We start from the raw sequence: 143,583 nt of genomic DNA, 5'->3' as shown, positions 1-143,583 counted from the left end.
AAGAGGGGAGGAGATACTCAGGAAAAACAGACATGGGGGCAAGTCATATGGACACAGGAGCCCACCTGAAGGAGTGCCCAAATGCCAAAGCTGGAACAATTTGAGCAGCAAATAAATAACGTAGTATTGAATTAAAATAAATGCCTGAGATTCCATATTGCATACAAATGATGAATCAATCAGCAAATGAATGAATAATTGAGGAAGAAGAGACAAATCTCCCATACAGCACTCCCAGTAATGTATGTTGATGCTCTCCCCTCCAGCAAACAGGTTCAATGCCCTCCTGCCCCCTGCCTGCCCACTGCTCTCAGTGACTCGCTTCCAAAGAGAGGGGAGAGGGAAGGAGCCCACGTGGATAAAGCGCTGCCCCAGCAGGTGACAGAATTCCATGTCACCCGTGAGCAGTCACACTGATAGCATGCACCCCGGGTGCCATGTGCTGAGATGGGCCCTTCACCCCTGTGGTCATGCTCCCCAAACCCTAACTCCCACCTCAGCATGAGAGAAACATCAGATAAACCTAAATTGAGGGGCCTTCGACAAAATACCCAACCAGTACTCCTCAAACTGTCAAGGTCATCATGAACAAACAAAGTCCAAGGAACTGTCCCAGCTCAGAGGAGCAGAGGAGACATGATAACTACGTGTCCTGTGGGACCCTGGATGGGACCCTGACACAGACAAAGAACACCAGGAAAAAACTAGTGAAGTCTGAGTGGAGGATGCAGTTCAGTTAATAGCAAGGTGCCCAAGTGGGTTACTTAGTTGTGACAAACAAGCCACAGTAATGGAAGATGGTGACAGTAGGGGAAACTGGGTGGGGGTCATGGGAACTCTGTGCTATCTTTGCAACTTCTCCATAAAACAATTGTATATTTTTAATTTTTTTAAAGATTTTATTTATTTATTTGAGAGACAGAGCATGAGCAAGGGGAGAGGCAGAGGGAGAAGGAGAAGCAGACTCCCCGCTGAGCCCGACTGGGGGCTTGATCCCAGGACTCTGGGATCATGACCTGAGCCGAAGGCAGACACTTAACCAACTGAGCCACCCAGGTGCCCCTTTTTGTTGATTTTTAAAAGCTCTTTGTATATTATGGCTATGAATCCTTTATCAGTGTAAATATTTTTCTAGACCTATCATTTGATTCCATTCTCTTTTTTTAAAGCATGCATTTATTTATTTATTTATTTGACAGAGAGAGAGAGAGCACAAGCACGTGGAGCAGCAGAGGGAGAGGGAGAAGCAGGCTCCCCGCTGAGTAGAGAGCTTGACATGGGGCTGGATCCCAGGACCCCAGGATCATGACCTGAGCCGAAGGCAGACGACCAACTGACTGAGCCACCCAGGCGCCCCCAACTGTACATGTTTAAAAAATGTAAATACCCTTGTGCTGCTGTGGGCTGACAAAGCTGGGGGGAGCAGGACAACAGCTCCGCAGGCTGGGGGGGACAGTGAGGATGGGGCCGGGGGCCGGGTGTGTGTTCGGGTGTGTTCTGGAGGCAGCGGTGGCAGGACTGGCTGACAGACTGGGTGTGCAGAGTGGGGGAAAGCAGGATCACTTCTCATGGGAGAACTACCCAGGAGTGGCTTAACTGGCTGGGAGGAACTGGTCGGAGGGTATAGACGGGAGACAGGAATGCAATGTTGGAGATGCTTGTGGAATAGCTAAATCGAGGTGTCAAATAAGCGTTTGAATGTAGAGACCTGGGGTCGGGGAGAGAGTGGTGCTGAAGACACAATGATCTACCGGCATCTGTTTTGTATTTAAAGTGATAAAAGATGACATGTTCCTCCAGCAAATATTCTCTGAGCGCCTACTGTTCACCAGGTCCTGTTCCAGGCACTGGAGTTCTAGCAATGAGCAGAGCAAGCTAAAAGGAGGCCACAGTGTCAGGCTGCAGAGTCATGAAGAGAACAGAGTAGGAGAAAAAGGGGAGCTGCGATGATTGGGGGGGACAGAGGCGTGAACAATATGTGGGGACGAACCACGCGGAGCCACCTGGGGGAAGAACATTTTGGGCAGAGGCAACCGCAGACACAAAGGCCCCGACACGAAGAAAGTGATTAAACCCGGCGCTGGGGGCCTGGAGAGAGAGAGACTGAGCATCGGGGAGAAGCCACCTGGAGCCGCCGGCGCGGTGCCGGCCTTCGTGGGGGGCAAGGACCTCCCCACACTAGAGAGCAGGAAGGCAGAGTGTACGGCGCAGAGGCTGCAGGGGCTGGGAGCCTCGCAGGTTTGGTGGTGGGAGGCAGCGACCGTTTCTGGGCCAAGAGGGGATCATCTTTGCTTTATAAAGATGAAGTGCGGACCCTTTAGAACAAAGATTGGAGGTCAGGTGGAGGCCACAGTTGAAGAGAGAGGTAATGAGGTCCTGAGCTGGGGGCTGGAGGTGGCGAATTCCCATGGCTGCTGTGACAAACTACCAAACTTAGTGCCTAAAACAACGCACATTTATTATCTTACGGTTCTGGAGGGCAGAGGTCCGGAACCGTCTCCCTAGGCTGAAAGCAGGTTGCTGCAGGTCGGTGCTCCCTCTGGAGGCTCCAGGGGAGAGTCCGTTTCCTTGCCTTTTCCAGTTTCCAGAAGCCACCTGTGTTCCTGGCTCCTGACTCCTGGCCCCTTCCGTCTTGAGAGCCAGAAGAAAGCATCTTTCGATCTCTCTCTGGCTCTGCTTCTTCTGCCTGCGTCTTCCACAGTTCAAGAGATCTCGTGATGACATTAGGCCCCGCGGATAATCCAGGCCCATCTCAGCTGATTAGCAACCTTAACTCCATCTGCAACCTTCATCCCCGTTTGCCGTGCGATCACCATATTCACAGGTCCTGGGAATTAGGACACAGACTTCACGGAAGCCTGCATGGGAAGTACAATGAACCGGCTTTAGCAAGGTTCAACGAGGGTGGGCGTGCCAGCAGGGTGGTGAGGGGCGGGCCTTTGGGAGTCAAACAGATGAGGTGCAGACCCCACCCCCACCGCCCAGGATCAAGAAGGCTATGGGCACGCCCCTGGCCCACCCCAGGGCTCAGGTCTGGCAGAGCTGTTTCCAGGATGACAAAGCACATAGGTAGTGTCCTAACACCACATCCGCTACCCGGAGGAGACCAAGAAGTAGTAACTATTGTTTTTGGCAACTGACCCGGTGGAGACGAGGGGAAAGGAAACCAAACACAAATTGGGCTCCTCAACCAGGGACTGGCTGGATGGGAAAAGGATGGAAGGCACTTGAGGAGAAGCCAGTAGGGACAGAAAATAGGGGTAACTCCCCAGATGTTGGCTCTGGGGGACGGGGGCCCCCAGGGAGGGGACTGCATGCTGCGGGGCCACGCTGGGCCAGTTACTCGGCCCACTGCTCACTCACCCTGGGGGTCCGGCCTCCTAGGAGGATGAAGGTTAAATGCAACAACGCCTGTCAGGGCCTGGCGTGCAGTGCCTGGTACGTGGGCAAACACCAATCACAGGCGGTATCACCCTCCTGAAGGACAGGCAAGTGTGTGAACTAGAGACGAGGAGCTCGCAGAAGCACAAGGATGCAGCCCGCGTGCGGTCATCCAGTACAGCCGAAATGGACGCTGCAGCATGGGCTGCAGGAGGGCCTCGCTCACCTTCTGTTCCCACTCCCAGGCTATTCTCCACAGCACAGATGCTGTGCCCGCAGACACATCACAGTGGGCGGGGACAGGGCCATCGGGAACCTTCCAGGAGATTCGGCTAAGGGGCCACCTCCTCCAGGAAGCCAGCTGGGTTAAGTGCCCTTTCTCTGTCCTCACAGGGCAAGCAGGCATAAGCCCTCTCTGGACATTTCCAGGGTGCTGTCACTGTCTGTGGATCTGTCTGCCACAGACCCTCTGGGAGGGGCAGGAAATCATGAGCAGCCTTGGGGTTCTATCCAATAGCGAGATGCTTCCAATCAGATAGAGGGAAGCTCCATTTTTTTCTGCAGGTCAGTGGTTTTTAAGAATTCTCTACAGACTTAGACACCCACGAAAACTCCTCAAGGGAGAACACGGGGCCTCCTTCAAGTCTGTGTACTGAGAACCAAGTACTGGGCTGCTTCACTAGGAGTTCAAAGGAGGGGAGGGAGGGAGGAAGGGACATGGGAAGGGAAAGAATGGATAAGGAAAAAAAAAAATGGTGTGGGTTTTTCTGAACCTAAAAGAAACATTTCAAGTTTCCCCAACTGTTATAAATACACTGCTAAGCACCTGTTCCCACTTCTGGTTACAGATGAGTAGGCATCTTAGCTCCACAGTGGCCAGCCCAGGACCACACTGGGCATTTTCACCAAACAGGGCCCAAGACTCACAGCCCGCACCCACACAACCAGTCCCCGCTCCCACCATGCTCCACCCTGAGAGACCTCCAGATTCCTCAGGCAAGGCCATATACTCAGGGAGAGGAGAGCAGAGACCAGGCCCCCACAGAAGCCCAAGAATCCCCCCGCCACCTCCCCACCTGCAATAGCACCAGCCCCAAGGTCAGCCAGCAGCCATGGCCCAGCTGGGCCTGGGAAGGAGCCTGGAGCTCCCACAAACCACCATGGTTTATTCTCCTGTTTATTTATATTGGGTTTATCATTGTTATCATTACTGCAATTTTTAATTTTCTTTATCCTCTCCTTGGAAATGATGCCACAGGGAAATAGTTTTACTTTAATCAGATGGCCAGGTCTATGGAAAACCTGAACAAGACACTGAACCACTGCAAAAATGGATCATCCGTCAACCCAACCAGAAGATTCCCGCCACCTCCCAAATCTTGGAGGCCGCCGCTGACCCTCCCCAAATGTTCCTGTCACTAGATTATCCATCATGATCAGGACCATAGTCCATGCCTTTCTAAAGGGCCTCCACATCAAGGGGCACCTGGGTGGCTCAGTCAGTTACGTGTCTGCCTTTGGCTCAGGTCATGATCCCTTTGGTCCTGGGATCGAGCCCCGCGTTGGGCTCCTTGCTCAGCAGGGAGTCTGCTTCTCCTTCTTCCTCTGACCCTCCCCCTTGCTCATGCTCTCTCTCAGTCTCTCTCTCTCTCAAATAAATAAATAAAATCTTTTAAAAAGGGGGGCCTCCACATCGATTCTCAAAGTCACCCTTGCTCAATTCCTGTGACACAGAGAAAGCAAATGCTCTGAGCCCCATTTCACAGATGAGGACACGGAGGCCTCCTCTTCCCAGGGTAGTGACTGGGAAATGCTCTGTGTCTCCTCCCGCACCCCCACACACTCCTCCTCCCTTTTCTCCCCACCCAAAGAGGCTCCCAGGTACCCCCCATTCCTACTCTGAGAGGTCCCAACCTCGTGACCCAAACCTCAAAAAATACACGCAGAGCTGAGTGTGCAAATGTGGCTTTCCAAGTGAACTAAAAAGGGTTAAAGATCATAGTCCCATCCCCTGCTCAGACGTTGTGCCATCAGCCCATCGTGACCATCCCAGTCAGCCACCCCCCAGGTCCCCAGGCAGGACTCCTTTGGGGATCATGAAGCAGGACCTGCCCTGGTGGCAGTTGTATGAAAATGTCCCTGTGGGCTTAAATGTATGGAGGTGACTGAGCGATGACACGGAGGGGCGAATGCCATTGGCAGATTTCGTTGTTACTCCCCGTTCCCCTGGAAATGAGAGGCACGGTGCGGCACACATGGCCACATGGGAAACCGCGGGGTGGGTCAGGAGACAGAAGGCAGAGCACGGGGACCTCACAGCCACGGCCTTCACGGTGTATCCCGTGCGCACGGCAGGCCAGGCCAGGGGCAACTGCCGGGGCCTGGCTAGCTTGCATGTGTCACTGGCGGACTGTGGGCCCGGGGGGTGGTGTCCGCTTGCCCGGTGCCTGGCCCGGGGTGCTGTAGAGCAGGGGATATGGGCTGGACCAAGGACGTGGGGCGGTGTGGACGCCGGATGGTCGGTTTGCATACACAAGGTGTGTTCACAGGCACATTGTTTATTATGTGCAGGAATCAGCTAGCCCTGCCAGTAAGACCCTTCAAGATGTGGAACCATCCTAAAACACAGGAAACATAAACCAGGATTGATACAGCAGTGAGGGGGAGGGGTGGGGTACAGGAAGGTCCCGATGCTCGCATACACTCGGCCTCCACAAACAAGACATCGACCTCCACACCAGGGTCCGGCTGCCAGACCCGGAGAGCCCCATCCTCCACCCTCTGCCCCCACACAGAAAGCCACACTTTTTATGCCACCGGGATTAGGCTGGAGGGGCATGCAGAACAGGAGATAGAGAGACAGCGGGTCGTACACTGCCCATGGGCCTTCCAAAAGCCAGAAGTCGCCATCTCTCCCCAGGAGGGCACACAGCCAGGCAGTGGGGCCTGTCTCTGCCCCCGTGTGCCGCCGCCGCCCTTAGGGAAGGCCCACAACTTGCAGGGGGCACCGTTGCGGAAAGCTCCCAGGCCTGGCTCACTGAGCCTGGTGCCTCCCGCTCAGCCGCCGGGGTGGGAGGGCAGAGCAGCGACACGCCCGGGAGGAGACTGTCCACCTGGCTTCCACGAAAGCTGCAGACCCCTATACACACTCTGTGGCTTTGGGGGTCCCGGAGGCCCTGCTGCTGCCTGGATGTCTTGCCTCCCCCACTCCCTGGCAGCTAACATGTGAGACCTTTCCTTAAGTCTTTCCTTTACCATCAAGCTCTGTCCACCGTCCATTTCTCTGTATTCTTGGTAAAATGAGGTTCATTTCTTCACGCTGAGAAGGAATTGGCTTTGAAGTAGAGCAAACTGGGGTTCAAATCTCATCTCCATAATTCCTCAGCAAGTTCCTAGGTCTATGGAGCCTCGACTTCCTCATCTGTAACATGGGAATCATATCCACCTCGTGGCATTGTTGCTGATCAAATGTGACGGCATGTAGCAGGTACCTCGAAGGAAAGTAACGGCCGCCTTTATATTCCTAAGCCCATTGGAGCACAGGAATTGAAAGCCTTTGGGGTTAGGGAACGGCACGGCCACATCCCTGGGGGCAGCACTGGGCCTGCCCATGGAGAAAAGGCTTGGAGGGGAAGGCCCGGGGCCATGTGCCTCTTTCTAGTTTGGCTGAAGATGCTCCTACTGCCACCAGCGGCTTGGCCCCCTCATGCCCACCGGATGGCCCTGTGATGCTGTAGCTAGCCCAGACCCAAGCAGGGAGCCCCAAATGCCAGCCAGGCACCCCGGCCTCAGGATCGAGGGTGCATCGTGCTTGTGTACAAAACAATCCATAGGGTAATAATTAATAATCATCTTTGGCTGGTGAGTCGCACATCAATAATGATCTAATTGCGTCGTGTGCCTAATTATAGACTCCAGTGACAATAAAAATAGGATTAATTAACCTGGAGAACACTGAACACAAAGGGATCTGTGGCAACGAAACAACCATCCAGGGAAACTAAAGCCCAGAGCAGAGGAGAGAGAGGCTGCTGGCCTGTGTCACCAACGAGAAGCCTCTTCACAGCGAACTCCAACTGTCCCCAAACAGGGATGCCATGATGCTCGCCAGCAGCTGCTGGAAGAGCTGTTCTGGCCTCCTGGCTGAAAACGCCAGGTGTTCGGGGTCCCTGCGGTGGAGACTGTCTCATAAAGGATCCGGTGGAAGTGGTAGCAGAACTGGAAATTTGCCCAGAAATGAGCATCCCTATATGTCACCAGCCTTGTTCCTGGGCCTCCACAAAGGCCCAGACATGGGGCCGTGCTCCCCGTTCTGGCGAGGGGATCCCTGCTCGAGCGCCATCCTGAAGCTGTTCTCCGGCCGGCCCAGCTGGCTGATCCGGGCGCCAGGACGTCCTCTCCCTGGGCCCCGCTGGGAGGCGGGCCCCGCCACAGCACTGTGACCTCCGCAGGATGCAGTCAAGTGCATGGCTTTCCGGAGGCCATCCAACCTCCTCCAAATCTCTTCAACACTCTGGTCTCGCCGACAACAGCAGCAAAGGGGACCAGAAGTCCAGGGGGCCCTGTCCTGAGCAGTCACTGTGGCTTGCCTTCACCTCCAGGGCCCACCTCTGCAGGGAAGGGTCTGTGGGCCTCAGGCCAGCTTCCTCAGAACTGCTCTGGGGACGTCCCGCGCTCCAGCACATGGCCCATGCCTCCTGAAAATAGCACTCAGCCCCTTCAGTGTGTCAAGTGCATTTCCCGGTCACAGGGCCACCGCCTACGGGTCGGCCCTGTGTCCTCGGCATTCTGATAGCTTGGAGTACATCATAGGCTTCCATTCAGCCCTTCTCAGTGAGTGAATCATAAGCAAGATGCCCTTCGTGGATGGCCCACTGCGCGCCGTGCACCGTCGCTTTCTCTGAGTCCCGCAACAAGCCTCCCAGAGAGACATTATTCTGCCTCTTTCGAAATGTGTGATTTGCCTTATCCAAGGAACCCAGAGCGGAGGAATCACTCTGTTTAAGGTGCTGTAGCTGGAAAGGGCAGGGCTGGGCTTTGAGCTGAGCTCTTCCTGATCACGCGGTTCCTTTTCTCACTATATCCTGTTGTGGCAAATAGAGTTGTACTTGCAGTTTAGGCTTCTATAAATTAGGGATGTGGTGTCTAACAACATCCACACTAGAACACACTCTCCTACACCCAAAATGTGCTGAGCCGTGCAGGTCATTTGAAGGGGGTTCGCCGGTGGTCTCTTTCCAACAAGTTCAAAGAGGCCCCCAGCGTGTGCTTGAGTCGAGAGAGCACCAGCGGCTGTAAAAGACAAACCCCACCATCTCAGGGGCTTTGTTCTTTTTTTCTCAAAGTCCAGTTGGCAGGTGGGATGGGGGACTCGGCCCTGCCCATTTAGGGACACAGGTCAACAGAAGGGCCTTCCTCTTCAGTGTGTGGCCCTGATCATTGACATCCAGCCAGAGAGAGAAAGGGAGAGAGTGGGGAGGTCACAGGGGAGGCTCTGGGGAGCCGGGCGTGGGGGTGACGGAAGATCTGGCAAACGTGGCTCCCGGCTGGGCAGTTGGCACACTGCAGTGGTGCTGAACTATGGAAGGGCAGGATGAATCTTTGGTAGATCCAACCATCTCTGCCATGCTGAACTTGGTATTGTCTTGTATAAACAAGCAGGAGACTTGGCCCTGCCCTACTGGGATTGGGGGTGGGGGGGGTAGCCTGGGTTGAGGGTAGAAGTATGTATCCACCATGCATTTATTATTACTGTCGTGCATTTATGGTGCATCTACCATGTGATAGGATGTCAGCACAGATGGTAGCATTTCCTGAAGACTAAGCGTGGGTGCCGGAGCTGGGCTGCCTGCTTGCTAACTGAGGCATGAGCTCCCCGAATCTCAGTTTCCCCTGCTGTGACTTGGGATCAGTGAGCTGGGTTTTGCCAAAATGAAATGAAGTAATCCACCTAAAGTTCTGCCTGGTTCACAGTATGTGTTCTGTAACATTAGGTATTGTTACAACACATTTACCTGATTGAATTTAATCCCACAACAACCCACTCTGATAAGCTGAAAGAAGCTAACTATGTTAGTCAAGTTTAAAACCCATTAAGCAGGGGCACCTAGGTGGCTCAGTCGTTAAGCGTCTGCCTTCGGCTCAGGTCATGATCCCAGGGTCCTGGGATCAAGCCCCGCATCGGGCTCCCTGCTTGGCGGGAAGCCTGCTTCTCCCTCTGCCACTCCCCCTGCTTGTGTTCCCTGTCTCACTGTATCTCTATCTTCAAATAAATAAATAAAATCTTTAAAAAAAACAAAAACCCATTAAGCAATAGAGCTGGGAAACCATTCCATATCTATCTGACTAATAAGAAACGAATGGAGCTCTGGGGGTATAGGGAGAGAGGTGTATGGGGGCCCCCAGGAGGAGTCTGGGTGATTGGAAAAAGCCTGTGCTAGAACACAGGGAGATTAGAAAGCACTGGACCCAAGCCCCCACCTGTGACAGGCTCTCAGACTAGAGAAGAGGACAGCAAAGAGAGCTGGTCCTGAAGCCCCCAGGACATGAAGACATGGGGTAAGTGCTCTCTTAACTCCACTGATGGGGGCCCACAGCCCACTGAGTACCAGTAATCCCTGGGGCCCCTCTCCCAACAGTGATTATCTCTTTACCAGGTGTCTGTTGCCAGTTGTACTTATTACTATTGATTATGCAGCTAGATTAAAGATTATGCAAAGTAATAAACTAGAAATGTGAAAAGGAAGTCAGTGATTCCAAGTGCAGCATATTGAATGCTCCTTGATAAGGAGTGGCATTCAAAATGTTGTTAAATAAGGTGGGGCTGAGCCCACTATGAAGAGTGGGGTCTGGGGAGCAGGGCAGGGAGGTGGTGAGAGTAGTCCTAAAAATCTAGAAATCTGCATTTATATTGTTTTGCATGGGTCGTGAAGTTTGTGCTCTACTTTCATGAAACCCAAACTAGACTTGGCTGGTGCATCACAGGTGTGGTTGATGCCCGTAAGGTGAGGGGACTCTAATTACCAGACCCTCATTCAGAGACTAGGCTTTGACCCTTCATGGAAGGATTGGCAAGTATGTGCACATTTAGGGGCGCCTGGGTGGCTCAGTCTTTAAGCATCTGCCTTCAGCTCAGGTCATGATCCCGGGGTCCTGGGATCAAGCCCCGCATCGGGCTCCCTGCTCCACGGGAAGCCTGCTTCCCCCTCTCCCACTTCCTCTGCTTGTGTTCCCTCTCTCGTTCTGTCAAATAAATAAAGAAAATCTTTTAAAAAATATATGTGCACATTTAGATGTTTCAAATTAAAACAAAATGCTTCTGAGGCATACGTATCTCTTTTGCCACAATACCCTGCTTCTGTAGTCTTTCTAGATTCACCATCTACCAGTGCCTGTTAAGTCAGATAGAGCATGCTCTGGTCTTGGAAGGCTAGGCTCCAGGGGAAAATATGGGCCCAGAGAAGTCTGTCTCACCCTTCCATCTGGGATTTTTCTGAAATGTCCAGCAATCAGAGAGCCTGGTGACCTTGCTTGGGGATGTACCTTGGGGCCCTCTTGACATGTGACCTTCCTTTAGGTGCCACAAGTTTTCAAAGCATAGTCTCCCCCTCAGTTACTATGCTAATCAAAGACCTTACCCTCTACTTAGGACCACATAGTGCCCTTGGTACCCTGCCTGGCCCAGCCCCGGGGCAGGCCGTGCTGCCTTCCTCAGCATCTTCTGCCAACCCCAGGGGAGAGCCTGAGCACAGAGCACACAAACCCTCATCCTTCCACCTGTTCACTTGACGAACATTCATTGAACAGCTATTACATTCAGGGATGACTTCTGATATGATGAAGACAGTTTCTGTCCACTGCCCAGTAGAGGAGACAGTAAACGATGATAAAGTCAGTGAGATCAGTGCTGGAGTAGATGCTAAGTGAATAGAGAGGAGAGAATAACTCGGGCACTGGTTGGTTAATGCCAAGCTCACAGTTATGGACCATCACGTGTGTGCACGACACACACACATGCGCATGCGCGTGCGCGCACGCACACACACACACACACACCCCATTCCTCCAACCCTGTAGCAGCTCCCAGCTGTCCCCAAGGTGCTCAGGAGTAGCAAACTCTAAACCTCCAGAAAAAAATGAACCTGGAGTCGGCTGCTGGGTTGGGAATGCCTCCCTCCGGCACTGCAGTTCCTGGGATGCAAGTACAGTTGCATCCTGCAGACCCAGAAGCAGCCCCTCTAAGAATGATTCCTCTGACATTGTGTATGGAGATCAGAGAGTTCCCAGGAATTTCATCAGGACCCCCTCCGCACAGCCGGCTCCCCAGAGAACACTGATCTGACCGTGTCACTCCTCGGCTTGAAACATTTCAGTGGTTCTGCCACTACAGAGCTAATTAAGTCCTCGCCCCTCAACCTATTGTGGACGGCTCTCCAGGATTTGTTGACCACTTCACCTCATCCGCCAGCATTTTGACCTCTAATTCCAAGCCACTGTTAGACACACACTCACACACACATACACACTCACTCACACACACACATACACACACACACGCACACGTTTTACGCATCCGTGATTCCATGTATACTTTTCCCCCTGCCAGGACTTGTTGGCAGTGTTTTGTCTGGTTGGTTGGTTGGATGGTTTTCTTGGTTTGGTCCTGACTACTCTTGTCCACTCTTCACAAGCCAACTCCAGCGCCATCTTTTCTTGGAGGCCTTCCCGACGCTCCAGGCCCTCCAGGTGCTACCATAAAATCCAGCGTCTACCCCACTTATTCCTCACCATAATATATTAACATCTCTTTGCACACTCCTTGAGGACATGAGTCTCTCTGGCCCCCGCCCACGGAGAGCCCAGCACCCACTGGTCAGTTAATGTCGGTCAATTGAGGCAGACAACCCAAGGTGAAACGCATGTCCTCCATGTAATGAAATCTGCTACATAAGGAAGGGCAGGTTGCAATGAATTCCGTCGGGTAGTGTCTCCACTGGGCTGGAGAGTGAAAGCATGAGGAGGAGCATCCCCCGGGAAGGTGTCCTGACCTACTGACCTAAATACACTGACTGCTTGGTAGGCAGAACTCAGAGGAAAGGATTGGGTCGGGTTACCGCAGCTCGGTAATAAACCCTCACACCCAGCCTGATCCCATCGGTCTCTTTCCACGTTTGCTAACTTTCAGTTAGTAAATTGCTTCTCAAAGACTGAGATGAGCATGTGCTGTCCAGGAGCCACAGCTATTCAGTCTTCTTGGCAACCGTATCTCATTGTGTATTAATAAATCAGCGTTCTGGCTTATCAAGAATTTTGTGAGTTGAGCAGTATAAATCAATTTGCCAAGGCCTGATGCCCCCCTGGAGAAAGGAAAATGCAGAGCTCCTGACCTCAAAACAGAGGCCCCGGGCTGCCTGTTTTCCCCAGGAGGCAAGCTGCTCAGCACTGACCCATTCCTGCGTACCACGGACCAACTCTGTGAATAATCACACAACTCCTGATGGAAAGTAAACCCAAGCAGCAGTCAAAAGGGAGTGTAGAAACTACAGCAGCTTAGAGATTGTCTAGGAAAGCCTGGGCATTTCATCACAAAGAACTGGAAGGGATGTCTACAATGAATTGTAATCGATCTGCGTAGTGAGAAGAATGTACAAGAATTCTGCTCACCTGAGCTTACAAACAAGTTTCTCTCTGTTTGGTAAAACAGAGAGAAACTGAACTTTAGACTCAAATAGGCAGGGTCTCAGATCCCAGTTCTGCCACCTACTAGCTATATGGTCTTGAGCAAGTTTCAGAACACCTCTAAGCATCTATTTCTTCACTTAATCTCACTAAAATGAGATTAATAATACCTATTTCACAGAGTCATGATTGAGATATTATGTATATCACATGCCTCATATATATAGTAGGTACTCAATCATTGTTTCCTTACGTGAACCAAAAAATAGGATAAGGACATAATTAAGGGCTAAACTGTGATGCCCACTCTATATACTGTCAGAGTTCAAAGAAGAGGAAACACCCACTGGGGGCTTTGTGTGAAACAGATGGATGGGTTTAAGGAGTGTTCAGCCTGGAACTCTCTAGAGCTATTTCACACCCATCAAAAAACCATCCCAAGCCCCCACTGAGTCCTGCGATCAAACCAACTATCTTATAGCCCAGCCCCCTCACCCCATTATGGGTTTAATGGTGTCCCTCCAAAATTCGTGTGTCAAAGCTCTAACTGCCATAATGTGAACTTATTTGAAAATAAAGTCTTTCCAGATATAAATTAGTTCAGGTGAGGTCATACTTGAGGAGGGGGGACCCCATTCCAGTGTGACTGGTGTCCTTTAAAAGGCGGAAATTTGGACACATTCCCACAGGGAGGGCACCATGTGAAGCTTGGAGTTCGGCTGCCACAAGCCTAGAAGCCACCTGAAGCCAGGATGGTGGCCTGAAATACATCCCTCCTAGCGCCTGCAGAGGGAGCGCGGCGCTACTGACTTGACCTCAGACTTGCAGCCTCCATAAGTGTGAGACCATAAATTCCTGTGGGTGAAGCCGCTCGGTTTGTGGTACTTTGTCATGGCAGCCCTAGGAAACTGTTACACACCCATGCCCACTGCCTCCATTGCTGTCCTGCCCTGAGGGGACACGAAGCCCAAGCCAAGGCGGGGAGGGCGGCAACAGACCCTACACGTACTCTCTCGGCTCAGGGACTGCGAGCTAAGACCTGTGGTCTTTGTCTCCCATTGGCAAGAAAGAGTGGAGAAAGTCCACACTTCAGGTCCACAGTTCCTGAAGACAGAGGCAGGGTGGCCAGGGATAAAAGCTCGGGTAGGCAGCATTTTCAAAGTCTCTGGTCCTGTCTGGTTCTAAAGTCCACTTCGGCCTCCTTGTCCGTGGCTGTCCAGGCTTTGTTTGCTTAAGCACAGATGGTTGAGCAAAATTTATTATCTCTTTAAGTTGAAGATTTCATTAAAGGGGTGCCTGGGTGGCTCAGTCAGTTAGGCGTCTGCCTTCAGCTCAGGTCATGATCCAGGAGTCCTGCTCAGCGGGGAGCCTGCTTCTCCCTCTGCCCCTCCCCACTGCTTGTGCCCATGCACGCACACGCACTCTCTCTCAAATAAATAAATAAATAAAATCTTTTTTTAATTTAAAAAAAAGATTTCATTAGAAAAAACAAATTTTAGGGGCACCTGGGTGACTCAGTCGGTTAAGCGTCTGCCTTTGGCTCAGGTCATGATCCCAGGGTCCTGGGATCGAGCCCCACATCGGGCTCCCTGCTCAGCAGGAAGCCTGCTTCTCCCTCTCCCACTCCCCCTGCTTGTGTTCCCTCTCTCGCTGTCTCTCTCTCTGTCAAATAAATAAATAAAGTCTTTAAAAAAAAAAAAAGAAACAACAAACTTTGATCAATGCCAAGTTCTTCCTGTACAGAAATCCAGTTCTTTCTTCCCATAACTTCATCCCTTAGCCTAATATTTCTACACTCAAGGGTCATGTGGAAAAGAAAAGGAAAAATCCAATCCCACAACTTCTTGGCAGCTCTTGCAGTTCTTGAAGACTGAGTATGTCCCCCTTAGTCTTCTCTTTTCTCAGCAAAACATCTCTTCGTCCTCACCTCCTCCCTGAAAGGGAGGTGGCCATGTGTTCACACATAATGGAAGAATTTTACTTAGCCCATGTGTCTCAGTCACTATTTCTCCTGCCTTGGGGCTCAGAGTTGAGTTCGTCGGGTCACACGGCTACAGCCCCACCTCGTTTCCCAGCCCGGCTCACACTTGGCGAGAGTCTACTACCAGGTAGGCACTGGCAGGGGTTTGGGAGTAGCAAGGGGTTAGGACATAATACGTAATATCATTCAGACTACCAGCTCTTAGCAGGCAGGGGGACCTGGACTGTCGGGACAATGTAGGAGGAATAAACCTATTTACCCAAACAGGCAGTAAATGAAAGTTACAGATAGAAAAAAATCAGATACCCTCCAATTGACGTCACACTCCCCAAAAGCTCAGTTAAGCAGAAGATTATTGTTCCCAAAGAGGAAGAAGAGGGAAAACTGAATTGACCTGAAAACCACCCTTGACCTCATTTAAAAACTCCTTTTTCTTTTCAGTCCAATACCCAGGATCCCTTCTTGGGGTGTAAATTCCCTGAAAAGCCAGATCTTTTCAGGACATGAAACTGTTGGCTGCCCTTTTGAGGGCTGAGAGCAAAGAGCTCCAAAATTTATGCACTACATTAAGCAAGATGCCTTGGTATCCAACTAGGTTAAATTGCTTTCTATATTTAAATTGCCTGCTAGCTGGTTAGATGTGGGAGCCACAGCTGTGAAATGGATAGTTCCAGCCAGTAAATAGAAAAGCATAAATCCTAATGGATTAATCTGTTATAATTAGACAATTCTGGATGACTCTGAAACAGAGCCAACTCTTGAAAGAACTGGGAGAGAGGTGGGGGTGCCCCGCAGGTGTGGGGGGGGACGTGGCAAGAGAAGAGCAGGAAGATGAAAGGCAAGGTCTGAGGATCAGAGAAAGGTTGACAAGCCACATCCAGGAATGCCTGAGAAGAGTCTGAGATGGGGGGACAGAGGGTTTAAAGAAATATTCCTCTCCACAAAAGAAATTCACACCAAAACCAGAAATTTAAATTATAGATAAGAAAGGAAATACAGAGCATTGGACTCCTCCTCCCTTTCTCATCCCTCTCGTTTTACCTATAGAAGTTCTTTCCTTCTACTTCTCAAAGGGACAAACCCTTTTGACAAGTCTTCTTTGGAGCGATTAGAACTCTCGAGCAGCTAGCCTAAAGCACTTCACTCTGCTCTTGCCTTCCTCCTGCAACAGTTCCCTCTGGCCAAGACCAGGAAACCCAGAGGAGAGGAGACACCCAGCAGTGACAGCCATTCCAGCCACCATCCCAAAGTGAGCAGGGGTGAAGCTAAGCAGTTGAGGTCCGGTTACGGTGGACTGGAGGATGGAGCTGGCCGTGGAATGAGGGCACATCTCTCTGCCGTGAGCAATCCGGGCAAATCCCTCCTCACCCTAGATCAGGAGAGTGAGGATGCCTCGAGAATAAGGGTTGGTTATCTGGATTTAATCTAACTTGTGGTCTTTTCAATTTGGAGTTCCAGGACAGTCTGAATGCCTGGGTGCTCCCTGGGACCATCTTCTGTCTCAAGACAACCTCCAGGACCAGAATGATCTCCTCACCCAACTTGTCCACCCTATTGCTCCTGTTTCCAATACAAGCCCTTGGCCCCAGGGAGACTGGCCTCTCTATTCAAAGAGACCTCAAAGAGAGAGGAGGTAGGGAGCTGAGGGTGCTCCTGATAAAGAATAGGGACCAGAGGCTATGCAGGCTCAGAGTTTCCGAAGTAACTCTCACACACACACACACACACACACACACACGCTAAGAGGTACAACTTTGGCTTTATCTGGAGATGAAAGAGAGAGACTGACAAGATAGACTGACAAGACTAACAAGTTAGACAGCAGGCAATGGTCAAGGAATAAGCTGGATTCTTAATTTAGTGACTTACTAGGGACACTGAGAGCCAGGAAATCACAGCTGGGCATCATTTTGAGCAATCAGAGCCTGTATTTTGCCAGCCCTATATAGAATGTGTACCAAATCAAGACTCATACCTACAGTGATGCTCTTCTATAATAAAACAGATAAAGTACCAGCTAACCACCCATCTGCCCAGAGCTATGCAAAACTATAAATCCAGAGCCAGATAAATAATCAGAAATGAAGAAAGTGGAATTAAGACATGAGCAGCAGCAAAAAAAAAAAAAAAAAAAGATCTAGAAATAGAGGCCATGCCTGCTCTAGGTTCCCAGATCAGGTGTGAGCAGCCCTGGGCCTCCAGGCAGATGCAGGTGCCCCCCACCATGAAAGACAGCCCATGTGGGGCTTTGGGGAGAGGCCACGGGTCAAAGTGAGGATAGATGGTAACAAGCTGCAACCAGCCTCTCTCTGTCTCTAACACCTCCGTCTCCTGCTCCCATCCTCCTGGTGAGCCAGGAAGGTCACCCTATCCTGTATAAATGAAACAATATCCTATGGAAAGAACACTTGAGTAAGTATGGTATATCCATGGCTGGGATAGCTGACTGTTGTAAAGAATATTTAGTTCTTCACATATTAATTTGTAAACTTAGTGCAACTCCAACCAAAATCCCAAGGGAATTTTTTTCTTTAAACCTTAACTAAGTGATTCAATGGTCATCTATAAAAATAAACATGCATTGATTCCCAAAAAACATTACAAAAAATAGGAATGATAATCAGAGGAATTTGCTGTGGCAAGTATTAAAAACTGGCCATAACAACAGAGATCAAATGGCATGGAACTTATGGAAGGATCCACAAACAGTTCACAGAAAACCCAAGTGTGTAATGAAGCACATGATTCACACACATATATGAATGTATTTTACAAGTAGATGCCATCTTCTATCTGTCAGAAAAGGGTTATTTGGGACATTTGGTTAATTATTTGGTTAATAATTGAAATTTTTTTCATCAAAATTAATGGATAGATGAATTTTATAACCTAAAAATCATAATAAAATCATAAAATAAGTAGAAAAATATAGGTGAAAATTTAATTCCTCTTGGGGAGGAGAAGACTATTTAAGCATAAAGAGAATGACTGAGAAAATGTTCCACATGCAAAATTAAAGTTTGTGCATGTTAAAATCCCTGTTATAAACAAACAGGCAAATGACACATTAGAATAAAATAAGGATATAATTAAACAATCCTTTTTACATTATTTATAGAACTTGTATTTAAAAAGAAAAAGAAAAACAACCAATTAAAAATAGGCGAAGGATAGAGATCACTATGTAAAAATAAAAATGGCCATTAAACATTTTTAATAATAATATTTAATGCCATAAAATGATCATTCTCAATCACTGCTGATAGGAGTATAAACTGATTAAAGCAAAACAAAAAAGAGCACACACACACACACACACACACACATAAATGTTCTGGAAAGTGAGTTGGCAGTAAATAACAAGAACCCTACTTCTAAGACTGTCTCCTAAATAATCAGAGATACAGGCAAAGACTTAGGAGCAATGTCTTTTATTGAAGTATTATTTACAAGAACAAAAAATTGGAAATATTCTTAAAGTTCACTAATTGGGGACTGGTTTAAAAACACATCGTGCACCTACAAGGTGGATGATTTAAGATCAATGGCATAGGAAAAGGCTCAAAATATAATCTTAAATTTTTAAAAATCAGAGCAGACTGGAAAAGTAGTAAGTAAGGAATTCTGTGAATTTTTTTTATTTTTATTTTTATTTTATTTTTAATTTTTTTAATTATGTTATGTTAATCACCATACATTCATCATTAGTTTTTGATGTAGTGTTCCATGATTCATTGTTTACGTATAACACCCAGTGCTCCATGCAGAATGTGCCCTCTTTAATACCCATCAAAATGCAATATATACATAGAAAAAAAGACCGGAAGGAATTCTTTCAAATGTTAACAGTGGTTATCTCTGGCTGGTAGAATTGTAGTAATTTCACTTTTTGTCTTTAAATTGTTCCACATTTCTCAAATGTAATACATTGACCACGTTCCACATTGGTAATTAGAAATTTAAAGCAATCAAGCTTATTTATGAAAGAGTAGTCCTCCAGTGTTCCAGGAAGAGAAAAAGGGAAAAGGGCCCTCCGTCTAAAAGCACTCTGAAATGGCCCAGATGCTTCCTCCTTGGGCACGGAACAGCGCAACCGAGGCTTTAACTCGGGCTGACAGCAGGATTATTTGTACCCGTGGCCACGCTGCTGCTCACTCACCTGAAGGGAGCTCCCTGCCGGATCCCCTCCTGCCCTAAATAAATCAGACCCCACAAGCCAAGCCTCACTGGCTGCACTTACCCATGTAAATTAGCTTGATTTGATGTTCATAATTGCTCTCCTCAGCTGCCGCACGCACACACGCACACACACCTGCTGTCTCCTCACATGTGGTCGGCACCCACTGAGCTGTCACCATCCCGGGCTTTCATAACTCAAACCCTCAGCCGGGTCCACTCTCAGGCTCACACACACCAGGCTCCCTGCTCTGCGGTGTTCGCTCACACTGCGCTGCCTGGAGTGCCATGCCCCCTCCCATCTGCCAGTGCACACCCTACCCCCGGTGTAAGTGGCTCTGTAGCTCCCAACCTAAACCATGTGAGCGCCTGCTCTGGGCCAGCACCGTGCAGCAGGGACAGAAATGGGCAAGGCCCACACTCACTGCCCGCAAGGAGCTCCGCATCTAGTGCAGCAGACACACAGATGAAGAAATCGTTTTGAACCCAATGAGGAGGGAGCTGTGAAGGAGATAGATGCTGGATGCTAAATGATCGTGGAGGACTTCCTGGAAGAGGTTGTGCCTGAGCTGAGTCTAGAAGGCCATGTAGGAATCAGTCGGGCAGAGGGAGTGGGAGAGAATCTCAGAGAGGAAACAGACTCAATGAAAGCTGGAGTATGGGCAGTGGAAGCTACAGGACACCCCAAACTGAAAGTTGGCATTCAGGGAACAAGAAGCAGGAGGAAAGGATCAAAGGAAGGAACGAGATTGGAGAATCAAACAAAGACCAAGTAGTAAAGAACATGGTATGGTGAGCTGTGCTAAAGAGCTGGGTATGGCCCAGGACTTCCACCAAGCTGTCTCTCCCTCCCCAGCCCCCACTGGTCTGCCCAAGAGCACAGTCTTGGACCTGGCTCAAGAAAAACAGCTCTGTGTCTGGCAGGATTAACTGGTCACACTGAGTCAGCTGCCCTGACTGCGACTTCCCTGTACCTCCCGTGTTTCCAGATTACTGATGCCTGGCCTGGGTTCTTGTGCATCTGGGCCACATGTGGGGGGCTGCCAGCGGTGGTCCTCTATTTGATCCAGGTCATCCTCATCTGAACCCTCTCCAATCAAGCTTTCATCCTCATCGTCCTCCAAAACGGTGCTCATAGATGTCACCAATGACCTCCACATTGCTAAATCCAAGGTTCACTTTCCAGCACTCATCAGCAGCATCCAACACAACGCTGACCACACCCTTGTCCCTGATCCACATCTTCACCAGCCCTCCAGGACACCCCCTCCTCGGTAGTCCTCCCATTCTGCTGGGTCCTCGCTCAACCTCCTTTTCTGGTTCCTCCTCATCCAGGACTCTCAACGTGGTTGTGCCTTAGGGCTCAGTACTTGGTCTCTTTTCTAAGGTTTTCATACTGTCTTTCTGATGACCTAACTCCTGAGCTCTTACTCATATATCCAAATACATGAGGGCCTATGTGAAATTCCACTTGGACATCTAATACTCATCTCAAATTTCACATACCCAAAACTGTACTCTCCACCTTCCCCCCACGCCTCAGGAGCCCAGTACCCGTGGTCTTCCCCATCTTAATTGCTAGCAACTCCATCCTTCCCATTGCTTGGGTCAAAACCTTCTAGAAGGAAATACAGTACAGAAGTTTCAGGATTCTGGCTTAGGCAAAGATTTCCTAAACAGGGTACAGAAGTACTAACCATAAAGGAAATACCAGTAACATTACAAATAAGAACTTCTGTTCTTAAAAAAATATATCCTTAAGAAAGTGAAAGGCAATCTAGAGTGGGAAGTGGTATTTACATTGTATATAACAACAAAGGACTGGGGCGCCTGGATGGCTTAGTCAGTTAGACAGCTGCCTTCGGCTCAGGTCATGATCTCGGGGTCCTGGACTGAGCACCACATCGGGCTCCCTGCTCAGCGGGAAACATGCTTCTCCCTCTCCCTCTGCCCCTCCCCACCACTTATGCTCTCTCTCTCTCTCTCAAATAAATAAATAAAATCTTTAAAAAAAAAAAAAAAAAAAAGGACTTGTGCCCAGAATACATTTAAAAAAAAAAAAGTCCTCCCCAATGTCAAGAAAAGAAAGACAGGCCACCCATTTTTTAAATGGGCAAAAGACATGAACAAGCATTTTACAAAAATAAACATATCCAAATGGCCAATAAATATGTAAAGACCTGTTCAATTTTATCAGTCATCAGGGAAATGCAAATTAAAACCACAATGAAACATTGCTGTACACACAGCAGAATTGTTAAAATGGAAAAACACAGACAATACCAAACGTGAATAATGGTGTGGAACAACTGGAACACTCAGACATTGTTGGTAGGGGAGTAAGTTGGTACAAACACCGTAAAACTGCTTAGCAATATCTATTAAAACTAAATGTATTTGTATATCCTATGACCTAGAAATTCCATGCTTTAATATACACTCAGCAAAAATGCCTACATATGCAGCAAAAGTCATGTACAAGAATATTCACAGCATCATTATTTGTCATAGCAAAAACCTGGAAACAGTCCAAAATGTCCATCGAGATTAGATAGGATAAGAAATTGTGGTACAGACACACAGCGCAATACAGCAATGAGGGAGAGTGAATTAGCACTACCGCAACATGATGAGAAATGCCATAATTTCAAGGGTGGACATCAGACAAAAAGAGTGCATTCCATGTAATTGCATTTATATAGAGTTTTAAAGCAGACAAAATTAATTTATGGTGTTGTAATTCAGATTTATGGCAACCTTTGGGAAGGGGCATGAGATCCCTTCAAAGGAGTGCTGACAGTGGTCAAGTTTGGGATGCAGATGGTGGTTACGTGGATGTGTTCACTTGGCCAGAGTTTATCAGCTTCATTCAGGGTCCTTAGAAGTAAAGCCTGAGGGGGGGCTCCTGTGTAACCGGTTTACAGAGGGGCGCTCTCAGGAGGAGCTTGAGGAAAGTAGGAAGAGCAGGGAAGGAGCTAAGCAAGGATGTGCTCTCAGTGGATCACTGGCTTCAGCACGGTCCACAGGGAATGCTGGGGCAGGAATTGCACCATGGATTTGGTCTCACTGTGAGGCAAGGGGGCTGGCCTTTTGTCCCCAGCACCAGTCAGTCATCAGCTGGGAGAGGACAGGGTGTAACTTCCCAGGTGCAGGGCCTCTCACTAGCTGAGGGCAATGCTTTATTGATTACTGTTATTTTCTCTGGCCCCACTACACACACACACACACACACACTCACACACACACACACACACACGAATTGCACAAGACATTGGTCTGCTTTGTATCCCTAGCACCCAGATCCATATGGAGTTCTTCAGGCACATGGTGGACCTAATACAGTACTTGTGGAATGCATGAGCCTCCCCCTCACATTGCTCTTGGGATGCTGCACAGAATCTGGCCCTCCCACGCTGCTCCTCTGGCAAGGACCCTCCCTGTCTCTGGATTCCCACCCTGGAGGCCACATGCTGCATCAGGGATCAGTATTAGTATCAGGCATGAGTATCAGCCATTCAGTTAGACAGTTTTCCTGTCCTGAAAAGTGCCCTCTCATGGGTCACCCCTTTCTTAGATCCCAGGCTCTAGGAGAGTGTGGAGCACATTTTAGACATCTCTTTTACTCCCCACAGTGCTGGGCACGGAGTAGGAGCCCTATAAGGACTAGTGGGAAGGATGAACAAATGTCATTTAAAATTTAATTTAGAAGGTAGCTTCTGCACTAACTTTAAAAGAGCTAATGAAGGTATATCATCTTCACCCCCAAAGAGAACACAGGAGACTTCAACAAAATTTCCCCTTTGACTAGCAAGCAAGTTATAGGTGGAAAGTAATGGTAATAAACTGCCTGCAGTTCATTCTGGTTTTAAAAAGTCCACCCAGTGCTCACACACCATTGGCCGGAGATAATCAGTGGTGTGGAGCCGAGGTGAGAGGTCGCCCCCAACTCGCAGGGCAGGTGGAGACAGCGTCCCCCTCACTGTGATGGATGGCAGCAACCTTCAGCTTTTAATTGCTCCCAAAGAATTCATGTATGATTCAAGCTCCAAATCACACACATGGGGAGAGGAAGGACAGAAGCCAAGGCAAGAGGTTCCGTCAGCAAAATTGGAATCACTTGAGAAATGGAGGAGGAAGAATCCCCCATCTTTGCTGCTCTATAAAAGCCTAAGTGATGTATTTTCTTCCCTGGTTGACTTTTTTTAAGTGTCTCTCTCATAAGCTATTAATAACTAATTTCACAATCACTGCATCATGTGATAGTCATAAAATATTGCCTGCACTTTTTCCCAGCAAATTTTAGTATTGAGCCAATAATTGAATCCAAATTATCTATGAAGTTAATTCTTTAGTAGACAATATTTTACACTTGAAGTCATTTTTCACAAGTATTCCGGGATGAAGTAATTGTGGAATTAGCAATGACTTCTTCCCCCTCCTGAGCAAGTAAAAATAAAATGGCTGGGTTCAGTCTGGAGGGTGTCAAGCTGTTATGAATTTTGTTTCTATGCTTCCTCTTCCTAGTTAGAGCCAGCCCTGCGTCCTCAGAAACCACCAGACAACTGGCCATTGCTACTATATAGTCTGCCTCTCAGCCAGAGCAGTCCGGGGACCACCTCACAGGTACGGTCACCTGTCGCCCTCCTCAGCCACACTCTGGCTTGTAGTATTCGTCCCTTTCATCTTTTAAGATTGGTGCAGAGTGAACTTGGGGAGTCCAGCCAAGCCACACCTCCCTTGTCTGAGATCCAGCCTCCCTTCCACAGAGATAGACCCCTCTAGCCATGCTTGTGTCAATGACCCTGGTCCGTCCACCCCTTCACACTCTCCCACCTCTGGCCACACAGGTTGGAACAGGGTGGAAAGTGACCCCGCTGGGGCAATCCGATTTCCTTCCTCTAAGAAATTGAACTTAGGTCAAAGAAGCACCAGCCGGTCTCTGTTGGTCCTTTGAAATAAGGAAGCGAAATTTCCACGCACTTTGCACAGGGTCTTTGCTTCACAATCCCCAAATCTTCGTGGATCTGGGGGAAGAAAAGAACAAGAGCAAGAGGGAGAAGAAGACTGGAGAGGCAGAGCGTGAAGGGAGCACACACATGAGAGGATGTGAGGTCCCAGAGGGGCAGGGTCAGCCACAGAGAGCGGACCCCGTTCCAGGAGCCAGGGTGCCGTGAGATCCTCCATCCTCATGCGGCTCAAATAAAATTTGGGGTTGTTTGGCTCCTGTTTTATTATGAGGACACATTGGGGAAAAAAAAAAAACTCACATATCTAAACACCAAAAGGCCCAAAGATGAACCATAGCTCCTGACTAAAGGTCTTGAGGATGAAGGGAAAAGGAGGCTCTGCCTAGCAGTACCAGCAAAATTTCTAAAAGTGCCTTTAACAATCTCCCTTCTGAGTCCGGCACTTCAGGGTTGCTGCTCAGACCTCTCCACCCCTTCCTCCTTCGCCCTCTACCAAATGCTTCCAGAAGGCATCTGTGGAGCAATACACCCTCTCTCTTGTGGAAGCCACCACCCTCTCTCCCCTCACTGCCAAACGCTCATGACTCATCCGTGGACCCACGCACTGTGAGTGGGTGTCGCTTACAGGACCTGCTCACGGGCAAGGCTCAGGCAAGGTACAGGACCATCCAGGAAGACTTGTAACTTAACACTTGTGTCCCTGTCACAGCTATGATCAAGTCCCCGCTTTTTACAGAACTGAGTTAAGTGATTTTCTGTTACAACAACCGAAAGGGCCCTGCTCCAAAAATCCCTGAAAGTTGGCCACACCTCAGCCTTTGCCCCACCCACCTGGGAAACAGCATGAGATTTGGGGCCAAACAGACATGGGTGCAACACGTCAGCTTAAAAAATAAAACAACGAAGCTCATGTTTCTCCATAGGTTTGGGGTAAGCCGCTTTTCCAGAGTCAGGGAAGTTCCCTTCCATTCCTGGTTTCCTGAGAAATTTGTCATGTCAGATGGTTATTGTTCTAAATGCGTATTGAACTTCATCAAATGCTTTTTTGCAAATCTTGAGCTAATCATATGATTTTTTTTCTCCTTTGGCCTAATGTGGTGAATTGCTAGACTTTCTGCTGTTAAACCACCCCTCTGTTTTTCACATAAAGCCAGCATAATTGCAGCAATTGTTTTTAATACGTACATTACCGGCTTCCGTTAGCTAATGTTTTATTTACTATTGTTTTCATCTATTTTTGCAAGTGAAATGTGCCTACAGTTTTTTCCTCCTGTCCTTGTCTGGTTTAAGAGGAACAATTAAACAATTCCATTCAATGAATCAGACAGCTTTTGTTTATCTTTTTCTATTTTCTAGGACAGCTTCTACAAGATGGGGACTATTTCTCCATGAATTCTCTGTAGAACTCCACTGGAACGTGGTCTGGGCTCCCAGCTTTAAAGGGAGGGGTTAGTCATGATTTTAATTTCTTTACTCATTACTGGTCTGTTTGAGGTTTCTTTTTGTTCTTTGACAATTTTGGCATTTCTCATTTTCCTGGAGAGCTATCCAATTCATTTAATTTTTCACATTTATTGGTGCTTCATAATATTTGTTTGTAATATGATTTCTTATTTAAAAAATCTTTTATGTCTGTCATTTTCCGTTTTCATTCAGTTTTATTTGATTATGTCCTTTTTTTTTCTCAGTCTTGTCAGGGGTTTGTGTAATCTTATGAATCTTTTCAAAAGACCTACATTCAGCTTTGCTAAGCTTCTGTGATTTTTAATTGTAATTTGCTCTTTGTGTGTTCCTGTCTTTACATCCAGCATTCCCTTTTTTTCTGGAGGCTCATTCTGCCACTACCTTCTCAGCCCCCATAGATGTGTGCTTAGCTCGTATGTTTTCAGCCTTCTAATAAGTGGATGTAAGGCTACACATTTTCCCCTACATGCTGCTTTATCTTTGCCCCACAAATTTTTCCATATGGCTTATTCATTTAGTTCTAAATATTTTGCAGCTGTCTTTACTATTTCTTCTTTAGTCCATAGACTTCTTAATATTAAGTGCTATTTTTTAGTTTCCATACATACATGTTTTTGGGTTTTTTACTGATTTCAAATCAGAAAACATCATCTGTGTGATGTCAGTCCTTTGGAATTTACTGAGGTTGCCTTTGCACCCTGATTTATGGTGAATGAGAATGTTCTGCCTATAATCAAAATAATGTGCATTTTCTGTTTGTTAAGTACAGTTATATATGTGTGTGACTAGACACACATATTTAAGCATAAGCTTAATAATAAACAAGTTGTTCCATGCTTCTATATATTTAACAAATTTTGTCTGCCTGCTCTATCAACTTTTGGAGAAACATGTTAAAATATTCAACTAAAATATTGATTTATCTCTTTTTCCCTGTGTTACTGCAGCTATTTTTATATGTGTGTGCATGTGTATAAGTACACACATACATTTGAGGGTGTATTGTAGATGGGGGTAGGTATACTTTTCATGATTGTTATAGTTTTATGATCTTTCATTCCTTACTGAATATTCCTCTTTTTATTTTCTCATAAATTTTCTTTTGCTCCTATTTGCTCACTGTATTTTCTTCTACACCTTTATTTCCAACTTCTTGTTGCGTCTCCTATAAAAAATATATTCCTAAATCCTGTGTTTTTCAATCCCATTTAAGAGTCTCTGTCTTTTAGATTGAGTTGAATCCATCTATACCATTGTAAATGGATGTTATGTTAAGAATTGGGTTTGCCATTTTATTTCACCTTTTCTATTTTCCTTACTCTTTCCTCCCTCCTTCTTTCCCACCGGATAGATAAAATTTTCCTCGGCTAGTTTGAAAGTTCTACATTATATTTTTATGGTTCTGACACCAAGTTCCTCTAGTTGTTCATGCCAAAAATGGCATCATCCTTGAGTCCTCTCTTTCTCTCACCAATTCATCAGGCTATCCCATTGGTTCTTCCTTCAAAATATGTCCAGAACCTGACCCCTTACTTCTCACTGACTCTGCTGACACCACCCTGCTCCAAGTCACCACTGTCTCTCATCTGAATTAATGTCATCACTTCCTAACTGGTCTCCAGTCCTCTATCTTGGCTGCCTAGAGCCTACTCTTCAACCTCAACACAGGGACGCACTGATCCTTTTAAGACATAAGAGCATGTCACTCCCCTCCTCAAACCCTCCAAAGTCTCTTCACGTCACTCAGAGTAAAAGCCACATCCTTACAGTGGTTACAGGCTTCCCCATCTCAGATGCCCTCTTCTATCAATCTCTTGGCTCACTCCACTCCACATATGTCTGCTTCCTTGCTGTTCTTCATACATGCCAAGTGTGATCCTACCTCAGGGTCTTTGCACTGGCTCTTCCCTCTTCAGAGAACACTCTTCCCCACATATCCACCTAACTACTTCCTCATTTCCTTCAGGGCTTGGCTTCAGGACATGAGAAGGAGACCTGCTCTGCCCATCCTAGTTAAGGTGTAAGAGTGCCCACCCTGGTACTTCCAATCTCCTTCATATCACTCCATTTTTGCATAGTACTCACGGACTTGTATTGTTAGTTCATTTATTACATCTACGGAGTACTGTCTGTCTTCCCTCACCCTGTGAGAATAAGAACTTTTGTCTGTTGTGGCCATGGAAATGTGTTGTTCAGATCTCTGCCGTGAGAAGTGTAATTGACCAATAGTCTGACCCCTTTGGGATCCACCACCACGCTCATGTGGAGGCCACACTCCTTAGGGGCTGCTCCTAGCCAGCAGCTGAGCACAGCAAAATGCAAGACTCCTCCGATGGCCAAATTTGGTTCGAGGACTCCCCACCAGCCAGGCCAAACCAGTCCTGGAACTGTGCTTTGGTCGGAAACTCTTTCCACCCCAAGCCTCCTTCCTTCCCTATCTCCTTCTGCAGGTTATCTGGCCTGCATCACAGTAAGAAGGCTCTCCCTGTCTTTCCTCATTCCTTCCCCAGGAAATCTGATCCCACTGCGGCATTTCCTTGCTGGACCTGGACTGTGTCTGTTTTGTCCACTGCTGTACCCAAGTGCCACTTGTAACAGGTGTTCAGTAAGCATCTGTGAAGTGCATGTCTAATGAAGGCCAAGTGCAAGTCAGTAGCGTTCATCTTAGAGCCCGCCCCCAGCCCCACCTCAACACTCCCTCAACTGGGGTTTGTAATAGGGAAGGTGAAAGTCTGTCCTTTACAGCCTGGTTCTTCTGACAAGTTGGCTAGCTACATGCTCAGCTAGGATGATCCCAGGGTCCAACTAAATAATCATAACCATTACTTGCCTAGTGGTTTAGAATGTGCAAAGTACCTTTACAGATTATCATATAATCCTCACCCCATTATCTATTTTAAATTTGGTAAAAATAAACACAGAGAGGTTGAGCTGTCCAAGATCATACCACAGAGCCAGGCTTCAAATGAGGTGTTTGTGTCCTGGGCCCTTGATCTTCCCACCATATCCTATGGGCCACACCGAATGAGCCCCAGAGTGGGAGAAGAGTAAAAGTTAGTGACTTCTGGAGAAGTCTTGTTACAGACTATATAGGCTTGCTGATAAGGGACAGAGCAGGCCTGGAGAACCATCTTGGGGACAGGCCCCGTGCTCACAGCTCTACGATGGGGTGCTATTGGTTCTCCCTGGAGTTGAGTAACATTGAGGTCCTATACAAGCAGCCATTTCCTTGGGCTCAAGGAGTGTAGTGAAGACTTAGCTAAATAAGAAGGTAAGTAGAAAAGAGACACAGAGGGAATGCAGGCTTCTAATCAAGCCTGGGAAAGTAAGACTGGACGTTGGACAGAGAAGACTCTAGAATAGACTTCAAAAAAGCCCTCCCATCACCCTCAATTGAACTGAGGTGAGCTCTCTTCCAACCCCATAAACCTAGGAGTACCTTTCACCCCTGCCATCTTGAGGACACTCTTGTACTCAGAACAGTGGAACAGAACCTGTTCAGCGAACTATGGGTACTTTAGAGCAGGGGAGGGGGCAGGGGACCTAGGAGGGAGGGACAACGTTGATAAGCCCCCACCCCACCCCAAGCATGCAGTGTCAGTGCTCCAATAAGGGCCCAGCCTGGCCTTCAATCTCTGAAGTGCGGAGCTGCACCCATGATCAGTGGTGGGACAAACATCTATGCTGCCAGCCAAATGAGCCCTTCTCTCCTTTGAAGCCTGGAATAGAAATTACCAGTCTCTCTTCTACTCCGGCCATATCCCCAACCCCTGAGGCCTGCGTGCACTTCCAGCCAGCTCCATAGCCCTGGTGTGCGAGGCGGCATCCAGAGCTTCCCAACCCACCTGCAGCAGCACACCGGTGGGGCAAGGGTGGGTTACAGCGTATGACATGGAGCCCTGAAGCCCTAGTGGCACCTGGGCAGGGGCTGCTCTCTGGTTGCAAATAGCCTCCAGCATTTATTCTAGAATGCCCTACTGCTGTTATCATTGTCCCTGCAGGCCATGAGGCTGCAAGGGGGGAGGGAGGACAAGAAAAAGGGCCAGAGCTGTAGACCTCTAGTTGAATCTCCTCCACCCTCACCCACGCACCCACCACTCATTCATTCATTCATTCATTCACTCAATTAAAATGTATTAGTCACCTACCACATGCCAGGCACATTCTGGTATTCTGCAAACTCTTCTTCCAGAGGAAGGCACCCTCTGCCACTAAGAAACTATTGACCTATGGGCTTCGAACTTCCATCTATAAACTAGGGGACTGAATAGAAGCTGGCCAAGGTCCCTGTTAATTCTGACATTCTCAATGATGGTGGGGAAAATTTGTGGGATATCAACACACTTTTCCATTTACTCTTTGTTCTCCTCCCCACCCCCGCTTTCCTTGACCATTGTCTCAGGAAGAGGACAAACACATCTCCCTGCAGCCTCCTCCTGCCTCTAGAGTGTCAAAATCTTGTGTCCCTAAGTCACTGAGAGTACTCCAGGGTCTGCCTAAATGACTGAGGGGTCGAGGATGCCCTCCCTTCTTTCTAAATAACTTTCCCCCAGTACTGACAGGGAAGAGGAGGTCGACATCTGAAAGGGAGCAGGGATGACCTGGCAGCAACCTCACGGGGGGCTGCCTAGGGACAGCTGGGATGGTGACATCTCAGTGTACGCCTGCATGGGAGGTTACGTCAAGGACCAGAGGGGCCACCCACGCCCCACAGTTTGACATACATTTCAGGAGCCCGGGATGCCTAACTTGAGGCATCCCACGTGGCTGGGGGGCGGGGAGCGAGAGGATGGCTGGAACACCTAAGTCCTTCCGGCCTCAGGCGGGATTGGCTCAGAATCTGGGGCTGTGGGTGGGATGAGGCCCTATAGGACCTGCCCAGAAAGAGCTGGGGAGTGGAACATGCCAGAAAATGCCTCCCAGGGACAAGACTCACCAGCCAGCCAGCTCCCTGGAGAGCTCCCTCTGAGGCAACCACAGCCCAGTTGGATTTTCGCCCAGGTCCCCCTCACCCCACAGCATTCCTTTCCTTAGACCCCTCCATACTCCCAGCAGGCCTCATTCATCCAGGCTGAACCCCGTGTCTGGGCAGCCTTGGTGCCAACCCGCTGTCTCTGCCAGCAACAGCTGCACCTTGCCAGCAGCCTGCCGATCAACCGGCACAGGGTCCCCCCGGGTGCCATGAGCCTAGCAACCCCACCTGGTCCCAGTGATGAGAGTTAGAGCCTTGTCTCCCAGGCTGCCGCTGCCCTCGCAGGCCTGTACTGCCCCTCACCACCCCAGCCCCAATTTTGCTCAGAGGACATCAGGCAACTCATGTTCCCGTCTGCGGAGCCCAGCCAAGCCCCCCGGGGCTGCCCCTGTTCCTCTCGTGACCTTATTGTGTAGGTCTAACTACCTAACAACTGCAATGTAATTGCATCCCCCCTTCGAAGCTGCCTGCCCAGCAGCTCCCAGGGAATTATGCACTACTTAAGGGGAAAGTGTTGCTAATAGAAAGCAGTAGATGAGCAAGGGCTGTCGCAGGCACCTCGCTTCCTTTCCTTAATTTACAACAAACCTCTGTTTATTGAGCCGGTAACATATTTGAACACTGACTCATAAGAGGCCCTTCTTGCAGACGCTGTATATCTGGCAAATAAATCCCCCTCCACTGAGGTGTGTGCAGAATTCAGCCCAGGCAATTTACGGGGCTCTTCGGGGAGGGGCGTGCAGGGGACACTTAAGTTGCGGACCAGACTGCATAGCAGCTGGGGGGTGCCCTGCCCTGTGGAGGATCCACCCCTGCAGCGTGGAGCCTAATCCCCACCCCATGGGCAACTCTCACATTGGAAGGCAGAGGTGCAGAGACAGCACCCGACTCTCTGTGGGCGGTCTCCCTGCTAGCACTTCTCCGCCTGCTCCCTCACTCTTTCTTCGACCGACTCCATGAAGAAGGCCAGGCAGGTGTGACCACGTCCATTTTACAGGTGAATAAACAGAGGCCCAAAAAGCAGACGGGCTCAAGGTCACGAAGCTTTTTGTTCATCATTTGTTCTGCACCCTGGGAGGACATCCACATCTTCTTTCTTGAGAAAGGGCAAGGAGAACAGGTAACACCTGCCCCCAACTCCCTCCCACCGGCAGGAGAAGGAGCAGTGTGCCAGCGCCTGGTTGAGAGAATCACCATCAACAGTGAGGCTGGGGGACAAAAGGCATCTGGTCGGTGCTAGAGCAGGTTATGACAGGAGATTAGAAACCAGCTCGTCTCCCCGCTTGTCACCCTCAAAGCCCTTGAAAGGCAGTTGATGATTAAACCTCATTACCACAGTAAAAGGATGCCTTCCGCCCCAGCCCCACCCTCTGTACACACGCAACATGAGCACGGGCACACACACGCCCACACACGCACACGTGCGCACGCGCACACACATGCCCACACACGCACACGTGCGCACACACATACACACACGCCCACATACGCACACGTGCGCACGCGCACACACAGGCCCACACACGCACACGTGCGCACGCGCACACGCAGGCCCACACACGCACACGTGCGCACACGCACACACGCCCACACATGCACACGTGCGCACACGCATACACACCCACACGCGTGCACACAGCACACGCACATGTGCGCACGCGCATACACACATGCCCGCACACGTGCGCACGCGCATACACACATGCCCGCACACGCACACGTGCGCACACGCATACACACCCACACGCGCGCGCACCCGCACACGCACATGTGCGCACGCGCATACACACATGCCCGCACACGCACACGTGCGCATGCGCACACACCCCCACACACATTGCTCTCTAGAAGAGAAACAAAAGGCTCCCAAGGTTGTCCCACATTCAAGGATATGACTATAGGGGGGCTATACTCAGGCCCAGTCCAGCCCAAGGAGATGCCTTGCACACAGGTGCCCCCCAAAGCCAGCCCAGGCACCCCAAAATCACGGCAGACCAGGGAGGCAACAGAATGCAGCAGAGAGTGTGGAACCCGAGTTCCAAGTATCACTTGCTAACTTAGTTACCTGGCTATTCAACTCTCTGAGCTTCGGTTTCTTCAACTATAAAATGGAAAGTATAGCAATCATACAGATTTTTTTTTTTTTTTTGAGGATCAGGTGACATATTAGACATTTAACACAGTGCCTGGCATAGAGTTGGTGCTTAGTAACTATTCAACAACTTTCCCTTCCTCTTCACTCTTCCTTCCCTGCTAAAATATAACAGCTCATTATCTCCAGAAAGCTTTCCCCCAGGTCAAGCTCCCTAGAAACAGATCCCAGCATTCGGAGCTGGGATTCATGTGGGAGTGACTTCCCAAGGGTGTGCTCCCTGGAGAAATCTGTAAGGAAGAAGGAGCCAGGGTGAGTGCAGCTTCGGCCAGGCCCAGGAAGGTAACCTCAGCAGGGCCCTCCGGGGTCCATTACACATCCGAGATGTCCTGATGCTGAGGCCGGGCGTGAGCCTTATACTCTTGTACTCCCCAGTCATTGACAAAGAGCCCAGAGCAAGGGTGCGAGGAGGTGTGGTTCCTGGCACTTTGGGAAGCAGCTCCCAAACCCCCAGGGCTACCCTCGTCAGGGCCGGTGTTGGAAGCTCACTGGAGCCAGGAAGGGACTCACAGAAACATTCACAGAGTGAGTGTCTGCGGGATCGTGGGCCGGGGGAACCCCAGCTGCTCATCAGTTCCAGGCTGCCAAATGGCGCGAGACCAGTACTACTGAGCACGCCAGGATAAGCAAGGGAGAGCTCTAGTATTCAGAAGACACCTTGTCGAGCACTGGTAACATCGACAGACACTCTCTGATCGTCTCCCAGGATTACTTTTCATGAAGTGAACAGGGCAGATCACATTACCTTCTCTTATAAAGAAAGTGAGGTCCAGAGAGGTGTGATGAATCACCCCAGGTCACAAAGCTAATTAACAGCAATCTTAATCCAGGTTTCTGGACTCCCAGCGCCGGCCTCTTTCCAAAAATAGTGCTCAAACACACCCACACGCGTGCACACCATATGTTGACCATCTACATGAGATTCTGGCCACTTTGCAGCAGGAAGGTGCAGGTTGATGATATGGAGAGGAGAGGGGCCAAAACCAGAGGGGCCAGAGCCACAAGGAACGGTCCTTCCCTCCAGGACGTGCAATTCTCGGCTCCCTTGTGGGAGGTGGAAGGAATCCCAGGGAGAATAATGGGGACTTCACATCTCAGCGTGCATTTTTTCCATTTAGTTGCTCTCCTGGAAACATCAGGATGCTGCGGGCACATGAACTCAGGGGAAGGAAAGGAATGGGTAGCCTCTGCTGAACACTGTGGACTGGGAGCAGGCCAGGCAGCACTCGTGGCCCCACCTGACCATCGGTCCCTCAGAGGCAGGGTTGCCATGCCCCCCGCGTGCCCGGCACTTATGCACAGGCGCCCACCTCTGCGTGTCGACAGAGTAAATGAGTACAGGACACAGGGAGCAGAGCTCTGCGGTGGGGCCCATGTCAGCCCAAGTGAGCGGTAAAGACAGGGTCAACGAGAGAGGGGACACTGAAGAGGTTGGGAGGGGGCACAAAGGAAAATAGGAATTTTCCAAAGATATCCTTGGCTGCTACAAAATCATCTCCATGGGCAGCAGTTCCTGCCAAATACCTTGCACACATGCCAGTCCATTTGTTTATGTCAGAGCCCTCTGGGCCCCTAACTATGAGAATGTTCCTAAGAGCTCCAGTCCCTGGAGCTTCTCCAGACTGCCCGCCCTGGCCCCCGGAGGACCAAGCTGGGCTCATCTGCCTGGATGCCCCCCTAATGCTTTGGCTCCAGAACCTGGGAGAATGGGCTGCTCTCCATCCAGCCGAGGTGTGGGGGGAGGGGGGGTGTGGCAGGAAATGGAGCCTGAACTCCTGCAAAATGTGAAGAGACTAGTGGAACAAAATGTCTGTGTCCAAACAGGGTTGAAGTTTGACACATTGTTGATCCTCCCTCAGTGCTGAAGGTTCAAAGCCACACTGAGAACAGACCAGTGAGAGGTGGGTGGGCAGCCAGGCCACACCCCGCCCCCGCATGCATGTGCTGTCGGCCTGGGGACAGCTGGCCCATCGTCCCCAGGAGCCCCCTCTTTGAGCCTGCCTGTCCGTGCTTTGCTCTGGCCATGGTAGGAAGTCCAGCAAAAGCTGCTCTGTCCTCTAGGGCAAGGGGCTGAGAGATGCTGCCTCTCGAAGGGCCTTCCCTTTACCCCCAAATGCTTGCTGCAGAGAGGTGCCGGTGGAGGGCAGGTGCCAGGCAGGAATGCCAGCTGGCAGGGGCTCTGCAGAAGGACCTGGAGCAGCCCCCCATTTCACAGGGGAGGAAAGGGCAGAGGAGAAGGGCACGCCCCCAGTCTCACAGCTACTCCTTCTCCCTACTCCGAGATGTTCTGCCAACGGGGTGCCAGGATCACAGGTGGAATCCAGGCAGGGTAGGGTGCTTGCGAGGGGGCTGCTCTTGCCAGCATCACACACCCAACGCCTACTACAGGCCGGGCTTGGCAAAAGTAATCTCTGGCTCATGATTCCTTGTTGTTCGCACATTTTGTTGGAAAACCCAAGTTTTCCCAGGACACGTTCTCATTAGTCCTCGGGGACTTCAGAGAGAAAGAGGAAGGAAATAGACTTTTTCCTCCTGACACCAAAAAACAAAAACAAAAAACCCACACACAAAAACTCAAAAACAACCAAGCTGCAAGAGCAGCCAAGAGAGGGTGGGGCAAAGGGCCAGGCTGTGGAGAACCACCACTGTCCTTGGGGACGGCTGGCCTCCACAGCTCGAAGCCCACTTTCCTTCCGTGTCTTGCCCCTCTGGCTGTGGTCCCACAGCGAGCCCTCGCTGGACGCCGCTCAGCCAGAGCCCCTCTGGGTCCCCCTGGCACATTCTCGGCACCTGAGGGGCTTACAGGGCCAACACTTAGCACAGGGTCTCCAGGAACATCTCCCTAACTTCCAGAGCACATCCCAGAGAGGGCCTCAAAACTGACGCCTGAGGACCAAGACCATGGTCTTGTTTCCTCACCTCTGTACCTCCTACGTGGTCATTACTTGGGTTACTCCTTACTACTCCCCCATGGGGACTACCAATAAAACCCTCACAAAGGGGGGAGCATGGGTGGCTCAGTTAAGCATCTGACTCTTGATTTCAGCTCAGATCATGATCTCAGGGTCATGAGATCAAGCCCCACAGCAGGCTTCACGCTGGGCATGGAGCCTGCTTAAGGATTCTCTCTCTCCCTCTCCCTCTGCCCCCCACCTCCCGCTTGCACTCTCTCTCTCTCTCTAAAAAAATAGTTAATTAATTAATTATAAAAACCCTTTAAAAAAAAAGTGGGGGGAGGCTTATGTGCCTAGTCAGCAAGGAGGTGAGGCCGCACAGGTGACCTGCCCGTGGGACACACGGCCCTGGGGACACACAGCCTGTGGGCAGGGAGGACACCTCCAGGAGGAGAGAAAGGGGAGACAGCCCGGTGCCAGGAGATCCCCCCAGGGCCACGGAGCTGCCACAGTGACCCAAAGCCCGCCTCTCAGGACTAGGGGCTCCCTCTGCATTATCCCCTCCGTAGACATGAAGGCAGTGCTTCCTGGAAGGAGAGGAAAGACCAGAGGGATCACTTGAAGCATCTTCCATCAGTTTCCTTGAGCGAGGTTTGGGGGTAGGAGAGGGACATTGCTGGGTGGGTGAATAGAGATATTCATCGGAGCTTTCAGAATGCCCTGGGGAACGGGCCAGGGTAGGGGTAGTTTGAAAAAGTATCTTCAAGAGTATAATATTTCATATTTAAAAACAAAAATAAATGTATGTCATTTTCATAATGCAAAACTGTGGAAAATGAAATCCAACATGCTTTTGATTGCTGGAGAAAGGCACATAACGGCCGTGCTTCTCCGTGGGATGGGAGGACCAGCCTCATGGGGGAGCAGAGCAGGATCCCCAGGGGAAGGAGCAAGATATCCATGCCCATCCCATTGGAACCCAGGTTTTCGGGACCCGGGTCATGACACAGGGTTGGTCTTGTCCACCTGGCTCCTGTGGCCACAGATGGGCTTCAGCACTCCCCTAGCTTCCCCCCTCGCAGGGAAACCTGGTGCCTGCGGGAAAACGCACATTCCCAGGGCCCATTGCAAACAGAGGCCTGGGATCTGGATTAATTTTAACAAGTAACCCAAGTGATTCTTAAGACCAAGCTAGGTTAGAACATACGGACTTCCAGGACAAGTCAGATAAAAAATGTATTCATCAAAAGCCCCAACTAACTAAAGAAACCCAGAGAAGACTTGTTCCGTACCTCCCCTGTTCCCCACCACAGAGAACCCTTTGATCCAATCCCTGTTACCCCCCCAATGTTTCTTCATGCAAATACAAGCACGAATGAATATATATATATTCGTATTTCTTCCCATTTTTCCACAAAAGATATGCTACTGTTTACATATTCTCTACCTAGCTTTCTTCACTTAACAAAAATAACCTGGAGATCTCCACACATCCCTGCATGGAGATTTCCCTCTTTCTCCCCGCTGCAGTTTTCCACCGGGTAGAGGTACCATAGCGTAGTCATCCCCTCCGCTGTTGCCAGACGTGGGGGTGTTCCCAGCGCTCGGTCCGCAGCAACACCGTCATGAATGGCTTTGTACCTACGTGACGTCACACCTGCGCAGCTGTGTCTGTAGGACAGACCCCCACAGGGGGAGGGCAGAAGCATTTGTGATGGGGGAAGACATTACCAGGGTCTCAGCCAGGGAAGCACTTCGCTTTACACCCCACCAGCCATGGCGGAGGCCACGTGCTTCCCCACAATTTAGCCAGCACTGTGTATCGTCAAGATCTGGGAATTTGCCGGAGCTTAGAGGTGAAAACTGGTATCTCCTGGTGTCGTTTTCATTTGCACCCCTCCCACTATGAACAGGGTGTGCATCTGTTGGAAGAGGAAAAGACCATTTGCATTTCTGTTTTGTGAACTCGGTGTTCATATCCCCTGTCCATTTTCCTACTGGGTATGGATCTTTCTGAATTCTAATTCTTTTCAGGTTAGAAGGATTAGCTTTGTGATATGCATTGCAAGTACCTTTTCTCAGTTTGTCATTTGCCTTTTGACTCTACTTACAGTGTTTCAGACATGCATAAACTTTATTTTCACATAATCAAATTTACCCATCTTTTCCTTAGCTTCTAGATTTTGAATCATAGTTAGAAAGGCTGTCCTCATCCAAGGTGATCTCCATGTTTCCTCATAGCATATGTGTGTGTGTTTAACATTTAAATCTTTGTTCCACCTGGAGAATTTCCCAATGCATGGTATGAAGCACAGAACCAAATTTATCTTTTTCCAAAAATGGCTATTTTGTGGTCCCCATAGCCTTTATTTAAAATTGATCTTTACCATATTGATTTGGGAGGCCACCTGTATCATTTACTAATTTCTTATATATGTGCTGGGCCTATCTCAGGAGCGTTCTGTCCCTTTGGTCTATCTGTCCATGCCACCGCCACACCATTCCAATTACTGAGGCTGTATAGTGTTTGCAAGTTGTCTGGTAGGGCTAGTCTCCACTCCCTGCTCTTTCTTTCTATTTTTTTTTAGTTATTTCTCAGGGTGTTTGGCTTGTTTAAATTTTCGTATAAACTTTAAGATGCTTTGCCTAGTTCCAGGGGGAAAATAAGACCCATTGGTATGTTATTGGAATTATATTAAATGTATACATTAACCCAGGGAGTACTGGCCTTTTCATGATATGGAATCTTCCCATCCAAGAACACAGGTGGAGCTGGGGGCAGGGGAGAATGAGATTCAGCTTCAGGGTCTGGAGGCCGGTGTGGAATGGGGTGATAATCATGGTGAGTGTGAAGCCTGAATTGACCGTGTCCTTCACCGCCCCCCTCCAACTAATCCTGCTATGATAATATTTGGGGCCAACATTCATCCCAACTGTTCCTAGTTCACTCCTATTACTTGAGATTTTCCAAGAGGACATAAGAGACACTGAAGAAGTTCAGCAGGACACACTAATTTCATCATCTCCTGAACATCCAATTTAGGATTGAGACTGCTCAGTGTCGCTGTAGTGGTTGGTGGGCAGTGGGGAGGACCGAGAAAGACAAGTGACGAGTATAGTAGGTACTTCCCATGTGTTAAGACTGTGGGGTGAGGGCGGGGGGAGGTTTTACAAGGAGAGAGAGATTCCCAGATCCCAGATGCCCCAGAGCAAGTAGCTGGGTTCAGCAGCTTGCAACTGCTTAATGCATGTCTGAGAGCCTGTAACACTGACACCAAAGGGGACCATATGCAAAATGGGTTTTAAGTTGAAGAGAAAGGCATTGATGGATAGCAGAGATGGGCCGTGGCACGACGTTGAGATCCATGGACTTAACTTTCCCCTTGTCTTTCCATGTAGGCCTTTCCCTCCATCAATATGAGACTTCCTCCAGACATATGAGCCTGCCATTGGTCCTGGGCCTGTCATAGTCCAGCCACACCAAACAACTCAAGGTGCTCAGCGGCAGCGCTAGCTTCATCCCTCTGTGCGTCCACAGAGGCTGTTCCCTCTGCCGGGTGCCCTTTTCCCCGGGGCTGCCTGGCATCTCTTGCCCACTCTTCCAGACTCAGCTCAAGCACCCTCTGCTTCCATGAAGCCTGAGCCTTTCCTGTATGCCAACAGTCGCTGATGCTTAGCCTACCCTTGTGGGGCCCTCCAGGGCTGTGTGCTCTGCACACCCTCTCCGAGCACTTTCCCCTCGGCTGTGCCCACACGGTGCGCTTCGAGGACAGTCTCCCCCCTTAGACTCTGAGCTTCTCCAGGGCAAGGACTTCAGAGCTGGACTTAGAGAAAATATCCAGTCTGTGCGTGTACCAATGGACAAGCTAACAAAGCATTACATAGGAGGCCCCAGCTTCAAATCCCAGCCATCCGCCACCACCACTTACCACAACTAAGTGACCTTGGACAAGGTATTAAACCTGTTAGCCTCAGTTTCCATGCTCGTAAGATGGAGAGAATGATACCAGCTCCTCATAGGAACATGAATAGGATTAAATAAGATAACACATGTAAAATGCCTAAAAGGCACTCAATTAATGTTAGTTACTATTGTTGCCATTAATGAGATCTTAGGTAATAAGGTCTGAAGTGGGAGCATCACATTGAACAAGAGGGCGCGGGGCGGGCTTGGGCTCACATTTCCTGTGGGAGAGCTCTTTCTACCACACTCTGCCCCTTGCCATAAATGTCCCTGCTCCCACCGAGGCCAGAGCTAGGTGTGCTGGGCCCAGCCAGTGCAGATGCACTCAGGGGGGCTCGGGGACTCAGGGGCTTTCGGGGATTGAGCATGCTCAGGAGCAGCTGCCTCAGGGACAGAGAGCACCACAAAGGTTTGGAAGCCTGAGTTAGAGCCCCAGTGGCACGCGGAGCCCAGCAGGACAGAAGCACAATTACAGCACCATGGGCTTTCTGGAGCTTTCCTCAGAAATGCTTACTGAACAGCCAACCCCAACGTCACATAAGGTCCCATTGGAAAACCACTGACAAAGGCCCGGTTATGTAACTGAGACTGCAAATTATTAGCACAAATGCTCCCCAACAGAAGTGGAAGAAACACCCCCTAAGGCCCGAGTCGTTCTCCAGAAGGACACCGCAGAGAAAGTCGCTTGCATTAGCCCAAGTGTCAGGAAAGGATTTTCCTCCCTAGGACAGACTTAATTGAAAACCGTCAGAGAAGAGCCTGCCCACCCGAAGGAGCTAAGCCAAGGCCTGGGGGTCTTCCTGGGGGGCTGCCACGTCTTTCTTCACTCCCCAGGAAGGTGCGGGGAGGAGGCTGGGGGGAAGAGTTCATGGCACCAGTCACCCATGCATGTGAAGGGGAAGCCCACCCTGCCGACTGGCCCATGTCCTCCTTGGGCTCCCCCCTGGTCAGCACACAGTGGGCTCTAGATAAATGGTGTTGAATGAATCAATTTTTCTGCATCTCAGGCTCCAGGCCCACAGGGATCTCCAGAGGACCAGGAGAAGTAGGTCATCAGGGCAAGGGGCAGGGTACACACAGATCACCTCCCCCTACCAGGTGCCTATCGACCTCCTTGAGGGAGCAGCAACCCCTGGGCCTCCATCGTCTTGCAGGCCCAGGTTACTGAGACTGGCTCCGTCTGGGGAGAGATGATACTACCAGGTAAGGGTTAACACCCAGCTCTCAGCAGTGTGGAGTGAGTTACCGCATAGATTATAAATTGGTGAGGGCTTCATAAAGAGCCACTGAATAAATAGGCTATGCTTTAAAAGCCCTTAAATGTGGATTTAATTTTATACTGCAATTCGAATTTGGAAAGTTGCTAAATGCCAATCCGTGCGTGTGTCTGGGTGGCCACTCCGAATGGAGGCCTGTGTGTATACATGATAGAGCTTCACAGGCAAACTTCAGAGCCTTTACTCCCCACGCTGCACTCCCTCCACCCAGCCCCGGCCACATTAATACTGTCTTCGGCAACACTGCCTGTCAGAGCTTTTGCCTTTGAACCCAGCCCCAGAGACAAATCAAGTCCTTCAAAGCTAAGCCCCCTGTCTTCCCCTGACGCCAGCATCCCGTGTAAGCCGTGGGCAGAGGTGGCCTTACCAGAAGGCCAGGCCCTCTCGGCTTCTGCAGGCTGGACTGGTTGGTGTTCAGGCTCTGACCTCCTTCCGAGCAAACTTCAGAGACTGTACCAGCTGCCAGACACAGCCCCTGGAGGCGCTCCCACCAGGCACAGGGCAGAGAGCCCGGAACCAAGGGCCCCGCGGCACTTTCTACTCCAGCCAGGCCGTGAGCTGGCTGGGGGATCTCCACCGCAGCACTTGACCTCTCTGGGCCTTGAGCTGCTCGCAGAGAATCCAGATGAAAACGCCCGCCGGCCTGCTTCACACAGTCCCTGCGAGGATGAAATGAGATCACGGCTGTGAAACAGCACTTTGGAAACATAAAGCTCCAAGCCTACGCCACGGGTAGTTATTGTGGCTTCAGGACAGAGCCCAGAAGCCATGAACTGGGAGGGCCAATATCCTGGGCCAGGTTCAGTCCGTCCGGGCCAGGGGCCCAACAGAGGAGGGGAAGGTGTTCTCACCTGATGTCAGGAGCCCAGGGTCTGGGTCAGGCCGTCCGCCCAGCAGTGTGGCCTGGGGTACCTGCCTAGACCCCAATTTCTCCCACATAAAATGAGAAGCTGACCCCTGACCTCAAGGGCCCCTCCCAGGTCCATGTGCTGCAAATTCATGAACCAGACCGGTATTTGTCTGGACAGTGTCTCCAGTGGTGTTCAGAAGTTTATTCAGGGGTTTGCAGAGCCAGTGTGTCCAGCCAGGCAGTCAAGCTTATACAAAAGGAGTGTCAGACAGAGTACTGGCCTCGAGGAGCTTCCAGGGAAGTAAGAATGACAGGACACATACGGTGCATCACATCACCACGCTGGACTCCTTCATCAGAAACGTTTGCTGAGCACTCGCTATACGCCAAATGGACACACTTCACCATTGTGGTCTGTTTAGTCTCCCACTGCCCTTTGAAGGAAATTTCTTTACCTCCGTTTTTATAAATAAGACAACAAGAGGTCAGAGAGGCAGAACAGCTTGCCCAAGTGCACACAGCGGCTAAGTGACAGAGCCAAGAAAATGCGAGTCCTGCGCTACTCCAAAGACTATGGTCCGGAACACAAGGCGCTCTCGGGCTGGAGCTGGTGCAGGAGGCGTTGTGGCCGAGAAAGTTGGGTTATTCATTTGTTCATTTATTTACATCCCTAACCCCACATAATTCCAAAAGCTTTAGAGTTATATTTACAATGAAAGGTGCACACTAATTGTAAAAGATCGAAATGTGAAAGATCAAGCCCCATTGAATAGAAAAGATGATTACATCTGATGCCTGAACTGAAATGTCTTATATAACCACTTGTTCATTCATTCACCTCTGGTCGATGAGCATTTATTGAGTATCTGATAGATTTCAGATGCCAGGTGTTCTGTGCTGAGGTACTGAGCTGAAAGACATTCTCTGGCCTCAAGGAACTTAGAGCTGGGGGTGGGGGTGAGCACATGTGTGTGCACGCACGCCTACATGTGTGTGTGTGTGCATGCACACATGTGTGTACATGTATGTGTTGACTGCATTGTGCTTGTGTGTGTGTGTGTTGAGAGAAAGGGAGGGACATCAGCCTGACAGTGTTCTGTCTGAGGAAAGCATGAATACCACAAGCGCTAAAGTGGGCCTCTGTCCCAGGCTCAGGGAGTCCGAGGTTTCCCTGAAGGATGTGTGAGAGAGGTTAGGTAGTATGAGTACTTCAAGTGTTATAGCTCCTAAGCACAAAATTTAATTGAGTTTTCTGGCAACCAAGGCCAAAAGGGGAAATATGATCTGCTCTATAGTAGTCTAACATCAAGGAGGACTTCATTTTTCCTGTACTAAAATCTAAGATCGTGTATTTCAGGGACATTGCCTATAATGGGCAGTGTCTTCCAGAATGGGCTTACAGACAAAGCAAACCTTCATCAAGCCGCTGTGACTTACAGCAATCCCCCAAGAGAGCCAAGAGTAGAATGTTAGCATGTCCCCCAATGCACCTATTTATACAGGGAATCAAACTCATACAGTCGCCGTATCTGGCTTTCCAATTCTCAAACCTGGTGCAGCAAGTAAGTGAGAAAGACTTGGGTGCAGGCAATGAGGAAATAAGGACACGAGAAGGCAACCTATTCTGTTAAGAGCCTACTATGTGCCAGGCCCCGCACTACATTCACATTAGCTCATTCAATACTCCCAACTCTTCAAAAGAAGGGTCACTTATCCCCCTTTACGGGTGACAAATTGAGACTTACAGAGGTTTGGTGGCTTCCCAAGGTCACTTCGCGGGAGTTTGTCTTTGAAGGAGCTGGATCCGGAACTGGCCCACACTGAGACAGCCCATCTGCTCCAGTGGGCCACCCACAGCTCTCACCCATTCCACTCATTCTAGATTGCCTGAGCACATGCTCCAAACCACTCATTGGCAGAAGAGGAAATTGAGGCAGACCTACAAGGCAGTCCCCTGGACCAGCACAGGGACCACAGCCTTGCTTTCCTGACTCTCAGTCAGATACCGCCTCCCTCACACCTTTTCCTCCAGGCCCAGCAAAAGGCCTTGCCCATCCTAGTGGAGCAGTCAGTCAAAAGCCCCCATCCGGGGCGCCTGGGTGGTGCAGTCGGTTGAGAATCAGATTTTTGGTTTCGGCTCAGGTTGTGATCTCGGGGTCATGAGATCGAGCCCAGCGTCAGACTCCATGCTCAGCGCAGAGTCTACTTGGGATTCTCTCTCCCTCTCCCTCTGCTCCTCCCCTTCTCTCTCTCTCTCTCTCTCTCAAATGAATAAATAAATCTTAAAAAAAAAAAAAAGCCCCCACCAATGACTACCCTCAGTGATGAGGAACTCGTTAGAACCCCTCTGCCCTTTGCCTGTTTCCCATCTGAGGGACACTGCCACTTCAATACAGCCCTGAGGGCCATGCACAGAATTCCCCAAAGGGCAAATACTTCCTAGACCCCATCCAAAGGGATGCAGTCTCAAAATCTTATGCATCTTTTATTGTGAGGCAATCTCCCCCATGCACAGGGAAGCCAATTAAAGTGAAAGGGGAAATTCCTCTACAGCCTTCCCTGGGAATGCTTTTCTCCCCATCCACTCTTCTTTTGATTTCTCCCTGAGTTCATGTGCAAATAGGTAATGACATTTTTAAAAGCCAAATGAAGGGGTTAGCAAAATTCTTCACTAGCTGCAAATTATCACAGGAAGAGTGCCATCCCGGGGGCCATTGAAGGAAACGCCCTGGACTGACAGGCTCTCAGTCGGATTTGGGACAGGAAGGCAGGTGGACAGGCAGCAGGACCCCCCGTCCCTGCAGCGTGGGCTCCCCCCCCAGCCTGCTGCCAGGCCCAACCGCGGTCCCCCTAGTCACCTGAGACCACAAGCAGCTGGGTGGCTGCAGGGCTGGGCCGAAGAGCCGGGTCTCCAGGGCCGTGCCCTGTCTCAGCCCACTGCCCTTCGACTTGTCAGTCAGTCAGCTTCCCCCAAAGGAACTTGGGTTTGGTTCAGAGAATTGTCAGAGTGAACAAGTCCACCCACCCTCATTGTTCTGCCAAGAAGAAATGTGAGCGTGTGTGCCTGTATATATATATACCCACTGGCACGCACACCCCCACCCCCCGCTCACAGCAGAGCAGGGGCACAGGGAAGAGAGAACGGAGAGGAGGGCCCCGCGTCGTGCACACGAAGTAGTTTCTTAAGTAGAAGACTGCCAGTAAATTTCAAAACCTTAAGACCCACGGTTTGCCGTTCCTGGTCCAGGACTTCTCCTTTGTCTTGAAAAGTCAGCAGCTTTGTGCCCCTGACAGGAGGCCAGGAAACTTTGCCTCTGACCCCTGACTCCGGCCCCCTGACCAGTGCCCCTCACGCCCTATCACCGGTGGCTGGGGGGATAATTATGATAAGGAGGCTGCTCACCCAAATAGACTTTGTATGAGGTTCTGTTTGTTCGCCAGGCCACACTGGAACCTTCCCATTTTATCGCCTTCCTGAGATTCCATCTATGTCCTCCCCATTTCAAGAGGCAGCTGTTGATCTCGGCTGTAATGGCCTGGTGATTTCTAACAAGCTCCTCGTCCCTCTGCTGACGGCCTTTCTCAATCACATACCTGAACAAGCAAGACTTAATTTTCCCCTTTTATTATCAGTAGCTCCACAGAGTGAATAAGCCCCCTGCCCCCTTCTTCTGCCTCTCCATTCAGGGCCCCTCTTTAACCCTTCCCAGCTCAGGCTCCTACCCCGGGTAGGTTTTTCCTTACTAACTTCCCAATTTTTTAACTAGGAGGGTGAGCCTGGGTAAACCAGGACACAGAGTGATTTGGAGGGACGGGATGGAGAAATCCAGATGCATGCCAGCTTGATTATAAAATAAGCTTCCTGCAGAGGAACTCCGCTGAATTTGTTTAAAACAGATGTTCGAGTCTCCATCCTCGGCCAAGGATTTTCTTTAGACCCCCTCACCAAATCTGACCAGGCGTAAATCCGTGGTGCTTCACTGGCTCCATGGAAATTTCCCTTTGTTCTACCCACCGGAAGAGTTTGCTAAGCAAATTAATTCCTTTAAATGAGATCACAGGGTATGTAGGCAACCACCTGAGAGAAGAAACCATTGTTCAGGGTGGAAGGAGGAAGATCAGACTAAGAGAGTCCTGAGTTCTAGGCTCGGCCCTGCTGTTAAGGACGCACTGTGTGGCCCTGGGAGAGAATACAGGTTTTGGACTTGTTTCTTTTCTTTTCTTTTTTTTTTAAGATTTTAGTTATTTTTTTTCAGAGAGAGGGAAAGAGCACAAGCACGGGGAGTGGCAGGCAGAGGGAGAAGCAGGCTCCCTGCTGAGCAAGGAGCCCGATGTGGGACTCGATCCCAGGACCCTGGGACCATGACCTGAGCCGAAGGTAGACGCTTAACCAACTGAGCCACCCAGGCGTCCCAGTTTCAACAATAAGGAAAAGCTGTCCCAGGGCAGCACTCTCTGGGCTTCTGCTTTGATATGCTAATTCAAGATTCTCTTTGTTCCTCCCACACCCTGTCTTCTCTCAATGTGCCCCCTGCACATTCTCCTAGGACCCACTGAAACTCCTTATCTACTTTCTTTCAGTCAACAGACCTTTGCTGAGGTTCCCTCTCTGCCAGGCACTGTTCCGGGTGCCTGGAGATGGCAATGAAAAAACAGATGGAGATCCAGCCCTCTTGGAGTTTACACTGTGGTGGAAGGAGACAGGTCACAAATACCGGATATACATACATACACGCACACCCCAAACACACATGAACATACATGTGTATGTATAGTCTGTCAGAAGGGGACACATGCTTTGGAGAAGTGGAGGGTTAAGAAATGGGAAGTCCTGAAGGAGGGGGCTGAGAGAGGTGTCCTGGACAAGAAGGGACTCATTAACTGGATGACATGTGAGCAGGGACTTGAAGTAGGGAGCAGGGAAGGTAGCTATCATGATTAGGAGAAGAACACTCTAGACAAGGGGAAGAGCCACTGCACAGACCCTGAGGTGGGAGCCAACCGGGCATGTTCAAAGAAGAGCAAGGAGGCAGCGTGGCTGGGGCGAGTGAGCAGGGGAGCGCAACTGGGAAGGAGGTGGGAAGGCGGCCAGCCAGATCCCATGGGTCTCACAGGCCGTTACAAGGGCTTTGGCCTACTACAAAGAGATCATATTACTTGTTAAGCAAGATTCTAAAGTTCAATTTTTTTTTATTCATTCAGATGAGTCTCCCTTGACCTCCCATTTCATTCAAATGAGAAGAGTTTGGCCCCAGCTGATGGAAGAAAATGCACAGGAAAAGTTGAAGAGGCTACTAGTGGGGGAGATGGCGCTCCTAGGGTGAACCCCGTGGGTGGAGGGAGGCTGCCTACCATGCTGACAGGAACCCCATAGTTCCTGCTCTCAACTCCACAGCCCACGGAGAGGACGCTGCCAACGGGCGGGACCGGATGGTGGGGGCAGCGCAGATGGCATAATTGAGATGGAAGCAGACAGCAGCTAGTTCAAGGATCTTGCGGGGACACATCCCCCAAGATGCCGCTCAGGTGGGCCCAGCCGCTAAGAGGAAGAGCAACCTGACATGAAGGAGAGGGCTCGGAGGAGGAAAGCCCTTACTTCTCCCATTTCTTTACTGAACAAACTCTCCCACGTGAGGAGGTGACACCAGAGAAATGCAGCCCAGCAGAAGACGATGGAAAGGAGGAGGAGGAAAGACAGAATTGCGGGAAGAGAATGTCCGTGACAGTAAGCCTGAGTTCCTGGTGCCGCACAGCACCTCGGAATCAGCTAACCCGCTGAGCCCCACCCAGAGTCAAACCCCGCATTTGCCTACCCGAGGTACAGGCTCTGGAGTGGCTTCAACAAAAGGAAGTGTCCGAGGCCACAGCCCTTGCCCAACCGCAGAGGGTGAAGTAAGGAGAAAAGGGGACGGTCTCTGGGCCAGCAGCCCCCAGGGTGGAAGTTGGAGGGATCCCAGGGAGCCCCCATCTTCTGCTCTCAACGCCACAGCCCAGTTCAGAAGGAGGTAGTACCCGTCCCCAGCCCTCCCACTGTCCTGACGCCATCGGACGTCATGCCGGAGCCATGAATCCCCAAGTCCACATGGAGATGCCCAGGACCAGGCTGAATTGTCCCCCAGATGTATGTGGTCTTTGCCCAGCGGACTCGGGGGCAGGTGCCAGGGTGCCAGCTAACTCCCAGAGGACTGAGGGCCACTGCCTGGGCTCAGCCCCATCCCACCCATGACAGGGACCCAGCAGTTGTGGCTGCCCCCACAAGCACTCCTCCCACCACCCGGCAGTCTTTCTAGACTTGTCCTCTCCACGGCTGCCCAGGCCCCAGACATTGAGATGCGCGGGCCTGGACAGGTTTGAGGGGCTGCCGAGGGGTCACCCCATCACCGGGACAACAGCCCCTCTGGACCATTTCCAGGAACCAATAAAGTTGCCTCCTCATTTGTTAGAGAAGTTTATTTCAGCAGCGCCCAGGTTGAAATGCTATAAACAAACTTCCGGGACACGGGCATTTTAGAGTCCTTCATGTCCTGTGGCCTCACACTTACCCAGCTTTCTAACACAATGAGAATTAAGAGTGATTTCGGGTTGTGGAGGCCCCTGAAAAAAAGGCCTTTCATCTTCCACAGAGGATAAAAGTGAAGGATGGACCGGGCCAGAAGTGTCATCCCACAAGGATTTGTTCGGCCCGCCAGGCCAGACTCTGGTTTTTAAATGAAGGACAGTGAGAGTTGCAGCCTTTATTTTAAGTTGTCAACCTCCTGCATGAGGCTGGGCAGGGAGGGGAGGAGGCGAGTCCATGGTGCTCCCAGGGAAAATCACGGGGGAGGGTTCCCCGGACCCTCTCTTCTGGCTGCAAGAGCTTCCGCACCCCAAATTGTGCTGGCCATGGGGGCTGGGCAAACTCCTCCTGCAGAGATACCTGATGAGGATTAGTCACTTCAGGCCTGGGTGATCCAAGCGGAAACAGCTCCAGACCCCTGACTGCAAGGCAGCATCCAGGTTAGATGGGGATGCAAGCGCGGCCTCCCCGGGGAGGCCAGGACATGGTAGGCACAGCTCCATGTGGCCCCAGCAGGTGTCGACTTTCTGGGAAACGCTGCCTTCAAAGGGGAAGAAATGGAGCCGAGCATGAGGCGCACCACCATAGCCATACCCAGAACGAGCCCCACGGCAGCTGTCCGAAGCTCTGCACAAGACACTTGGTGAAAAATCGGAGCAACCAAGCGGGTGGCAGTGTTTATTGAAAGAGAGATGAATTCCGTCTCCTTCCAAGTCATCCTGTGCCGGGCTGGTGAGTTCAGAAATAGCCGGCAGTCATAAAATCACAGAAGCCCATTTGTGGAAAGGAACCTTGGGGAGCAGTGTCTCTGACCCTTCCCTTTGTAGATGAGGAAAGGGAGGCCCGGCCAGGTTAAGTGACTTGCTGACAGCCAGACGGGGGCTCTCGGGGGCCCCACTGCCACACCCCGCCGTCTCTGTGTGCGCCTGTGACCCTTCTTCCCTCCCAGCCCTGGAACGGCAGCTTCCCTTGCTCTTGGCCACAGGTCCTGCTGCAGCACTTTCAGGAGCCCTTGTGCAAACCAGCAAGCGGTGCCCCCTCCTCAAGCGGGCCCAGGGTGGGCCTACGGATGGGTGAGTTGAGTGCAGCTGAATGTCAGCCCCATCTGCCACCTGGCCCAAAGCCCCTGCACAGAGCACGACCACAGCCCCCACGCTCTGGACCACACTGCTGTGAGCACAGCCCACAGGGTACCTGGTTTCTCTCCTCTTTCCCGCCCTACGCAGGGCCCTTCCTTCTGGTGCCTTCTCCCAACAATTTCACCTCCCTTGTCACAGCAGCAGACTGCCCTCTCTCTTCCTCCAACCCCAGGATGATTCCAGCCCTGCCACCCATCAGCACTCCCGCCACCAAAGCTCAGTGGTCAGGCTGCTGGGGATCGAGAGCTTGGCTTCAGAGACTAATTAGAGCAAGGAGTGGTAGACGACGACCCCTAGGCCAAGTCTACCTTTGTAAATACAGTTTTATTGGAACACAGGCCCCATGATTTACACATTGCCTATGAAAGGCCGAGCTGGTAGTTGGCAGCCAAGACGGCATGACACACAAAGCTTAAGATACTTATTATGGGGCCCTTTACAGAAAAAAATTTGCTGATCTCTGATCTAGAGCAACCTTCCTGTGGCTCAGAGAAGTTCAGTGACTTAGCTGATGGATGGCCAGGCAGACTTTGCATGCAGGTCCTCTGACACCCTTCCAGGTGTACCTATACTTCTTGAGGAGAGCCTATGAGCTTGAACATGGCCAGACTCACACCTCATTGCCAGCCTTGTTTCTATAGGGAAATCGCAGAGGAGAGCCAGTTCTGCTCAGAAAGCATGGAGGTAACTCAGAATTCATCTCAAAAGAGGAGCGTGGGTCTCCCTCCCCACAGGTTGTTCCCAAGAGCCCATGGTAGCTAAGTCGCTCTGCTCTTGCCTTGGGCCCACCAGGACCCCACACCAGCCTGTCGCCCGTGGGTGCTGACATTGCCCTCAGGCCCCACGGCCAATCAACGCTTCCGGTCTCCATTTGGAGCTGGTGACCTGAGATGCATTTGCCCTGGTGTCCTTGAGCTGTCACTGCAGTGGCACGTCCTCTGCCTTCATGCATGGAGAGCGGGTGGCCAAGCAAAAGGACTCCAGAGAGCATGATATTTGGCTGTTCTGTAGCCACTGTCCCCAGTGACCCGTAGATCAAGTCAACTCTGCTTTACAAACAACAAAGAAGTTTCCCTTTTTTCTCTCCCCACCCTTCCTGCCCTCTCAACCCCACTCTGCAATGGTTCAAAGAGTGCAGCCCAGGGGCCTAATGACCACCATGTTCTTGTGTTTGCCACAAGGAACCTGGCTGCTAAGAGGAGCCCTGGCGGGCCGGGCAGGTGCCGAGAATCTGTGGAGGTCCAGGGTAGCATGCCCACTGGTGAAGGGAGAGGCCTGGCTGAGTGCCTGCCCACCGTGTGCCAGGCCCTTGGCCATTTAATCCCAACAAGTGTTGCTATGAGGCAGGGACGGCCATCCCCATTTTCCCGACGAGAAGCCTGAAGCTCATGCTGGACGTGATCAGCCAGCTGGTCGGCGGCATGTACCCTCTTTCCTCTACACCATGGTGTCCCCGAGGCAAGAGCAGTTCAGCGTCAAATGAGCAGGTTCCTAGATGGTGCGGCTCCTTCCTCAAGGGGCCCTCTTGCGGCCAAAGCTGTTTCCCCACAAGGTCCACACCCATCCCAGCGCACACGGAGGGGGACCTGGGGTCAGCCACGTCCGCGGCAGCCATGTCTGGTGAGCATGTTCCTTGCGTTTCTCTCCCTTCTTGAGTCCACACTGTCCTGGACTTAATGAGCTTCACTTACAAAACTCCCTCACCATGTGCCCTGGAGGCTGTATAGAGAAGGGCAAGCACAGCGATGGGGCCCAGATTACCTGGAGCCCCCCAGGGAAGGGACTGCCTCGGTCAGGCCGGCTGCGGGCCAGCACAGAGCAGGGCGCAAATGTGTGGGCTCCGCTCCGCAGCAGCCTGGCCCGGCGGCTCGCACCCCAACCCACAAGGCAGCCCATCCACACTCGCCGCCGCCAGCCCTCCGTACAATCTTGGGCAGGCTCGCCCCTTGTCTGTGCTTCAGTCTGCTCGTCTGCAGAATGGGGAGACAGAGCCAGCCCCGCTGCGTCCCCGTGGGAAGGAAATGAGTGGATGTTCATGCAATTTTGGAACCGTGTCTGGCACATGGTGGGGGCTATGGAAGCATTAGTTAAATCTCACATATACGTGTTTTTAAAGATTTTGTTTGTTTTATTTATTCATTTGAGACACAGAGATATAGAGAGAGAGCATGAGCAGTGGGAGAAGGAGAAGCGGACTCCCCGCTGAGCCAGGAGCCCAATGTGGGGCTCGATCCCAGGACCCTGGGATCATGGCCTAAGCCGAAGGCAGACGCCCAACCATCTGAGCCACCCAGGCGCCCCCACATACGTGTTTTTAAATAGCCACATTTCGTTTCAGTTTTGAGTAATGCTATTAAAATCCTCCTAAAATGTTCAACCGCCCTTTCTCTGCTCTGGAAGGTACAGCACAAGAAGGCACTTCACTCCAGAAGTGGAATGTGGCAAATCATGTTCTGATTAACTGATGCTTCCCTGCACAGCCTTGATTCTATAAACCACATCTTTGCAAAGATTTCAAAGCCCTTTCCACTCACGCACTTGTTTTAAGATAGAAGTGGAACAATGAAATAGTATGGCTGGGCTTTTAGAAAACACAACTGAGGGCGCCTGGTGGCTCAGTTGGTTAAGCGACTGCCTTCGGCTCAGGTCATGATCCTGGAGTCCCGGGATCGAGTCCCACATTGGGCTCCCTGCTCAGCGGGGAGTCTGCTTCTCCCTCTCCCTCTCCCCCCTCTTGTGCTCTCTCTCTCTCTCACTCTCTCAAATAAATAAATAAAATCTTTTAAAAAAATAAATAAAAATAAAAAAGAAAACACAACTGAACTTAGAAGTTCCAAATGGCTACGTGGGCAGATGGGGCTGCTCCGCCTTGCTCAGAACGAGGGTGGCTCCCCAGGCAGGAAAAGCCCCGGGTGTGGGCCTCTGTCTGTCGGTGTGTCTCTCCCCCCCTCCAGAGCTGATGCTGAGTTGAGAAGGGCCTTCATTATCACCTAACAGAACTTTGTAGATGAGGTAACCAAGGTTGAACAAGAGGACAGTAACCAGCCTTTTTAAACCCACCACTTTGATAGCAACTTTTTACCAGTTTGGGCTCCAAATGACTTGGTTTTTCCTTAAAAAATTAAATCTATTTCTAAAAAATATCTACTCCTCATCGAGACTTTAAAAGAATGGGCAACAGGCTATGAATACATTTACTTGTACTAACACGGAGCGTGTGGCCAGTTTTATCCCCTGGTATCCTAGCCTACAAGAGAGGGAAGACCCAGCTTGAACTCACTTCACAAGTTAGAAAAGGCTGACAAAGCATTTCCCCCGCACCAGGCAACACTGGGGCTTTGCGCTTATGTGAGGAAAAGCAAGTCTTTGTCTTATACAGGCATTTGGCAGTCCCTGGGACAGGGCTAGGAAATAGGGACAGGCACACGCACGCTTGTGTGCATGCACACCACCCCCCATGAGGCCCTTGGGCATGAAGTTAAGCCATTACAGGTGGACCGTCGGACCCTGGGAGCCCAGTGACCAGCAGTTAACTAGCATAGGGGGTGGGCAAGAGCCAGGACACAGGTGACAGTTGGCCACCCTGGCAGCCCTGGAGAAGCTTGGCATCAAGAAAGTCTGGTGGAGACAGCAGGACCCAGCTAGGGCCTGAGGATGGAGTCAGGGCTTGTGTCTTAAAAGGACTCAAGAGAGCAGGGTTGGGCTCAGTCCTGCGAAACCCATGTTGGCAAGCAGGTTATGAAGGTAGGTGTGGGATGCAGGGACCTGATAATGACCCTGCGTCTGGTCTCAGAACAAGGCAGAGGTCCAGCTATGCAGCCTGCCACTGAGGTCAGCTCAGGACCCAGGTGCAGCTCACTTGATGGAGTCCTCTGTGATCCTGAACTGGCCTTCTTGGATCCACCGCCATCATAGGTCTCCACTGGGCCTTCAGCCCAGTCCCAGTGATCCCAGCTACGTTAGTGAGAGGATGGCAGCAGGGCATGAGCCAGGCAGAAAGCGGATGTCTGGGTTCTTGACTGAGCAAAACTGTCCCAGGCTGGAAGCTTCCCCAGGGAGGGGAAAAGCATTCCTATGTGGTCTCAGTCTCGACAAGGTATGGGGCCTAGCTGCAGATAGATGCACGCCCCACATCAGGAATCCCCAAGGGGCTAGTGGCAAAGACAGACTACGCTGACTGGGTAAAGGCACAGTGAGCCTATACTTCATGCAGCTGACTCTCCCCGGAAGAACCCTAAAATAATTTCAGCTCTATCTCCGGAGCCCCTACCAATCTTCTCCTGATTCCGTTCCTGCTCCTCTTCACTTAACTGTCCCCCAAGCCCAATCTCAATGTCTAGGCCCAAATGTCTTAATGTTAACTAAGATTCATTCAAACCATTAACCTAATTAGTATTAAGGGAGTAGCATTTTATTCTTCCCAGTGTTATTTACGTATTTTGAGAGGATCACAGAGAACAGGAATCATCTCAACCAAAGGAATCAATATTTAATAGTAAAATTTCAGCTATGTGATACCTGGATAGGGAGAGGTTTTAAGGCACAGTAAAGCTGCTCCGCATCCATCCCTCCTTCCTAATGGCACCTCCATTTCCTTTTGGGAAATTTTCTCTCCTTCATTATGCAAGCCAAGGGCTTAAACCACATTAGGAATGTCAGACAGGACACATTCTCCTGTCCCACCAAAGTATGGCAGGAGGTAGGCACAAGGCCCCAGTGCAGCCAGTTGGACAACAGTTGCTGGTCGTTCATCCCAGAGGCAGCAGCATGCTGACCCTGTAGATCATGCCTTCTGTCCCTTCAGATGTCCTTTGGTTCCTGCCCCAGCCTCCCCTGGTCCCCCCACCTTCCACTGATTATGTGAGCCTTTTCCCCCCAAAGCCTTTTAAGTTAACCAGTCTTCGCTGTTCACAAAGAACATGGATTCCCAAGCAAACTCCATAGCCACCGCTACCCGGAGTAAGGCCAGTGGTGGCTGGGGAAGAGAGCTGGCTGGTGCACTGTCCCTCCAGGCACAGGCTGGAACACATACATCACACTTATAACCACCATAAGCCAATGGTGGCCAGTGTCTCTGCAACTGGAACCAAGAGCCTTTTGGGGGAACCCAGAATCGGGAGACGGAAAAACAGCACCTCATCTCCCGGTGGTGACAGGATGGGATCACATGCAGCCCTGACAGTGGGAACACCCCCCACGTGGCAGTCTTCCTCCTCCCTCCCCACCCTGTGCACACACTCATATGTGCATGCAAACACTCACAAGCCTGCATGTGGGGGTGTGCGCACACACTCAGCCAGCAGGCATCCTCCCAGTCTTCTCCAGGGAGAATCTCTCCAGGAGAATATGGCAGGCCCAGGGTCCAGGTGGAGCCTGGGCAGTAAACGGAGAAAAAGAGAAGAGATGGACCACAGTCATCTTCCTTCTCTGATGGGATCCAGAAGGCCAGGTCCCTGCCTTCGCAATCACATACCTTACATAAACCAAGAGTCCCAGTGGGAATATACCACCTCACTCTACGTAACACCAACAGGACCACTTAATAGGACCACCCAGGCAGCCTTAAAACCCAAACAGACCCGAGGTGTCAAGATCAAGTTGTCTCCTGGTCCAACCCCATGGCTGCTTTCTTTCTCGTCAAGGCTGGGGCCAAGGGACATTGGCACTGATTGGTAATGGGGGGCGGGAGAGGATGGGTGAAGAAGGGCCCAGCAGGCTCAGCAGAGCCGGGATGCAGAGATCCACCACGTGGAAAATCATCTCCTAAAAGAGCTCCCTCACCCACACCGAAGACACATGACGGATGGAGACACATGTGCACGCACACATACACACACACTCTCCCCAAGGCCCGTCAAGAGCCCAGGTAAGCAGCCAAGAGGTGGCACTGGGCCAAGAACAAAACAGGGGGAGAAAGCACGCCCGGAGTGAGGCAGAAGGCAAACTGCTTCCTAGTATGTTTATTGGAGCCTTGGCTAAGTATGAATACGGATCAGGAACCCCCCTCCACAGCCCAGTCAGCCTGATGGGGGCAGAGACACAGGGAGGCAATCTCCGTTTTTTTCCCATTATAGACAACATTATTAAAAAAAATAAACTTTACAATAATACATTTTCGCTCATCTGTGGGGGTATTATTTCCATAGTTTTGCTTCTTAAAAAAAGGAAAAAAGGGGAAACCACACGATATATGTATACGGATGTGTATATACATATATGTTGAGAAAAGAGTCGCGTTACGTACATACGGTTGGCGTTCGTCTGGGAAATGAGGAGAGAATGTGGAAAAGAGGAAAAGGGAGCCATGGCCCCCAGAGCACGGCGCCGGCAGGAGTCCCACCAGGCTCTTCTCTGCCCCCTCAGGGACCCCTTTCCCTGGGGCGGGGGAGGGGGAAGACCCACCAAATGGACCCACAAGAAACCAAAAGAGCCAACAAAGGATCATTTCTCTTTGATTTCAAAATTCCTGCCGCGGAGGAGGAAGCATCAGCCTTGAGCTGGTGCCCAAGGTTTGCTCCCTCAGCCCAAGGGGATGTCCCAGGAGGGCTGAGCCCCCAAGCCCCCTGGAGCTGGCCCCAGCCCCGCCTCCAGCCACAGTCGGGGAGCCTGGTGCCACACCCTCCACAGGCATCGCTGGGGGTTCCCAGGTCAGACGCAGACCCACTCAACCCAGAGACGGTGAAATAAACTCCATCCTCAAAGCCAAGTGGGGGTGCCGAGGTACCCGGCTGGACCCCCAGCAGCCAGCCTCACCGCCCCGCTGCCCGACGCCCTCTGCCAGGCCCCCCGCAGGTCCCCGGAGTGGGTGGCTGGGAAGGAGCCGCCACCCTGCCCCCAGTTCACATCAGCACAGCCTCAAGTCCCTTGGGCCGCAGGAGTGTCATCTTGGTCTCTTACGTCAGCAGGATGCAGAGAGGAAAACACCAGCAGAAAATGAAGGGCATTTCTAGACCCTCGCACCCTTCCTCAGCACTGGGTTTCCCTTGCCGAGGGACCTCTGGGCCAGCTCTCTGGCTGCCCGCCTGCTTGTCTGTTTGGTTTAGAAAAACTTCTCCAGAGAAGAAACCTGGGAGGAGACAGGTTCAGAGACAAGGTGGGGGACAAAAATTTTTTTGCAAGGTGTGTGTGTGTGTCTGTGTGTGTTTCCATTTTGCCAGGCGGGTGTTCTCATCTGTGTAGTTTCCAGAAATCTCCCGACATGGTTCCCAGAGCCTACAAGGCCAGCTTCAGCATCAGGAAGGAGACAGCGGTCAAGGCAGCCGACGGTGTGGCTCTGCGGGGGCCTGAGTTAGGTTTGATCACCTTGTTACTCCCTGGGATGATATTGGTCGTGAGCTGCGGCCATGGCACAAGGGGGGACAGAAGCAAAGACACAACAAGAGACAGAAAACCAAATGAGTCGGCAGGCCCGGGGTCAGGCAAAGAAAAGGACTCAAGAAGGAGAGTCCTCGAGCCCCTGCCCTCCTGGTCCACCCAGGGCGCCCTGCTTTCTGCTCGCCTGGAGACGAAGCTGGGCTTCCATGGGGCTGAGCCGAGCCCTGGGCTCCAGGAGCCAGGGCAGCAGTCCCCAGGAAAAGGGGCTGATGCTGCCAAGTGAGGAAGGGGGTCTATGGACACAGACCAGAGAAGAGGGCCATGGTACTAAGATCTCAAGGAGAAGTTCCCAGGGTCCACCAAGCACCTGCTTCTTGAGAGGAGAGGAGGAAGAAGCTCTGTTCTTCCTGTTCCTAAATTACTTTGAATCCCTCTGCTCCATGAAGCTTCCTTGCCCATCTCTGTCTGAACTCTCTCCTCCTCTAGAAGCTTATGCTTTCTTTCCTTTTTATACATATATAAATACCTACACACATGCTATAGATGTAGTCAAAGATACACTCCTGTGTTGGGCCTCCTTCAAGGAAGGGACTGTGTCTTTTTCCATCTCTCTCTCTCTTCAATATCACAAAACCAGCATAGAGCAGGTGCTCAGGACAGATGTCATGAAGAGTCAGGAAGGCTTGAGAGGGCCTCTGCTCAAGCAGCTGCTTGTGTCTCACCCAAGGAGACGGCCGAGGGCCCCGGGTACAGCCCTGCCTGCACCCCCAGCAGTGAGTGCCCACCCCAATCTAGGCGGGCCAGAAGCTCAACTAGCCCAGTCCATGCAATGGGATCTGGGGGCTCCAAGTCCGAGACTCACCCGAGAAACACCCCCTTCTGGACCCTGCACCCACCCCCCCACTCTGCCCCTCACTCACCTCTGTGAAGCACATGCTTAACTCTTTGGAGTTATTGGCCTTCAGCCCCTGTTCCTGTGGAAGAAAAGGTGCTAGTAAGGACGGGCCACCAGAGCCGGCTCTCTGGCCGACTTTGTCCATGACTCGAATGAGACCAAATATTCCATGGCCCTGCCACCCACCACTGACGTCATTAAGCACAGGGTGCATGAGAAGATGCTGGCTGAATCCCAGGCAGCTTCTCACACCATCAGCACTTAGGTCCTGTCTCCCCTGGGCTCCTGGAGAAGAGACTGCTAACTCTGCTCCCCAACTTAAGGCATTATATAATAATAAGCCATTTGCATGTCTGTCGACTATGCTCAGAGCTCCTCTTGACGAGGCAGGGACCATGGCTTCTTTTCCTTGCATTGGACAGTGTCTGGCCTGTAACATCAGCTCAGTAAATGCTTTCCTAGATGCATAAAAGGATGAATCAATGAACGAATGTCATAGATCAGAATGGGGATCCAAGTGCCAGCTCCAAAAAGCTCCTAAGCCCTTATCTGGGCTTGTGGGGAAGAGAACTAGAATTGATTAGTGATGTCTGCCACTGGTGCATGTTAGGAAGACATCGGGCAACAGGGCCAGGTGCTGGCCAGTCTACCCTGAACAGATGTGTGGCACCTGGGAGCTCGGGGGCCAAGGCGAGGAATGAAAAAGGAACGCTGGCTTACTGATGATTCCAGGGTTCTCTATTCCTGGCATAACCACTTGGATGTGGGACCAGAGGGTGTGCATGAGGAACCGTCCTTTGTTAGTGTCATAAAAATGATCCATGGGAACCAGCTGGGGGACATGGTGTTTCTACCCTGGCTTCGAACGGCTTGGTTCCCAAGGCACTTGCGGGGAATCTCTGGCCACCAAAAGCACCGGGAAGCCCAAGAAATTATTCCTAAATCACTGCTCTTGGCCAGAAGTATCAATAATCCCTTAAACATCATAGGCAATCTACCACCCAGGGCATCTGGTCAGCCAAACAAGGCCCCAGCTGTCACACAGAGGCCAGCCAAAATCAAAGTCTCTACCAATGGTGGAGACGTGAGCACGGTGATGATGAGCACAACAGGAATAGAACCGGGGACCTGACCCAGGAAGATCTCGTTCAAGACTACGGTGCCAGTGACTTCAGGTGCCAAGATCCAGCCCGGTCAAGCCACCCACCTTTGTCCCCGCCGAAGGGCCCTCTGGAACCCAAGGACTGGATTCTAGCACCCCCACCAAGCGCAGCTCCAGCCAGGGCGGTGGGAGGCCACTGCGGGACAGAGCCTGCCCACTCCGCCTAGGGGCTGTGCTGTCATCACGGTCTTCCATCCAACTGCCCTCCTCTTCAGCAATCCACCCTCGGGCACCCCTCTGAGCAATTCGCAGCATCTGTGCCATCCTGTGCCATCCTGCGCCATGTGGCCCAGCCCCCGCTTCTCCTGGCATTGTCTCCGCACTGTCTCTGCTTCCAGGTCTGGCAGGCCTCTGTCCCCTCCACACAGGTCCTCTTCCAGTGCGCCCCCTCCCCCCAGTGTCACTAAGCAGCCTGCGTGGAAGCAGAGTCAGGATCAACGTCTTCACCCCCACTCCAACCAAAGCGAGTCTGTTTTGGTTTTGTATGTTGGACTTATACACAAAAATGATTTTTAAAAATAGTCTACTGCTTCCAAAAAAAAAAAAAATAAGGTTGGAGAAGACAACTAAACTAAGTGACCTCTGAGGCCTGGCAAACTGCTGTGCTGGGACGCCAGTTGTCACGGTCCTCGGCACAGGCATGGCCACTGCTGGCTCTGGAAGGTCATGCCCCAGGTCACCCCACGTGGGGGAAGCCCGGGGAGCACAGGAGCACCGGGACCAGGGGCTCAGCCAGCAGGGAGGAGGTGAGATCTGAATGCGGACACCCGGCAGCCACAGGCCTGGGGCTGGATTTGCCCCTCAGAGCGAGTGGACTTGACAGGCTCCTCTTAAAAGCAGAGAGGAGAGGGGGTTGGTGGCAAATATTTGAGGAAAAAGGAGGGGCGGGTAGGAGCAGGAGGAAAGAAGTCAGTGAGAGAGAAGAGAGTAGAGAGAAAAAGGAGAGGCATACCCTAGGAGCCAAGGAGCACACAGCGGGGGGGGGGGGTGATAGGGAGGAGCAGGTGGGAGCCTAGGGGGCAAGAGGGAGAAGGGGGCAAGGAATGGAGAGGAAGGGAGGGCGCAGAGGAGGAGGAGGGTAACAGAGAAGGAGAAGGAGCTGCAGAGGAGGCGTCTCCATCCTCTCATCAGACCCACGTTAACATGAGAAAGTGACACGGCTCCCTGGGCCAGCCCCAAGGCAATCCAACCCCAGGGTGGTCTCTGATAGCTGCCTCAGGGATTTCGGTGGGAGAGAAGGACTGGCCTCCACAAAGATCAGGGCTAGGACCCGTGCCCCTGCCCCATGTCACCCACTGTGCATCCATCATCCACAGCATTGACCTGAGTCCTTCTGAACCAGTGACAAGTCAGTCCAGCAGGCTCCGGGCCGCCGGCCATACGCTGAACGTGTGCTGAACGCCCAGGTGACATCCGGGGCTTCCTCTTGCTGTCCTGAAGTACTTCCTTCGGGTGCTCGGAGATCTAGCTCACAGACTTTTATCCTCACAGACCCGTCCAGCCTGTCGCTTTTAAGCCAAAGGGTCCATGGGGCGCCTGGGTGGCTCAGTCAGTTAAGCGTCTGCCTTCGGCTCAGGTCATGATCCCAGGGTCCTGGGATCGAGTCCCACATCAGGCTCCCTGCTCAGCGGGAAGTCTGCTTCTCCCTCTCCCTCTGCCTGCTCCCCCTTCTTGTGCGCTCTCTCTCTGTGTCAAATAAATAAATAAATAAAATATTAAGCCAAAGGGTCCTAATCCTTGGTGTCCATCCCCACAGGACCCCTCCTGGATCTGAGGAAGGAAGAGCCTGAGAGGCCAGAGCCCTGGGCTCGAGTCTTGTTCATCCAGTGACCCAGGCAAGTCACTTCATCTCCTGTAACCTCAGTTTTGTCATCTATAAAATAGGGACAGACCAACGTACCTCACTGGCCCACTGTGACAACTGCACGAGACAGGGCACACGGCACAGCAAGGCTCCGCACACCCGTAAGGGCTCCTTAATGCCACGAGGCGTGAGGCTGAGCCAAGCTTAGGTTTACATCCTAACACAGGGCCTATGAGAAATGCAGGCAGGGCCCAGGAAGGGGCTGGGAGGTGCAACCCAGGGCCGGCTGGAGCCTGGGGCTTCCCCCGCCCCTACCCCCAGAGGAGCAGCCTCTGCCCCAGCCAGACAGGAGCACCTGACTTCCAGCAGACACAGAGCAGACAGCGAAGGCTGCAGTAATCTCCCCAGGGGCCACCCTGAGGCCCTCACCCAGCCCTGGCCACACAGAGCAGGGCAGGGGTTTGCCCACCAGCTGACCTTCTCTGAAAGCGGCCTACGGGCAAGGTACAGAGAGAAGGTTCCACTACCTAATGGCAAAACCACCAGTGGCTCAAATCCACTGCCTCTCTCGCCCACCATTAACTTTCCCCCACGGCTCCCGCAAGGGGTTCCAAAGATGAATGAGTCACAGCCCTGCTGGCGCCCTAGTGAGAGAAATAAACATCCACACAGTCACCTCAGTGCCAGTCAAGAATATGGGAGCAAGAGAGGCTGCCTCCCTCCCCAAATCCGCCAGGCTGCAGGCTGCCCTCTGAGGCCATGCCCCCCTAAGGCTGCCTGTGATGCCCATCCCACCCAGTTTTCTTGGACTCCTATGCAACAAGTTTAGGGGAACAGAGGTGAGTTGCTTCAATCCCTGCCCCACCCCCACCCCAACTCTGAGCCTCTGCTCTCCTCAAGGCCAGCTCGGGGACTGTGGGGCTACGGTGTCCCAAAGGCACAGGTTTGGGCTGCAAGGACAGCAGGGGGCAGACCCTTGAATAGTAAATCCCTCCGACGTGGAGGCGGGCACAGGGACTTTGTGCCCTTGGCTGTATTGCACGTTGCTTCCAGAAGGATGCAGTAGCAGGTGGCACTAGGAGACCTGACTGGGGAAGGGGCACAGACAGAGGGAGAATGGCAGCAAAGGCAAAGTTCATCCTTCTAGAAATTTCTCCCAGAGGGGTTTTTGCCCAGGCAGTTGAAAGGAATTATTATCTTCCTCCTCTTCCTTGCCCACCTCTGTCCCCACTCCCAAAGCTGGGTCTGGCAGTCCCAGGGCCCTACCAGTCTGGCCTAGGTGCCGGGGACCAAGCCCAGGATTGCATCCATGGCAACACTGTGTCCTCTGCTTCTGTTCCTGGCCCCAGCCCCAGATCTCAGTGTCCTTGGCCACCTCCCTCCTGGCTGGCCCACCTAGTAACTCACTCCTCTTCCCCTCCACTCCTTGCCGCCCCCTCATCCAGCCCTCCTATCTTGCCTACCTATGACTGTCAACAGTGACAAAGATCAAACAGGTCTGCAGGTATGTCTCCCTTGCCAACCAATGTCTACCTGCGGTCCCAGGTAGAGGCCTTCCCAGATCACAGGGCTCATCTTCCCACCACCACAGTCCCCAGTTAAAGGCCCTCAGTGGCCCCTCCACACTCCCCATCTCAGCCTGCTCATCAGATTGCATTCCCATCCGTCCTTCCCATGTAAGCACCCGGTGTTCTCACCCAACCCAGGGCCCGAGGCTCCTCTAGACCAGGGAGCAGGCAAACATTTTCTGCAAGGGCCTGGTTAGTATTTTAGGCAACTCTGCCTGTGTAGCACATGGATTATATGTAAACAATGGGGTGTGACTGTGTTCCAATAAAACTTGATTTATCCAAACAGGTAGCAGGCCAGACTCCCTAGTGGACCTGTTCTGTGCTATGCTGACTGCAAGCCCTTGCTGCCACGTGCCCCTCTGCCTGGACACCCCCACCCACTCTGCTCCAATTCCACGGCGCCACATACTCAGCCCTCCCTGTTCTCCCAGGCCTAGCAGTGGGGTTAACTCGGCCCTGGGTCCTCTGCTTCCACTCCCAGTCCAAAGCAGCCCTCCCTCCTCTGGATCCCATGTCACTTTCTCAGTCTTCCTGGCGTGCTGACAGCTTCCTCCCCCAGCTATCTGAGCATGCATCGTGCCCATCCTACCACTGTGGGGCCAAGGTACTGGCCAAGTGAGCTGGTCTGCCTCGGAGCCTGGAACAGAGTCACACGCAGTAAGAATCTATGTTGAATAAATGAATGAAGGTCCTGATGGACAAATAAATAAACGACTACAAGGGGAACTAGAGCGAGGGAAGAAAATAAGGACTGCATTCAAGTCTTTCAAAGCTTGGAAAGGAGCCATATTAGTGTATCAGAACTGTTGGACACACTGCCAGGCCTCTCTGATGCCCACGGGCCTGGGCAGAGAGATCCATCCCGACAGCAGGCAGCATGAGGAGGGGACAAAAGCGTCTGAGGGCTGCTGAGCCTCTTGTAGGTGCGTGATGAGTGGGGCTTGCGTCAACCCCTCCAAATGCATTTCTAATGCCCCCACATGTGATGGGAAGTATCAACGGTAAGAGCCAAAACTGGCTGGCAGAGACAAAAACAGCAAAGGAGACTGTGTGGCCAGGGCCCTGCGGCCCCAGGAAAGGTAAGACTTGGGTCCCAGCAAACTGGCCCAGAGAAAACCACAGGGAATGCCAAGGACACTGGAAACAAACCATGAGCAGAGAAAGCAAGAGCCCGCTGCCAATCTCGCTGCCTCCCCATCCACACGGCACCGCCCTGGTCCAGGACCCATCATGTGTCAGAAGAGCCTTCTAAACAATCTTCATGGATCCTCCATAGAAAGACTTCTTCACCTCCCTACCCTCGTGGCAGGCACGCAGACAGCAGCTATGAGAAGGAGGGAAGCTGAACAGAGTTGCCTGCAAGCAAGAACGCACACAGAGCCTGTTCTAGAATGGGGAGCAGGAAGTTCCAATGAACCCCATGAACTGGGGGCTCTGGGTTCTCTCCCTCAGCCTCTCTGGAGCACCCACTCAGTGCCACGCACTGAGCACCGGGGTACACAGGGCAACAAAGAGGGTGAGAGGCAGCCCCTGTCCCTCAGGGACGCACACCTGCGAGAGAGAGCCAAACACATCATGATGGGGGCTCAAGTGAGGCGAGGCAGGAGCAGAGTCAGGGGAAACACCCCGAAAGGTGAATCCAAGCCAGGAAATCACCAGGCAGAGAGAGGAAGGACAGGCACTTGGCTCCAAGGGACTGACAAGTACACGGGCCAGCATCTTGCTCACCGCAGCCCTCAGGCCTACCCCAGGGGACAGGATGGCTGGGCTTTAGATCAGGGAGGGGACTCACACAGGGGTGTGTGTATGCACACACATACAGGCAAGGCCAGAAGGGAGGGGGAGAGACCATTTTGCACGCATTTCCTGCCATGCTTTCTCCAAGTTCTAGAGAGTTCCAGGCAGGCAGGGCTGCCTGGAGCAGGGGCTACAGTCAGGAGTGGAAGCATAGGAGAACAGGACTCAAAACAGCATCCAGGATGCCCAGACACAGGGCCAAGTCGGGGGCCTCCTAGCCCCTGGCTCCTCTGTGGACACCCATGTTTTTGCTCGGCAGCCCCACGATGTGGACAAGAGTTCTTCCAGCTGCAGACCCCGCCCCCCACCATGGGAAAGCCCTCTAGGGTAGCAGATCTGGAGGAGGATCCAAGGCAGTGCAGCCAGAGGAAACTGTTCAGGAGCTGCAGGCTGGGGGCTCTGGACAAGTTACTGTCCTCACCGAGCTTCCATCCTTTGGAGTTTCAGGAGGAGATCTCAGAAGGCCCTCTGGTCCTAACGTCCAATCACTTATGTGGGGTCCCCAACTGGCTGCCATCTCTGGGTCAGTGAAGGGGGTCCCAAAGGCTTCCCCAAGGGCCTGGGCCTATTGATGGGGAGGAGGACAGAAATACGTAAAGTGACCTTGCCTCTCCCTCTCCAGGGGGTGTGTGGGGTACACAGTCCCCCCACCCTCTCTCCCACCCTGGCCTCAGCCTCCTGTCTCTGCCCTCACTCAGGGACCCCCTTCTGTAGCCGTGGGTGACTGTCCCAAAGCCCCCACAAAGGCCACCACAGAGCCCTTCCAAACCAGCAGAGCTGAGGGAGAGGGTACGAGCTGGGGAGGGGACAAACCACCCACACGAGCCTCCAGCAGGAAGGAGGGCAGGGAGGAGGGTTTATTCACTGTGCACTCCCAACATCTGGCACAAAGTAGTAGGTGCTCACTGAAGATCGTGATGAAAACAGAAGCAGGGGCCCTTCCCCTTCAGGTTCAGTAAGAAAGAACCAGGTATGATGGTTGCCCCACCCCACCCCCGGGTCTGCATCTCTTTTCTCCTGGAATGGCCATTCTCAGCTGTCCTGCCCACAGTGACTTAGTCACTAGACTGTGAGTGGGCGGTCACGGGGGCCAGGCCGGGGGAGCCCCCTGCAGTCAGCCTCCCCAGTCCAGCCACCCCCCTCCACGTCCGTAACACCCAGCACGCAGGGAGCACTGCTCTGTGCGCAAGCATTTCCCCGTATATTAGCTGACTTGCAGATCATGTATTAACTCCACTGGAATCAAACCAAGCGTAAGACCAGCCCCCAGATGGTGAGTCTGCAGAAAACCAGGCTGAGGCTAAAAGAAACAGTTTAGCAAACTGCAGAGGGAAAAGGGGGGGGGGGGGGGAGTCAGCCATCAGGTCCTGAGCAGGCTGCAGTGGGGGCAGGAGGCCACGGCCTTGAACTCTTCCGCACCCACAGTGAGTCACAGGCAAGCGTCCTGGAAAAGGTCAGCAGCCACCTGCTGAGTCACATCTCCCCGTGTAAGCCGGCCCCGAGGGACTCAGGGACATGGGGGCCATGGCGGCGCCTGGTCACCTGACAGGGAGCCCAGCCCTGAACAACAAGCTGCCCAGCACTCTAGCATGAAATTGAGGTGTACTTGTGCAGCAGGCCCCGAGCCCCCGCCAGCAGCCACTCATGCATGGCTAGTGTAATTAGGAGCTGCCCAAGGGTGACAGAAACACCTCAGCGCAGATCCGGAGGGGTGACCTCATGGAGGGGTGCAGGGCACGGGAGGGCCCACCCTGAGTCCGACACGAGGGTACTTGGAGGTCAGCTGTTACAGCACAGAGGGGCCCACCAGGAGGGAAGGCGGGGTGGGCTTCGCAACCAGGACGGGCACCCGCACCTGCTCCCACGGTACAATGGGTCTCGGGGCACCGGAACGCCTCCCCCAGGCCCTGTCCCTGATCAAGTCCTCATCCTAGCACTGGGGGGTTTTTCCAGCTTTACTGAGGTTATAACTGACCATCAAAAATTGTATATATTTAAAGGGTACAACCTGATGACCCAAGATACGTATACGTATACTGTGAAATATTCACAGCCAATCAACATATCCATCTCTCCATTTGCCTTCTCTTTCCCTTTTTGTGGTGAGCACACCTAAGGTTTACTCGCTTAGCATATTTCAAGTACACGGCAGGACACCGTCAGCTAGTCTCACGGCTGTACACCCTCCGTGGATGCCGTGAGCCGGCCACCCCTCAGACCGTGTCCTCACTGCCTCACAGCCAGGCCCTGCTCTCCCCGCCCCCGACTGTACTTCAGAGCCCCCCAGCCTTCTTGGCAACTCTGGGCCCGACTCCCCCACTGTACCCCACCACCCTCAATCTCACTGATGTCCTTCCTCCGCGCTGACATTCTGCATGAGGACCTCTTCTACACTCTGTTCTAGGGATGTGTGTGTGAAAGAAAGTGTATGTCTGTGCGTGTATGTGTATGCGGGTGAGAACGTGTATACGTGAGTTGAGTGAGAAGTGAGTTGAGTGTGTGTGTGACAGTGTGTGGGTGTGTTGTGTGAGTGTCCATGAGTACGTATGCGTGTGTTATGTGAGTGCACGTGGTAGATGTGTGAGTGTGTGTGTGTGTGTTCTGACTAGAACGAACCTCCTAAGCAAAGCATCTACGTAGCCACTGGCAGGAAGGCCTGAGGGCAGTCAGCAGCAGGGAGAAAGGCTGAGTGGGGAGCCCTATGACGTGCCCCCCCACGGTGCCACACGTGTCCCTGTTGTGGTACTGACCACAGCCCATGCCTGATGCTCGTTGATTTGTTTGGCCCCAGACAAGACCACAAGGGCCACAAAACCCAGGACTGTGTCCGTTTCATTCACCAGTGTCTCCCTTGCACCTCACATTCATCCTGGCACACGACGCACACATAACACACGCTAGGTGGATGGATGGATGGATGGACAGAGGGACAAACCAGTGAGCATCATGGGTTCCGGAGTCTGACGTAGGTTTGAAATCTCATTCCACCACTAACCAGCTGTGTGACCTTGGGTATGCTGCCCAACCCTCCTGGGCCAGTTTCCCGTGAGTAAAACAAGAAGACCAACACCTCACTGTGTGAAAATGCAATGAAATAGGTAGAGAATCTGCTAGCACAATACCTGGTAATTAGCAGATGGTTCGTAATGGTAACCCTTACATTTCTCTGGAGCCCCATGGCATCTAGCACAATCCTCCGATAGGACAGGTTCTTCACGCTTGTAAGGTGAATGCCTAGGGAACGTCTACACAGAAAACTAGCCCCCAACAGCTCCTCCCTGCCTTGGGGTCCCGATCCAAAGGAAGGAACTCTCGCACCCGGTCCCTGGCCCCCAGTTTGCTAATGTCCCACCCCCACCTCTGGTGTCATGGTGCTTCTCTAGGCCCTCAGCCTGCCCCTGGCTCCTTTTCCCCAGCTGCAGAGCCACGTCCCCTCACCTGGACAGATGTGCAGGTGGTGATGACGCTGGTCCCCAGGCTGGTGCTATCGCTGAGGTCATCTGGCAAAGAAGGTGTTTTCTCCACCCGAGGGGCCTGCGTGGCCTGGAATGAGGGGCTCTTAGGGGACAGGTTCACATCTGTGCCGTTGCCAAAGGCCTGGATGGCATTCCCTGTGGGGGGAGAGAGCAGGTAGGCGCAGAGAACTCGGGGGCTGCCCCTCACATCCCAAGGCCGCCTTCTCTGGAACAACCCAGAGCTGAGGACAGGCTGTGGCTTGTCCTAACTTCTCCAGAGCTCCTTTTCAGACACTACTGACATCTCACATGTAGAAAATAAAACAGCAAAAGGGAGGTTGGAGAAGACAAAGAAACCACAGGAGAAAGAAATGTGGAAAAGGAAGGGAACAGGGGCAGTGGATATGGGGAGCCTGGAAGGAGGCAGCAGGCTGGGCCCGGGGCACCAGGTGCTGCGGACCACTCCCCCATACCAATCCCCCACCCCCCAAACCCCCCTTGGCTCCAGCACAGGTTCTCCTGGCTCCAGGTTCCACTGCCGGCGTTCCAGGAGCCCCCGACTCAGCCCTCCTCCCAGGGTGGCCTCACCCACTCCCACACCATTAGCACCAATGCACTGAGGACTATATAATGGGACCTTTCGGACAAAACTGTCCCTAAGACTTGACCCTGGAACAAAGTGCCTACAGACATCTCCACCTCCAAGTCTGAGACGCACCTCAAGGTCATCACGTCTATGCCCCAACTAGGCATCGCTCCTTCCCGTAGCATCACCGCTTTCTGGCCATGTGAACAGTCTTGGAGGGGCCAACTCTCCCACCCAGGTCCCACACTGTGCCTCCCTAACCGCCCACTTGCCACTGGTGAAACCCACCTCCTAAAGATCTGTCCACTCCATCTCCCCTCGCCCCTCCCCGCCACTGCTCTGCTTCAATCACACTGTCCTCTCCGTGAGCAGGCCTCTGCCCTCTGAGCAGACTTGTATTGGGTCACCTGTCAGAACCACATCCCCACCCCTCCACACCAGAACCAGAGAGTGGGCCTTCTGCAATGCGGGTCTGGCACGGTGCCACCTGCTGACGCCCCTTCAGTGGCCTGCACACCATCTCCACCACATGCAGGACCACAAGATCCTAACATCTTTAGGACTGCAAGGCCCTTCGTGAGGAGGACTCTCCCTCCCTGTCCAGGTAACTCCGGGCATCCTCACACTCTCTAGCAAGCCTCAGTGGTCTGCAGTTCCTATAAACCACCTCTGCCCAAGGTGGACTGGCATGCCCTCCCTGCCTCGTCAGCTGACAGATGCCCACTGTCCCTCAATGCACCAGCCTCTGAGAAGCTTCCAGGGCCTTCTTCTCTGGGCTGACTGGTGTCACCGGTCTGGGCTCCTGAAGAGCCCAGTGCAGACCTCCACCCTAGCATCATTCACCCCATCCTGTGATCGTAGTGACCCCCTGATGGTGTACCTCCATGAGACTGTGAGCTTCTCAATGACAGGCACTGTGACTCATCTCTCTGAATCCCCAGTGCTATAAAGAAAGGGAGCATGGACTGATGGAGTGAAGGAAGAAAGGACAGAGGGAGGGAGGAAGGAGATTTTCAAGTGGGTGGGAGATTGAGCAGATCAAGGCAGGCGGAACTTGTAGCCCACCTCTCTAGCCTTTTGAATAGCAGTCCAAAGACTTGAAAAGAAACTCACCAATTCTAAGGGGGAATGGATCCTTAAAGGGACAAGTGACAAATGTCGAGAAGGAACCTGGCTGAAGCTGTCAGGATAACAGACCAGAAACTTTTGACCCTGACTTGACATAGGTTCAAGACCCCCAGTGGTAAACTGAGGCTGGCCTACTGACCATTCAGGAGGATAGAGTCTCCAAGAGCACAAAACCCAAGGTCTCTGTAGGTTGCTGGGGAAGCCCCATATATCCCACTGAGCATCCCAGCGGAGAAAGAAGGGGATGGCTAAGGCAGCTGTGAAGGGCCCCTCTGAGCCTCAAGGGGCACAGGGAGGAGCTGGTAGGACTTACGGAGGCACGGGTTCTCAGTGAAGTCCCTGAGGAACTTCTCACACTCCTCCTCCATGTTCCCACTCCCACGACAACTGCACCAGGGGGACACCACGATGCCAGTGGGGCTGGAGTCCACGTAGTTGGGTGTCATATCAAACCCTGGGCAGGGAGAAAGGGAAGGCAAAGGAGAGAGGAACAGTGAGGCCTTCTCTTTGGGCCCTGGGCCTCAGACACAACAGAGAAGCAGCTTGGGAACACCCCCTCCCTCCGGCCTGCCCCCACAAACACACACACCCCAACTCAAAAACACACTCTGAGCATGACTAGCCCTGTGACCAGGGGACCATGGCCACAGGGGGCAGAGGGGTGCGGACACTGAGGACAGAGCAAGACAGCAGAGGAGGTATCCAGGAGCTGCCCCCCCCCTGCTTCCTGGAGCGTGGGCCTTTGCATTCTTCACCAGCAGAGCGTGTGGTCTAGAGCCAGGGAGACGAAGGTCCGCATCCTGGGTGTAGATCCCAGGGCCAACATTTACTAGCTAGGTGAACCTACACAAGTTACTCAACCTCTCTAAGCCTCAGTTTCCCCATCTATAGGATGGAGATACCAACCCCTCCCTAGCAAGCACTGCTGTGAGAATTAAAATAAGACAGTCGGTATATACCGCTCAGTGCAGTACCTGGAATGCCTGAACCATGCAATAAACGTTACTTTCTCATTTCAAAAGCCATATAAGACCTCAAGGCACCCCTCCACCCATGATCAAGGGCTGACCTCTCTTCTGCTTTCCCACTGCAGAGAAGACCGAGCTCAGGCCGCCCACCCTCTGGCCCTGAGCCGGGTGCCCTGCCCACGGGGAGCAGGGAGCAGGGAGCAGGCAGCCAGGAGGCCCCCCGAGCCCAGGTGCACGGGGGCGGCTTACCAATCATGCCAGCGTACGAGCCCAGACACGCCTGGTAATTGTCGGCAGGGCAGCTGGTGAGCGTCTGGTAGGAGGCACGACAATTGGCGTGGAAGTCAGCCAGCCGGGACCTGGTGTCAGGAGAAGACCCAACGGAGAGAACAGGTTAGTCTGGCTGTCTTCCCACCCTGTCTGCGACAGGGCGGCTCCTCCCCGCGGGTCCCCAGGGCGGGAAGAAGCTAGGAAGATGGAGAGGACAAATACAGGGGGACCCAAGGCTTTGGGGGGCTTCGGGCTAGGAGCTCCTTGAGGGCAGGACTTCCTGGAGAGCCAGGGACACAGCTGAGGCATGGCAGGCTCAGGCTGGACCTTTCAGTCAGAGGAACACAGAGAGAACCTGGGGTGGGTTTGCCAGGAATGCCCGGGACCGAGGCAGGAAAGTGGGCTCTGCTCTCTGCTTGGCCACACTCCTGCCCAAGGCCTTCAACACATCACTCTTCCTCCCTGCAAAATGTGCCACCTCACAGGATCTATCTGAGGGTAACGGGAGCCAGCCCCCAGGCAGGTTAAAAAAAAAGAACCCCCCTAAGGTGAGACACCCATGGGCTTTCTTGACTGGCCTCTTCTGAATCGGGTCAGAGCAAAGCCTCCCCTGCTGGCCCTCCCCCGGCTTCCCTGTCCCACGAGGGCAGAATCAGCCCTTTCTTCCCCTGGTGACATCACCTGCCATCACCCCTTCCCCTCTGTTGGCACCCATGATACTGCTTCATAACCACCTGGGCACCTCCCTCCTTGACCATGAGCCACCTGAAGGCAGACGCTCTCTGACCCGGGTCTGTCTCCAGCACCTGATGTGGAAGGTCCCACGGAGCCCAGGGCACCCAAGTCTAAACTTCCCCAGCACCCGGCTCCCATCAGGGTGGGGACGGCCATCTCACCTCCCCCCACGCCCTGTCATCACTTCCTATAGGTGAGTGCCCTTTGCCATGGGGTCCTCGTGTATCATACCATTTGTGTCTCATAGCAGCTCCAAGCAGGGAGGAATAAGGTCTTGCTCACTGATATTTTCCCAATGATGGGCACACAGTAGGACCTCAACAAGCAGGGAAGTGGGAAAGACTCCGTTGGGTCTTCTCCTGACACCAGGTCCTGGCTTCTCATTGAGAAGGCTGTGGTAGCTACAGGAAGGGCCAGAACCCAGCCCTTGACTCCCTGCCCCCACTCTCTCCACACCATAAGGTACCTCACGAAGCCATCCCAAAGGGTGCCCCAAATTCAGCGTCCCTGGTCCTCCACTGGAGCTCTGTCCCATCTGAGAAAGGAGTGGGTAGAGACAAGAGGTTGAGAGGAACACCCTCAGAGCAGACAGCTGTGTGTGTCCCACCACGGGACACATTCTGGTTTGTCCTCGGGGGTGCGGTTTGGGGGAGAGGAAGCTCTCCAGAGGAATTCAACCCAAGGATGCCTCACACAGAGGTGTGGGAGACAGAAGATGAGCACCAAACTAACTGGCCGGGGACCAGGGTTCTCACTTCAGCTGTACCCCTAATTCACGGGGTGACTCAGGCAAGCCCTTACATCTCTGGGACTCAGTTTCCTTATTTATCAAGTGAATAGAAAGTGCTCTTCGTAAAAGACCTTTTCACAGTCTGGGCAGATGAACAAGTTCTGGAGAGGGATGGTGGTGTTGGTTGCACAACAACGTGAATATACTTAATGCCACTGAGCTGCACGCTCAAAAATAGTTAAAGTGGGAAGCTTTATGTAATGTATAATTTACCACCATAAAAAAATGATTTAAGAAAAGACACTTCCTCATTCATCCATTTATCATTCAATCCTCACAAACACTGAGATCCGAACTCTTTGAGATAGGACAAGCAATTGTTGTTACTATCCCACATTACAGAGGAGGAAGCTGAGACTCAGAGAAGCTACTTGCCCAAGATCACAGAGCTCCTGAGCAGGGGGGCCAGGCTCCGCCCCAGAACTAAGGACAGGGTGGGGGCCCTTTCCGGCAGGTCTCACTGCTCCCGTGCAGAAGCCCTTGAAGGGTCCTTCCACAGCCAACATCCTGCATCCCTGAGAAAAGGAAATCTGCAGTTGTCTTCCCTCTCACTCCTGCCCAGAAAGACACCCTCTACTCCTCACCACCCAGCCCCGAAACAGGGAGAAGCAGCATTTCTATCCAAGGCTTCAGCCCCTGCAGAGTAAGACCTGGTCTTGAACGGCAAGAGTGTCTGTCCTACCGTGTGCCCTGCACGTGCACAAAGGCGCTCTGACAGTGTGAGTGGGGTGGCCTCTGCCCACACCCCAGTCCCCCAGAGACTTGAGGGGGGTGGCAGGGACTTTACGAGGTAGAGGGGATTTGGAAGCAAGTGAAACAACAGCTCTAGGCACATGCTGTGGGCTGAAGTGCGTCCTGACTCCCAGTACCAGTGATGGGACCTTACTTCGGAATAAGCTCCTTGCAGGTGCAACTGAGGTGAGGGCAGAGTGGATGAGGGTGGGCCCTCAAGCCAATGACGGCTGTCCTTATAAGAAGGGGGAAAGGGACACAGACATAGTGAGAACACATGTGAAGACGGAGGCAGAGACTGGAGGGACACACCTGCAAGCCCAGAAGGCCAAGGATTGCAGGCAACACAAGCAGCTAAGAGAGAGGCGTGGAACACATTCTTCCTTCGAGCCTTTCGAGGGCAGGGTGTCCTGCCGACACCTTGATTTAGGCTACTGGCCTCCAGAACTGTGAGAGATTAAATTTCTCTTTTAAACCTCCCAGCTTGTGGGACTTTGTGACAGCGGCCACAGGAAACTCTTACAGCCCCTTCAGGGACTTCACTGGTCGCTTTGGCCAAGTGCCTCCCTCCAGAAGGAGCCCAGGGCACATGGTCAGGCCCAACGCTAAGGAGCGCTGCCGGTGGGCAGCATAAAGCCAGAACGGAGCTCCTGCGGGGTGTGAACAAGGAAGCTACTGGATAACAAGCCAAGCCCCTAGTTTCCATCTCCTCCCCACCAAAGGCGTTCAAGTCATCTCTTAGCCCAAATACAGGAGTGCATTCCTATGCCACTTGATCACACTAAGGCCTGACTCCCTCTCAGCGCCTCCCCAAGGCCCACCTGCAGCCCTTCCCCCTAAAGCCCTTTCTGAGCACCCTGCTGTGTGGATTTCTCCCATCTCCACAGTCCAGCTACACAGAGAGTCTGGACCATGCAATTCATACTGAACTATAGAGAGATTCACTGATACCGCCCTATTTGGTCTCTCCAACTGGAACGTATGTTCCCAGAGTGGCAGACTTTACTGATTTCCTCATCCTTCCTCTAAACACGTATTGAGCTCCTGCCACGTGACTGACAAAGGATGGGAAGGGTCTGCGTGTCAGTGCAACGTCAGAAGGGAAATCCCAACTCAGGGGGTCAGGGCAGAATGGCCACCAGGCCAGGACCCAGGGCTCGATGAGAAGCACAATGCCCACTGCAGCAGACCTGAGGGGAGCCTCCCAGGCAGTTCCACTCCCTGTGGGCACACGGGGCCTCCTTCCCTTCTGCGAGGTGAGTTCTCCACTCACTGACACCGGGAACCTTGAGGATCTTGCCTGGCCCCACCATCCACGAGGCCTCTCAAAATGTCACTGGGCCCCACAGGCTGGAGGAGGCACAAAGCATGAGCAAGGAGAATGTGACTGTCCACGAAGAGAGACAAGGCCACTGGACAAGAGATGAGAGAAAAGGAAGCCGGAAACTAGAAGGTGAAGGAGCCCCAAGTGAGGGTGGGGGGAAGGGCACATCCAGCTGCTGGGAGAAGAGAGAGTATCTGTCCCGTGGCCATTCTCTATCGCTCACTGCTGAGTGACCTTGGGCAGGCCTGTCATGGCTCTGAGCTGTGTCCCCAGTTATCAAATTGGGTGAGCCATGCCTGCCCATCTCCCTCACGGGGCTACGTTAGATAGCTGGGCACTTAGAGGAGGAGTCACCTCATCTTCCTTCTCTATCCAGACATCTTGTCCCCAGCACTGTGCCTGCAAAGCACCGGCAAGTGCAAACAGGGAACAGTGTTTCTTGTGTCCAGTAGAGAAGAAGAAATACCTGTTCCACCTGGTTAGGTGGGTCTGCGTCCCATTCAAGGCAACCCGGAGAGACGGCCCCCTCACCCTGTCCCTCACCACGAGGCTCCAGAGTCACCCTGCTGGCCCCAGGTGCACGATGGCCTCCCTACCCCACTGTTACTCTTCATGTCACTCTGAGGACATAGGAAGAGGAATACAGGCCCCCGAAGCCAGGCAACATGCACAAGGCTCCTTTGCCAGACCCCTCGAAACCATGGCCTACTTCCTGTAAGCCGGCCCGCCGGCTCCGTTCAGAGCACAGGGAAGAGAGAAGGTAGGCCCGGGCCCAGCAGCCAGCAGAGGGGCAGGGAAAGGGAAGGGCCGTGGTAGGCCTTCTGTTCCTGCATTTCTCTGTTCTCGGCGTCAAAGCGGCCTTGGCAAGAGAGAGGGCCAAACGGGGCCAGTTAGGAGGATGCCACGTCCAAGTCTCCAGAAGGTCTTTGATTGCTCCGACTGTCTACCCCTCAAGACAGGCTGAAGTCCATGGCGGCGGCCCCCTCTGTCAGCATCAGAGACCAAGTGGTGTCAGTTTCCTTCAAGCCAGCAACACGCTGGACTCCAACCCCCAAGCAAACCAGGCCCATGAACGCTCCCGGCCCAGCCCTGGGAGGTGCATTCTCCAAGGCAAATGTTATCCTTTTCATGATGCACGGCCAGCCGCCGGGGCCCCCTGTGCCATCCTCGGCCCCTACTGCAGCTCTTCCCTGCAGACACTGTAAGGCCAGCCCTCTGGACTGCTAGGAACATGCTTTTTCCTTGGCCCACCCCCATCACACTGCCAGTTTCTACCTTTAAGAATCCCCACAAGAACAACGGCATAAAAGCACGAGAGAAAGAGAGACAGACAGACGGACAAAGAAAAGCACAGAGAGCCAGCAAGAGAACCAATATGAACACAAGCCAAGTCCATCCCAGTGAAGTGAAAGCTGCCAAACGAGCTCAGGGGCAGCAGGTGGCTCTGTCCGAAAAACACAAACTCTCTTTGGGCTGGTTTCACCAGCAGCTGTAGCCTATTCCATCACAGGGAAGCGACAGGAGAGGCACGGAGAGACACCTGACCCCCAATCTGATGAAACAGTTGCCAGATTAAATACAGGATGTCCATTTAATTTGAATTTCAGGTAGACAATGAATTTTTTAGTGTAAATATATCCCATGAACTATCTGGGACATACTAACGTTAAGCCAAACATAACTAATACTAATACTAAGAACTTTTTTATTGTTCACCTGGAATTCAAATCCTGAATTTTTATTTGTTAGATCTGGCAACCCTATTTGATAGGAAGATGTGCTCTCATAGAGGGAAGAGGCAAGGCTGGATGTGCAAAGATCAACCCACACGAGCGGAAATCACCCAGACAGGAGAGGTGGGGTAGCCTTCCTATAGGTTAGCAGTTCTCAAAGTGTGGTCTACAGAACAACAGCATCAGCATCAACTGGGCACCTGGGAGAAATGCAAATTCTCCAGGCCCACCCCAAACATACAAGATCTGAAGTTCTAGGGGCAGGGTCCAGCCATCTGTGCTTTCACAAGCCCTCCAGGTGATCCTGAGGCACACTGAAGTTTGGGGATGTGCCAAGCTGCACAGGCTGCAGAGCAGGGCTTCTGGGGACCCTTCAGACCCCACTCCCTGGTCTCAGCTTTAATTATCCCCACTTTAGAGGCGCCTGCGTGGCTCAGTCAGTTAAGCGTCTGCCTTCGGCTCAGGTCACGATCCCAGGGTCCTGGGATTGAGTCCCACATCGGGCTCCCTGCTCAGTGGGGAGCCTGCTTCTCCCTCTGCCCCTCCCCCACTCTCCTACTCTCTCTCGCTCTCAAATAAATATCCCCACTTCATGACCTAGTCAGGGAAGAAAGTAATGCTTCAGGCCACGACCTGAGAAGGCTCTTGGTCACGAGGCAAAGAGTGCTTGTGTTTATACAAACACACACACACACACACACACACACACACACCAATCCCCACACAGACATACACTTACACTCGGATATATTCTTCTCGGTTCTATGCTTTGGTCTTAGCCAAGAAAAATTACAGGCACCTGTACTTGCCCTTGATCCAAATTATAAATACTTTCCCAAACACATATAGTTTCTCAAATCTGTCTACCCTAAAATAATAAAAGGTGAATCGCTGCACAGAATCCCAAAGCATTCCAATGCCAGCCAGTATGTGGCTTTTTGGTTTGAAGTTCTTGTCAGCTTCCCAAAGTTCCCATTTATCAGATTATACCTGTTACGCTACTGCTGTGGAAACCAATGGGATTCTATCGGTCTATTCGATCTATTCTATCTTCTTCTATAGAAGTGAAGAAGGAGAAAAGGAAGCTAATATTTATTGAGAACCTGTGATGTGGTAGACACTGTTACCTCACTTAATTTTCTGAGCCATCCCACAAAGTAGACGTATTCCCCAGCAAGGCCACAGCAGCTCTGAGAGGCAGGCCACACAGCTTATATGCCCGACAGCCAGCACACGCTAACGAGGACACGGTCTTTCTCCGGCTCTGCTGACGATGATTCCAGAGGCAGCCACCAGCACTGCCTCATGCAAACAAACAGGGCACTTGAATATTTCATGGAGGGGAAAAGGGGCTCCCAAGAAGTGCAAATTACTCATGATAGGCCTCATAGACAATTTATGGGAATGCAGAGAAAACGACTTTAATAGACCCAAGTGCCTCTGGAATGGCTTTCTGAGGCCCCCTCCAGCAGTGCAGGGCTTGGTTAAGTGGGTTCAATGTTATGTGACACTGAGAAAGGGGAAAATGGATTTCACCCACATGGCTGCTTTCTGACACCTCCAGGGCTCACCGTGGACAGCCTGATCTTCCGTCCTTCCCAGGACACTGCCACTACTGATTTCATGAACTCAAGTCCCAACCTGGCTTCCTTCCCTTCTGTTTATTCTTCAAGTGTGCAGTGAATATTTATTCTATCTGCCCAGAATAGCAGCTCCCCTGGGGGCGGACTGAGGGAAGGGATTTCCTCCTCCAGCCAGGTAGTTCTAGTAAAGGCTGTCAACCATGGCACTGTACCGTCCTGGGCCAAAGGTGGCCACGTGACCCAGGCTGGGCCAACCCTACAACTCTGTCCCTGGCCACCCTGACTAGTGCTTTAGGGATAAGGAAGTAACACAAGCGAGGCTAAACAGCGTCCCTCCCTGAGGTTTTCCTGATGGAGCTGGCAAGGAAGAACATTCTTTTCTCTCTGGTTATGAGACACCATAGATGTGAGCCCAGATAAATCAGGACCATAGTTCTAGCCTCATGGTCACAATAAGAATAAACATGCAGCTAACCTGCAGAGAGAAGCAGAAACGAGACAAGGAGAGACAGAGACAGGCCTATTTGTATCTGAGTCCTGGAATACACTCCTACCCTTTCTATATTTTATTGGAAGCCAATAAATTCCTTTTTAATTTTCTTAAGGTAGTGGGGCTCTGTCCCTTAAAACAGAAAAAGCCTTGACTAATGTGTAGCTTTACTCTCTGATTTTATATGATCTTCTCTGTCCAAGTTCAAAGCAACCAAAAAAGGCATACACTGAAAAGGACACAGATTGAAAACCAAACCCACAAAGGGTCTGACTAACCCGTGTGAAAGCCAGCATTGCAGGAGCACCTTAGCAAGAGCTTTGGAAAACAGATGCTAATAAAATTCACGAAGGAAGATGGACCTGGCCTTGGATTCTTTCCCCAGCTTAACTAGAGGGAAATGGCTCAGATGGATGAGCCACAGAAAGCTGCATTGCTATTAAAAATGACAAGGATGTAGATTGTGCCAACATATGAAAATTCAAACATGAAATCACGTGAAGGGATTAAAAATCAGGAGACAATACAGTCTGTGCACCCTGGTTGCAAAAACAGGGAAAAAATGGTAAATATATAAACTAATGAGATCCAGAAGTAAATTTCAAAGATGCTAATAGAATACACTGTTCATTATGTTCTCTTTTAATAAAGTTGCTTTAAGATTGTAATTATTTCTTCAAGTTTAATTGAATAAGGCCTCAGGAATCCTCAGTTATTATAAACAATGATTTTTCTAAGCCTTTGTTTAGAGAAAGTGTTATTGGTTCCAGGAGCATCAGCAAATTTAACTGACCCTCTGTCCCGACAAAGAGGCTGAGAGAGAAAAGCTACCATCTCAGAGAACCGGCTCCTCACTCCGGGGCAGCTCCAATACCTAGGAGCTTACAGGCTGGAGAAAGAAGCTGGTGCCAGGCTGAGAAATGCAGACCAGGCCCTTCTGGACATGAACACAACCCCAGAGCAGGCTGCCACAAGTGGAAATGTCGGCTCTCCTCCCACAGGAGGTCCTGAATTCTTCGAGAGGCCCTCTCCCCTCCACTCCAGCCAGAAGCACACTCAGCCACAAGGTCCAATTTTGACATCTCGTCTGCCGACTGGATTTGAGGCTTGGCTTTAGCTACTCACTAGCTGTGTAACCTTGAGTAGGTCATTAAACCTCCATTTCTTCACCGGAAAACTGAGGTAATGATAGTATTTACCTCATATGGTCATGGCAAGGATTGAATGAGAAGATGTCCAACGAGCAAATGTCCGTAAGTACTTGGATGGTGCCTGGCACGTAGCAGATGCCCCGGCCGCATTTGCTGCCGCTGCTGTTGAGATCAGAAGACCCCACTATCCACTCCTGAGCATGCAACATGGTGCCCTCTCCCTTCGAGCCCAGGCACACAACACCTCTGATCTACTAAAAAGCACCTTCTGCATTTGTACAGTGTCACACAAAGTACTTCTCCTGACATCCTCACATTTTACTCTGACGACAATTCTCTGAAGCTGGGGTTACTACCTCTGCTTTACAGATAAGGAAACAAAGACCTAGAGAGGTTAATTAACTCAGTTACTATCTCAGCAGCGAGGCCAGAAGACTGAGCTTCAAATCTTAGCTCCGAACCCAATGGGTTTTCCCTTCCATCACGCGGCCCACCCCCTCACCCTCCATCTTTTTCCCAGCCCACCACCCCCTCCCCTTCTCCCAGCATTCTGAAGCCACAGAACAAGGGGGGTTTGTTTCTCTCTGGTGTCACCCAAGGGAATCAGTGGTATGCCACCTTGCTCCTTGGCCCCCCTTGCCATTTAGCCTGGAGATCCCACGGCATCCCCCTCTCCCCTCCAGGTGAACCCAGAGGGCATCTGTAAGAAATGGCCTGGGGAGTGCTGTGGTTGGAGCCTCTGCACCTCCAGATGACCAGAAACGATCAATTAGACTCAGGCCACCATCAAGAGACAGCTACACCAACCACAGTGGTCAGCCCAAGCCTGCTTTGGGAGAGGGTCGGGAGGGTCTGGATGGCTCTCCCACCTGGGGCCCAGAGATGGAAGCCAAGACCATCTCCACCTTCCCAAGACCACCACTGGGTATACTCCTTCATGTCCTCTGAAAACACAAGCAGATAGGCAGATAACCTTTTCTCCATTTTTTCCCAATCCCTTCACCTATGTTCCAAACCTATTATTACCCAGTAAGAAGAGAAAAGAATTAAACATATGCATCATTTGATTGTAATTGAAGGACTGTTCTATTTCATTGAACTGCTAAGTAAGCTGAACAAGAGATTGTGTTTACATAAGCAAACCCCGAGTCACTATAGACTTGCTGTCACATTAAGTCAATACTTATGAAGGCTCTCTATTTAATTATTCAGTGAGGATTGACTTATTATTGTGTTAAGAGTGTGGTTAGCCTTGAGCTAGGTAGCCAGCCAGCTGAAAGATTTCTTTCAACTTTCTCTGAATGCTGATATGATTCTGGTTGGTGGTATGAGGTTAGGTTTCTTCCCTCTCTCTCTCCCCACCACTACCCTCCCTCCTGCTCCAGAGCAAAAAGCTCCAGATCCACTGCCCTCCAGGTGGGCATAGCAGGCGATCTTGCAGGGCCAGGGAGCAGGCAAGGTCCCATTTCTCAGTGGCCAGCCACTCACATGGTCTTCCAGGGTTAGTAACCCTAGGAATTAGTCCTGAGATGCTGACACCTGAAGTCCCATTAGCTTACTTTCTCTGTTCTAGCAGTTCCAACATTCATTTTTCCCCTTCCTGACGATGAGGACCTCCTACTCAAAGACCCAGATCCCTCCCCATCTTTGTTATTCTCAGCATTTCCCCTCCCTTCAACCTCCACAGAATGTGTTTCTCGGCCTTTGCAATCCATCCAAGCCCTATTATTCCATGGCATATTGTTATAGAGATTCAGATAGATTCTTACATCAAATAACATTTCCTGAAACCTAACATATAAGAAAAATCTAGAGGTAGATGCTTAGCCTAAACTTCAGAGCAACAGAAGAGGCAGAACAGCATCATGGCTAAGAGCAAATCACCTTCAAACCCCAACTCTGCAAATTACAAAGGGTACAATCTTGGGCAAGTACTCACCCCTCTGTGAGCATCCTAATCCATAAAAAAGGTCTAGTAGTTTCTGAGAAGGTAACCGAGCTTCCCATATTACACCTAGGGCTATGCCCTGCATGCTAGTATGCTAGGCTTTTATGAAGGGTCCATTATGACCTGGTGACTACAGCCCCACTGATGCCCCAGACTTCTTCAGCCCATCATGTACCACCCTGATCCCCACCCATAATCTGGACTCCACTGATGTCTATCCTCTCATCTCTCCTCACACTCCTCCTCTCTCCCACCCCAAACCTTGCAGCAATATCGAAGAGCACACATTCCCCAACCATGATGTTTCACAGATCCTTATCCTGTGGTGCTGCTTCTACAAGGAATGCCACCCCCCAACCATGTCCTCCTTAAACTTCCCCAGTTCACCCTTCTAAACCCAGTTCAGTTGCCAGCTCCCACAGAGCACTTTCTGTGAATGCTCTGCTCCAACTCTGAACATGTTTCACAAACTCCAATTACTGAGTTTGCGCCACCAACCATATCACAACTTATACTTTTCAGGTCTGTTTCTCCCATTAAACTATAAGCTCTTTCAGAACAGAAACAATCTTATTCATGTTTAGAATCTTCAATGTCCAGAGTAGTACCTGACACCAAATAGGGACTCAACAGCCACTGGATAGAAGGAGGAAGGGAAGGAGGGAGGAAAAGATGGGTGAATGGATGGATGGATGGTTAGGTGGGTGGGTGGATGGATGAATGGATGGATGGATGAGTGGATGGATGAGTGGATGGGATGGATGGATGGACGAATGGATGGATGGATGGATGGATGAACAGTTAGATGGACAGATGGTTAGGTGGGTGGGTGGAGGAATGGGTGGGTGGGTGGGTGGATGGATGAGTGGATGGATGGATGGATGGATGGATGGATGGATGGATGGATGGACGGACGGACAGATAAATGAGTGAGTAGTTAGGTGAATGGATGGATGGATGGTTAGGTGGACAGATGGATGGTTAGATGGGTGAGTGGATGAATGGGTGGTGGGTGGATGGATGGGAACTATTCTGGAGGCCTGGAAGACCTTCCTCAAAGCAGGAGAAGAGCCAAGAACTCCCTAATACCTCCTCTTGAAAAATAAAATTACTCCAGATTTCCAGCTGACAGCACAGCAAAATGTGTCAACATTGCATTAACTTAGGCACCAAGAAAGATAGCCCTTTGGTGGGTCTGTGTTCCTCCTCCTCCAATTCTGCCTGGTGGTTGTTAGGAATTTGGAAAAGTATCTTCGCTATCTCTGGTAATAGCCATCTGCTAAAGGAGGCCCCAGTGGCCTGCAAGAATTAACACACATCCTTAAGCACCACTCTTAACATGAAGAAGTGCCTTGGGGCCCTAGAGAGAAAAACACAATGGGTCCCTGTGGAGAAAGGCTGGGTAAATTGCCCATTCTCAAAAAAGCAGAAGAGCAAAAGGAATCCGTGATGGGACTGAGTATTTGGGTCAAAATGCCGCTGCTTACAAGCCATAAACCCCAGAACTATCACTGCATCTCTCAGTACCTAAGCGGCTCTGTGATATCTACACGGAAGAGTGGCTGGAATGAAACCACATATGCAAAAGTACTTTGCAAAACAGAATTCACTCGGTATATGTATACTCTTTTTTTTCTTTCAGAATAATAAATAAAGAACAAGGCAGGACTATAGCACCCAAATTCTCTTCTTCAGCTGACTCAAAAGACCAGGTCCCAATCAATGCAGGCAGCCGGACCAGGGGACAGGAGAGGGCTGGGGTGGCAGCGCAGGTAAAAAGCCAGCACACCACAGCCTGTGCCCACCAGGAAGCAGGAAGAACCCATGTGGTTGGGGTCTGCTCTCAGAGAACGCTGGCAGATCACACCCTCAGAGCCACAGAGCCTGCAGGGAGCCTTGAGCCCTCAGCCCCTTCCCCCTTCCCTCCATCCCAGGCCTTCTAGAGTAGACTGCATAGGCAAATATTCTTCCAATCAGGCAAATATCTGGGCAGCTATGTCACCACTAAGAGTCTTTCTCATTATATAGACTAATGAGAACGCTATGCTTCTCGGGAGCAATTTATCAAGGCAACATCCATTATAAATGACATTTTTCCTGAACTAACAAAGAATGCGAGGCTGGGGAAACTGGTTAAAAGGAAATGTTTAGCTGATTCCAGAAATCGTTCCAAAATTAATGACCTACCCTCTTGCTGGTCAGTGCTCTCTCTGTGCTCCACCTCCCACCTGGATCCCCTGCCCTGGCCACCCACGTCTGTCCAGACCACCTGAGCCAGCAGGCTGGGGAAGGGGAGCGATGCCGGCTCCCAGGAATACCCTGTCTTAGGAGGAGAGCACGGTCTTGAGCAGGAGCATCACTGAAGCATAGAAGACCAGATTATTTGTGGTCCCAACTTGCTGAGGCAAGATGAAAAATACAGCAAACTGCAGTTGCTGAACTCAGCTTTTTTTCTTTTTCTTCCTTCTTGCTCCTTCGCTGAGGTTAGTGTTTTACAAAAAGGGCTTTAAAAAAATAAAATCTATAAATGAAGGGGTTCCAACCTGTCAGCTTAAGGTCAAGCACACAGAATGCAGCATCCAGGGAGGAAAGAGCACTGCCATTTGGTTCACCCGCAAGCAGGACACTTACCCATAAACATGCCCACATGCATGCCCATGTGAGGGCCCTGCCACCCTGACACACACCCCGTACCCCCCAACCACAGGCCCTTCCCCTATGTTCTGACTTGCGTGGGTCCTCCCTGTTGCTACCTTCCAATTCCAAAGCAAATGACAACTTCAAGTTCCCCTCCAACATCAGAGAGCCGGGAGCCATGCCCCTCCCATGTGGGCGGTACGTGCAGCAGTGCTGATCACAGGGAGCTGCGGTCTTGCAATGGGTCAGCACATATCAGGGCCTCCCATGGGGAGTGGGCGGGATGGAAATCAAAGGGGACATGGCAAACCACTCAGGGAAGCAGATGGCCATGGGTCCCGTGGGCTAGTCACTAGCCCCCTGAAAACCTCTACTGTAAGGCAATGAAACTGGAGCTTCTGAGAATTTGAACTGAAGCCTCTGGCTTCACCTGAGAAGAAGATAAAGCGGGCAGACAGACATGCCCACATGGCAAGAAAAGGATGGTGATTCCTATGTGAAGATATAACACCAGGTGAGGAGTAAGAAGACCCTTCGTGAGCTCATCAAGTATTTAAATGAATTTATCTTAGAATAAGCAGACTCTGGGACCCAGTCAAGTTCCTCACTGCTTCTACTGAGGCTCTCACACATACCCTGTGGGGCTCTGCCAAGGCTGAGGTTCAAATGATGGGGGACAGGACACAGGAGTACAAAATACAAAGGAAAGAAAAGCCTGAGTCAAAAATGAGACACAGGTGAGGGCAGACACAGGAACAAAGGGAAGGCCATCACAGCCAATGGTGGGATGCGGAGTAGGAAGTGGATCCAGCAAGGAGTGTGAATGAGTGGATTCTTGAGGCAGAATCTAGAGCGATGTCCCAGAGTCTGGATGCAACAAACAGAGGGCTTTCCAGAGCACCCGTGCTCCAGCCCAAGCAGAAAGCCCCTGAGGGGGTCTGCTACAGACTGAAGGTTTGTGTCATCACAAAATGTGTATGTTGAAACTTAATCCCCAGTATGATAGCACTAGGATGGTGGGGCGCAGTAGGAGAAAAATCACAAACCACCACCCAGACCCACCAGGAAATAAGAGGGGCCAGGGGCAGGCAGGTTCTGCTCAAAGAGAGCCACAAGAGAACTACACCACAGGGACAAAAGTCGATCAGGCTGATACATCCAACCCCAAGTCCCAAGGAGCAGTCCTCCAGCTTCCTGCACAGGAAGGTAGCATGTCCCAGCAGGAGAGCCTGATGGTGTCCATGCACAGATGGTCTTCCAGAGGGCATGGTGTTTCATGGTGTTCTTTCTTGCTGTCCCTTGGCCTACTGGACATCCTTACGGGCAACCTGTGTCTCATCTGGATATTGCTGGTGGTGATGTTGGTGTTCAAATAAAGAAGGAGTAGAATCTACCATTGCACTGGAATAAGGTGCAATGAGTTTTGATATATATGAATCTATGGTAATGAGGAAGGTAGACCAGTTGTATAGCTGACAGGAGAGCTATTCTTTGAATACCCAGTTGATATGCTCCTCTGTAATAGTGGGTCTGCAACTAGTGGGTAGATACCCAGGCTATCGAAGGCCTTAAACAGAGCCTTCTCAAACCAGGAGGTAAACTGGGAATGGCAATTTGAGATCAGGTGGCTGATGATCTGTAGGCAAAGGATCTGCAAAGGGTGAAAGCTGCTATTTTAATGAAGGCGTCCAGGACCCCCAAACAATGGTAAGTCGATGTGCACAGAACTGAATATAAATGAAATAAAAAATAATCATACCCCAGGAGGCATTCAGGAGTTCATAGGCTGCAACAGTCTCCCTAGCCTCCTGACCCACCTCTAGGCTCGAATACGCGTAGCATATCTAATGGCATCACACAGAGCATCACTCCTGGTAGAAGGGGGACACATTCAACATCTTCACAAGGTGGTAATGGCCAGCTGCAGCGGGGCCATGGCCCACACATCAGCTCTGGACGCCAGCCTTCCAGGCCAGGAGTTGCTCCCACTCACCTTCCTATAGCAGACCTTCTCAAAACCCATCCCTTCTGACCCCTCCTGCTTTGAAAAGGAGCAAAGGGGGACAGCAACAGGCACAAGAGAGAACAAGATGCCACCCCAGCTTCCATCTTCAGAGCAGAGCCAGCCAGCCTGGAGAAGTTGAAGAGTCAAAGATGAATACCACTTAGTTCATCGCAAAGGAGATTTTTGAGTTTCTCCCAGAATTGAGACCTCAGAGCTGGGTCCCTCGAATCCAGTTCCTGACAAAAAGCTAGACCGACAGCAGCCCTGCTCCCCCTCCATGATATGGGCTGCTACCACCAGCAACAGGGGCCTGAAGAGGCTGAGAGGCTTCCAGGTCAGGGGCCAGAGTGGAAGCCCGCTTCACAGAAGCCCAGCACCCAGCCCAGGGAGAGGGAGAGCCATGAGGAAGCTGAGCCAGCCCAGGCACTCGGGATCTGAAACCTAGACCTTGGAAACCTATATTTTTATGCTGTTTCGGTTTTCTATAATTACTTCCTTTCAGTCTTGCCTTTGCATGTACTGAGACCTACCAAACTAATACTAAATAGCAACAGCTAACAATCTGGAGTGTTTACTACGTGCCCTCGAAGCGCCTCTAAAAGCATTACCTTTTTTACCCCTCACAAACACCTAAGACAGGAACCACGAAATCCCCCACTTTCCAGAGAAGGAAACCCAGCCTTGGAGACAGGAAATGACTCGAGGCATGGCTGGAAAGTGCAGGGGCTGGGACTCGAACCCAGGTGAGTCCAAGGCTGCTGGTCCTTTCAGGGTTTGGATGGCTGCTCCCTTGTGGGATGGAGATTGCCCTCCGGGGTTGGCTAGGACAGCGGCAGTAGAATCTGAGAAGGAGGCCCCAGGGTAGGGTGCGGGTCACAAGGGCAGAGCCAATGCTGCCTGAGCTGGATCACACCGGCCGCTTCCCCCCTGAGGGTCACACCCAGGCTCCACCCAGAGGGCACCGGGCTTGGCTGCCAGGAGGAAGGTGCACCCCTCACAGGACTACAGCACACCTGCTCCGGGTCTCTGTCCACAAACTCGTGGCCTTTTCCAGCTCCCCGCTCTGCCAGGGGAGGTCACAGTAACTCCTCACCCCAAAACAGACCCCAGCCCATGCTCTCCCAGCCAAGCGCCCTGGCACCCACCATCTCACTCCCACTCCCTTTCCTCAGAAAGCCCCCCTCAGAATCTCCCAGCCTTTCTTGAACACCTGCCCATCTGAGCCCCCTCCTACCTGCCTCTCATGGGATATGAACTGTTATGACCTTTGCCAGGGCCCCCCAGCCTTGGGGGTCACAGTGAGAGCAGCAAGACAGCCTTTCCCTGGCTAATGACCACCCCGGAGAAGTGTGGGAGACCCTGCCTCAGTGTATTAGTGTCCTAGGGCTGCCCGAACAAATCACTGCCAACCAAATGGCTTATAATAACAGAAATTAATTCCCTCACGGTCCTGGAGGCTAGCTGTCTGGGGTCAAAGGTCAGCACTGTGAAGCTGCCAGAGGAGGAGGCTTCCTCCGCTCCTATAGGGGCTGGTGGCTCCCAGCAGTCCTTGTGTTCCTTGGCTTGTAGCCCCATCTCTCCAGCCTCTGCCTGTCTTCACTGGCTTCTTCCCAGCATGCCTTTACGGTTGCTCTCCCCTTCTCATAAGGACACCCTAATCCAGTACGCCTCAGCTAATTCCATCTGCAAAGACCCTATGCAAACAAGCCCAGGTTCCAAGTGGACATGAATGTTTGGAGGGATGCTGTTCAACCCACTGACACTCACCAACCACCTTCCCCTTGCAGCCGGTGCTTGATCTCCCCTCCCACCACCCCCCAGCTCGGTTCAGATGTGGGCTGAGACCCCAGTGTGTGCCCAGCCTGGCTGACCACCCCTCCCAGGGCAGCTTTTACTCTCCGGGATCTGACTCTGCTGCCCACCAAGGGATGGCCAGCTCCCCTGCCCCTGCTGGGGGCCTTCCCTGGGAGCTGCCCTGGGGGTCGGAACCCCTCCCAGACCGGGGCCCCAGGACCCGCATGCTGCAGCGACACCCCACAGGAACAATTCTCACTGCGCTCTCCCCATTCCCTGGGTCCTGCCAGGGAAAGACAGCTACAGGCCTTAGCCTCTCTTCCTGCAGGTCCTCAGACTCCAATCCTATATCCCCTGAGGGCCAGGTGGGCCCCAGCATGGCAGTTAGAGAGGCCATGCAGGATGCTGTTTGGCCGCCAACTCGCTATAATGGGCCAGCCAGACCCATGCGGGAGCGTCACCACTGTATGACGACAAGCCCAAGTCTCCACACCGGGCCTAGCTCAGTTTTGGAGGCTCAGGCCCATCCATCTGTCCCACTCACACCACAGTGGCTCTCTGCACTGACATTCCATTTCCAATGACTGGGCTCACGGCAAACACTTTGATCGTTTTCCAAAGGATAAACAAGCAGAGGTCATTTTAATAGTAAAAATGCCAGCTGGATAAATAGCAGATACATCCGGGCTACTCTCCCGCCCCGGCATACTCCATCTGCCATTGGAAGAGAGCTCTAGAGAATGCAGAGAAGGCGAAGACATGGGCACACGAACGGCCCCTTGCAGGCGGAACTAGGAAATAGATCCATCAGACGGCCTGTTCCAGGACCTTCTCTAGAGCCCCCGGGACGGCACTGACCATGGCACAGCACGCCCGCAAGCATCAAGTTCTTAACCCTCACTGTGAGGACAGTCATCCGGGGAGCCAGACAGAACTGGATTTCTGGGCCCCAAACCCAGGAATTGTTTCAGTAGGTTTCAGGAGGGACCTGGGAATCAGCGTTTTAATAAACACCACAGCTGATTGCAATAGGGGCCACAGCTGGGGAGACAATGCAGAATAACAGAAAACACAGCCTTGGGAGCCAGCCCGCTTCAAGCTTCTGCTCACCTCATTAGCTGTGTGGTCTTGGGCAAGTCACTGAAAATCTCTGGTCTGCGTGTCCTTACCTGAGCACAGAGAAATAGTAACAGTGCCTGCCTCAAAGGGTCCTAAGAACATGTGAGGTTGGGTGTGAAGATTCCTACCACAGTGACACGGTGGCTAACACACAAGGGCTCCATCGATGTCACCTGCCTTGGAAGGCCACGTCCTCCTGGGCAAGGCTGGCCTCCCTGAAGGGGATGGCAATCCAGCATCAATCACAAGGGGAAGGGACAGGTCCCCTTTGGCAGCCTCGTTTTCTGGGGTCTGGACAGCAGGGTCGGGCACTTAGGCCTACGCCCGGGTGGTAGATCCCAAGTGGTGCCCACCACATGGGGCAGACGGGCACAGGCTGGCCCCAGAGAGCATGCTAGGCCCAAAAAGCAGGTAACTCAGATGCAGCTTATTCCCCATGCATATCTTCCTTTGCCTCCCTGAGGCTTTATTCAGTGTCTGTGAACATCTCAGCCTGATCCTGACTGTGACTGGGGGTATCGGCAGGTGGAGAGGCACTCCCAAAGGAGCCTTCGAGCTGCCCAGCCCCCTCACACAGAGGGAGGAGTGCTGGCCATCCATGGAATGTCCCTCAGGGAAAGGGCCCCAGGAGACAAGGGTGGGACCTAGAGGCCCACCTGCCGTTCCTTCTCCCGTTGCAGATCTCCCCATTTTACAACAGTGGAGCGCGTAGGTTTCACTACGATTAAAGAAGAAGGCAATTCTGTACAGAAGCGGCCCCTGCAGTTCAGAAACTTTGGGGGAGCACACTGACAAAATCCACAGACAGCACGCAGACCTACTCACACGAGGAATTCCTCTTCACTGCGTACAGACACATTCATTCCCTCACGCCCCTCTTGTGACTGCACACTCCTCCCCCAGAGAACACATACACCGAGGCTCCTTCCCTCCCACGGCCACCCCTGAAGGGCACAGTGACCCGGGCAGAGTCACCAGGGAAGAAGGACTCTCTCCAGTGTGCTCTTCCGAGAATTAGGAGGCCATCTCCCACCCTGCCCTGCCTGGCCCCCATGTTTCTGAGTCTGGGAGGCCCAAACGCTACCAAGAAAAGCCTACAGGCCCGCAGACGTGCGTTCATACCTGGAAAACCCAGACTCAGACATGCAGCACACACGAGGCCCTGGAGAGATGAGCTGTCATGGGTCACACCACCCAGAGGACTCGAGGAAAGGATGGGCCCACAGGCAGAACCTCCCTGGGCTGGAGGAGGAGGGATTGTAAAGGCAATTTCTCCGGTTGTCAGTGTGGTGGAACAAGAAGGACCCTAGAGACCGGTGAGCCCACGACCCTCACTCCAGAAATGAAGTTGTTGCCCAGAGGGGCGAGCAGCTAACCCAAGGCCGCTCTTTCAGCTCCTGTGTGTGGGCCAGCGCGGGCAAAGTTCGAGCCTCAAAGAGCATGCGAAGTACAGGCCCTGTCCTGACAGCTCAGCAGTTCCAGCCCAGTCTCACGTGCCCCCGGGATCTCTCTGTCCCCCACACCTCACACATCCATGCACGCACAGCACCCATAAACACCCATAAACACTAACCACCCACGTCTTCTCGTGCAAACTTATGGAATCATAAGACAGATGTCAACGCAAAGCCCTCAGTTGTTTGTTTTTACCTCACTGGATGGCAGAAACTTTACTAATGCTCTGAGCCCAGGGTTCTCCTCAGATCACCTACTCCCTCTGTCCCTGCCCCCAATTCTAGAAATAATGCATACCAATTTGTGAAACACAAAAGCTGGGATAAGTGTCATTTCATTCAGCCCTTCTGTTTTCAGATAAAAGGAGCAAACCCCGACAGGTTACATAACATCCCTGAGGTTTCCCAGCAAGAAGGGCTGATGTCGGGGTAGGACTCAGGAATTCTGGCTGAGGCCTTGTCCCTTCCAGTAAGCTGCCAACACCAACCTACTGGCGCTGGCCTCATATTTGAAACAAAGCCCTCACCGTGCCTCATTTCCTTCTGGTTCTTTCTATCACGGCACCCCTGCCTAGGATGGACATTACTGTCACTGTCACCGACACGGTGCTCACCGTCACAGGGTGGGGAAGCGACACGAGGATGCCCACACGGGTGCCCAACCCCACCGGACACCAAAACTGCCTGCAACCCAATCCCTGGGCCCACAGGCGGTGAGAAAAAGACAGGGCAAAATTGTGCTGTTACCCAAGGTCATCAGGGAAAACAGGACTATGAGGATTTGGTCACATTCTTCCGTGGAGAAAACAGAGTTTGCTTATCCTTATCCATCTCAATAGCCAACTCTAATTCCAAAAGGTCTTAATATGCTCTCTTGTCCCTTTTCCAAAGTCATCTCCCAATATATATTTTTAATCTGAAAGGGCCCCAGCACAATAGCCCTTCTGTAGGTCACTCATCAGGCAGCCTGCCAGGGGCAAGGAAGCCGCCGGCATGGAGTATAAAGTTTGCACACTGAAACAGACATTTTACTCCTACGAAAATCCTTTCTCTCTTCACTTAGAGTCTAATGGCTCCTGGTGCATACATAATTCTAATACATCGGTGATCTGGTTTTCTGTTCCACGGAAACCCCAAGAACGAGGAAGGGTGACAGAAGGAACCTCCCAGGGGCAGAAAGAGCCTTCAGCAGGAAATGACAGCAAACACGAAGAAGGAGACAGAACGACCAGAAAAGCAAAACACAGTGACTCGAAATCCACAGTATCTGGGACTAATTAGTGCAGGAGCAAACAGTTCTAAGTCGGGGACACCTGAAGGCATCACCACACGCCATCTGCACGACGTAACCAGTAGTCACGGAGAGCACCGTGTCATCAAGAAAAGGTTAAGCTACCTTCTACAACCTCTGTTTAAGGAGACAAAGAGCATTCAAGAACTCAAGTACTCCTTGCCCCTTGCACTGCGCCAGGCTCTGGGCTAGATGCAGAGGTACGAGAACAAGCCCCGGTCTGAGCGGGACAGCCATACACCAGGAACGCCGTGGAAAAGGCAGCCGTGTCTCACGTTCCTCAAGGTGCAGCAGAATATGAATCAAAATGATGAAAGGTGTTTTCCTTTCCTCCCTGCACACCCATGTGCCCCTTCTAGAAGGCGAGCAGGATTCGGAGGCCAGCAGACCTGGGCATCCCTGCCGCTGGAAGGCCTTATTTCCAGACACCTCGTGCAAAGCAGGCTGAGAGCCAGAGCTGCCCAGGGCTTGGCGAGCAGGGCGGGAGAGTAGGCCACTTCCCTCGGGCTGGACGAAACCTGGGGCCACTGCCCTGGGGCCCAGCTGAGGGACCACTGGGAGCAGCTGAACAGGGAGCCCCATGGCCTGGAGGGAAATGCCTCTGGGCAAGCCTGGAGTCAGTAGAGTTTACTGCTGTGACGGCACAGGGGTGCCCAGCAGACGCTGAGGGACCCAGGCCCACTGTGGGGCCGGCAGGAGGACCACCACCACAGGCTGAAGACCAGCCTCCCCGGCCCCTTCAGGCTTCCCCACCTGAGCCTGGGCTCCTGCGTGCCACAGACAGGGGGAGCTCCATTAACTGGGACTGCATTTCCTGTTGGCCAGGATGGGCGGGGGGGGGGGGGGGGGGGGGGGGGGGGGGGAGGAGGGGAGACTGTAGCTGGTTTAGAAATATCAGGAAATGTGATCTGACCCCAGAGTGTTGTGGAGTAAAATCCCACACGCTTTACAAGTACAATGCATCCTAAGAATAGCTCTGACTGGTTGGGACAAAGTCGTGTTGGAGCACAGGCAACAGAACACGGCTTCCTGGAAGACAGAGAAGCTTCAAAGAGGTGATGACCTCCAAGGGTCTTCGAAGATGAACGGGCAGGCACTTTCCGTTTCGCAGGGAAATATCCCCTACAGGGGGCCTGTCCCTGCAAGATCCCAGAGACAAGTTACGTGCCCAGGGAGGCTTAAGCACAGGCGCCTGGAAGGAGTGCTGGGAAAGGGGGGTACAGACGGGGTCCCCGGCAAAGGGCTCAAATCCCAGGCTCTTCAGGAACCTGAGGCAGGAGGGCCCCGGGGTTTGAGTGCTTTGAAAAGTTCATTCTGAGGACTTCTCTGATGGCTGCTCACTGCCAAGGTGTTTGATTGCAAAATCCATTTCCAAATGGCCTGCTCGCCTGTGAGAAGCTACAAGGACTGCGTATCAGGAGCAGCCGCCCTCCCAAGGTTCCACAGCCCACCCCGCCTCCCCGCTTCCTGGGGCTGTGTTCGCTCCTGCTTCACACCGACCCAGCCGGCCCCGGCCCCCCTCCCGCTCCCCAGAATCCCCACAGATCACCAGGCACCTGGCCTGCCCACAGCCCAAGCTCAGGAAGGTCATTCCTCATTAGAATGAGCAGATCACAACCCCTGCTTTATCCACAGTATGTGGTTACGACAGAGGGTTGAAGCCCACAGTCCCACCGCTGTGGCCTCTGCCCAGCACCCCACACCTGAAGATGTGCCCTTTCAATTCTCCAAGGAGAAAAGAGGCAAGGGAGAGAACGCCCTGTCTTCCCCCCTCCCATCCCACCCCATTCTAACCACCTGGCAGGTTATCCCAGGCCCAGCAGGGCCCACGGCTGAGCTGGGGGCCACTGGAAACCCTGCTCTAGTTAAAATACATCTATCTGCAGCATTCAGAAAATAGCTATCTACAGCATTGCTTTCAGCTATAATGGAAAACTGATGGCTTTTATCTCCCCAACTTTATGACTATTGATGGGATAGAGGCTGAGGTTTGATGACCATTTAATAGCCGACCCTGTGCAGTTAGAGGAGCATCAGAAAGCAATGAAAGCGCCGAGATGATTGTCTGGCAGAGAATTCTCCGCTGAGGTCCAGGAAGCAAAACAACCACCCTCCCCAGGCTCCGACAGAAGAAAAAAATCAAAGTCATCATCATTTCTGTTTCTCCCCCCTCCTCTCTGCCATTGACCTCTGGGAGGTTGATCCAAACGGGAGAGAGGAGCGGGGGACAAGAGCAACATAGGTGTGAGCCCTTATGAAGAAAGGGAGGGCGAGGGAGTCGCTGACTGATGGACACCCCCCCCACACCCCTTCCTGCCCAGTCTTTAGTCCGTCATGGACTGGCTGGGCTTCTGGCCAGACTACAGGGGCTCTGGACTGTCTGAGGGGCTCCCTGGAAAAGAACTAGAAGGAAAGGGAAGGAAGCAGAAGTCTGGTCTAGCCCGTGATCCAGCTGGTCTTCGACCTTCTGTCCACGGCCAGAAGCCAAAAGCCATTCCAGGGCTCTGCGAGTACTCAAGCCTCAAGCCTTCCCTGACATTCCGTCCCTTCCCAGTCTGAGGGAATCTGCCCAGTAGCCCCATCATGACCCACCTTCCTCTCCAGGTTACTGGCCAGGGCTCTGTCTAGGGGTGGGGGTGAGCACATCACGCTTCTTCTTTTTTTTTTTTTTAAGATTTATTAGAGAGAGAGCATGCCTATGTGAGTGAGGGGCAGAGGGAGAGAGAGTCTTAAGCAGACTCCTCACTGAGCACGGAGCCTGACGTGGGGCTCGATCTCCCAACCCTGAGATCATGACCCCTGAAACCAAGAGTCAGTCGTTCAACCGCCTGTGCCACCCAGGCACCCCCACATCACCCTTTCATACATGCAGGGAGGGGATACTGGCATGGCTTCTTTGCAGCATTACAAGCACCTTCACTGATCTCTTATTTTCTACAGCAGCCATGTAGGGTGGACAGGACAGATTTGACTCTGTACTCTTTTCAAGAAGGGAACAGAGGCTCAGAAATGTTCCATGTCCCAAGTGTGGGACCCCGGTTTTTGACTCCCTGTCCAGTGCACCCACTGCCGAGCCAAGATGCCTCGCACTGCCCCGGGGAAGGTGAGACTGACCTTCTGTCTGGGGTCTGCCACTCCCTGGCTACATGGCTTTGGGCAGATAATTTCACCTCCCTGGACCTCAGCATCTTCATCTATAAATGAAATTTTGTTGGAATGAGTTTCAAGATCTCCTGCAGCTCTGTTTCCAAGTGAACTCCTAGATCGTTGGGGGCTCCACCTAGACACGTTTTCAGGCACAATGTCTTGTTCTTCCCATAGCTGCCACCTTCCAGACCATGCACCTTTGTCCCATCATGAATAAGGCTGAGAACACTAAGGACATAGAAACCAAGGCCCTACCCCTGCCAGCCCCCCTTGTTATACACCATCACACCAGGGTCCCTCCAAACCACCCTTCCTTCAAGCAGCACAGAAGAGAGGAGGGTGCTCAGGCCAGTGGACAGGGACCCCCAGGGCTCTCCCTTTCCCACCTTTGGGCCAGTTAAAGTGCTTAGATTCGCTCTCTCTCTGAGGACCCCTCTACCAGCCCAACCTCCTTAATGACACAGGCCTTAGTTAAAGCAACTAGAATACAAAAGCAGAGACAGGCAGAAGAGGTGGCCAAAGTGCATCCTCCTCCACGGGGCTTCTGGGGACACGTTCCCAGCAGGAGGAAGGAGGAGGCAGGGGTCCCCCAGACCTGGTCACCTGCCCAGCTTTCTTCCCACCCTGGCTATCTCCTGGGAGATGAGAGCCCACCTCTGCTCCAAGCCCAGCTCTACACCTCGGTCCATTAGCAGGGAGAGCAGGCGGCTTAACTGCCTCTGCGACGGCACCCCCAGGTCTTCTGAGCCCACTGGTTACCACTCGGTAGCTACTAGTTGATTTCTCAGGGATTTCCAATCATCCCTGCTGAAACTAGGGGAGGATTAGCAAGCAGCAGGCAATGATCCTTGCTTAGTTTACTTAAAACTCCCCCAGAGAAGCAAAGCACTTAGGAAAACCAAGTGGAGAAAATACGCCACCGCCCCAGACCTTCCTTCCAGGCTCAGCCTGCCAGGACTCTCCAAGCCAGGCCTCTCCCACGGGCCCCACGGCCCCTCACTCTCAACGTCATCAGCCAGCTCATTTTTTAATGGTGCCAATACCCATACCGATTCCTAAAGTTTTCCACGTTGGGCATCATCTTTCCTTGTCTTTGGATAAAAGAGGCCTCCACATATTCCATTCTAAAATTCACAGGCTCCATTACAGGCCTCTCCCTGCACACTGCCTCTCAGAAGTTAGAGGAAACAGACCACACTCTCCTTAGCGACCTCCTCCAGCTGAGAGAACCCAAACCAAAAAGAGAAACTAGCCACAAGCACTCACACCCACTGTGGAGACCCTGCTCCATTCCAGTCCCCTGTCCTCCCCTCCACCTTGTGGAGGTCCTGAGTCAGGCCCCCAAGAGCTCTCCGGGGGACTTGCTGCCTGGTACCCCTCCCCTCCAAGGGCCTAGAATGTGCTGTCCCCTACCATCCCACAGGCTTGGATCCCAACACAAGGTTCTCCCGTGAGAAGAGTGAATGCACACATGTACGAAGAATGAGTGGGGCATGTCATCTCCCCTCTAAAGCCATAGGGAAGACCAGACCTCCATCAAAATCTGGAAAACCTGTTCGTATGGAGATGTTGACAAAGGCTGAATGTTAACAATATATTTAGAGAAAAAAAATAGCTTACAAAACAACATGTACATCATGACATCATTTTTGTTAAAATAGGTGTATGCATATTTAAAAAGTCTGGAAGTATATTTTCTCCAAAATGTTTGCCATGGCTTATTTCAGGGTGTTAGAGTTGAAGATGATTTCTACTTTCTTTAGTATGCCTATCTTGCCTGAACGATGTGTTATAGTGAGTGCATATCATTTTATAATCAGCAAAAATGGTAAAGTGAATTCCATTTTAAAAATCAGGGGGAAAAAAAAGAAAGGCGAGGGCAGGGAGTCTCCTGGATCACATAATCCATTCTCTTCACTGGACCCCTAGAGACAGGAAGGAGATCTGTGTCACACCTGCTCAGAAGGAACCTACAAAGCCCATCCAACCTAACACTCATTTGAGGCCTCAAGCCTCTGCTTGGTACCTCTGAGGATGGGGAACTCACTACCTAAAAAAGCAACCCATCCCAGTTTCCAGCAAGATCCCAGTCTAGTATCAGCAAAGGGAGGAAGTAGGCCTGCAGCAGAATTAGGATTTAGTATAACTGCTAATCCAGGACCCATCTCACCTGACTCTCTCTCTTCCTCTTGCTAAGGAACAAGTTTGGAAACCCCTGAGTCTGCTGGAATTGGGACCAACAGTGGGAGGCCTGGAAGGGGCTGGGGGGAGACCCTCTCTGCTCTGTGTCTCCCCCGGGCATCTCAAAGCTGCAACCTCACACACACACACACACACACACACAGGCTCGTACACAGACACACACACACACACATGCACACGCACACACATGCACAACCACTCTCCTCCCTCCACCTGTGGCACCTTCTGCTCCAAGGAGGACATTTCTCCCTGCCTGGAAAAGCCAATCTTGCTTCTCCCTCTTGTCCCCCTCCCCTGGAAGCTTCTGCCCGCTAGGGCACCCAGCCCTCCCTCCCGCCCCAGCCACAGGACCCTGACTCCACACCACCTTCCATGGCTCTTCAAGCCACAGGGCTCCCCTTCTCTGAATGCCTAGGGCAAGCAGTTTAATCCTTACAACACTTAATTAAGTGGGGCCTCCTCTTCCTATTTAATGTTTTCATATGTGTGAGCCTTGTCTCCCCAAATGAGCTTATACGCTCTTTGAAGGAACTAATGTTTACCTCGTGCCTATGTGCCAGGCCCCATGCTCACTGCTCTTCCTGTATTACTTCCCTTAATCTCATAATCTCGATCCCAAGCCCCAGCCTCTCTCCGGAACTCCCACATACACTAACACTTCACTGGATTTCTACTTGCTTCCAACAACAGGTTTGAGACCCAGACATCTTCCCTCTGTGCCTAGACCTCCTCCTCTTCCTCTCATCTCTCAGGTGATGGCTTTACCAGTCAGCAGACATCCGGGCCAGAGACCATGGCATCAATCTGGACTCCCCACTCCCTCCAGTCCCGGTCCTGTAAGTCCCCCGGAAGTGACTCTGAAGGTTTCCGAAGTGTGTCTCTGACCCAGCCCCTCCGCACTAGTCCTCTGCCTCAGCCTGACCTCAGGCCCCACCGCAATGTGGTCCCGGTGGGGCTCTCTGTCTCCAGCCTCACTCTCCTCAGACCACTGTGTACACAGCAGCGCAAGAAATCGTTCCAAAACACCGGCAGGATCAGGTCATTCTCTTGCTTAAAAGACTTCATGATTTCCCACTGTCTTCTGGAGGAAATCAAACTGGTTCTCCCGTGCTTCCAGCAGGCCCCCACTTAACACACACATCCCCTCTGTGAGGACCAGAGGCCTGCCTCCTTGTGTAGGCCTATTCCTCCCTCAAACTCGGCTCAGATATCCCCCCAAAGCTGCCTTCTGCAATGGCCCCCAGCAGCCTCAGTGGGGAAGGCCCGCACCTCACAGCCAGTACTAGGGCAGGCCTGTGGTTTACCTGAGCATCCTGGGAGCTCCATGCCCACAGGAGTCCCACTGAATGGTTACCAAGCTTCAACGTGGCATCATCGTGTTACTGCCCTTATTCTGACGAGGAACACAGAGGCTCCGTGATGTCAAAGAAACTGCCCAAGCTCACACAACTGCCAAGGTGGGGATCTGAAGCCAGGACTGACTCCAGCTGCTTCATTCCGCCCTCTGAAGAATACATCTGGGGAGCCTTTTCTTGAGCAAGTCACAGTGCTCAGAGAGCACCCGCCATGGGCCAAGCGGTGGAGAAGTCGCCCACTCGGGAGGACCCCTGCCAGACTGAAGCAATGCACCTTGGGCAAGGCGGGCTGTGAACAGTTATCCCTGAATTCCCTGTGGCACCATAATGAAGAGTGAGTATCTTACTCTTCCTTCATGCACAACTCAGTGTCCTGCTTCTACTCTAGGTAAGGGCACCTCAGAGACCCTGGGATAACAGGGCCACCAGCATGAGGGCTGTGAGTCTTCTGTAAGAGCCTCCGAAAGGGCCCTGAGGGGGACGGCCAGCTCCAGGATACCAGGAAGAAGGGGAACAGGGCTGCCCCTTCGCTGTGGATACCACCCCAAGAGGACAAAGAACGAATCCTGGCTGACCATGGGAAAAGGCACACCCCACCCCGTGAACACCACAGAGAGGAATGCCCATGCAGGTAGCCCCAGGGGCACCTCTCAAACACTCCTCAGTGTTGTAGTGTGTCTCTCCTCGCTGAGGACAGCTGAAAAAGCAAGGCTCCTCGGGCAGCCCCAGGCTGTCTTCTCTGGGAGGGTGGGTCATGTAGGTTGATCAGAAGAGCATGGGGCTTAAAGAAAGGTCTCTTCTCATATTTTAAGGACCCTTTTGGTCATAGCTAGAAAAGCTGAGTCGGTGGCAGCCATAGCATGGCCCCTCAGAGCCCAAAGAGGACATAGAAGGTGGGGATGTTCAGCGTTCTAATCATATTGCAGTGTATGGGTCAGCATCAGAGACCATCAGGCAAATGGGGCCCACACCATGGGCTCTCCCCAGGGCTGAGCAACCTCAGAATCACAGACTCCCCCTGGCCAAGGGTGCGGCCCCAGGCCCTGCAGAGTACCATGGCGGAGCGCCTGAGAGTGCCCACGGGGGCAGTGACCCCCACACTATGCTTCTCAAAGCCAAGCCAGTGGACAGGCTCCCCTTGGCCATTTCTCCACTGAACACACAGATGAGCAACTTCTCCATGCTGCATGTGCTTCCTTTCCTTGAGGATCTTTCCCAGGAAGTTCTGACCAACAAACTGACGAACATTTCTTTAGCTCTGATCACGCTTCCATAATCACCTCTTCGCCCGAACTGCTAGAAGAAGTCACCAGTGCCTTCCACTTTCCCAAATCCAATAATTAGCTGTGTGTCCTCATCTTTCTGGACCTTTCAACAGCATCTGGCACAGCTATCCACTCCCTCTTTCTCAAAAGTCTCCTTCTGACTCCTGGGGCACCATAAGACAACCACCAACCCCTTACCAGGCACTTAAAGGTGCCAGGCGCATTCTCAGTGCCTCTGCCCAGGCCGGCCTCTCCCTGGGAGACCCTGCCCATTGCCCTCGCCTTGAATACCAGAAATATGCTAATGACCCCCAGAATTTATAACCCCTGTCAAGCTCCAGATAGGAATGTCTCAAAGGCATCTCAAAATTAACATGCCCAAAATGGAATCCCTGATTTATCTCCCTGTCCAAGCCTTTGCCATCTCAGAAAATGGCACGATCACACAGCAAGCTGCTCAAGCCAGAAGGCAGCAGGTTATCCCTAAATTCCTCCATCTCCTCCACTCCATCAAGGTATATCATTTCCATCTCCAAAATATCTCACATCTGCCCACTTATCTCCCTGCACACGGCCACCCCCTGGCCTGAGCGGCCATCACCTCCAGTCTGGTGATACTAGGATAACTTCTTCCTGGCTCTCTGAGGCCATTCTTGCCTCCTCCCTTGGCTCTCCAAACAGCAGCCCAAGTAATCTTTTCATATCGTGATTTTAATAATGTCACTAGTTGGCTTCAAAGCTTCCTTCTAATTGTACTCAGAAAAAAATCCAAATTCCTTGTTATAAAACAAATATGTCACGGGGATGTAACAAATAGCACAGGGAACAGAGTCAATAATAGTGTAGTTACTTTGTCCGGTGACAGAGGGTGACTACACTTATCACAGCAAACACTGCGTAATGTATAGAATTGTCAAATCACTGTCACATACCTGAAACTAATATAACATTGTATGTCAACTATACTTCAATCTACAACAAAATCCAAACTCCTTGCCGTGGCCCACAAGGCCCTGTGTGACCTGGCCCTGCCTCCCCGCTCCCCGCTCCGCCTGCTCCTCTCTCCCTGGTCCCCTCTGCTCCAGCCATTCTGGCAATGCCAAGCTCCCACCCTCCTCCAAACTTCTGCACATGCTATTCCCTCTGCATGAAATGTTCTCTCCCATCTGCCTTACTTCTGGCTGCTTCGTGCTTCAGGTCTCAGCTTAAATGTCATCTCCTCAGATAAACTTTTCCTGACCCCTGTCCATGTAGCTCCCCGCTTCTTTCCCCATTATCTTCTATTTCTACATCCTGCTCATTTTGCAAATGTTTACTCCTATCTCCTCCATCAGATTATATGCTCCAGGGGGACAAGGACCATTTCTATTATGTTCTCCAGTAAGTACCTAGTGTCTAGCGCAGTGCCTGGCCCCTACTAAATATCTGTTAAGTAAACAAGTCAACACAGTAGTAATATAAGAGTATAAAAGCCAGAGACCTCACTGGGAAGATAAAGTATTAAAGGAAAGTCATGCGATCAGTGCCACATGAGGGATCCAGACAAGTTCTAGAAAGCATCAGTAGAAGACAGAGCTAGGAGATGAGGACCAAACAGGGCTGTGAATGAAGGGTAAGTCTTCATGCCATAGATTGAATGTTCATGTCCCTCCAAACTGATGTGTCAAAATCCTGATCCCCACTGTGATGGCATTTGGAGGTGATTAGGTCATGAGGGTAGAACCCTCAGGATGGAATGTGTGCCTTTATATAAAAAGGAAGAACACCAGACCTCTCTCTGCATGCACATTCCAAGGGAGGTCGCATGAGGACATAATCCCAAAGAGGGCCCTCTCTAAGAACCTAACCATGCTGGCACCCTGACCTCAGACCACTAGCCTCCAGAGCTGTGAGAAAGAGCTGTTTGTTGTTTCAGCCCCCCAGACTATGATATTCTGTTCCAGCAGCAGCAAACTAAGACACTAACTAGCAAAGCAGGAGAGCACCCACGTCAATGAGTGCAAGTGGAAATAATCAAGGAGCCCAAGGAACGGTGCAAGACGAGGGTAGCCGAAAGTGTGCCCTAGTCCTGTGTCAGCAAACACACACACAACTAGAAGGGATGCCTCTGGTGTCACCAAAACTTACTGACTTGTAGTGATTCTCCCTGCATAGTGGCATCTCCCCCAAATGGGTCATTCCTCCTGCTGATCATCCAGTAACGCAGGGGTTCTCGTGCAGGTGCGCCACCACATCTCTGTGAGGTGTGAGCTTTATGGAGCCCAGACGCCCAGACAGCAAGCCTGGAGAGTAAAGGTGAAAGGCACTCTTTGCCCAGCCGTGCAAATACCCCTGCTGTGGGCAGAGCCGGAAGATGTAAATTATATATGCAGGCGGCAGCTTCTCACCCTGTTTATTTTCCCAAAGCCTTCAGCAAAATAATGTTCAACATTCCAACTGGGTCTCAAGGCACCACAGGAAATTCCAAGAGGAGTCATTTGGGCATCCTTGGCCCACAGCTCAAGGGCAAGCAGGACCCCTACTGAGGTCAGCTGCAGGAGCCAGCATGGGATCCTCGGTGGGAAGCTGGGTTTCGGGGTCACCAGCAAGGCTGAAGATCCCATAATGCTGCCCACATAAAGAGTCTCCCTCCACTGGCGAGGAAGATGGTGACTTCTCTACCCCATGGCACTCCTGGGCACAGCTCTGCTCTGGGAAAAGACTGGAATTTTCAGCTCTGAGCTCTGCTCAAGCCCGGGCAGGCCCCTAAGCCAGGTTCGTGTGTGGTGGCTCCTCTCCACAAGGGCTGCTCTCAGTGTCACCAAAGTGACCCTGGGAAGACCTGGTAGGTAGCAGAGCAGAACTGTGATGGCAAGAGAACCTGAGTGCAAATGCAATCATCTAGTTTCTCGCTGTAGAGGCAATAACAATAAACACTGTGTTCTGGCACGGACTCGTAAGCACCCTGAGGGTAAGGACGTCCACCTACTTCACGGCTCTCTAATCCCAGTACAAGACCTGGCCCACAGTGGAGGATCAACAAATGGCTGTCAAATGAACAAAGGAATGTCCCTAAGACCCCCATTCCTCCTGCCCCGGGTGACCCACTGGGCCCAGGAGCGCTGGCTGGAATCCATCAGGGCATCCATTTTGCCCCACCCATGCCTGTGGCAGGCATCCTGAATCAGTCACTCACAATCCTCCAGACAGCCCATCCAAGCTGGCCATCTAGAGAAGGCAGAGGTTCGTAAGCTTTGAGAGGTCAAGAAACCCTTTGAGGATCTAATGAAAGCAATGCATTTCTCTCTGGAACATACATGCGAAACGCTGTATATGATTTCAAGATATTCAAGACTTTCTCCTTTGAAAGAAGTGAAGGCTTGGAAGCCCCAGAGCCCACGTACCCCCTGCAAATAATCATTTGCTCCTGTTTAGAGATAACCCACTAAAAACATCAGCCAACAGATTCTATAAAGAGTCCAAAGGACGCTGAGGGACCACTCCAGGGAGCCAAGAATCAAATTTGGACCTGTCCATACACACTGCCTACAGACACCAGACATGCCCCAAGCTAAGCAAGAGGGCAAGCTTGCCAAAGGGACTCCTCCCCATTCCCTGTGGACAACCTTGATGGAGGGGACCCCAACCCCTCTGCCTTCCCAGCAGTCCTTCTGGACAAGGACAGTGGCCACTGCTTGAAGAGACCCAGGCAGCCAGGGTAGCCCCAGGCTAGAATCTATTTATACACATCCTCAGCACCCAGAGGTTAAATTACAGCCCAGGATATGGCACAGGGCCAGCACCGAGTTATTTATGTCCTCTTGGTAGACCAAGAGGAACACGACGTTTCAGAGAGCCTCTTCCAAACAAGGCCTGAAAGGGACACAGTTTACAGGACAACAGAATCATCCTCCCCACAGCTTCCCAGCCACACACACCCCACCACCATGCATGCACATGCGTACACACATACACACACACACACACACACACACACACACACACACACACACAAAATCCAGACCATCCTTCCAACGAGCGAAAGTTGAGAGTAGCAATCAAAAGATTGTTTTTAAAGAAAAAAAAGAGTAGGTCATGGCCCATTGCAGGGATGGGGTGAGAGAATTGAGCCAGATTCCATGGATTCATTCCAAGAGATTCTCCGGGCTTTCCAGACTCCATATCAGAAGACTTTAAAAGGAAAAGCCTCTTCTAGTCTTAAGTTTACAGGTCTAAAGGCTCAGTGGATATGAACCAGACAAAGGCTAGAGATAGCGTATGCAACTTCTGGGCCAGTTGGAATCTTGGCTAGAGTAGGAAGCTTCCATGCTGATCCTGGTCCAAAGAACCAGGGGAGGACTCTGAAGTGCTTCCCCTTTACCCCCAGCCCCACAAGAAGATGTCCTTGTTAGTGACATTTCACAAGACGGCACAGCAGAGTCTGCTCAATATCACACTGGGGATGGACAAGGCCTGCCTCTGAGTATGCCCCAAAGCAGACTAACAGGCCTACTTTAATGTAGTGCCAGGTGAGGTGGGCCAGGAAGGCTTGGCAGAGTGAGGACTGGGTGCTAGAGCACTGGGATACAGGGCAGGTTCTGAGAGCTGCCTGCAGGCCAGGGCCTCATTCTCAAAGAGTCAGCTCAAAGAAGCTTCCCCGTGACCCCCATCAAAGCCAGCTTTGCCCATTAAAGTATCCAGGAAAGGAAGGCTTGGGGTGTCCACTTCCTGATCCAAACACCCCAGCACTGTGCTCTCCCATTTCACAGCAAAGATTTCCACCCATGATGCCCACCCTGGAGGACAGAAACCTAAAAGGATCCATTGCTAGGAAGGGAAAGGAGGGTGCTCCTTCCTGGGCATAGTGGAGAATGAAGCCTGGGCTGCCTCTTCTCTACATGCCCCCCTCCCGCCACCCGTCCCCACTAGGCTCCTCCGTGGACATGGGGAAAGGGTCTGTGGGTCAGTAAGTCAGGCTTGCAGGAGCATGGAAAAACAATCAGCTCCTCTCCTTGCAGGCTTGCCCCTAGGTCCTTCAAATCTGCCCTCCCAGATCCTCTACCCCAAGGAGGTGTCTCTGCCGTGTCCTCTTGTGCCGAGAGCTCATCTCTCCAGGTATATAACCTCGAGTGGAGCAGGTGCAGTGGGAGAAGGCTACCTCAACAGACTGACTCACAGACCTGGAGGGGTCCTTGGAGATTGGTGAGCATCCCTCTGGGATCAATGAAGAAAAGGAGAGCATAAAGAGTGAAATGGCCCATCCAGGACCACCCGGGAGAACAAGGGCAGGTCTTCCAGCTCGAGTGTGTCCACGACGACCACTTCCGCCCCCCACCATCACTCTGTTTCACCCAAGGGCACCTTTCCCACCCCAACTCAAGCCTCAACGCTGATAGGCAAAGCTCCCCAGAGGACACCTGGCCAGGCCGGAACAATGCTCCAGGCCATCCTCCATCCCTGCCCTTCCACTTGCACGACCACACTTTACAGCCATGTGGGGCGAGGGGCTGGGCAGGGAAGGGTGGAGGGATGCCCTGGGTCTAGACCAGGAACTCACCCTGTCACATCCTGGAGCACCTAGAACTTCTACCCTGGACCCAGTTCAAACATGTAGAGACTACACTGTCGTGGGTCCTGTGGCGGCTGCCATCCCACTTTTCGTCCTGACGCCCAGAGACCCCTCCACCTGGCTCAGTGCCTCAGACACCGTCAGCCCTTAGCCCCGGAGACGCCTCATTCCTGACCCTCCCGACACTGAAACTTGTTGAAACACCCCTCTGGTTCTATGACGTGAGGCTTATTCCCCTATCTCGTTCCTGGCTCCCCCCACCCCTGGGAAAACAAACAAAAAGCCCCTCTGGCTCTTCAAACAGACACAGAGGTTCTATAAGCCTGAAACCACCCTACTCTGAAGTCTCCCCCCTCCCTCAGGGCCACAGATGCCCCCAGGAGCCACATATGTCCTTCCGTAACAGAGGACTCGTGAAGGGGGTGCTGGGGTTCCTCTGCTACCACTCGCTCCTCATCAAGATGGCTGGGGGGGGGGGCCCGCTGCCGTGGTGCACCCGGCCCACATGTGTGCACAGGCTCCTGAAGGCCCTGGCCTGCCGTCCCCGGGCTTGGACTCAGCTGGCCCTCCAGCTTCCTCCCAGAACCAGCTCCTGGCCCGTCTGTCATTGCACTGACACTGGGTAAGGCAGCCTGGCAGGTCGTGTTAGCACCTAGAAGGAGAGAATGCCTCTCCATCCAAGAACCACTCTGCCCCCTTCCATCGTGTTTTGGGACTCATAGTGCCACTTTATCCCAGCCACCATGAGGCTCAGAGCTCCAGCTCGGTGACTGCTAGATTGCACACCTGTGGCATTCACTCCTGACTTCCTTTGCAAGGCCCTCGGTTTTTTCTTCCAACCATGCTCCTGTTGTATGCAAAGTTTCTTTTGTTTTCTTTTTAAAGATTTATTTATTTATTTTAAAGAGGGAGGGAGAGAGTGTGTGTGAGCAGGAGGAGGGAAAGAGGGAAAGGGAGAGAGAATCCCCAGGCTCCAGCATGAAGCCTTATGGGGGCTCGATCCCAGGACCCTGAGATGTGACCTGAGCCAAAATCAAGAGTCAGCCACATAACTGACTGAGCCACCCAAGTGCCCCTGCATAGTTTATTTTAAATTGCCTCAATCAGTGTCCGTAGGTGATAAGGCCTATTTTTTTAAGCAAGCAAAAGAGAAAGGCCCACCTTCTTCACAGTTTTCCAGAGCCCTGCAGCTAGCTCGGGGGATCAGGACCGGAGCCCTCTGAACTCAGGCACTGCCTGTTTTCCAAACCAAACTAGCGCTCCCCCTTCATCCAACATGGCCCCAGCACTCCCATGGTACAAAGAGGCCTCTCTTCCCTCTGCAGCCTCTGCCTCGGTACTCCACATCTGCCTCCTGCCAGGCCTAGACCAACCACAGCTGGCTTCCACCCTCCACTCACTCACTCACTCACACAGATTCACACACTCCCTCACACATATACACCACACACATACACTTTGCTACACCCTCACACTCACACTCACACACACACACGCACATCCACACCACGAGGCACCACGTCTCAATCACTGCCTCCCTCAGGAACCCCCTTCTCTTCTGGATTCTGGCCCACTCTCTCCTGGCTGTCCTTCCACCTCGAGCCTCCCTGTCACAAGTTCTCCTTCCTCTGCCCCTCCCTGAAGAACTCGTGTGTCTAGCAGAGTTCTGCTTCACTATCCACACCAATGGCTTCTCTTATCACCAAAACACTGAGGATGCCCAAATCTGTAGGCATCTCCAGCCTAGACTCCCTCTTGGGCTCCACCAACCCACCCTGCACCATTCCACTCACTGATGGAGCTTTAATCACCAGTAAGGCACCCAACAGCTCCCAAACCCACTTCTCCACTTCAGCCCCTTTACTGGGCATGCCCCCAGGCATAGCCAAGGGGATGACAACGGTCCTCCAGGCACCGCAAATGCTGCACATCCAAACCTCCCCCCACCACACGCTGAATGGCTCCTTCGTCCCATAATTACTCGACTAGGAAACATGGCGGTCCCCATTCATTTGTCCATTCAAGTAATGATTGTGGAGTGCTCACCATGTGCCAGGCTCTCTGTGTAGGACGAGGTGTGGTGTAAACAAAACAGAAATGACTTCTGCCTCCGGGGAACGAACTTTCAACCAATCACCCAGTCCTGTCGAGTCTACTTACCAACCATATCTGAAATGATACACTTCTCTCCGCTCCTGCGGCTGCCGTCTTAGTGCAGGCCAGGGCGCTACGCTGGAAAGCAGCGGGATGGATGGATCCCAGCTCCGAAATGTATGAGCTCTGTGACCTTAGGCAAACTACCTTCTGTATCTCAATCTCCTCATGTGACAGATAAAAATGGTAATAGTCATCTACCTCGTAGCTTTGTTGTGAGAATTAAATTCAATAAACCATATAATAAACCGACGTCCAGCACAGAGTAAGCAAACTTCTTGTGGCCCCCCACCTCACAGCCCTCACCACGTGCGCCCACCATCCGCAGCGCCCCATAAGGCCAGGCTCTCTCCTACCCTCCAGCCTCTGCATATGCTTCTCCAGCTGACAACATTCCCTGGCTTTCTCCTTCTCGTTTTTCAAGGTTCAGCTCAAGGCCCGCTCCCCTAGACCCCCAGGCTGAGGCAGATGTCCCTTCCCGATGCAGCCTCATCTGAGAGCCCACAGCCCTCATCCCCTACCCTGGGATCGCTGCCTCGTCTGTCTCCCCTTCTGCACCGGCTGTTCCTCGCAGAGCACAGCATTCACCTCCGCACACCCTTAGAACTGAGTGCTGGGCGCCACGGCGGCTAGAGAAGTGCTTAACAACAAACAGGGAAGGCAGAAGAACTCTAAAGAAGCACATTTCAACTCACTCTAACGACAACCAAAAAAACCTTCCTGATAATTAGGCTACACTTACTAAGCATTTCCTCTAAGCCAGGCTCTGTGCTGAAATTTGGGCACACATCACATCCTCTAATCCTCAGGATAACCCTGTGATGTGGGCACGTTTACTCCCGTTTACAGGTGAACGAATGGCGACTCAAGAAAGTTTACAACTTGCTCCGAATCACACAGCTAGTGAGCGGGAAAGTCAAACCCAGGCAGTCAGACTCCAGCCCGCACGGCACGGCAGCACCAGCCTACTGGGAGCTACCTCTGGGATTTACCGAAGCCCCGTCCTGGTGGCCACATGACCTCACGGGGACCTGAGGTGGGGGCTTCCTCCAGAGGTGGGACCCAATTCACTGAAGGTCCCTTCTTAGTCCAGGCTCTAGGGGTCTATGCTTTGAAATTCTCTGCTCCTTGGCTTGTTCACCTCGGCTTCGGCACCCAGCTGAGCACAAGCTGAGCACGGAGTAGGCAGACAAACCATAAACCTGCGCCGAACGAACGAAGCGGCCGGCAACGGGGTCTGCGCACGTCCGAGGCCCCCTCTGCGGGGCCCGGAAGCGCAGGGTGGGGAGCGGCGGCGGCGGCGCGCTTACCGGCACAGGTGGTCGGTCCGGCACACGCCGCGGAGGTCCAGGCAGTTGGGCTTCTCCTTGTCCTCGTAGGAGCAGCTGGGCAGGATGGTCTGCCGGCGGCGCTCGGCGCACGCCTGGTCTTGGCAGGAGCAGAAGAGCATGCGGTAGGTGTACTCGCTGGGCACCCGGTCGAAGAACTGGCGCAGGGCTTTGTGGCACTTGCGGCGGTTGCAGCGCTCGGTGGGCGAGATCTCGCGGTTGCAGATGGAGATGTAGGAGGAGCGTAGCTTCTTGCAGTTGTCGTTCAGGTTGCAGGCCTTGGCGGCGTCCAGGCAGTGGTTGCTCTTGGCGCTGACCGCCGGGTCTGCCCCTGTCCCTGGAGCGGAAGGAGAGCGGGTCACAGGCCTGCCCGGGCACCGGAAGCCCACAGCCACCCGCTCCCTGGGGATGCCTCCCGGCGTCCACGGTGCCCTTTGCCTCAGTTTCCTCATCGGTGAGGTGGGGACACAGCCAGGATTAAATGAGCGAATAAACAGGTCCAGGCACTTGTACCTGCGTAGGACAGCGCCTGGTACAGAGCAAGCTGTACCTGTGGGGAGCTCTGATGATGAGGACTGTTAATTGGGTCTTATTTAAATCTTACCACAACCAAAATGGCAAGCAACTAGGTGTTCGTAGTCCTGTTCACAAACAGGAAATAAAATGACTGGCTCAGGGTGATACGACTGAGTGGCAGCTGAGGCAGGATGGGCCCCCAGGCCCCTGAGCACCCAGCAGCAGCACACTTGCGCGGGCTTCTGGTCAGGGTCCTGCTGGCATTTAGGGAGGGACAGTCCTCGTCACAGGATCTTCAGCAGCCAGAGTACAAACAGCACCACTGCCACCACCCTCACCCCCACCATAGGACCACTGAAGCTGTCCCTACACGTTTCAAAATGCCCTAAGGCGGGGGTGCTGCAGCGGTTAGTTGGGAGAACCACTAAAAAGGACAGTGCAGGTGGGAGCCCGGTAGTGTGAGGTAGGGGCTGAAGACCAGCCTCGGACTCTAACAGGGCTGAGCGCATAGCCAGCCAAAGGGTAGGTGTGCTGGATGTGGGACTTGGCGTTAGCGCCATGCCTTTGAGTTCTGCATCGCTGCCCACAGAACGGAATGTCTTGGACACAAAGCAGAATTCTCAGAAATTGTCGGGTTCCTTTTGTGGTGGCTACCCCATCCCGCAGGTCTCAGCTCTTCTAACAACCACCTGACCCTCCGCTGCCAGCCGACCCCCCACCTACAGAGTGCCTCTTGTCCATCCTGACAACAGTCAGAGGAGGGAGGCAGGAATCCAGTCTGCACATGCCCACCTGAGACATTCTGATGAGAGCCAGATGGGCGATCACCTAACCCCACCTCTTGATTTCGCAGATAAGGAAACTGAGGCACTAAGCGGGCAAGGTTTGCCCCAGGTCACCCAGCACACTGGTAGTAAACCAGAGCAGGGACCCAGTCGTGCCAGCACTGTGTACACCATCAGTTTAGCTTTTAGGACCGATGAGCCGCAGCCTCTTCATTCATTCTTCATCCACCCAGTAAATGCTTGCCAATATTTAGTGAGCACCACCCACGTCATGCAAGGTCCTGGAAGGTGTTGGGAAGGATGCGGGGTGAGGGAGGCTGACACCATGCCCCCCTCCCGTGGCCACCACAGGTGCCTGAGCATTTCCAGCACCGTTCCTGGTCTCCGGGTCATTAAAGATCTATCAAACCCCACCTCTGCACAGCCCTCTCTGCTGGGTGCTGTGTCAGATACAGATGTGTAAGAGCTCGTCCCAATTCTCAAAGAGCTCACAAATCTAGCTAGGAAACCAAGAGACAGAATAGCATAGCGGTTAAGACTGGGTGTTCCAGAACTGAGCCATCGGCATTAAATGGCCCTGCTGTGTGGCTTTGAACAAGTGGCTTTGCCTCAGTTTCCCCATCTGCATAACAGTATCTCCCACATAGCCTTGTTGTGAGCATGAAAGAGATCGCTCATTTTTTTCTCTCTCCTGCATGATAACTTTGCCCTGTCTACGAAATCATCCCCATCAGGTGTTACACCACCCATCTTTAGGAAAAAAAGCCTCCTAATGACCATATACCCACCGTTAAGGTACCACCCTATTTTTCTGCTTCCTTGAAAGCAAACCCCTCAAAGGAGTTGTCCATTCCAACAGTCTCTTTCTCCCCTCCTGGTCTCACCTGGACCCACTGCAGCCTGGCATTTGCCTCCCGCTCTTGTCAGTGGTCAGGGATCCTGGGGCTTCCTCGTCCTCAGCCCATCAGGACACTGGACACAGCCGGTGGCCCCCTCTGGCCCCCTTTCCTCACTCCCTTCCCCTCTCTGTTGGTCTTCTGTTCTCGCATAAGCAGCCTTCCACCTTCTCCTCCAGGGCTCAGCCCCCTCTTCTCTCTGTGCACCTACTCCCCGGGGCCCTCATGGCTTGTCCCCACCCAGACCTCCCCCTGGACCCCAGATTCGTATGTCCAACTGCCGGCTTGCCCACTCTACCTGGAAGGCTGACACCCACATCTCAAATTTAACCAAACCCACATGTTCCCCGCAAGGCTGTTCCCCAGCCCCAGTCCTCCTGATCCCTCTGAAAACAACTCACACTCCCGGTAGCTCAGGCCAAAAATCTTGGCACTTCCATGACTCCTCTCGCATTCACACACCACGTCAGACAAACCAGGCAGTTCCAACTCCAAAACACATGCAGAATCCAACCACTTCTCACCACCACCACTGCTCCCACCATGGTCCAAGCCATCATCACTGCATGCTGGCAAGAGCCTCGCTTCCCAGTTGCCCTGCTCTGTCCTGGAGCCCACCCCAACCCCTGCCTCAAAACAATCCTCTCATCGCAGCTGGAGTGAACCTTCTAGAACCCAAGGCAGAGAAATAATGCTCCTGGGCCCCAACACTTCCTGTGGCTTCCCATCTCACTCGGGACATGGTCTCTCTATCTGTGCTGTCCAGTACAGTAGCCACTAGCCACACATGGCCATTGCACCTGAAATGTGGCTAGCCCAAAATGGGATGTCCACACCAGATTTTGAAAATATACACCAGATTTTGAAGATGTGCTAAGAAAAAATAAAAATCATGTAAAGCATTTCATTAATAATTTTTTAGTTTGACTACATATTAAAATAATAATCTTCTGGAAATATATTAAACAAATATATTGTTAAAATTACTTTTACTTCTTTTTATTTTTTTAATGTGGCTACTAGAAAACTTAGAATTATATAGGTGACTCATATTTCTATTAGGCAGCACTGCCCTATATGACCTCACCTCCTACTCTTCCTGGTCACTTCCTCCATTCCAGTCACAAGGGCCTCCTTGCTCTTCCTGGACTGTGCCCTGACCTCAGGGCCTTTGCACTTGCTGCTTCCTCTTCCTGGAAAGCTCTCCCCCATTACCTTTCCTCACTTCTTTCAGGTCTCTGTTCAAATGCTACCTTGTCTGTGAATCCTTCCCAACCACCCTATACATAATAAGAAGCTACTCCCATTATCCCTACTCTGATCCCTTTTTCCCACAACTCATCACCATCTACCATAGTATACACTTCCTTAGTCATTTGTTTGTGTCAAATATAAACGCCATAAAAGCAGAGGCTTTATTGGTTGTACTCACTGCTGTACCCATATTTCCCAATGTCTGGTGCATGGTAGGTGTTGAAGACAAATTTAACAAGTGAAAGAATAAACGTACTTAGAATAATATTTAATTCCTAACAAGTACTCAAAAGTTGTTGGTTAATATTATTAAAGAAGCCAAAATGACACAGAGCCAGCAATAGTGGTCAATACAAGACCATATGTAATCAAGTATCAGTGTGGCCCAGAAGGGCTCAGATGTGAAAGTCGGAGGATGATGGACGAAGACTGGGCCTCACCCCGACACCCTGCCAACAACAGCCCTACAAAGGCAGCAAGAGAAAAGTTTCCTCTCTTCTTCTTATAAAAAGGGGGATTAAGGCAGAAAGGGAATCAAGGTTGGTTTTCCTACTCATTGGATAAACAGATCTTTATTGAAGGCCCACTACGTGCCAAGCACTTCCTCAGAGACCCAGCTGGAAACAAAGGGGCTGAACTGTGTGTCAGGGAAGTCAGGGTGCTGTGGGAGCAGAGAGGAAAGCATCGTGCCTAGACCAGAGGTCACAGAAGCAGTGGCATCTCTGCTGAACCTACAGGATGAGTCAGAGGAAGCAAAAAGAGTACAAAGCGGGTCCCAGGCTGAGCCAACAAAGAGCTGGGGCAAAAGCTGGGAGGCGCTGACAGCAATTCAGGATGCCTGGAGATGGAGACTGAAAGAGGAGCCCCAGAGACCAGAACAGGGGCTTGTCCACAGTGGGGTGCAGCCTCCCGAGCAGTCGCCCCGAGCTGAGGCCACACCATCCTGCCCGGGGCCAGGATCCAAGGACACCCGTCTGCACACAGGCTGTTCTGGGGGCACTCCCTCTACAAAGGCTTCTCTCCCCCGCCAGCCAGGCTGTTCTTCCACGTTCCTTGCACCTGTCAGGACGCTGGCGGGCAGAAGGGAAGAGCGAGTGAAGCAGCCTGGGGTGGAGGTGAGGGGAGCGAGGACTGCGAGGGCCCCCGGAGAGGAACGGGGCGACTCCGCATGCCTAGCAGCAGCTAATTTAGGCCCGCGGCTGCTTTTAGGTTCCCCAGGTGCTCCGCTCCCGCTCCTCTCAGCGTGTTCCTGAGCTAATGCCGGTGTAATTACAGCCTCAGTACCTTCCATTTGGAGCCTGAATAGTGAAAGCTTGTGCTAGGGGGCGGGAAATGTAAACCCCTGGGCCAAAACTTGGTAAATTTCCTAGAAAAAACAGTAAATGTGGCAACAGTAACAGCAATTGCCTAGTTACAGGGAAGAGGCCCCTTCCTACCCTCCCTGAGCGGGTGCCCGCCCTGGTGGGGAACGGCCCCTTCGGACCCTTCGGACCCTCCCGGAGCAGGTGCCCACCCTGGTGGGGAACGGCCCCTTCGGACCCTCCCGGAGCGGGTGCCCGCGCCGGTGGGCAACGGCCCCTTCGGCTCCTTCGGACCCTCCCGGAGCGGCTGCCCGCCCCGGTGGGGAATGGCCCCTTCGGACCCTCCCGGAGCGGCTGCCCGCCCCGGGTGGGGAACGGCCCCAGAGGCTGGCTGGGCGCGGCTTTCCCTCCAAGCAAGGAGGCACGTTCCCGGGCAGGCAGGCCGAGCACACAGCCCCTCCCACACGCACTCTCTCCCACCACTGAGCCGCCTCTCCCCTGGCTCCAGAAGGCTTTGTTTTCTCTTCCAGAGCCCCCACTGGGGGAGGAAGGAGGGAGGGCTGGATTGCAAAGGGGAGCCTCACCCAGTGTGGGCCTCAGCCCCTTGACTAAACTGTCCAAAGGGCAGGGAGGGAGGCCCCAGCTACCCTCCCCTCGCGCCCCCTCCACACCCCTGGCAGAGACCACACAGGACCGGCGAAGGATTCAGGCCTAGGCCAGCCTGCTCTCTACACTCACTCTGCTCCTCCCTACACGGGTCTCCCAGGCCTGCCCAGAGGAGCCCAGATGGGCCAAGGAGTAAAGGCAAACAGCTGCCCCAGGGAGAGCGAGGGGGATTGAACCAGGCCTGGTACTTTCCAAAACCTCAGGGAACTCAGCCTCCTGGCTCCAGCCTGGGGGACACACTCTGGCTTCTTCCTGCCCTCCCTCCCTGTCCCACCCTGAGGCAGGCCAGGCGAACAACTGTAGAGGGGCTCCCTCACCCCAGCCAAGCCTCGCTGACCTCCCCTCTTCCCTCCTGGGGTGCTGCCCCGAGCCGGTGACCAACTGTCCCTAGATCTTCAAACTGTTCTCCTTGAAGTAAGCGTGTGACACTTGTATGGAGGGGGCTTCGCCACACCACAGTCACCTAGGTCCACCTTTATCATTTCAGCCATGTTACCAGTACCACACGTACAAATACTTAATTTCTCTTTAAATAAATCTCCTAATACACAAGTGAGATGCATAAATTTCTTCAATTGACTCACTTTTTAAATTTTTTTAAGGATTTATTTATTTATTGGAGAGACAGCGAGTGAGCACATGTACAAGGGGAGGAGCAGAGGAGGAAGGAGAGACTCGCAGGCAGACTCCACACTGAGCATGAAGCCCCACACCAGGCTCGATCTCAAAACCCTGAGATCACGACCCGAGCAGAAACCAAGAGTCAGACGCTTAACCGACTGAACCACCCAGGAGCCCCTTTAAATTTTTTAATACCTACCCGGATTTATCCTAAATGATAACATCTCTGTTAGTTCTGAATTTTTCTAACACGTGTAAAAATGCACTGCTATTAAAATGAAAATATTTATTCCCACGCCCATCTCCCATTGCAGCAGCAGGGCACATGCAGTCGGAGGGAAGTCACTGATTTACGGTTGAGGTCCTTCAACTTTGGTGCGTTTGTGAGTCACCTGAAGTGCCTGTTACATGCAGATGCACAGGCGCCACGCCTCCCTGTCAAGAGCTCTATGGCTGGTGCCTAAGAATCTGGATTTTGCAAGTTCCCCCATGATTCTGAGGCAGCCTTCCAAACTTGCAGGACCACTGACTTGGAGCGGGGGCTGGGCTGCCAGCGCCCCTCCTCAAACACGCACACACCCGATCCAGCACACCATTTACCAAACCCACCCTCAGCAGAAGGCAACTGAAGGCCCTCTGTGGTCATCAGAGCATGCCCCCAACCCAACCAGGAGGCCCATCAAGGCAGACTTTCCAACCACCAACAGGCCTCTCCCTATGGGAACAGAAATAAGACACCATTCTGTGATACTTGCAAGCCAATGGGGCGCTGGGTGTTTCTGCTCCCCTCCTGGCCTTCCAGGAAACTGCCAGCCTAGTCGCTTGCCCCTAATCTCATTTCCGGCTGCAACGTCCAGCCCAGGCCCACCCTGGTTCCCTGGGCCATACTCTGCAGCTCTGCCACTAGAATGGGAGTCAGAGGCCTGATTCTGTCTCTGCCTCTCCCAGTATGTCAATCCCCAGACAAAGCCTGGCCTTCTCTGGGTCTCACTTCCTCACCTGAAAAAGGACAGGTTTTGAACTGTATGGTCTTCTACATTTTGTGATTCTCCTGCCTACCCTCACCCCCCTATACATACACACACACACACACACACACACACACACACACACAAGTGTAAAACATTGAGGGCTGCAGGGAGAGAGGAAGCTCCCATTCCACCTCATTTAGAAACAGGCTAAAAGGAGTCCACCCTGGCCCCATGTAAACACAGCATGTACACGCACAGAAACACGTTCACATGTATGAGGGCTCACAACCGCATCTGCATCCTCCATGGACAGACCCCAAGTCCCTGTCGGCTGGCAGTCAGTCACACAGCTGTGAGTCAACAAATATTTTCATGTATTGACCACTTGCCCTAGAAATCCAGCTGTGAACTGGAAAGACAAAGTCCATTCTCTCCAGAGGCTTTCAGTCTAGTGAAAGACTGATGATAAACATATGAACAAATAAATAAGGTAATTTAAAGTGCTGGTAAGTGCTATGAAGAAAATAAACTAAGGGAATTCAGAAGAGAATGAATGGGGGATGGGAAGGCCTGTCCTAGGAGGTAACATCCAAGTTGAAAAGCATGGTGGGCAGGAGGAGTGAAACGTGCAAAAAATCCAAGGTAAGAGAATCCCAAGCAAAAGGGAAAGGTCCTGAGACAGGCATGAGCTTGGCATGGTAACATCCCAAATAATCCAAGGTAAGAGAATCCCAAGCAAGTGCAAAGGTCCTGAGACAGGCATGAGCTTGGCATGTTCACAGGCTGAAGGAAGGGTAAAGTGGCTGAAGTTTCCTTAATGAAGCAAAAGAAAGAGAAGCCACAGATGGTAGCCTGGGTATAGTAGTGACTACAAAGATGTCAAAAATTGAGCCCATTCTGCACATAACTTAGAGATAAAACCAACAGGATGGGTTGGACACTGAATAAGGAGAAAGAGAAATCCAGGTTTTGGGCCTGACCAGCAGGTGGATGGTGGAATCACTTTGTGAAACAGGAAAGACCTGGAGGGGAGAAGGAGGGCAGAACTAAATGCATCATTCTGTTTTCACTGAAGTTTGAGATGCCTACTAGATGTCCAAGTGGAGATGTTGAAAAGGCAGAAGGACAAATGAGTCTGGAGTGCAGGAGGTAGGTCTGAGTTAGAGGCATAAAACAGCATGACCGACACAGAGGCTATTTAGTGCCATAGGACTAAATGAGGTTGCCTAGGTTGGGGGTGACGATAAAGAAGAGGAAAGGGCTCAGGACAGAGCTTCGGACACCATCATTTAGGGAAATAGGAAGGAGTGGACCAGGAGGTTGTGGAAAGTCAGGTGTCCTGGAAGCCAAGCCAAGAGCTTCAAAGAGAAGGACAGTCAACTGAGTCCAAATGATTGGGGACGTAAGGGTGAACAGAGAGGCAAGTGACAATGAGATATAGACAAAACAAACTCTAAATGGGGCTGGATGGAAGGCAGGACAGGTGGGGAGCTAGAGGGAGCCCACCTTCCCCATTGGGTTGTAGCCACCCACACCATCACCTCCACACCCCTCGCCCTCATGGGGATACCCATGCCCAGCTGCCCCTCAAGATTCACTCACTGTCCCAACATCTGCACACTGAGCACCCACTACACGTGGAGCACAGCTAGAGAAATGAACGAAAGCAACAAAGGCTCCTGCCCTCCTGGAGCTTACATTCCAGTCTGAATGAGATTATAATCAAATAACAGATGGAAACTTACCCTTGGCCTAAGCCTCGCTCTGCAGGCTCCACAAGTGTCCCTGCCCGTCCCTGCTCAGGGCTGGACTGGTGATTATGAGCAGGCACTCTGGCCCAGTGGGGAGGCAGAGGACCTAGCTGGGCCACCAACTAGCAGAGCAAGCAGGTTATGCAAACTCTTTGAGTCTCATTTCTTTTCCTTATCTGCAAAATGAGGATAAACACCCAGCCTGCCTGCACACAGGACAATGCTAAAGATTAGACAGGATAATGTAGATAAAAATGTCTCTCCGGGTTTCCGGAACGTGGCACATGCACCATAAATGCTTGTTTACGAATATGTCCCCCACCTGGAAAGATCTTCCCTCCCTCCATCTCTCCATTGTCACATAACCCTGCAGGAAGAGGCCCATCTCGTGTACCCCTTGCTCCAGCCTCACACACCACACCCCAAAAGATAGAAGGGTGCCCAGTCTCCTCACTGGTGATCAAGAGGAAGGCTCCAGAGTGCTCTCTGCTCATCCAGAAGCCTAAGAGAGCAGGAACTCCAGGATCTTCCTCGCCAATGAGAGTGGTGGCCAGGAGCCCCATACCATCTGCATGAAGTGGTACCTCAACTTCCCCAAGAGATGACCTTGCCAATCCCAGGATGCCTCGCCTGCCAGTCCTCTGTCCTCGCTCAAGGCCCAGGGATCCAGTGGGACCGCAACCTTTGTCCCTGCTGCTCTGGGTGCTGCCCCTCAAACCAGCGGCAGTCCCAGGCTCCCTTATATCCTCAACCTTCTCTGGGACTTCCCCTCCCCTCCAGCCCCACACAACACGCAACCACCCCAGCACTCTCCAGGGTCAGCTGTATTTTTGGAAGTGGACCAACACCGAAAGTCAATTTGATGAATGGCAAATTCACTGAAAATAAATTCCAAAAATCAATTGCTCTTGAATATCATTTTATATTTTGTCAAATCTTAACCACTGTCAGAGTTCTTTCTCCAATTCTTCAAAAGGCTTATTGGTCTTAATTTTGTGTTTTAAGCAATTAAAAATTAAAATTTCATCATTTCACCTTTTGAAGGGACTTTTTTGGCCACTTTCGAGGGCTCTGTGTCTTTTTAAATGTAGTTTGGGTGGGGTTTTTTAACCAGGAATTTTACCATACTCACACCAATTCCCACAATGATATGTTAGCTTTAATTTTGTGTTTATAAAAATTAGAACCAAAATTGAAGCATTTCGTATTGATGTGATTCACCTAAATCCTTCATCAGCATTTTCTATTTGTAGTGAATGGATGAAGGATTGGAGGCACCAACCACAAGCTAAAATTTTTTTTACTGACTATGAAATATACTTTTCTCACCATGAAAAGTCCTTCTTCACAAAGAAATTCCAAAAAGCCACCTACGGTTGCTGTTTTTACCTTCCTACCTCACACCCTCTCTTCCATCCTCCCCAAATCAAGTTTCCAACCCACGGCCCCACTAAGGACAGTCCAGCCAAGGTCGTTAGTGGCCTCCATGCTGCCAAACGCAATGGTCATGTCTTTAAACTTCTCTGACTTGACCTCTTGGCTACATTTGGCATAGCTGACCCCTTCCTCCCTCTTGAGACCTGTGCTTCCCTCGGCTTCCCCCCTCACCCTTTCCTTGGTTTCCCCTTCCTCATTGGCCCTTATCTCAGTTTCTTTGCTTGCTCTTCGTCCCCTGCATGGAGAGCCCAGCCTCCCTGTCTTTCTGTCCACACACTCTTGCTAGGTGACCTCATGGGTTCATGGCTTTAAACGCCATCTATATGCTAACGACTCTCCATCTATACATCAACCCTGACCTCTCCTCAGAACTCCAGGCTTACATCCAACTGCCTACTGGCATTTTCAGGCGGAGGTCTGACTAGCACCTCCACCCTACTGTGGCCGACAGAGAACTCTGGATTACTGGCCCCCCCCCCAACCTCTCCTTCCCTCTTTCCCATCCTAATATCCAGCAGTACCATCACTGTTCAAGCCTAAATTACCAGAGTTGTCCTTAGCTCCGTCCCACGCCAGACCCCAGATCATGCACCCCCTTCACCCGCTACTGTCTTAGGAGTCCAGCCAGTGCAACGGCCTCTCACTGCTCGCCAGCTTCCTCCCCTGCCTGTGCCCCTCCCTGCCCCATGGTCCACTCTCCCACAGCGCAGGAGTAAGCTTTTCAAAAGCAGAAATCATACTGTGCTGCTCAAGTGCCTAAAATCCTCCAACGTTTCTCATCACCCTTAAAATGAAATGCAGAGTCCTTAACTTGCCGGCAGCATCCCAGTGAGCTGGCCCCTGCCTGCATCTGTGCCCACCTCCCAAACACCACCTCCACCTCACTCACTGGGCCCCAGCCACATGGCCTCCCCAGGCCCCACCCTCCCTCATGGCGTCCCCTCCTGGGGACCTTCCCCTAGATGTGCCCTCTGCCATTCCCTGGACTCCATGGTGGGATCCTTCCTGGGAGTCCGATTTTGGCATTTCCAATCTGGAAGACCCACCAGCCACCTCTGTCCTGTCCTCCTATTTAATCCTGCATGGCGTTCCTCACTATCTTTTTGTTGGTGGTGCTGTTCATTTGTTTGTTGGCTTGTCTTCTGTTTTTCTCTGTCTCCGGCGAATTGAAGTAAGCTCCATAAGGGCAACTAACTCCCTTGTCTTGTTCACTGGCACACCCCCAGCCCCTGAAACAGGGCACAGCGCGTACAGGATGCTCCTGGAGTTTGAAGGATGAATTCACACACACACCACCTCTGCGAGATGGGACGTAAGCATCCAGAGTTCAACAACATAACCTCCAGACGGTAGGAAGCCCCAAAACACACATATAAAGGTTTAGTCCACTAACTGTTTTTGTTGATCACGTGAAAATGGCCTTCCCATCTTCAAATGCCCCTCTGTGTTCACCCCTGGACCAGTGTTCCCAGGGCTTCCCTAAGAGGCAGAAAAGAGGGTTGGGGGCAATGATTGCTCCACTGAGGGAAGGGCCCCATCACCCTTCTGCACCTTCCCGCTCAAGCCACACACACACACACACACACACACACACACACACACACATGCACGCACACACCACCACACACATAGACGCACACACACCCTCATATACACACCACTCCACACACACACCACACATATACTGCCCCCACACACATATCATACACGCCACATGCACACACCACCTCACACACACACACACCACCACCCCCACACATATATAACATGCTCACAGCACACATACACACACACACCACCCCACACACATATCACACATGCCACATTTACACACCACCTCACACACGCATAACATGCTCACAGAACACATACACACACACACCACCCCACACACATATTAAACACGCCACATGCACACACCACCTCACACACACACCACCCCCCCATACACACATGCTCACAGCACACATACACACACACTACCCCACACACATATCACACATGCCACATGCACACACCACCTCACACACACACACACATAACATGCTCACAGAACACAGACACACCACCCCACACACATATCACACACACCACATGCACACACCACCTCACACACACACACATAACATGCTCACAGAACACATACACACACACACCACCCACACACATATCACACATGCCACATGCACACACCACCTCACACACACACACACATAACATGCTCACAGAACACAGACACACCACCCCACACACATATCACACACACCACATGCACACACCTCACACACACACATAACATGCTCACAGAACACATACACACACACACCACCCACACACATCACACACGCCACATGCACACACCACCTCACACACACATAACATGCTCACAGAACACATACACAGACCACCCCCCCACACACACACAATGCTCACAACACACATACACACACACCACCCCACACACATATCACACACGCCACATGCACACACCACCTCACACATACACACCACCACCCCACACACAAACACATAACATGCTCACAGAACACACACACACACCACCACCACCCCACACACATATCACACACGCCCCAGGCACACACCACCTCACACACACACCACCCTACACACAAACACATAACATGCTCACAGCACACACACACACACCACCACCGCACACACATATCACACATGTCACATGCACACACCACCTCACACACACACCACACACACTCCATCTCATACACACACACCACTCCAAAAACACATAACATGCTCACAGCACACACACACCACCCCCCCCACACACACACACCAACTCATATACACACCACTCCACACACAAACACATAACAGGCTCACAGCGCGCACACACACACACACACACATACACACACACCACCCTCCACTCACTCTGACCTGACCCCACTCAGTCCTGTTCCTTTCTCTCTCCAGCCATGGGGTTAAAGGAGTCTATCAACAGATATGGTTGGAAGGCGCATTACCAGGGCACTTACCCAAACCCTGCCTTATGCTGGAGTAAATGAGGTGAATACAGTTCATGGCTAAACCAGGAGCATGCTCAGGGGAGCAGAATCTTACAGAGCCATCTCAGGAGCTTCTAAAGAGCAGAGAGACCCAGCCCAGAACTAACCCTCCCCATCACCTCTGCTGGCAGAGCCTGTCTTACATACCCAAGGAGAAGCAAGTAGGTGCCCCCTAGGAGATATTATTTTAAAAGTACCAGAAGGGGCGCCTGAGTGGCTCGGTCAGTTAAGCATCCGACTCTTGCTTTTGGCTCAGGTCATGATCTCAGGATCATGAGATCAAGCCCCTCGTCAGGCTCTGCCCCGGGTGTGGAGGGAAGGGCCCCATCACCCCTCTGCACTTTCTCTCTCTCCCTCTCCCCCTGCCCCTCCCCCCCAAAAAAGTACCAGAAAATGTCTTCACCCCAAAAACCTCACCCCAACCATGACATCTCAAATTCTACTATTAAAAAGTCTTTCTTTGGGGTTAAACTTTGTTCTCTCCTTTTCTTCCTTCCTTCCTTTCTTTTTTCTCATAGCAATTTCTTCTTTGGACACAAAGGCAACAAAACATGATGTCACCAACACCCTGCTCACACCGTAGGGCAAGCAAATCCTGCCCCCCACTGCCAGGAGCCCTAGGTCACCATGCTGACAGGAGAGAGCAGGAAAGGAAACGGAAGGGGGAAACGCCTCAGTGCCCCTTGATGGTGGGGCCTGCCTCCTCCCAGTTGCTCCCAACTGCTGATCAGCATGGCAGGAGTGACTGGGCACCTGACCCCATCCACACAGTCACCTCCCCTCCCCCCGTCCCCACAGGCCCCATCCCGCCACCCCACACCCTCTCTCCCTGGGCCATCAGACGAGTTCCTCGGAAAGGGGAGGTGTAAGAGGTGACAGCTGCAGCTAAAGCCCAGTCTTCGTTGACACTCAGAGTCTCTGACAGCTGTTAGAAGAAGAATGTGATTTTGAAATTTAAATAACACGCTTCTGCATTCGGCTCAGGGAGACAACCTGAGGATAAGCAGTTTATCGCCTAAGCCACCATGCAGGGGGGCAGGCTGCCTGCTTCCTCAGTTCCTCCCCTGCTCTCCATCCCCAACCACCCCCACCACCTCCTCCCAGGGGCTACCTCAGAAGGGGCTTTCTGAGAGGCACCAGCCAACCAGCTGAGGCTGAGCCAGGAAAGCCCTTGCTCACCAGTCTCCGCTAAGTACCCTGAGAGGAGGAGGCTCTGGGGGCACAAAGGCTCGGGCACCCCCTCAGAGGAGCCAGGGAAAGGAAGGGGCCTCCTGAGGCATCTAGCAGAGCTGAGCCAGGCCCCAACTCTGGCCATGGAGGTGACCTTCACAGAGGCCTGACTCTGGAGCCCAGGACCTAAGCCTCTCCCCCACCCAAGGGCAGCTCAGCGCCCCCCCCCCAGGGACCCAGGCCCCCTAGCCAGGCAGTCATGCTGAGCTCTGTCCTGGAGAAGTCCAGGGCAGGAGTCCCAAGCACGGATACCCCAGCAAGGCCAATCTCCCATGTGACACAAGGGTCTCTCTTCACTGTCCTCGGAGCCCACCAGGCCCAGAAGATGGTTCCCATCACCGCAGCTGGGCCAGGCCTCTAAGCCATGACGCTGCCAGCAATGGCATTCCCAGAACCCCCCTCTCCTCTTCCAAGACTTCCCTGATTTACCCAGGCTCCTTGAACTCTTGAGCAGCCCTTGGTCTACACCACACCACCACCAATAAGCCTCCTAGTGGGCGTCTAAATGGGTGTCTGCCCATCCCACTAGACAGTGAGGACGTGAGTCTGCTTCACTCTAAAGCAGTGTCTGATGTAGTGTCTGGAACACAGCAAGCTCAGTGTTTACTAAACAGGTCGGCCCAGGCCCCATCTCTCCCACAAAGCACTTAGGAGCACCCCGCCCTTCCCTAACCTTCAGATACTCCAAAGATGCAGCACACACAGGCCCCTCAGACTTGCTTGCACCTCTTCGCCACCTTTCCTTGTGCGGTCTAACACCACATTGAAGCCATTAGCTCCCTCCCGCCCTCTACAGTGCCCCCGCACCACGTGACGAGCTATGCATGCATCACCACCAATCCCTGCAGGGCAGGCCCCAACTGCTCCATTTGACAAGTCAGAAGGGTCAAGTGACCCACCCTGGGGTCACCCAGCTGGGAGGGCAAGGCCAAGATTTGAACTAGGTCTGGCAGGCCCACCCAGTACTCCAGGATCTTCTGTGTGGATATGTATTAGAAGCACAGCAGAGCGCGAGGCACCCACAGGAATACAGAGAAGCATGGACGCATGGACACAGACCAACACCCACGATCACACACGTGCCCCCAACACATGAGAGTGCTGTAGCACCAAGGGGAAAGGTGGTGCTCATCTGTCAGGGGCCACCTGTCAGGCTTCTTGGCAGGGATAGGGTTCCCTCCACTCCTAAGCCCCCAAAAAGGGGACCACTTGAGCCCAACACATCCTTAGGCCTTTCCTGCCCCTAGCCAGGCAAGACGGCCCACCCACCCCAGAGGCTCACTGGCCAACTGAGGCAGACACCGCCCACTGCGTCTTCCTCCAACCCACAAAATGCCCCAGGCCCAGACATTTCACCCACCTCCATGTGTCCCCAACCCTCCACAGTGTGGCTCAGCAAGGCCAGAGTGGCTCAGCAGGAGTCCCCAGGTCCTACTGTCCCATGAAAATTGCCCAGTCACCTCCCACCCAAGCCCCCACCAAGCACTATCATGGGTGGGAGGCAGCCTCATGTCACCAAAAGGCTTGCAACCACTTCCCAGATGCAAGCTTCCAGGCCATCTGCCCTTAGAGAAACTCCATAAGTTTTAAATAGCTACATATTTTAGTGCAATATGCCCCAGCACTGAGTCAAGCATTTACCTGCAGTATCTCGTTTAGTCCCAGCAAAACTCTAGAGAGTAGGTGTTTCTATCAGCCCCTTGGGAGAAGGGGTGGGCCTAGGTGATCTCTAAGTTCCCTTCCAGCTACAGAAAAGACATATTTGCATAAACGTGCTCCGTGCCCATGCATCTGGTGAGGCCCTCATGGGATGCAGAGGCCCTGGAGGCTCCCGCCCCTCACGAAGAATGCATAGCCCAGCCGAGGCCATCTGCCGTTGCTTCTCCCTATCCCCCAGGCATGGCCCCGAGGCTACAAGGGAAACTGTTGCCTGGGCCTCCCAGACCCTTCACCCTTGCGTTGATGGCCTCCCTCCACGTGACCCGAGCATGGAACACTTCCACAACCTCTCTCCACCTGAACAGTCTCTCCCTTCCCTAAGAAGACCTTCTTCTCGCCTGTTCCATCCTCTCCTGCCTGCCCATGTGCGACCAGCTGGGGTGCAGTATTCACAGGGTCACGGACACCTGGGGACGGAGGGGCTCCCGACTTCAGCTCCCCCAAACCCCTGTCCCCTACTGAGCATCCTCAGCACAGGGAGGATGACTGTTACTCTGCCTACATCCATTCTCGGTGACCCCTCTATAGCAACCTTGCCAGTAGGTATCACCTTCCCACTATACACGCACAGGCACTACAGCTCGAGAAGGCCCAGTGAGGCCCAAGATCACACTCCCCTAAGTGGCCAGGTCGGGATTCAAACCCTAGACTGTCTGCCTTAAGGCCCACACTCTTCTTGTGTACTAGGCTGCCTCCCTAACCACTCTGCTTCATGCTTGCAAGGGCAGTTGAATGGCTAGAAACAGGAAAAACCTCACTTCCCCGTGAACTCTCCCTTCCCACCTGGACGCCTCCAACATCACTGCTGCCATGGTTCAGGGAAGAGCCAGGCTTCTCTCCTCCCAGCCTTGGACTCAGGGCTAACGGGACACCAGTAATCCCAGCCCCAGTCACTGACGCTAGGGCCTGTCTTTGAACTAGGCAGAGAGGAGGGGAGGCTGGTCCTTCCCCCAGGGCCTCTGGCATCAGAGAGTGCTGGAGGAATCCTGGCAGCTTTTATTGCCAACAGATTCCCAGTGGGACCTTCTGAGAACCCCAACAGAGAGAGGAGGCCAGAGATAAAGAAGAACACATGTTCCAGGAGGCCCCAACAGGGACCCTAATTCTTAGAAGGAGACAGCAGCAAGAACCCCAAAGCTACAAGAACATACTTTTCCAAGTCCCTAGGGCCCTGATTAGGCATAGTGCGGCCTAGAGGAGGGCCACAGAGACCCCATGCTCCCCACCCCCTGCCTTTCCACACAAAGATGATGGAGGAAGCAATTCACAGCCAACTCTTGGTGTGTGCATGTGCAGACAGGCTCCATCCAGTTCTACAAGGTGGCAGCCTCATCATCCTAAAGCACCGGTAGAGATCTTGGGTCCCGCAGGCCAAGCCTTCTCAGCCAGCAAGCCACAGGTAGGTGACATATGTGCCCAGAGACTGACCCCACACAGAGGCCCATGTTTCCCCCGAGCACCAAGATGCTCTGCTCACCCTAGTATGCCACCCAATGTTGCCACTGTCTGTGTGCCTTGGTGGGGAAAAATCGGGGAGCTCCGCTCTAAGCTTACGTCTTCCTTCTTCAGAAAAGAAACATAAGGTCTGGAGCAGGGAAGTGACCTGCCCAAGCCCCTCAGGTGATTTGTGGCAGGGAATGCACTGGCACTCGCTCAGGCCTCCCAGCTCCGCATCCAACCTTGTTCCTGCTCTGCGCCCCACCCTGGCCTGCTTGGTATCCTGCTGGCCTGGCCAGGGCCCTCCACCCAGCTCTGTGCCCAAGCTTCCCAGATGGGGCCACCCACGCACCAACTCTGGGGCTACTGTGGGTGGAGTGGGGTCAACTGGAGTGATGAGGGGGGCTGTCACAGACCCCGAAGTTATGCCCTCTCTGTAGGGAGTGGTCCCCCGAGCCCAGGGATCCAGGGTCATGTGGGGGCCATTTCCATCTGGGCAGCGGGTAAAAGAAGCTGATTCAGTGAGTTGAGACCCAATAACTTCCTCACTTGTCAATATCCTTATCTCACGGAGTATCAAGTCCATCACATAAAGATCTTCTGCTAGAAAGATGTTTAGTGGGAGTCCGGGAAGCAAACCTCTGACCTTCACCCTTCAAGGAGCAAGGCTAATCTATGTCTTTGCTGGAGGTAAACCCAATGGCTTCCACCCCTGCAGCAGTACTCAGCTGGCAGGGTGAGAACTGGGTACATCGGGGCTGCAGGGCATCCGCACCAGAGCATCCCATGCTGAGAATATTCTCAGCCTGCATCTGAGCCCCAAGGCTGTCCCCAAAGGAGTGGCCCAAGGTGAAGTTCTATCCAAAACCAATCAGGATCATCTCTGAAGTCTCCATTTCATTCACCACCATCCCCAACCACCACCAGGGCCCAAGGGCAAATCTAGATGGTCACCCTTTGGCCAATGCCTCCTTTCTCATGGGGTTCCAGGATTTCTCCCATCAGGAACATATATATCCTCCTGTATCAATCTCTTAGATACAATCTCAAAAATTGGCTCTTGCGGACGATGGACTCTGAAAAACAAACTGAGGGTTCTAGAGGGGAGGGGGGTGGGAGGATGGGTTAGCCTGGTGATGGGTATTGAGGAGGGCACGTTCTGCATGGAGCACTGGGTGTTATGCACAAACAATGAATCATGGAACACTATATCTAAAACTAATGATGTAATGTATGGGGATTAACATAACAATAAAAAATTAAAAAAAAAAAGAAGGAAGGGAAAAATGAGGGGGGGGGAATTGGAGAGATGAACCATGAGAGACTATGACTCTGAGAAACAAACTGAGGGTTTTAGAGGGAAGGGCGGTGGGGGGATGGGTTAGCCTGGTGATGGGTATTGAGGAGGGCATGTGTTGTAATGAGCACTGGGTGTTATACGCCAACAATGAATCATGGATCACTACATCAAAAACTAATGATGACTAACTATGGTGACTAACATAACATTAAAATAAAATAAAAATAAAATAAAATAAAATAAAATAAAATAAAATAAAATAAATTAAAAAAAAAATTGGCTCTTGGGTAGGCAAAAAAAGAAAAGTAGGTACTCCTTGGTATTTGCTATGGACTATATTGTGCCCACCAAATTCATATGCTGAAGTCCTAATCTCCAATGTGACTGTATTTCCAGACAGAGCTTTAGGAGGTAATTAGGTTAAGTGAGGTCATAAAGGTGAGAAGGTAGGGCCAAAACCAATAGAAATGGTATCCTTATATTTAAAAAAAAAAAAAAAAAAAAAGCTCTCTCGCTCTCTCTCCCCCTCCCTCCCTCCCTCCTCACCACCCCTCCCTTCCCACACAGTGAGAAGGTGGCCATCTGCAAGTGAGGAAAAGAGTGTTCACCAGACACCAAGCCTGGCCAGACTTTGATCTTCAACTTCCAGCCTCTATGAGATAATACATTTCTGTTGTTGAAGCTCCCCAACGTGGTATTTTGTGACGGCAGCCCAAAGAGACTAAGACAGTATTTCTCTACAGAGAATTGACTTTTCTCCTTAGCAGGGGGCAATAACAGAAAAAGTTTGAAAAACAGTGTCCTAGAGAATTCTTCATTTGAAGGGGTTTAGGGTCTCACTGGAGAGTCGTTCATTTCACAGTTTTCGAGCGCTGCTTCTCAACTGTTAGCAGTCGTGCCCCCAAGAGACATTTGGCAATGTCTGGAGACATTTTTGGTTGTCACAACTCAGTGCGTTGCTACTGGCGTCCAATGGGTAGAGGCCAGGGACATTGCTAAACATCCAACAATGCATGGGACAGCTCTGCCCGCGGGAGAGAATTATCCAGGTCAAAACCCCAACAGTGCTGCTGTTGAGAACCCATGGTTTAGAGCAAAAGAAACTTCAGAAGGCTTCACATACTGCCACAAAACTTCCTAGAAACCTGAGGTCTGGGGCCCTGTACCGTAACAGGCCCCCCCGGCCACCTTTGAGCACCAGTGGTGGCTTCAGGAGGAGCTCGTCCCCAGCCCCTACAGAGCGGTTCCCAAGACAGGCACGCCCTCCCCAGTGCCTGAGCAGGGGCGGCTGCCCTGGGCCCACAGGTCTCCCAGATGCCAGAGGGAACAGGCCAAGAAGAAGGAACCAACAAAGTCCGCGGACTCCTGCACAGGGACCATGACAAGCAAAGCTAGAGCTCCACACAGTCCTCTCACTTCCTGGGGCAGGCCAGGGCAGGCCGGGGCAGGAGTGGCCGGGACTAAGAGGCCTCTCAGTGGCGCTCAAGAAGAAGAGCCCCCGGGGGAAGGGGAGTCCCAGAGCAGAGCCGAGAGGGGTGATATTACTGCCAAGAGCCACAGCTAATGGTTCCTGGTCAGGCCCTGGGCTGCGTTGCCCAGCAGCTCGCTGAGCCCTTCACAACCACTGGCTCATTCAGACCTCACGACAACCCAAGGTAGGTACTCTCCCACTGTGCAACTGAGGAAACTGAGGCACAGAAAAGTTGAACAGCTTGACCAAAGTAGAATTCCAAAGTGCAAGAGCTGGGAACTGGAAAGAAGGACCCCGCAGGGCAAGACATGTGACAAACTAGGAGAGTGACACCAGGTTTCCAATTCAAGACCTACTGCACGGAAGGCGCATTCTAGGCAAGTCCCATAAATGCTCCACTCCACACACAACATCAGGGGTGGGTGTAATGGTTTCTTCTTTCACAGATGAGGACCTGAAGCTCAGAAACACGAAGGGGCTTGCTGGTGGAAGGCAGAACCGACTGAAGACCAGGGCACCTAGGAGGACTGGGGAGGCCCTAGCACGAGCCCACTTACCTGAGAAGATTGAAGCAAGCCTGAAGATGTCCGAGAGGCGGGAGGTCACCGGCTCATAGGGTGAGGCTTCATAAAACTCCTCACCTGGAAGAGAAAACCAGCGTCAGGCACAGGTTCACCCCTCCCACGGTGCTAGACAAGAGCAAGTGATGCATGAGATGCTGAACATTTCATTCGGGTGAGTTCTTTCTCTCCAACTAGAGTAGTCTCCCACAGCAGGTCAGTACTGCTCACGCTTCCCTCTGCTGACCTCCCTGCATGTCCAGCCCTCTTTTAAGGACTTCCAAATGCTTCTGGAAAGAAAGCACTGGGGAGGTGGACAGCCTGCGGAAGGCCAGACATAAATCAAAGGATTTGAAGCCAAAGGCCCTCCAAGGTTGTTCAGTACAAGTTCCTCATTTCACAAGAGAGGACTCTGAGGTGGCCCAGAGAGGTAAAGACACCTGACTGAGATCACACAGCTCCTTGTGGCAGAGCTAGACTAGACTCTGGTCCCTTGGCCCTCACGCTGACATTCTCCCCCATCACTACAGGTTCGCTCTGCCCAGGCCACCTAAGGCACAGAACTTCCTCTTTGTTTCCCATCATGTCACCAGAAGAGTCTGCCTGGAGGGGCTGAAGGTCTGCTGAGTGGAGGCATGACCCCCATCTTGTCTGACCAACTCCCCAACTCTGCACTCCCTCCCTGGCCTCCCCACCACCTGCTGGCTTCTCAGACCTCTCCTCAGGGCTCTGGGGTGCATCAGAGGGCTGGTGAATAGAAAAGCAAGCGAGTGACAGGAGATAAATGGCACAGGGATGCCCTGGAGACCCACCACCTCCTCATCGGGACTCCCGCCCCCTCCACCAACACCTCGGCAGGAGAGGAAATATCCTCTTGAGACGTTACTGTGAGGAGAAATCAATGGATAATCACTCAGACTGTGTGTGTGTGCTGAAGGGGCGGGGGAGATAGGTGATGACCCACAGTCTCACACATTGATTTCCCATTCCCCCGGGGTCCAGCACCTGAAGAAGAGCACAAGTGCGGTGGCATCCACGGGGCCTCCTGCAGGACGGGGCCAGCCATCCAGAAGAGGGGACCTGCAATCTGCCTGTAAGGGGTGAGGTCCCCCAGAGGCCAGCACTCAAGGCTCATCCGGCCCTCTGCTGGTTCACAGAGCAAGGCATCTGTCTGCTATAGCTAGCAGACCCCCCAAAAATGGCACAGACCCCCAGATGTTCATTCTCCCCCTGGAGAACTGGCCCCCACCCTTTACTTCACCTCACAGGAGCAAGCACCCTTCACGCCCCGCAACACACAGCACACAGAATGCCCTGCACACGACGGGCCCTAAGCACTATCTGCTGACCGACATCCAAACGGCACTGATCCTTTCAGGCCAGTCTCCAATCCCACCTGCCCCCGGGACTGACCAGGCCTGTACGATCTCAGTGTCCTCCTCTCTACCCACAGGCACCAGAGAAAATCCCAGCGGTGGGGTTACCAGCCACTGCCATTTGTTGGGGCCAAATAATACAAGAGCTTAGGAAGCGTTTTTGTAGGAAAAATGATGTTATGCTGAGCCCTCTATGCGCGGGCACCACTGAAAGCGCTTTAGGTGTACGAACTCACTTCATCCTCTTAATTTCTCTATGAGATAGGCACTATTCCTCTCCCTGTTTCATTGCTAAAGAACTGGTCTGAGATGTTAAGTAACTGGCCCAAGGTCACACAGCTGGTAAGTGGCAGAGCCAGGTTTCAAACCCAGGCAGCTGGCTCCAGAATCCAAGTACTTAGCCATGATGAATACGGTCTCCAAAATTAAAAGTGTTGCTGAACCAAACTGTTCTTAAGCAAGTACTGCTGCTGTTGGACTTTTCATAGGGTCAGTCTTAGGCCAGCAGGACTGCTCCCCCAGCCCCGGGCCTGTCCTTCCCTCCTGCACCTGGCAAAGCTAGGCACCTGGGTGCGGATCAGCTAGGATGATCGACTGCAGGGTTGGGGGGTAGTGTCCAGGGGGAAAACAGCCTCTTGCAGGACTGGCTGGGAAAGGCCCATCCTATTTAAGTCAACTCATGCTGCATGCTCCTGCGGCAGAATTCACCAGCAGGAAATCGGACACCTGGCCCCTCGGGCATCCCGGCCACCAGACTGACCCAAACCTAAGGTGTCAGATTCCCAGGCCATGACCTGTGCGAGAGGCCTTTGCTCCTCACATCTGAAGGACCAGAATGACCCTGAACTTCAGGGCCACCTCTGGAGAAGGCAAGAAGTCTGGTCTCAAGTGCCCCGTGGAGCCATCAGGGACAGCGCCACCATGTAAATACTGGCGGTGGTGACAGAAGGGACAGTTGAGCCCCAGGCCACAGGTTCTCCCCAGGGCAGTTGGAAAGGGGTCTGGATAAAGAGTCGGGGGCCCTGGTCCCACCAACCCTCCTCCCTGCATCCTCAGCTTCCCCACCAAAGTGGGAGTGGGACAGAACGATCTCTAGGTCCTTTGCAATTGGGAACATCTAGGAGCTCAGCAGAGGCCACATTCCTGCCACCACCAGCTCTGTCCGCAGCTGAGGTCCTCAGACTATGCACAGCTCAGCCTCAGGTGGAGGGAGAAGGTGGGGCCCAGCCTCCAGAGCAATCACACCCGCCAGCAGCGGCCAAGGGGAAGCCACAATCAAAGTCCAAACCAGCACAGATCTCTCCTCCCCACAATCCCCCACCCCGCCCCAGGCCCAAGCCAGGTTATTAAGTGTTATTAAGGAATAGGGAGGAAGTGCTTGCAGCTTCCCCCAGGGAGACCACTCATCCCACACCGTGAATAATTAACTCTCAGGTGGATCCTGTCACTCACAGGAACATTACCTACTGTTAAAAGGCCTCTCAGCTTCCCCTGGCCAGCTCTAGGCAGAAACCACCTCTGGCTCCCAAGAACCAGGAATGGGGGCGGGGTGCATTCTGAGGAAGGAGAAAGTAGGAGGTCTACTTTTGTAGGATTGGCCCAGGGGAGAGTTCTCCTAGCCACACGCAGCCCAGCACAGGGGACCACGGCTGAATCAGTGCTTCCCCTCGCCCACCCCAAAGCACACAGTCGGGGCTTCATAGATGGTTGCTGAGTAAGAGAACCAGCAAGCCGGCTCACGCCTCTCCCGTCCGGTACTGCTGGGTTGAATTGAGAGGGCCTTGAAGAGCAAAGCACAGGACGCAGCATAAAGCCCATGACGCACGCCATCTTCATCCAAACGCCCCACTGCCTGGCTCCCACCAGCAAGGGCCTCGGCCCTCTGGCGCAGTAATGCCAGAGGGAGCCACTCAGGTGGCCAGGCTCTCAGGGGGACCACCCGGCTCTTCCAGCTGGCAGTCCTTCTGTCCCCTCCCCTGGGAATCCTGCAGCCCTCAGCAAGCCCACCCCAAGGTACCGCCCCACTTCCCCTGGGTTGAAACTGAAGGCCTCAGGAAAGAAAACAAGAAACTAAAGAATGCAGCTGTGGGCTCAGGGACCTCAGTTTTCAGGCACTGGAGAGGCATCCTCCCTCACCTCACAGGGAATAAGGGACATGCACTTTGTGGCACTGTTTCCCTCTCTCTGCTCACCTCTAGCTCCAGGACTCGAGGTTGCTGGGAACAGGAGACTGAGTCAGAGGAATTACTTTGCTATTCACGGTGGTGATACTGTTCATAATGACCTGCCCGCTTTACTCCCACATTCAGGGTGTATTGGAACCACCTCAGCACCTGCTCAGAAATCCCTCATTCTCCGGCCCCCACACCCGGTCCCCGTTTCCCCTCCCCTCCAGCACCCTGAGGCCATGCTGCTTCTCCATCTCAGGCTAACCACCGACGCCGTTCCACAGCGTACCCCTCTCTTCACCTCAACACTCCACCACTACTGGCCTACTTTCCATTTCAAGCTGCTCCACCCTCTCACATCTTAAAAAAAAGTCATCCTTTGTCCTCTCCTCCTCACACCAAACTTCTAGAAGTTGTCCACAGTCACCTTTCCCAGCTCCCACTCACTCCCTAACCAGGCTTCTGCTCCCAGTGGCCACCTGCGGAGCTCACCCCAAGGGCACAGGGCCACGCCACCAACCCTCTCCTGCTGGACCCCAAGTACTGGAGACTGCTGGCCCTCCTTCCTTCCCCGGTCCCCTGCTGTCCCTCCCGCCTCTCTCCTGCACCCTTGCAGGTGTCCCTGCCTCCCCCGCCCATCTGTAAATGTCTGTGGTGGTCCCAGGGGCTCTGTCCCCTCCCTCCCCTCAGTGTGCGCACACCCTTGGCCTTGGCTGACCGCAGCTCCTAAATCTCCATGTACAAAGCCGCTTCCCCACCTGGGCTCCAACCAGAGCCACACACCCCAAAATTAAGGCGTCATCTCCCTGCCCTCCCCCCACACGAAACCTTCTCTGCCTCTTGCGAACGGCCCCATCACCCACCCAATTGCCCAAAACAGAAAACTGCCCTCCTTGACTCCTCTCCCTTCACCAAGACCTGTTGGTTCTGCTTCCCTGGACCCTCCCTCATTCCTGCCGCTGTCCTCAGCCAGCCACCACAACCCCTGGCCTGGATCACAGGAACAGCCTCCAATCTTCACTGTCCTGAAGCCGAGATTGCATGGCCTCCCCTTGCAGGGCTCCCTGAGGCCCAGCAGGTCCCGCACCCCTCCCCTCTCCTCCCCCCATCCCCAATTCCAGCTCCCCACCTGACTACACTGAGTTACTTGTTGGTCTGCAAGTGAGTTCAACTCCCTCCTGAGGGCCTTTGCCCAAGATCCCCCTCCACCTCCCACACTCTGCCCATATCCCTCCGGGCGTAACTACAGCTCACTCTTAGCCTCGGCTCAGAGGCTGCCTCTTCCAGGAAGACTCTTGAGACTGTAAGAAGCTGCCGTGGGGCTCCCACAGCACCAGTGCTTTCCGACATCACTCAGGCCACCAAGTGACAGCCCCTCACTTCTCTGCACCCGCCCCAACTATGAGCTCCATGAAGACAGAGACTCCCCCCACTTGTTCTCAAGTGTTCCCACAATGCCCAGCAGATGATAACCTCTCAATAAACAGTTGTTGAATCAATAAATGACCGTCTGACCAAGGTGGCCAATCCTCCTGCACTATACGCGAATCCTCCACACTGTGGTCTGGAAGGGGATGACATCGGGGAGCGGGCTGTTAGGGGAGGGGGCGGTGGCAGGTTCCACCTTGGGAGCTGGAGGGGCCTGCTGCCCACACACTGCTCCAAGCCCTGTGGAAGGGGCCTAGGCCAGCCCTGGGGTCAGGAAGCCCCCTGAAGAGCAAGCCTCCTGGCAGCAGGAAGAGCAAAAATGGGACTGCCCTCAGCTCAGAGCCCAGGCCTTCGGGGAGTGGCAGGGGCTGGTTTGCTTGGAGGCACAGCTCTGCCTGCAGCGACCCCCCCCATCTGCCTGGGTACTCCTGCCTCCCCTTCTCTGTTACCACTGCACAAGTCCGTCCCTCCATCTGTCCATCCGTCCATCCATCCTCTTCCTGACCCCTACCCCCCTCCTTTCTCCAGCCTTGTTCTCCTTCTCCCACCACTCAGCCCCCTCTCCTCCCCAGCTGACACTCTGCCCCCTCCTTCACCTCTCCTGGCCGCCTCCAACAGCCGCCCTCCTAGGTCGGCCAGCTACTTCCTCTATGTTCCAGGCTCCCCTGGCAGGGAGCGATAGAGAGCTGGCCGGTTCCCTCCACTACCAAGTCTTCCCCTGAACCTAGGCCCGCCCCCCCACGGCTTCCCCCCACCCCCGCCCCCGCCAGGCTTACCCTCAGTCAGCCCCAGGTGGATGCTCCAGTAGATCTGCAAGCACTGCAGCTCCTTCTTCATGCCCCGCTTGCAGCGACAGTCGTACAGCGGGCTCTCCTGCAGGACCTCCAGGGCCGCCTGGCACTCCTTGTTGGCCAGCATGGTGTTGCGGTCCCGGCCCGCCAGGCACTGCCTCAGCGTGCGGTAGCGGGAGCTGCAGTTGGATTCCGCCGCGCACAGCTCATTGGCCCGGACACAGTCCACTGGGGGGCGCCAGCCGTGGAGCTCGGGGCCCTGCAGGGAGGAAGGGCTGGCCAAAGAGCGGAGGGTCTCGTCTGGGTGGTGGGGAGGGAAGACAAGCATGAATGAGGGCCGCCACGACCTCCGACCCAAGATGCAGGCCTGGGGGCTTGGGCCCTTCGGGGAACTTCACACCCATCTTACTCCAAAGCACACCAAGGCCGACTCCATGCTGCCTTCCCCACCACACAGCGGGTCTGAGCAAGAGCCCTGAAAGGTTCCCAAGACACCAACATCCCTCCTCAAGCCCAAAGGAGACCTCGAGCTGTCATTGTGCCCTGGCTCTACCAGATTCTCTTCCAATTCCACTTGGTCACCCCTCAGCCCTGGGCCCAGGAGCGGAGCAGAGGAAAGCCCGAAGACCTCCAGCAAGATCACAGACAGTCGAAAACCCCAGGAGGCCAGAGAAGGATGCCACAGGCTCAGCGGAGAGCTGGGGGCTGCAGGGCCTGCCCAAGTGTGCAGAGGAGGACTCTCGCTTTCCTGCTGCCCAAACCTCCATCCACCTCAGTTCCACCAGATGTCCAGCCAACAGGCTGGATTAAACTCGGAAAGCAGCAGGAAATAATTTTACTCTCCTGGTCTGTTAGGACCTCAGAGACCACAGCATCCAGCTCCCCCTACCCCACCACTTTACCCTGGGGAAACTGAGACCTAAAGAAGGGAGATGACAACTCAAGGTCACACATGGGCTGAAAGGGCCCCTCAGACTCCTGGCCTGTCCATTCTGAGTTCCCAGACTCTAAGAGAAGACCTCAAGAGACAAGCCTGACCTGTGGCCTGAGGCATGTCCAGAAGGGGGCGGCCACCCCTTTCCAGCCCAGCCCTCCACACCTTCCAGTCCAAGTGCACCCTGGCTGGACACCTGAAAACATGCCTTCTGTGGCCAAGTTGTACCCCAGCCCTGTGGAAAGAAAGTGGCGCAGGCAAGCCTGACAAGCCCCTAGCTTTCTTCCTTGTGTATGTGTGTGTGTGTGTGTGTGTGTGTGTGTGTGTGTGGCTTTCTCATCTCTCTCTCACACACACTTCTCTCTCTGACTTCCTCCTAAGGTCTATTTCTCCATCACCTTTGCTCTTTGAATAGCCTTGTGCCCCATCTCTCTCTCTCTCTCTCTCTCTCTCTCTCTCTAGCACCTTCCACTTCTCCTCTCTTCCCTCTCCTCTCCACCCTTCTCTGAAACCCTCTCCCCCTCGGTCTCTCCTTTTTTTTCCTTCTTTCCAAAAGCCGAATAATAAGCCAATTGCAAAAGGGAGAGAGCTTCCGTCCTTGGACTCTGGCCGTGCATGTGGAGCCTCGCCTTTCCAAAGGTGAACAAGCAGGATTCAACCACCCTTCCTATTCATCACCCTCAGAGCATCTAAACCCACAGTCCTCTAAAGGAAGGGGCTCCGGGAAAAAGATTCATAAGTGAAGGGCAGGGAGAAGCCCACTTGGTCCTGTCAACATCAAGCTCCCAAAATGGTTTCCTCTAGACACAGACATCACCCCAGTCTTCCTGTCCACTCCAGATCCTGCCCCAGAGAAAGCCCCTCCATATGCCAGAGCCAAGACTGCCTTTTCCAAGACCCAGGAGTGACCTGGGAGGCTTCCTCCATTCCATCCAGCCCAAAGCATACTAAGATCCTAGGCCAGAAGTCCCCTCCTCAGAATCCCGTAGAATCTGCCCTTCCCATCCCCCCCCCCCCCAAATCCCTATCCAGAATGGCCACTTCTCACTCCTTCCCCCAGTAGGCCCTGCTGGGGGGGGGGGGGGGGGAGCTACCGTGGGGAGACAGCGACACCTGGAGGCAGAGCACTGTACCACGAGCCTGTCACTCCAGACAGCTGTGGAGGGAAAGGACTCCACCACTGGCGGGAGGAGACCTAGCCACAACGAGAGGAAGTAGAAGAGCAAGGGGTAGGCCTGCAGTGGAGAAGGCCATAAGGGCCAGAGAAAAAGATATTCCTTCTCCCGTTGACCACACCTCTGCCTCAGGACAGGAAGAGCTGAAGGCTGTGGCCAGGCTGAGACAAGACCAGAGAAGAAGCCAGCATGGGGTATGGGCACGAACACCGGGGCATCTGCCCAGGCACTGGCTGGAGAGGTGTCCTCCGCCCAAGCCGAGGCAGCAGCTTTATTTCCTAGCTTCAGCAAATTCCTAGGTCCCCGAGCAGGACTCAGTGCATCTGGGCCGCCCAGGAGCAGCTGAGCTGACCCAGCCTCACTTGCACCTGCTACCCCCACCTAGCCAGCCGGCCAGCCTGCGTGCTAGAGCCTCAAGAATGACCCAGCCCTGGGACTTCCACGGACTTCCCCACAGCGTCCCAGCAGCCTTCTCCCTTCCCACCTTGACTGTGCCTGAGGATGCACTGTCTGAGACAGCCTGGGAAGGGAGCATCCTGGGCAGGCTTAAAGGTCAAGACACTGGCCTAGGGGATTGGGGCAAGAAGGACACTTACCCTGCCTGCCCTACAGGTGGGTCCTAGAGCCCCACAGGACAATCCTCACAAATGCTGGGCTCCTGTGCCAAGAGCAAGGGCGTCCCCCATGCTGCCAGCTGGTACACGTGACCAGGGCAGGAAGATGCTCTGCAGAGAGCCAGTGCATCCTCTCCCCAAACTCCCTGGCTGCACCCATCCTTGGCTCTTCTAGTTGGCGTCATGACCCCCAGAACCAATCAAGCCCAGACAGAGAAAGAAATAGCAACTGGGAGCCTTGGGCCAAGAATTCTAAAAGAGTAAAGGTCAGAAGGTATCCTGCTGCTTCCAAATTCTAAATCAGGAGAAAACTCAGATCCATTAAGAAAAGACATGTGGAACAGCTTCTAGAGACAAGGGGGACTGAGAGACTACACGGAGCTGCAAACACCCTCCCGCACTGAACAGCCCCACAAGAGCTAGAATGCATACTAGGATACCAGTGGGAAGTGGGCCCTCTGACCAGCCCTGCCCCCAAGTGACTTTCCCCATCTCATTCTCTCCCTGGGAATGTCAACCCTGGAGGTCAGGATGACTGGGCCAGAAAGGCCTCTCTACCTCCAGGCCTCACTCGGAACCTTGGGGGGCACACTGAAGACCCATGTTCCTGGCACCACACTTCACCGTGCCCCCCACACACACACTGAAGCTGCCTACCCAGTCTCAAGCTCCACAAAAGCCTTTCCCCCCAAGCGGAATTTCCAACCAGCTCCCAACTGTGGGCTCCTTGCCAAGGAAAGTGGCCCTGAGGCTGAAGTTTCCTTAATATCAACCTATCCCTTCCTCCTTGGCTGGCCTAACCCAGAGTCTTCTAATATCTGGTGGTCACTCAGTTAACCCCTCCCCCCAGCTCTGGAAAGGGGCATCTCAAGGGAAGGGAACTGAAGGGCTCTGACCAAAAGGACTGCTGATGCCCTGCTCTTACTCCTCCTCTCACCACTGCCCCCAGGGTCTCAGACTCCGGGTGCATCTCTGACACACACATACACACACATACCCCTATATCATGAGAACAAAGTCAACTCCACAGCCCTCCCGGCTGAAAAAAGCCTGCCTGCAACATGGGCCCCTAGACAGGACTAAGGGGCCCATAACGCTCTTCTCCACCCCGGGACATCAGAAAGCCCCTCTGGGGTATAGACATACATAGCTCAGCAGCGGGCAATCTGGCTGCTTTTCTGGAAATACAATTTTCTTTTCTTCTTAGCCCCAGAAAGCTGGGTGTTCAAACAGCAGTGGGAGAAAAGGTCAGGTTTTATAACAGCCCCTCCAGAATGAGAGCCCACTTGCAGTGGGTTGCCAGGAAAGGCTGCAAGCTCACAGTGGGCCCAGAGCACCTTTGCAGCTTCCTCCTGCAGCCCCTCCCACCCTGGAGACAGCTGCCTCTGGTTTAGGGGGGCAGGACCTGTGAAGGCCACACCCTAGAGCAGGGCCAGGCACCCTGGGGGACCACAGCTTCTGGGACAGGGTAGAGGCAGGGGGTGGACAAAGGGTCTAATCAGTATTGACTCAAATCCCCTATTCAAGCCAGGAGGGCACTTACTAGACCACAAACATCTTTCTGTGATGGGCACCTACCCCCTCAGGCCTTCCCCTCTCGCCTCCTCCAGGAGAGAAAGGGTACAGTCCTGACCCAGCTAGGCACCCTGGCTCACCAGAGGCTAACAGCAGGCCAGGGTGGCTGGAACAGCATCCACACGGAAGCAGATGTGTGCGCCCTCAACACACTCATTACCCAGCTCCCTCTCCAGAGCACCTACCCAGGGGCAGCAGCCTCGCCAGGGACTCCAGGTCAGCACCCGGCTGGCAAACACCTTCTTCCTCACCTCCACTCCCAGAATGCTCTCTCTATACCCATTTCCCAAGCAGCTGAGATTTCACATAGCACAAAAGGGCGCGAGGGGTTGGGAATTCTGAGTGGGAGACTGCCCAGGGTTCAGGGACACCAGGCAGCCCCTCCTCCCTGCACTCGGAGGAGGGGGCTTATAGAATGAGCAATGGTCTTTGTTCAGATCCCTTTTTTTCCATCACTCCTCTCCCTCTTCACCCAAGGAAGCAAACTTTGACCTCCCTCCCTCCTCTTCCCACAAGCTACAGGGTCCCCAGGCGGCCAGAAGTGGTGAGGGATAGGTAGTGAACGGTTGCTCGCAACGTTTCACTCCTGCCCACGCATCTGGCTCGGGTCTGGGCCGGAGGGCGGGCAAAGGGTGGGGAGAAACTTGAAAAGTGTTCCAGGGAGTGGGGCCACTGGAAAAGGGGCTCGGGGAGCGGGAAGGGGGATGCATTTCCCGAAGGGTGGTTGGCAGGTGAGGGGATGGCAGCCAGCGCTGCCCGCACCGATGTCCAAGCAGGAGATCCAGAAACCCATGCCGTCCGCCCGGGCCGATCCAGGAGCCGACCAGAAAGATGGAACTGGCATGATTTTTCTCTCCGCGACACAGAGCCGCTCCCCACCCTCCTCTCTTCCAGATCTAGAGTTGGTATTCTTTTTTCTTAAGTTGCCGCAATTTGAACCCATTATTTTGAGAGAAATGAGTGCTAGCATTGTGTGTGAGTAAGCGAGTGTGCGTGTGTGCGGCGATGGTGTTCCAAGTCTCCTTCCCAAGCCCCCTGCGTAACCAGCCGGCGGCGGTTCGCGTCCCTCCGCCCGCTGCCTCGCCGCCCGGCCCGGCTCGATTCGGCAGCGCGGGGGCCCGGCTCGCTCCGCGGCGCGCTCTCCCCGCCGGTCTCCAGCCCGCGCCCCGCTCGCCCCCCGCGTTCCCGGCTTCTCGCCGGCGACCGAACGCGCGGTCCCGCGCGGCCCCCCAGGCTCCGGCGGACAAGCTGCCCTCCCCGCCCGCAGGTACTCACCTAAAAAGAAGAGGAGGCAGAAGACGTTTGCCAAGATCATGTTAAATAAATCCCACAGTTTTTTGTGTCTTTCTCCCTTGGGTAAAAAAAAAAATAACAACAACAATAATAATAGCCAAGCAGTGATAATCAGCCCCAAATCCAATGCGGAGATCCCAGCTAGTCCACCCGATGAAGATCCTGAGTCCTGCGATCCTCGCCTCTGGCTTGGGGGGGGGGGGGCGGGCAGGAGGGCGGTGGGCTGCCTCTCGACGCCCCCCTTGCCCACTAAAATCAAATATACACGTAAAGGAGGGTATATCTGCTTTGCAAGCCGACAGCCTGGTCCTCGCTCTGTCCTCCCCTCCGCTGGTCCGGGAAGGCGCGAGTCCCCGCGGGTCCAATTCCCCTGCGCTTCCCAGGAGCGGACTAGGGAGGTGGGGAAGAGGCGATTTGAGAGTGAAGGGCTGAAAGGAAGCAGCGAAGGTGGGGGTCAGAATAAAATGCAAATAGGAGAGAAATCCACCGACGGGTGTTAGCGCCAAGGAACAATCCAGTGGGAGCTTCGAGGACGAGAGCCCGGAGTCGCTTCTTTCGCACCCAGACGAAGAAAAGATTCAAAAAAAAAAAAAAAATCTTCTGCCGCTAACCCTTGCTCGTCTCACTTTTTTCTAATGGAATTCCAGTGACTGTGTGTCTCTGCGTGCGTGTGTCTTTCTCTCTTCTCTCCCTCCCTCTCCTCTCCCTGGCTCTCGCTCTTTGCTCTCGCTCTCTCCAGCTCTCCCTCGCTCTCCTCTCTCCCTCGCTCTCCTCTCTCCCTCCCCCTTCTCCCTCTCTCCCTGCTCCTCCCTCCGCCCGCCCCCTTCCCCCTTCGCAGCTCCCTCGCCGCGGCTCTCGCGCCCGCGCCCCTCTTCTCCGCCCGGGGCTCGGCGCTCAGGCTCCCAGGCGGCTGGCGGCTCGGGGCGAGGGAGCGCGGCGGAGCAGCGACACTCTGCAGCGGCGGCGGCGACACGGCGGTGGCGGTGGCGCCAGGGAACGCTGGACGAGAGGAGTGCTTCGCCGCTCACTCCCTCTGCTCGGCCGCCCGCCCTTCCCGGGACTGACCTGCTGCCTTGGCCGGAAACTGACCGGCTCCCCGAGCTACGGCTCAAACCCACCACAGCGTCCGCACCCTCCTCCTCCCCTCTCAGCGCGCCACCGTACCCCCCCACACACCCCTCGCCGCGGGCGGGCTGCACCCTCCAACCCGCACTGCCCCTGCCCCCGCCGCCTCGGCCCACGGGTCCCGGAGACCTGGGGAGGCTCAGCTGAGGCCGAAGGGCGTGGAATGTCCAGGACACCCCAGCCATCCCGGGGGCATGGGGGGAGGGGCGCTCGAAAATCCCCGGCTGGGCGGCCAGGGTCTGGGGAGGGGCTCCACCCTCCTTGGGCGGATGCGTTCTTGGGGCCGGGGAGTCGAAGCAGAGCTTCTCCCCGAAGGCGCAAGAGAAAAGAAGCCCCTCCAGCGCCAGCTCCCAGCGTCCCCGCGCAGCCTGCCTGCCCGGGTCTAGCCCCTAGCACGCATACACGTGTGCTCTCCACGCGGAGCTCGAGAACTTTCCCCACACGCCCCTGGCGCCCTCGGCCCTCTCACGCCCCGGCGTTGCAGCCCTTCGAGACTCCCCTTCCCCACTCCTCTCCCCTCCCCTGGCGCGGGAGGAAGGCCGCGATGCCCGGGCGCCCCGACCGCCTCCTCCGAGGCCGGCTGACCTGCCCGAGCCGCACCGGAAGGATCGGTCGGGGGCTCGCACCCCACCCCGGCGGGAGCACCCGAGACCGACCGGGCCCAGGGCTCCGTGCCAAGCTCGGCGGCCCGCGCTCGGCGGCGGGCTGGGCTCCGAGAGCTCTCCCAAGGCAGCCGGCAGCTACCCGCTTCGGAGGCTCCGGGTGGGGTTCCCCTCCCCCAGCCGAGAAGGGGGCGATTGATCCATCTGTCGATGGGCCGGGCTCACCGGCGTGTTTTAGTCACGGAATTTACAGTAAACGCCCAGAGGCACCAAAAAGGAAGCGTCTGGCTGGGAAAGGGCTGAAAGAGAGCTGAGGTTGCTGGCACGTTTCGGCAAGAGGGGGCGAGGCGGCGGGGCCGTGGACACGCGGGGGCACACGCCTACGCACGCCAGGCACCCCAGTTTCACTCTCCCTCCCGACACATCCTCAGCAACGTTAGAGCTGCCTGCGTCCCTCGGTTTTGGTGCACACATTCCTGCATTCAGCTCCGCGCGCACCCCGTCTGCCGGGGTAGGGTACATCCAGTGCCTTGTAAACTTTCCGCGCTACCCAAAACCGGATCTGGGCCGGATCTAAGGTGTATTTGGTAGTGTCTTTTACCATGCATTTTTAAACGAACAAGACTCTATTATAAAGAGTAAATGTTAGAAATCGACCTGGGCTCAAAGGGAGGGGTCACTCACAAAACCAGCAGCCTTGCTAGTGGAAAAGCTAGAGGGAGCAACTTCCATCTTGCGGATTTAGGCGGGAACTCGTCTTCCCCAGCCCTGGAAGCACAGCGCGCGGGTCTCCCCCGAATGCCTCTCTTGTTTGGCTCATCCTGGCGCGTTGGCCGGAGCCCTATATCCTCCCCATGCCACTGAATTATGCCCGAAGGAGGCGCAGCCCTAGCCAGTTAGTGCAAGACCAGACCTAGGAAAGCTTGGGGAGAGGAGCTGGGGAAAGCCTCCTCCCGGCAGCCCTCCCTGACTTTGCTCCGGGCCTCTCCAGTTCTAGAAAAAGACTTCACATCTGACAAGGTCTCCCCGCTTCTTTTCCAAAATTCGGGAACTTAAAGAACCAACTTCAGAAAAGTATAGATGAAAGGATGACAAGCCGATAGGAATTATACAGCTGGGGCGTCTTGGACTGGAGGCTAGAGGTTGGTAGCCCACTATAAATGGACTTCCTCGCTCAGCTCCCCCACTTCAGGGCCTTCTGGTCACCCAAATACCCTCCACCATCCCCACACTCTGATATCCGATGCAGCTTTTCCCTCTTCCAAGGGCTCTATTCCAGGCTGCCAAATTACCACATCCCTCTTTCTCCTCCAAAAATTTGTTAAACTGTCTTTTAACCCCAGTGGGTATACGA

At 52.8% G+C, this 143,583-nt stretch overlaps 1 protein-coding gene across 3 annotated transcripts; it reads right to left on the bottom strand.

The window, feature by feature from the left end:
* Positions 1-55,396: 55,396 nt before the first annotated feature.
* On the bottom strand, positions 55,397-141,280 carry GFRA2 (GDNF family receptor alpha 2). 3 transcript variants are annotated; one of them, XM_036075217.2, is made up of 9 exons: positions 140,485-141,280; positions 134,897-135,211; positions 129,146-129,229; positions 108,169-108,523; positions 70,381-70,490; positions 69,477-69,617; positions 67,433-67,605; positions 57,686-57,739; positions 55,397-56,786 (listed from the first exon to the last, which is right to left on the bottom strand). In XM_036075217.2, exons 1-9 carry the CDS (start codon positions 140,522-140,524, stop codon positions 56,664-56,666), a joined length of 1,395 nt encoding a protein of 464 aa, XP_035931110.1. In that variant the 5' UTR covers positions 140,525-141,280; the 3' UTR covers positions 55,397-56,663. The 3 variants fall into 3 exon arrangements, with proteins under 3 accessions (XP_035931110.1, XP_035931111.1, XP_035931113.1); XM_036075218.2 differs by having other exon boundaries at positions 134,897-135,170; XM_036075220.2 differs by lacking the exons at positions 129,146-129,229; positions 134,897-135,211.
* Between the last annotated feature and the right edge of the window lie 2,303 nt (positions 141,281-143,583).

The sequence above is a fragment of the Halichoerus grypus genome, chromosome 3 (assembly GCF_964656455.1).
Source record: "Halichoerus grypus chromosome 3, mHalGry1.hap1.1, whole genome shotgun sequence".
Classification (NCBI taxonomy): Eukaryota; Metazoa; Chordata; class Mammalia; order Carnivora; family Phocidae; genus Halichoerus; species Halichoerus grypus.
The sequence above is the reverse complement of the archived record's forward strand: the minus strand, read 5'-3'. Positions and strand labels throughout refer to the sequence as shown.

Coding starts and splice junctions, on each gene's coding strand:
- GFRA2 (XM_036075217.2), bottom strand. CDS start 140,524: ATGATCTTGGCAAACGTCTTCTGCCTCCTCTTCTTTTTAG. Junction 69,618..70,380: donor CTCGTACGCTGGCATGATTG/GTAAGCCGCCCC, acceptor CTCCCTGCCCAG/GGTTTGATATGACACCCAAC. Junction 57,740..67,432: donor CCACCTGCACATCTGTCCAG/GTGAGGGGACGT, acceptor TTTCTTCCACAG/GAACAGGGGCTGAAGGCCAA.